We start from the raw sequence: 144179 nt of genomic DNA on the forward strand, positions 1-144179 counted from the left end.
ATCAGTATATGTACAGACATAGCAGTGAATTTCTATTTTGCACAACTGAAGTTACAGGACATAAAGAAGTTTCTGGGGTGACTCTTGGAGTTTTCCTTTCTAACACTTTGATACCATTTCTTAACCAAAGAGGCCAAGACAAGATTCTAATACATTTCTCAATTCTTTTTAAGTGGCTTTTCTACAAAGTAGGCTGGGATGATTTCACCCTGATTAAGGCTTTTATTACTAAATGACTCAATTCTTGTTTGTTTTCAGTTTACTACATGAGACTAGGGATGTATCTCAGTGGTGGAATACTGGCTGAGTATGTAGACGCCCAAGCTTGATGTCTAGTAACACACACACACACACACACGTCCAATTTACTACTTAAAGTTTTCTTTTTTTAAATATGGAGTCTTTAGTTTTGTTTATTTCTTTTCTCTCCTATTTTTTCCCTTTATCTTATTCTGCTTCTTCTATTGCCATTTGGAAATAAGTTATATAAGGGTGAAAGAGAGTCAGTAATTTGCTCAAGGTCACATAGCTACTTATCCAGTTGAGCCCTAGACCTGGATCAACATTCTTCATCCTGTCCACGGTGATGTGTTGTCAGTCCTCCTCTAGGAACCAGGGTTTTGTTGTCATCTACTTGTTCTTAGAATGTAATAATTCTTCTATATAACTCCTTAGGGAATTTCACTGAATTTTGAATAAGTCCAGATTCCTTGTCTTGCCTTCGAGGATCTGTATGATTGGGCTTTCATGCTTTTGCTAGTCCTATCTTCCTGATGATCCCACTGGCTTCCTCTCTGTTGTGCAGATTCTAAGTTCTATCTAGCCCGAGCGCCTGTTTAAGGGTAAAGGTGTTGTGCACACAATCTACAGCAGGCTCCTGTCCTTCAGTGTTATACTTGATGCTTACACTTACTATGTTTGTATTTTTGCAGCCCCCATTGGATCTGTTAGTGCCAAAGCATATTTATCTTGTTCACTGTTGTAGAACAGAGTCTGGCACATAGTAGGGCTTCAGTAAATAGTTAATGAATGATGTCTGTGGTCATCTGTCACAGACTTACCTTAAGGCTGTCACACCACTCTCAAGCCACAGAACGGTTAGTCCATCTTGTAAACCAGCTAGCTATACATGCTGCCAGTCAAATGCTGCAACTGGATAAAAGAAAGAAAGATATTTGGTCAGTTATACAAAATATCACAGCCAGCACTTACAGGATGTGGACCAGATTTCTGACCTCTCCTGTAATCAGCTTACACAGTGAAGCAGGAGATTTGAATCTCCTTATCTACTCTTAGATGAGAGTATTATATTTCATTTACTGTTACAGCCTTCTAGACTGAAATACCATATTTTATGAATAATAGCATCTGTAAGTAAGATAAAAGACATCACAAAAGAAAATGAAAGCATTTAAAATACAACAATTACTGAAATAAAAATCATCTTAAGGACTTTTTCTGACAAGTTCTCCTAGGTTTTATTAATTTGTTCTAAGAAAATCACCATGAATCTTTTTTATGAATGTTTGGATCTTGCATGCATGGTTCTTGCATTTATTAACTGAAAGCTAAGGCAAGAAAGCCTGTGGAATCTCAGTCATTTTTTGGTTATCTCTAGGTTAACACCTTGCAAAAGAAGATGGTGTCAGATAATTATCAAACAATTTAGGAGACCTGTGCATGTACACATCGTATAAGTAGAATGATGAGATACAATAAGCACAAAACTATAAGGATGTCAAATCGTGACATTTATACAACTTCCTCAGCATTTCAAACATTTTCAATATTTCATAATGTTTCCAGGTATATTTAAATTCCTTTCACTCTTTTATTCCATTCAATTCTGTTTCAGAACTACTTACTATCACCTAGGCAATAATCAGAATATTCTCTGTTTTAAAATGTTTCTTAGCAAGCTCTGTTATTTAAATACTAACTAATTATTTCCTTTTACCATATTTCAGGGCTTTCTATACTCTATTATCAACACACCTGCAATGTCAAATAAAAGATAAGGTTTATGAGCCATGTAAACTACAATAAAACATTTCAAGCTGTCTATGGCATCATGGAGGGAAAATAATGGCAGTGTCTGGATTTTATATGTAATAGTATTGCACTAAGGCGACTAAAGTCATTTTAAACATCGAAAGCCTAAAGTAATTTTATCCTTATAAATGAACAATTTAGTGAAGTGTTTTAAGAAAATAGGATTTATAGTTCTCTCTATCCTGCACACATATATGTAAACGTGTACGTTAACTTTTCAAGCTCTCAAGACACTGAATAATTCATAGAAAGTCATAAAAATATTAAAATTTATTTCAAATTTTCAAGTAGTGACTAATTCATTGAAATTAATAGAGATCTTTATACACATAAATTCCAATAAAAATCTGGATAAAGTATATAAATTTTTTGTTTAAATTTAGATCTACTAAATAACTATAAGTAGATCCTAAATAACTAAGAGTAGATAATTCTGTACTTACAAGGTAAGCAAAAAGTTATTATAACAAATAACCAGTAAGAAAAAAGACTTAAATTTCTCTTCTAATTATTTCTATGTAATAAGAAACCACTTAAATTTATCATCATGGAAACTACAACTTTGCAACAAGATTGTAAACCACCTGTCTTATTTATGTTTATAATGCCAAATTTTCTCTTGCCTAAGATACAGTATACTGTATATGCAATAAACACTTATTTAGTAAACAAGTGAAATATACATGGTGAAGAAGAGTGGCTTCCAAGTGTTATTTTGTTTCCTGGATCTGACAGGCTGCTTTTCTGGATATATCACCTAATACAGTCTTCTTGGTCCCTGTGTTGGGCTGAGACTTCTGAGTTTTTAAAAATTCAAGTTAACCAGTTACCTAATAGATTTTTGTTCCAGAAATTTTGGTATTTAATAACTCTGAAGTATTAACAGAATTTTTTAAAGCAATGATAAAAAATTGACAGTTAATCCTCATTTTTATTGAAGAAATATAAGACTAAAAATGAAATTTATACTTTTAAATATTTTATACATACACATATGATTTTAGAGAGTGTGTATCAGTATTTGTATCTATAAATATATATACAGCTTTATTTTCTCGACCTGTAATTACTATATTAGATATTGCTCTAAACCAATCACAACCTGACTGTTATATCTTTTGTTTACATGTTCACAAAGTTCCAAATAGAAAACAGAAGCTATTTAATTGAACTGGATAAAAGCTGCTGGTGAACAAAAAAGATCTTTCATTGGAACAGAAAAAGTCAGAATTCTAGGCTTAGCTTTCTTTGATATTAACTGTACACATATCATCATGGAAACTCTTACCTCCCTGTCTTCAGTGTTAACCCTTGTAAAAGGATTATGCAAAATGTTTTCTAAAGTCCCTTAAGCCACTAAAAATTCTTTGACTATAATATAAATAAACCAGTCTTACTTAAAAATTGAAAAAAGTACTATTTCACTTAACTTTTAAGATCTGTTACGGGTTGAATTATGTCCCCCCAAAAGATATGTTGAAATCTTAACCCCAAGTACTTCAGAATGTGACCATATTTGGAAATGGGGTCATTTTCAGATGTAACTAGTTGAGATGAGGTCAGATTGGAGTACGGTAGACCCTTTGTCCAATATATTTGGTGTCCTTATAAGGAGAACAGAAAAGAGAAAGACACTAGAGTGAACTCCAAGTGATGAATGAGACAGAGCTTGGAGCGTTGTATCTACAAACAAGGAATGCCAAGCACGACCAGTAAGGACCAGAAGCTGGGAAGAGGCTAAGAACAAATTTGTTTAAGAGCACTCAGAAGGACCAACTGTTCAGACCCCTTCATTAGAATTTCTGGCTTTTAGACTGTGACATTTCTGTTGTTCTAAAACACTCAGATGTAACATATCATTGTAACAGTCCTAGGAAACAATTATGAATACCAGGAAATCAATGTAGTACTTTGCATGTGAATTTCATCTTTAGATTAACATATTGGATCCATGATGTTTAAATAAGTTTTAAATAAGTGTTTACTACAAAGTATGACATATTCTCAATTTTTTTCTTTAGATCACATTTTACTTAATTCATTACAGATACATTGCATGACTAATTCACATTCTAGAAGTCTAAATATATCTTCAAAAAATACTAACTGGTAGTAAATATTTCTGGAAAATACTTTGAAATGCCTTGAAATGAAACATCACTTAAATATTTATATTTCTCCCAGTCTCTGGATTTAGAAGCAGTAGGAAGTGGTTAAGGAACTACTGGAATTCAAATCCCTAGTCTGCTTTTTCCTTTCTACTGTATATCCTATGGACAAGTAATTTAGCTATTGCTGCTTCAGTCACCCAAGTAAATAATTTATCTGATAAGGTTATTAGGTTGATTAAAAGAGTCCATTCGTGTTGAGGTTTCACATGATAATTGGTACATAGTGAGTGCTATGGTCTAATTGTTTGGGTCCCTTGGCAATTCATATGTTGAATCCTAATTTAAAAGGTGATGCTATTGCAAATAGGGCTTTTGAAAGATGATTAGGTAATGAAGGCAAGGCCTTCATGATTGGTTATTATCCTTATAAAACTGACTGCATATTAATATGGTTCTTCTAAAAGAGACTGCAAAGGCTGAATAGTCTTTTCTACCTTGTGATGATGAAGTGACAATATACCTTTTATGAACCAGGAATCAGAGCTTTACCAGACCAGAATCAAATTAATCAGACCAGCAAATTAATCCTGAACTTCCTACTCTACAAAACTGTGAGTTATGATTTCCAGTATTTTAAAAACTATGGTTTATGATATTTTGTTATAGCAGCCTGAATAGGCACAACAGACAGCAACCTATTCAACATGCTAAATGTTAGTTTCTTCCCTTTTAGTGTTTCTAACCCACTGCCATGAGTTTACTGCATACAGCAACTGTGACATGCTGCTCACTTGCTCAATAATGGTACTTCATCTTTTATGACATACATGAAAATGTTAAGCACTGTCCAGATATTTGCCTTATGTAACTTTCTGCTCTTTTCAACCTTTTATCTGTTGCGATTCCCACCTCCTCTAAAACCCAGCTCAGATATTTTCCTGTATAGATGTATTAGACTTAATCATGCTTCCTCTACCATACCCTCATAGCACAAGGCTAAATGTGTTATATAGCATCTTCCCATGGGTTATTTGTCCCATTTGATAGATTATAATCTCCAGGAAAGCAAGGTCTGTATCTTTCTAACTTTGTATCCTCCCTAGCACTCAGGAGAGATTTTTGCATTTAGTAGATACTCAATAAATGTCTGTTAAACTTGGTTGAACTCACATTTTTTCCCCTTTATGGTACCCCCCCCCAAAAAAAACCCATAAAATAAATGAATTACTTTTCTTCTTTCCATTGAGATGTAGAGGCCCTGGGCTAGTGAGTATTTGCAAGCCCAGTTTAGAATTTAGGAAAGTCATCAATCTAAGAAAGGAGAGGAAATGAATTTTAAATCACAAAGCAAGGAAGCCTTATGTAAGGCCTTCTAGCAAAGCAATTATTGATGGCTCTATAACCCAGGTGCTAGGGTTATTACAAACAAAAGTCTGAGGTTGACAGACAAGGAATGATCTTAACTTTTATATTCCATAGGTATGCAATTAAATGAAACATGTACAGATGGAAAAGTTTAGATTTGAGAATCATGTGTGCTATCATAATGCAAATAATTGGCTTTCTTTCTGAAGAACATCTGCTGAAACATCTGAAAGCAGTTGCTTATACTGCTGCCAAAATGCTGAAAAATATAATAATTCTCCAATGAGGTTAGCAATATCCAGGGGAAGAAAAATGTTTTTTATGTAGCTCTCCTTTTATTAAATTTTGTTTCTCTAATATGACACATAGGAGATGTTCAACAATATTAGTTGAATGAATGTTGAGTAAAAAGCAGAAACTCATTAAACAGTTGTTGAATGAATCACTTCTTTTTTGTTAGATTTATAAATACATTTTCAGAAAATAGTAGGCTTACAAAATTTTATCATGTCATATACCATTTTTATTTGACATAAATTTAAATAATGCTACTCTTGCTCTTTATATTGTAGAATATAATCAGCATATATATCTAAAGGAGGAAAAAAATTTACCACTATACAAAATCTATACATAAACCTATAAATATCTTTATATGGCACTTTTATTCATTATAATGAAACTTGTAAATTTTGAATTGTAAGCTAACATAATTGTTTGCTTCAATAAGAAAAATTAAAATTTAAACCCCTCCTAATATCTATAGTTGTAGTATCTCTAAAAAGAGTCTAACGAGATAAAAGCACCAGAATATTCTGGGATTTGAAGAAAATGTCTGAAGATGAAGGTATCATTTCTCCCTATTCTCCCCCTCTTGAATTCCTAGCAACTCCCTCTTTCATAATCCCATATGAACTGGGTGACTGAGCTCCCAAAAGTCTGCCCAAATTTCACTCTGCCAAATTTCAGTACTGAAAGAGCATGTTAAATAATAAATGGAGTTGGAGTGTAACTAATAAAATTGGAACGTTAAATGGCTTCATGCTTTTGAAAACAAACCTCTTTGTGAGGATAGTCGCTGTGCAAGTCCATAAAAAATAATTTTGAAGGGAGTGGTAGTAATTAGTAATATAATTTGTCTTTTTGGAAGCCCTTTCTTTTGATAGCAGCCATGTTATAGTTCAAAAGCCTCTACATGAGAGCTCAAAGAAAATTATTCAAAACACAACTCAGATTTTTTTTTCTTCCTTGAAAACAAATTTATTTCTGTAAATCTAAATTATATACATCCACCTATGTAATGAGTTATGATTTATAAAGATATATTTATGTAAAATTTTGAATGAAATGGTAAAATGCTTGTAACTGAATTAAAGGAAAAAGAGCAGAGTCAAATGTGTGGCTTTGATCCCAGATTTTTTGGTTTCCATTCTTTGCACTGCATTAGGAATGTAACTTGACAAGGTCCAGGGTTTGCATCCTGATTGTGGTATTTCCTAGTTGTATCATTCAGTGCTTATTTGATAAATAAGATATACAAATCCTTAAGACTTTGTAAGATTGGCTTACAGTGGTTTCTCTGGAGAGTCAGGTGTAGAAAAGTGCAACAGGGGCCTCTGTGTGCTGGAGATAGAGTCCAATTGAAGCACTAGAGCTCAAGGTGGTGTCTCATGTAAATCCACCTCAGAAGACTGAAGGGTTGAGATGGAAGGCTAAGGGGTCTGTGCTGGAAGTCCAGAGAAAACATCCAAACTGAAGGTGAAGACTGGAGCTTCTCTGAAGAAACAGAAGGCAGCCTTCTTCTTCGTTCCCCTTTTATTCTACTCAGACAGGAAGCCTATCGGTTGCTGTCACTCACACCTACAGTGTGTTTTCTGTTTTCCATAAATCCCTTCAGCCACACCCACAATCAGATAACTACCACTCTAGTTACTGAACACCCCTGACAAGTTCCTTCGCGCTCTCTACATCAGTTCTGCAGTTAATAAAAGTACTAATCTCATAGCATGGTTGATTCAAAGATATGTCGTCTCAGATGATTAGATGAATTTTTCACTGAATTCAATTTGTAGATTGATTTGTTCTGTGTCTCAGTTTTCTCAACTGTACTGTAAAAGTAAGTAACAAAGTTCATCTAAAAAGCACATATACTGCTCGTAATAGTACTTGGTAAATACAAATTCCACTATGTTATATAATAATAACCACTAACATTGTTTTAAAACATATTATAATAATATTGTTATTTTTTATTCCCTATAATTTTAAGATTTATAAATAAACAATGTTGAATAAGTAGGGTTATCTGGAAGGCAATAGTCAAAATTTCTGGAGATTCATATGGGCATTTATTTTCTTCTTCATTACATTTTTCAGTATATATTCTTTTATAATAGAGTTAAAAATTAAATTTTATTCTGAAATGACTTGAACATTAATGTAGACATCTAGATTAGTTTAAAATTTATAACCAATTATTCTATAGCATTAATGAAATATTAATTAAGCCAATTAGTACGTGACAAAAATTTTACATTTCTGTACCTCATTTTACTTAATTTTAAACACTTTTGAACTAAAAACTACCTTTTAAAGCTTAATCCATGTGAATTTTTACAGAATAAAAGTCAGATGTTTATCACAATGTCAATATTTTGACTAAAAGTATTTTATTTTTTATTTTAAAAAGTCCTATGCAACCACTGGGATCAAGTCTTATTAAACGTTTTTGCATCTCAAAAGAAATCTCCAGCAGAGTGAAAAGAAAACTCATGAATTGGAAAAATATCTTAGCCAATCATCCCTCAGATAAAGGACTTCTATCTAGAACATAGAAAGAATTAAAAAAAATCAGGTTCCCAAAATTCAAAGACCAATCCAAACATGGGCATCTGAGATGAATATACACTCCTCAAATGAAGAAATACAAATGGCAAATAAATGTAAAAATGTTCAGCATCATTGATCATTAGAGAAAAGCAAATTAAAACAACATCGAGATTCCATCTCACTCTGGAAAGAATGGCCAACATCAAGACATCAACCAATAACAAATGCTGAAGGAGCTGTGGGAAAAAGGAACTCTTATCCACTGTTGGTGGGACTGGTGCAAGAACTGTGGAAATTAGTGTGGAGTTTCCTCAAAAAGCTAGGATTTGACCCCGCTATCCTGCTTCTGGGCATTTTCCCAGAAGAACTGAAACCATCATATCCCAGTGACATATGTGCACCTATGTTTATAGCAGCACAATTTGTAATAGTCAAATCTTGGAAACAACCCAAATGCTCATCAACTGAAGAATGGATAAAAAAGATGTAGTATTTTTATACAATGGAGGACCATTCAGTTACAAAGAAGAATCACATCCAGGCTTTTAGAAGTAAATGGATGCAACTTGAGAGCATACTCATAAGTGAAATAAGTCAAACTCACATGTGTAAATGTTGTATTGCCTCCCTACTGTAAGAAACTGAAAAAGCTAATACGATCCAAAATCTAAAATAAATATTGTGTAAAGGTAAGAAACTACTCAAAGGGAAAAGTAACTGGGATACGGGAAAGAAGGAAGGAAAAAGGAAAAAGGTGTGTGTGTGTGTGTGTGTGTGTATATATATATATATATATATATATATAAAATAACTAAGAAGACCATACTCCTCCTAATTCAATTAGTCACTGGAAAAGAGTAGTTAATACTCATATGAGTAAATCAATTTTGCATGCCCTTATCTGGTAATCTAAACATCTCTTTTGAAGATAGCAAATACCATTGTTAAATTCCTATCATCTTGCTTTGAAAGCCTATATTCTTATTGTTTTGGGTTTGTTTGTCTTTTTTGCTTTTTTTTTTCTCTTTTAAATAAAAAAAAAAGTCCCATGTAAAAGTCCCAAAGGTGCCTTTCACATTTAATCTTTAATTAGAAACTACTTTGGTTTCTGACACATATTGCACAGATATTGAAGTGTTAATATTACTGCAGCTTGATTACAAAAGGCAATGATTAATTTTAAAGCAGACAAAAAAGATAGGCTTTGATTACAAAGGAATGATTAAGGCGAATGTCATACATTGCACATTTATAGCAGTCTTTTGCCATTGCGGAAGGATAAGACTTTGGAAAAGTTTATATTTAGAATGCAGGATACTTTGTACTTTATAATACTTGAAGACTGATCACCCTAACTCAAGTAAATATTAAAGACTTCTGAGAGTTTGCCCCTAGCAAACCACTCTAACCCCAAACTGGGCCCAAGGAGCCACCGTAGTTTAAAGTCTGGCAGTGCAAGGCCGACTCTGAGGCCCGGCAGGAGCCTGAAGGAAAGTCTGTGGCCTGAGGTAGTACTTGTAGGTACCAGGTGCTGAGAGACACGGTACTTTGAGAATCTTACCCGCCAGAAGGAAGGGAGTGGGAGGAAAAGGCCGAGGACTACAAGTTCTGCTGCTCTCCAGAGTCTCAGGGCCCAGCTCCGCTGTCAGTGTCCCGCGGTCAGCGAGGGCCTGGACGAGGTGAGGAGCAGCGAGCTCTGAACGTCCTCGCAGAATCCGTCTTTGTTGTGCGTTACAGGATCCTCAGATTTGGTTATAAAATATTTAACAGAGGAAGAAAGGATCTGCGGGAGCTCAGGGCCGAGATGAGTTTAGAGTCCTTGTTTCAGCACATCATCTTCGCGGAGCACCAGGCTGAGCAGAGCCGGAGGGTGTTGCGGAAAGGTCTGGAGTTTCCGGTCCTTCGCGTGGGGTTTTAGTCTTCTCTCCCTGGGTGCTTGGAGCAGGAGGGGAAAAAAGCCTGAAGGTAGTGATCAGAGCGATAAGGGGAGTTTGCTTTTCATATCGAGGGAACCACACCTAAAAAGTGTCAGACCAGATTCTACCAAAATGGAGACTGTACAAAGATTGATGTGTTTAAAGATTTAATTTGTATTACAGTAAGGTCCGAAATAACCAGATGCCGTGAAAAAATTAAGAAAGCAGCAGAAGAGCTGAACGAAGAGAAAATCAAATTGGAATCTAAGGTATTGAAGCATGGAGCATGCTAAATATCACTTAGAAAAAGTCTTTCTGTATTTGGCTTTTTTGGGATATTTTACTATTTAACCACTTGTCCTTCAGCTATGAAGCACAAGACTTGTATGCTGGTTATTGTAGTTTTGTGTTATCTGATAATAGAGTTCAAAATCTGGTAATAGCTTATGTTCTATTGTGAATTTTCCTTAAAGAAACCAAATTAAGTAATGGAGAACTCGTTGTCTATTTTGTGGAATGATTAAGTTTTTAAAAGAGCACAATGTCATTGGAAGAGTAATTGTTTAATAAGTAGTTGGCGCAGTATATACATTTTGTATAATAAATAATTTAAATGTGCTATATGTATGTAATGGATTGACTATAACTTTCAAATGAGTCTGTCTTTTGGTTTTCAATTTCTACCAAATTTTGGACAGGACTTTCATCCAAAAGAATACCACTAGCACTTCTCTCTTCTGTGACATTTATAGAGTTCGGTTATTTTAAAAATAGAAACAAGAGAGTGTGATGGCTTCTTGAAGAAGAATTTTGAAGGGTGGGTAAAATTTCGGGGAACAAAGAGAAATATAGGAACAAAGAGAAATATACAGCGTGGCAGAGGGAGGAGGCAAATTTGTCCCATGCATATTGCAGGAAGAATCTAGTCAAAAGCAAAGAATCTAGTCAAAAGCAAAATTAGAGGAAACTTTTGGCAGTTTTTGACCAGGTTGTGACATGATAAAAGTAGTTTCAGGATGATCTTTCTGAGTTCTGACTGAGAAAATGGGGATACATAGGAAACTAAAAGCGTTTAAGTATGTCCCAGTGAGGACTTCTCCAGGGGTGTGAACAGACAGTTACACAAAAATATTTATTCAACATTCAAGTGTGAACTACACAAGCAGCATGCAATGGGAACTGTGAACAAGACTGTTTACTTTAGATATGTTTGTTATAGTTTATTACATTATGAAGAATTTTCAGTTTTGTGAATAAAATAATCCTAGGATCTCTTCACCTTTTGAGCTTTACCTCTTTGTTTCATTTCTTGTTCAAACATCACCCATAAAGCTCTCCCTGAGCACCTTGATAAAATTATTTTATTAAACAGACAGCAGTACTTATGTTTGCATACCCGTTATTTTGTGAGCAATATATTTAGAAAAATGTTTCACTCATTTTTTTATTCTCATTGTGTACATTCCCTTGTGTATGTATACAGTAGTATATCAGTGAATTACTGATTACTAATAGTGTGAAGATAATGGGAAAGTACAGTCTTTTTAGTTTAGTTGACACAAAACTCTAAATATGAATCTCATATTTCTATATACTTTGTAATGCTCCATTCAAGGTAAGCCTATCTGGTTAATATTTATCATTCTTTGTGGTAAAAATGTTCAAAATCTTGTAGTTAATATACAATAAATTGTTGTAATCTATAGAACCCTGCTTTGCAGTAGAACACCAAAATTTAATTCTCTTACCTAACTATCACTGAGTAACTGCTGACCAATCTTTCATCATTTCTCCTGACCCACTAGGAGGGTATATTTAAAATAGAATTTGACACTATTATTTAGTAGAGATCTACCTCGTGTTTTGTTTATGAATAGCAGATAAACTAGCTGCTACCAACAGTGCCAAAAGCTGGTGGAATGGACAAAACATAAAGAATGTCGTGACATAGCTTTCTTTTCCTTGAAAAACATTACAAGACTTTCAGGCCTGCTAATTAGAAGCTAATGGCATAGGCAAAATGTATATAACTAGGACATGCATAGTTAACAGATATATTGGTATTTAGATGATGGGCATCATTCTAAATACTTCACTTGGTGTTAACTCCTTTAATCCTGACAGGAAATCTGTGATGAGGCTCTTACACTCTCTTTGTAGGTGAGGAAACTAAGAGGTAAAATGGCTTGTTCTTCATATATAATTTTTAAAATGTTAAACTACCATAATGAAAATAATAATTAAGTGATGACAGCAAATTTTATTTAAACATTTCTTGAGCTTATTTTGAACTTTTTTCTCATGACATATAATGATATGTCTGAAGCTCTGCATCCAGGGCAGTAATTTTAAAAGGTCATGTATGTAATGTTTCTGGGTAAAATGCATTTTTTCTGGATTGGTGAAGATAGCATCCTGAAAGATAACAATATTTTTTAATATGAAGCTTGCTCTTTGTAATATTCTCTTTGTAAAATAGTGTTTTATCTTTGTAATACTTTCTCTGTTATGAGGCTATTTTTGCCGGAAATGGAAATATAATTTGTTGATATATACACATACATAAAAAATGATTCAATGGTTTGTATTAGAGAGTAGACAGAGCAAATCTCTAGCATTATTTAGAAACATTTGCTGAAATTACTAATTGACACAGCCTCATAAACGTGTATTGCTTTTTAATCAACTCATATACATGGGTTATAATACAATTGTATGTTACTAATAAAATTAACATATGAGGATCACAGTTCATGCAATGCTGATTTGTAATTGAAATAATTTGATTTATAATTATAGTCAAGGTGATATGTGTGTGTTTATAAAGATTTTAAAAGTGAAACTATAATTATAATGTAAATCACTAATGGGAAAAACTAAAGGAGTAATTATAAATTGTTTTCTGGTTTCTTTTATTCTCCGAGTTAATTATATGTCTATCTATAACAATGAAAATATATTTACTTGAATATCTGGCTTGGCATTTATTGACCCATTTATCAAGTGGGAGCAATATAAGGAGAAACTAGAACATACTTTGTATAGAAGAGTGCTTGAGCTATTATACAGTTGTATATTTGGAACATATTTGGAGCATTTATTTTGGAGGCTGCTTGTGGTCAGATTATATTTGGGAAGTACAGTACTCATTTTTTTTTTTTTTTTGGTTCTGTAAAACTCAGGTAGCATGTAATTAGAACTTGAATGATAGCACTTGCCTTTCAGGGCTCAATGGGTCTTTTAAAATATATGGTCGCAAAAGTCTCAGATTATATAGTTTGAGTACATTGTGAATTGGACAGCCACAGTATGCCTGGTTAGGTTTAGTAATATGAAAAACAGAAAGATGAGAACATGCCCTGATTTTGTGTTAATACTTACCAGTGTACCTAAAGATTCTGCTCGTCAAGGAAAGGCTTTATAATTTTGATAAGATAGCAAGCCAAAATTCAGGACTCACAGAACAATTATATTTTCTTTTAAGCACCTAAAGGTTTCTTCTATTTAAAAATGGTATATAATTATGATCTGAACATTTAATATTTATACATCTGATATAAATCCCAGTATAATACTATACTCCTTTAAGAGGGAGTAATAGAAGAAAATCTGAGGTTGTTTTGTGATATTTTGTTCATTTTACTTCCAGTTTAATTTACTGCATAAATATCATAACAATAATAATACTTTGTAAATTTTAAAAGAAAACAATATTGACATGAGGAAGTAATTTAAGATGGCTCCATTTACTTCTTCAAAATGTCCAGTTTTTAAAAATTTGATAAAATTTAGGAACCCTCCCATAAAATGAGTAAAGTCATATTCTTTAGTACGATATTACCTAATTAGAGAAAGAATAAAACTGCAAGGTATTATCCTTGATAATATGGAAATGAAGCCTTGAAATTGAGGGTTTTTTTTTTTTTACATTTTATCAAAGAATTTACATCTGCCTAATAATTTCACTTTATTGTTTGTTAAAAGTTGCTTAAAATATGGATGCATTATTTTCTCTGCTTAACATTTATTTAAGTAGCATGTGAGTTAATTAATCTTCATTTTAGGAAATCTTCATTTTAGAAAATAAAATGAAAATTCTATTTTTCACTGTATTTCACTGTATTTTCATCAGTTGTGACCAAGAATGTTGTAAGAACGTTTACAATTTGTTGCTTACAAACTCTCTATGACTTCTTCAAGAAAGTTGCTTTAAATCAATTGGCTTAAAATGTTGAAACTCCTCAAGGAAACAAAAGGAAGATGGAATCTGGAACATAATCAAATTAGATTACATAAGAGGACAGCCATCTCTTGTATTATAAAAAACTTAAAAAAAAACAGCTAACATTTAGTAAGTCCTTATATAAGTCCTTTTTATAAATATTATCTCAGTTCTCACAAAGAATCCTGTGAGGTATTGTTTCCCACTTACATTTAATAAAATTGTCTCAGCAGAATTAAGTAACTAGCATGGGCTCATGTTAAGTGTTAAGTAGCGAATCTAAGATTTGAAACTATGTTGTTTGACTGGAGAGCTCTCGGCATTAACCACTATACTATAGTATAGTATAAAAAAAGAAGGAAAGGTTAAAGAGGAGATGCAAAGAAGTTTAAAGAACTCGTGATACAAAATTAAAGACATGACTCACTAAGAGTTGTCTCTGAGCTTTATTATGTCAAAACATTATTTAATTACTGTATGTGTCAGTTATTTTTAAAGAATATTAAAAATGTGCCATTTATTCCTCTGCTTTATCAGTTGGGTAGCCTTATATAACCAAGCAGTGCCATTCTTTTGGAAAGATTTCCTGTAATCTTCTGGCTATTCATTAGTAAACATCCCTATCTGCCAAGAAGCTTTAGTCCCCCCCCCCCAAGGGACTTGAAGTCAGAGGAAATTACCCATTCTTTAGAAAGTGGTCACTATCAGCTTAGGGTTTTTCTCATTGTTAGTAATGAAAATTGAGTTCAAAACAGCTTGAACTGCCAGGGATACAGCTCTGTGCCATAAGCGCCTGTTTGGCAAGTGCAAGGTCCTGAATTTGATTTCTGGTACTACCAAAGAAAAAAAAGAAAGAAAAATGACCAAAAAAAAAAAAATTGGCCTAAACAACAATGGGAAATTACTGACTTGAAAAAAATGGCCTAAACAAAAATGGGAAATTACTGACTTGAAAAAATGGCCTAAACAACAATGGGAAATTACTGACTTGAAAACACACAGTTGATTTGATATTTTAATGAATCATAATTGTATCAGGTTGCTTATAATAAAAATCTGGCCATGGTTGCTTTACCAAATAAGGATTAATTTTTTTCATGTCTAGTCTACAGGTGGGCCATCCAGGGCTATTTTTTATAGTTACTCCATGAAATTCTAGAAGACTCTAGAAATTCTCATTCTTTTTTAGATCTTACTTAAGCTTTATTGTACAAGGCAACCTGTATATCAGTTTTCATGTTTGTTTTGACTGCCTCAATTCTTGTAGCTAAATTGAACTGTTAGTTATCTAACTCTTCTCCATAACACTTATCTCATGAGGCCAACTTCTTTCTTTGTAATCTTCTACTCAGGTGATAACTGCTTAGTATACCAATGTTTCGTGTCATCCAGCAGATAATAAATGTTTGGTGAATTACTACTGGTTTACACTGTCTTGTATGTTTTAATAAACATTCCATTTTGAAAACAGTGAAATTTTAAAACGTCAGGAATGACCAACAAGACAGAGAATAATAAATACATAAAACAGTAACAATTATTAGAAACATTTGATACAGTTTTTCTCAGAAGTTGGTAATAACCATTCATCTCCCTTGATTTAAAAAAAATTATAGCATGTTAGCAATATGTAATGGTGAATATCATTTTGGGAAATTGGTATATTTTATGGGCTTAACATATTCTAGTGATTTTCAGTCCCTTTGAACTCCTTTTTGTCCCTCTTTTCCTAGCTCCCTTTCCATTCTCTAACAGTCTACCTTTTAGTTTCTTGTCATTTCTCCTTTGTTTAATTAATTTATTGATTTTGTTTCTCATATAAAAGAAGCCATGCAATATTTAATTTCATGAGTCTGGCTTATTCTCCTTAACATGATCAACTCTAGTTATATACATTTTCCTGAAAATAACATGATTTCATTTTTTTTTGATGGTTGGAGAATATCACATTTTCTTTATCCATTCACCTATGGAGAGGAATCTCAGCTGTTTTTACAATTTAGTCAGTATATATTGCTGTAGTGTGCTGTCTTTCTTTTGAGAATACATCCAGAAGAGGTACAGCTGGATCAAATGACCTTTTTTTTAAGTTTTTTCAGGAATTTCCATAGTGCTTATACAAGCTTAAATTTTCACTAATGTAGGAGAGTTCTTTTTACTTCTATCCATGCCAGCGTTCATTATATTTGTGTATTCTTCATTACAGCTGTTGTGACAGGGATGAGATGGAATTTCAAGGTTTTGATTTGAATTTTCTTTTTTTGTCTTTTTCCTTTTTATCAGTACCGGGGATCGAACTCACGACTGCCTGCTTGCAAGGCAGGTGTTTATGCCGCTGAGCTAAATACCCAGCCCCGATTTGAATCTTCTTAATGGCTAAAAATGTTGACCTTTTTTCATGTACTTATTGACGATTTGTATTTCTTTTAAGAGGCCTCTGTTTAATTCACTTGCTCATTTTTTATTGTTTTTTTGGGGGGAGAGCTTAAGTGTTTTTAGTTCTTTATATTTTCTAGAGATTAATCCTCTATCAGAAGAGTAACTAGCAGAAATTTCTCTCCCATTCTGTAGGTTGTCTTTTTACTCTTGTTTTCTTTGATGTGTAGAAGCTTTTAAATTTGATGTAGTCCTATTGTTGATTCTTGATATTACTCTCTGTGCTACTAGTGTCCTAACCAGGAAGTCTTTCCTGTGTAGTGGGTTCAGGTGTTTCTCCTACATTATTTTCCAACAATTTCAAAGTTTCTAATTTTGTATCTAGGTCTTTAATCCATTTAAATTTGATATTAACAGGCTGAGAGATAGGAATTTAGTATCAATCTTTTGCATGTGGGTATCCAGTTTGCTCAGCATCATCTGTTAAAAAGGCTGTCTTTTCTCCAACATATGTGTGTATGTAAGGTTTTTTATTATGAAAGGACATTGGATTTTGTTGAACATTTTTTCTGCCTCTGTTGAGATGATCATATGATTTTTTAATCCTTGATTCTATTTATATACTGTGTTAAATTTGTTAATTTGCATTGTTGGACAAGGTTTGCATCTTTGTTGAGGATTTTGTATTTGTTGATCAGTGTGATTTACTTCTTTCTGTTAAGTGTTTCTGATTTTATTTTGAGGTTCATAGATTTGATTTGGAGTTATTCCTTCTTTTTTAAATTTTATTTAAGGAGAAAAAAACAGAAAAAAGGTACAAATTATACAGAATTTCAGAAAAAATAAATAGTAGGAAATCACTAGTTAATAGATTGCATATTGTCATCTTAGAAATAGTTGTTCAAGTTACAAAATTAAAGCATATAGAGTGCACATTCAAACAGTGAGACTGCAAACAGTTCTGTTCAATGATCCAACAAAAATTGGTAATATGGTTACCTATCTTATACACTAAAATATACATGTAGTTATATCCTTTAGAGAACTTTGTTTTCCTCTCTTTTGTACTATGACAATTACACATTTTGGGTTTTATTACTCCCACTGTTCTTATTACTTTTTTTTGAAGAAAGTAAAACCAAGTGTGACATACTAGGACAGAGTCAGTCAAATCAAAAGGTTGGACATAATACATAATGTAAAAACAAAATACAAGGTGATCAACAATGGTTACCATAATGCCTCTTGCTATCTTAAAAAGAATTGCCTATATCATCAGTTATAATAAAATTGAACAAAACAGTAAAGAACAAGACCAATAAAACCAAAACATTGGAGATATTAGAGGACTTCAAAAGAAGATAATAGTCAACCAGAATGGGAATCATAATGAATCTTGTTCTCTTCATAGTTGTTGCCTATACTTTCAAACTTGGTACTATCAAGCATAACAGAATAGAGGAAAATCAGTCCAAACAAGATATTGAGAGCAATACAGGGCTTCAAATCAAGTTAATAGGAAATCAATGTGGGGTACTATAATATATTCTGCTATTTTTTTATTTATTTTTCCCTTAATTAAAAGGATAAAAATGAAAAAGTAGATAATAAAAAGAAGATTGAGATAAAAGAGGGCATAACAACAAAACAGCACAGGTCAAAACATAGCCATTTAAGCAAAGTAGTGTTTCACCACAAGATAATCCCGACATAAAAGTAGTTACCATAGTGTCTCTTTCCTTGAAATCTTTGAGTATAACTTTGTATACTGTACCATCGAGCATATCAAGACAATGTAAAACCATTCAAGAGAATGACAGTATTACAGGGAATTTAGAATCAACTAAAAAAATGAACAATGGTTTCTGTATAATCTCCTTGTCTGTAAAAGTTTTTGCTTATATTATCACATATAATAAAATCCAATAAGATACAACATGTTAAAACCGATGGAGACAGAAGAACAAAAGCTTGATGGGACTTCAAAACAAGATGATATTCAATCAGCACTACCTATTACGATGTCTTGTTTTCTCCAAAATGGCTGTTCCTACCATCCAACCTTCTCTGCCTCATTTCTATTGAGCTCTTTTTCTGTCATTAGTTGTCAGTTTGTATTCGTCATTTCGCTTTCTGCTCCATTCATTGTGGCCGCTCTGCCACTGTTTCTGGAATCTTGGTATTTTTCATTTTTAGAATATCCTGCAGTATTCTCTGTAGAGTTGAATTGTTGGTTGCAAATTCCCCTAGTTCCTCTTTATCTTGGAAGCACCTTGTTTTTCCATCAATTTCTAGGGACAGTTGTGCAGGATATATCAATCTTGGCTAGAGGTTATTATCTTTCAAAGCTTGAATTATTTCCCCCCATGTTCTTCATGATTTGATGGTTGGTGCCGAGAAGTCTGCTGTAATTCTGATGGGTGTTCCCTTGTAAGTGATCTGTTTCTTGTCTCTGAAGGCTTTTAATATTCTGTTCTTATATTGGATTTCTGGAATTTTGATTATTATATGCCTGGGTATAGCTCTGTTTGGGTTGTAGGTGGCTGGGGTCCTGTATGCCTCATACATCTGAGTATCTTTACCATTTGCTAAATTAGGAAAATTCTCTTGGATTATTTCTGTGAATAGCTTTTGTAGTTCATTTGTTTGTGTCCCTACTTCTTCTTTCATGTTCTTAATTCTTAAGTTATAAATCCTCTTATCATCTTCTAGCCTTTGTATTATTGCTGTTTGTTTTCTTGTTATTTTTAAGAAGTTTTTCATTTCATGCTCCAATATTATAAATCTTCCCTCCAGATAATCTATCCTTAGTTTCTTTCAAGCTGTTATGCCAACTTTCAATAGAGTTTTTAGTTTCCTGGTAATCTCTTTGAACCTGCTTCACGTATTCTATGTTTTCTATTTTCTCCATCAAACAGTTCTCCCCTTTTTTTCTGTTCTTCCATTCCACCATCTGTTTTTTCTTGGGTGGTGCTTAGCATTTCTCTAACTATTCTACTTATTTCTTGCTTTATTTCATTAAATACTTCATTTTTGAACTCGTCTATGAGGCTCCAGAGATACTGCTTTATGTCTATTGGTGCTGTTTCTGATACTGCATGTTTTCTGTCTTCATTCTCTTTTGCATTTACCTTTCCTGGATCAGTGTTCTCAGGATTGGGGACTGAGGACCCTTTCTTGTTGCTCCCTCTTTCTATACTTTTTGTTCCTTCCATACCAGCGTATGTAGGAGGCCCAGTTTTTTTTTCTCTTTGTCTGTTACAGTTTGTTTGAATCCGCCGGCTAGGTGTTCCCGCCCACTGCAGTGTACTAGGGAGACACAGACCTGGGCAGCTTCTGCTGGGCCTGTCCCTCCAGATCAACCTAGTAAAGGCTTCAGTGCTAGGGTGCACCGCTAGGTGCAGGGACCTGGTTTGGGGTAGCCTACTGGATCTTAGTCTGTGGCGTCACTAGGCCAAGTGCTCCCCACCAATCCCACTTGAGAGGGGAATATGTGACTAAAGTCACTGCAGCACCCTGTTGCCCTGTTCCGGCTAGTCTGCCTGGTCCCAGAATATCCTCTGTTGAAGCCTCCTAGTCTATGAAAGGGTCCCCGTTTCTCTCACTCACCGCAGAGTCAATGCAGGGCTCCCTCCAGTCCCGCTCTCCACTCCCTTTGGTTCGCCAATTCCCACTCTCAGAGCTTTCACGCGTCTCTCTCCCTGCTGTGCCTATTGGAATGCAGCAGTGGCAGCAGGAAATTCCAATCACGGCTTCCAAAGGCCTGGGTCCAGCTTCTGCACTGAGATTTTATCTCTTCCTGTTATAGCATCAGGATTGCATTTCCAGTTGGTTTCTCTCAGCTTAGTTCGTTCCTGGGTCGGCAGAGTACATCTCCCCTCGCTTAGGACTCCTCACACCGCACCACTCCTGGATTCTAAGCTGGTAATCTCAGAGAGCCTCTGTGGCCGCTGTTATTTGTCCGCCATGTTCTCCCGGAAGTCTATTCCTTCGTTTTTTATTACATGGAGAATTTGGAGGAACATTTACTGTTAGTTCTCTAGAGATCTGAAAAAATTCATCAGTAAATAGTTTATGTCCTTTTTGTAGTTTTGTAGTTGCAGATTTTTGTTTTTCTACATCAATCTTGTTTGTTTGTTATTGATCTGTTTAGTGTTTTATATTTTCTTGGTTTAATTTTGGTAGGTCATGTGTCTGAGAATTTATACATTTTTTTCTCGATTCTCTGATTTGTTAGAATGTTTTCAAAATAATTTCTAATAATCCTCTGGATTTCAGTGTTGTCTGTTTAATTTCACCCTTTTCATCTCTAATTTTATTAATTTGAGCCTTCTCTGTTTTTCACTAAGCTAGATTAAGGGTTATTAATCTTGTTTATCCTCTCTAAGAACTAACTCTTGGATTCAGTGGTATTTTGCATTGATTTTTTAGTCTCAAGTTCATGAATTTTTACTCTGATCTTATTACTGTGATTTCTTTGTTTCTGTTGGCTGTGAGTTTTTTGTTTTGCATTTCTATGACTGAGTTGTGTAATAGGGTTATTTGGGATGACTGCTGTTTTTCTAATGTATATCTCAAGCTATAAACTTTTCTCTTATAATTACTTTCATGTGTCTGACAAATTTTGCCATGTTGCATTTCCATTATCACTTGATTGTAGGAGTTTTAAAATATCTCCCATTTTACTTAATGACCTGTTGACTGCTGTAGAGTGAATTATTCAGTCTCCATATGTTTATATAGTCTCTGTGGCTTCTTTTGCTCTTTTTTTTTTTGAAGGAGAAGATAATTTATTCATAATTTATATTTTGGAAGGAGAAGATAATTTATTTATTTAGTTTGATACTTGATCATGATTCTGTCGTTTTTTTCCACGTTGGGGTCATTAGAAGCTCTTCAATTCTACTATACACACATCCTTTTTGGCCCCCATCCCCTGCAATTAGGGCACTTCAAAGATAGCTTTCTTGGCTGAGGGATGGGTTGGCTTTTCCTATGCTCTTGCTTTCTCCTCAGTCATTTTCAGGGTGGGAGATCCCTTGGCCAGTATCATTTTGAGAAAGTCAGGGCAGCTGAGCCACCAGATGCCTCTCCAGTTAATTTCTTTAGCTTGAGTGGGTCTTGAGGGCCCTAAGTTTCAGTAGCATTCTCTTCAAGAACATGACATCATTGTCTCCATTTCCATTCAGGTCAAATCCATGTATTTCTTCTTGAAGGCTTCCAGTTTGGAGGGCAGGTCCTCATCACGGTTGTATTTGGGATCATCCAGGAATTGCTTGTTGATCTCCTCCAATCTCCCTTCTTGCTGTGCCTTCAGCAGTCCGAAAGCTTTTCCTCTCTGTGAATCCTTGTTTGGGCTCATAGCTCAGGAGACACTGGTGGCAGTAGGGAGATGACTTAAGTCTCAGGTCTTGCAACTCTCCAGCTTTCCTCCTGCTGGCCTGTCTCCTTGGAAACCTCCCTCCAAACTTCTCCTTCCCTGCATTCCAGCCCTCTCACTTCTTTTGCTTTTGATTTCCAGTTTCATTCCATTCTGATCTGAGAGGATATGTGAGATTATCTCAGTATTTTTGTAATTTTTGAGACAATAGCCTGAAATGTGCTCAATTTTGTAGAAAATTCCATTGGTTGTTAAAAACAATGTGTATTTTGCTGTTGTTGGATATAACACTATGTAAATGTGTATGAAATCTATTTGTTCTACATTATTTAATTTTGATGCTTCTGTGTTGATATTTTAGTGAAAGTGAAGTATTCAAATTATCCACTGTAATTGTATTGAGATCTGTCTAACCTTTATATCAAGTAGTGTTTTATGAAGTTGCATGTGGTAATGTTCAGTGCAAATATAATTATTATCCCTTCTTTTTAAATGGTACACTTTACCAATATGTAGTAGCCTTCTTTATCTCTTTTGACCAATTTTAGTCTACTAGTTCAGAAATATATAGTTGTTCCTGCTTGCTTTCACTTTTTATCTGTTGGTATCACTTTCTATTTTTTTTTCACTTTGAGTCTGTACACTCAAATGTCTTTGCTGATAAGGTGTGTTTCTTATATCCAGTCTGCTAGTGTGTGCCTTTTAATTAGAAAGAACATTTACATTGAATTTTATTATTGAAAGATATGTACTGGTTTGCATCATTTTTTAATTTTTCAAGTATTTTATTTATTTTTCTCATTTATCTACTCTCACAATGAGTTTTATTCTTTCCCTTGGTCACATAGTGATTGTTACCTTCTAGGTCTGTATTTAGCATTCCCTTAAATATTTTCTGCAATACTGTCCTCAATAGCCAAGCATTTCTTTATATTTACCTTGGAAGGACTTAATTTCTGCTTCAGTTTTGAAGAATAACCTTGCAGAATATAGTATTCTGGATTGGCAATTTTTTTTCAAAGCTTAAATACATCCTTTCAAGACTTCCTGATCTTTAAGGTTTCTGTTGAGAAATTTGATATTCTGATGGGCTTGTTCTTACAAGTGACTTGCCACTTCTAACAGCCTTCAATATTCTTCTGAATTTCTGTCATTTTGAATGATGATGTGTCATGAAGATATTCTTTTCTAGTTGTATCTATCTGACAGCCTCTTTTACCTAAGTATCCACCTCGTTCCTTAAGTTTGGAAAATTTTCTTCAATAATTGTAGTGAATAGAAATTTTTATGCCATTAGTATGTACTTCTACACCATGATATAGGTGGATTATTCTTAAATTTGTTCTTTTTGGAGTTATCTAAGAGCTCTTGGATAATCTTTACATTGTTTCTTCCTTTTTTTCCTTCATTTTATTGACTGAAGGTTTTAGGATGTGTTCTCCAGTTTTAAGTCTATATCCCCTTGTCTGATTCATCTAGCCAATTGCTGAGAGTTCAGTGAAGGCTTTGTTTTCTCTGCGAAGTGTGTGTGTGTGTGTGTGTGTGTGTGTGTATGTGTGTGTTTTGTTCTCGTTACTGAAGTGATCTTTTTTATCCTGCATTGTTTTCCATAATTCATTCAGCTATTTATTTTTCTCTTCTTTGATCTCACTGATCAAGTTAATTATCAGCTATTTATATTCTTTGTCTGGAATTTCATCTACTTCAGTGTGTGTGGGATGAGTTTTTATGAAGTCATGAATTTTTGGAGAGATCTTATTGCCTTGATTTCTTATGATTTTTGTGGTTTTGTGTTGAAGTTTGCAGATAAGAATGGAATACTATTGTGTGGAGATTTCTTTTAATATCTTTTTTCCTGTGTTGTGCACTTGGCTTGGGTGTAACTCAATGTACTGACTCAACCTGTTAAGTTTACTAGGTTGAAACCCTAATACTGCCTTGTCAGGAAGAATAACTATCAACATATAATTTAAAATTTGTTTAAAAAGTTCTCTATTTTACTAACTTAGGAAGGTAATAGTCATAGTGTACAAAAGACTGAAAAAATAAAAAAGGAAAAGTAAAGATAAAAGTTTTACATACAACAAAAAAAGGGAAAAAGGAAATGTTTAAGAGATTATTTGATTGAAGGAAAGAGTAGAGATCTTTCCTTTAGTCCCACCATATCACAGTCACCTTTTTTGTGGCCCCAGGTTACTAGCGAATGTCCACTTTATCCCTGAATCATGGTGGCAGTTACATCTTGGAGTTATAGAAAATGTGAGAGTATTTCTGAGCTGGGCAAGAGTTATTTAAGATGTCTTCCCACCTCAATTCTGCCTAAGTCCATCTCTTGTTTGTTCTACTAAAGCAAGCAGGTTCGAGGTGCTTCTATTATAGTTTCCTAATCTAACCCCCTCTAAATCCGGAGAGAAAAGGTGAGAATTCTCACTCTCATCACTGTTCATTTTGCCATATTCATGTCTCCTATCTGCTCAGTCTGTGTCTCTGTTCAGAAGCAGAGTGTGGTCACTCAAAAGAATATGCTGTTTTTCCTCTCACTGATGAATGGGAGCAAAAGTTTCCTCTTCATTGATAAGCTTCAGTTTTTTCAGGATCAGAGTTCATTGCTTCAGCTAATTATCTTTCTGAATACCAATATTTCAGGTTTCTGCCTGGTTCCTAGTTTTCTCATGTTGCGGACCTATAATTTCCTCTGGTAACCTGTCTGCTCTCAGAGCTGTGTAGATATCATTTTAGATAAATATTCTAGGGCAAGTTGTGAGTTCAGGCTGTCTCTGGCACTCCCATTTTCTGACCCCCATACACATATTCTTTTATTCCATCATCTTTAACCTGTAACTTTTCATCATTATAAAAGTACTGTCACTGGCTAGTATGGGTTACTTTAGTGATAATGGAAAATAAAACTAAAGCAACAGTGTGAATTTTCAGGCAAAGTTTTACATGAAAAGTAAGAGAAAATGGTAAGGGATTTTAGCTTAAAGAGTTGACAAAGATCAAACTGACCATTAACAAAGGAAACTAAGAGAAAATAAGAACAAGACTCCTGTATTAATACCTCAAGGGGACACATTGACGAAGAAGGTCAGACTGGCATGCCAAAAGAAGAACGGGCACTAATTTTATGGAGTTCTGTGGTGGGCTAGGGTCTGGTTGATCTTTTTTTCTGTCCTGGTTTCATAGTTCTGGATGAATACTAATAACTTGAGATAACATGGTTCCCATACGATGTTTGTCTCTGCATGGGGCAGTTTAACTTTCCTAGAGTTTACGATAACCCTTGGTTTAAGTCAGTGGAGACTTCTGCTCATTGCCGAATGTCCCTGTAAATCTTAAAAGTCATATTCATTATTTTACCATGGTGTCTTCAGTCTTAAAGAAGGAAATAGGTTAGGTAAGTTTAGGGCTAATAAGTCTCATTTTATGAACTTTTTCCAAATGATTAACATATCTAAAACCAAAATTTTAAGGTGATGCGTACAAAATGAAGATCAAGCTTCATTTTGCTTTGGCTACCTATTTGGCATCTGTCGGCTCAAGTAAGAGTCATGAGTTTTATTGAAGTCTGCTTAGAAATCACTGATTGCATCAGACAGAATAAAACATAAATCATGTTTTTATCAGTTACAGGTTAAGAGCCCAGGAATTTATTTGTCCTCTGTCCCTCTAGTTTTCTCTGACATTGTTAATACCGTTCCATTCCTTGGGCATCATGTTTGAATTCTAGTTGGAAAAAGAGGAAAAAATTGAAAGGTCACATACAGATTTATATTATTTTATGGGAAGAGAAGGCTACTCCAAGAATGTAGGCCTGCATCTTGTTTTTACCACATGATCAAACATGGCAAAGGAGTACAGTAATGTATTTTTAACTGAGCACATTAGTGCACTGAATTGGAGTTATATTACTATAGTAGAAAAATACAGTGACTGGCTGCTCTTGTGTATCCCAAATAATTGCTAACAACTTCTAAGGATCACATCCATTTTTTGTACAAATCAGAGGACAGAAAAACTTTCCCTGAAAAGAAAGGAAATTTCTTCTCTAACACTCATCTGATAACTTTTTTTTTCTATCTGATTTTCACAGATTGTGACTTGAAACAGCCCTTATATCTGTGGTCCTCTGAGTTCATTTGGCTGTCTGGGCATGATGCAGGTTTCCAAAATATATTCACTAGTTACAAAAGAAAGAAAGGTATACATGTAAGACAGACTAGCACGGTATCTACAAAGTTTTGGTGATGAAAATCAGAATAGTGATGTAGAGAGTCACTGCAGTTGGTTGAAATATTTTATGTTGATTCTTAATAATATTTTATCATTAATATGATTTTACATAACAAAATTTAATGCAAGATTTCCCTCCCTAAAGTTACCCCTCAATAAAGGAGTTATTTTATGTTTGAGTAGTTTGAAAGATTTTTATATTATGAAATACACTTTAAATTCTTTTTTTTTGAACAAGAAATCAGTGGTAGTTTGTAATGATTGGATAAATTGTCTGATTGACTTGATAAAATGGGAAATAAAGACTGTTAGTTGCTATTTGGTAATTTGAACTTAGAATTCCAAATGCTATATAATTGTAAAAAAAGTCATTTGATGATTTAAAAATAATTAATAAATTTCAAAAATATAATGTGATTAAAACAGCTTATAGAAATTTTTAATGTGATACCACATTTAAAAATATGCAAAATGAAATTGTATCTTGTGAGAGATACATAAATATCTTAAAAATATAATGACATGCAGAAAGATGATAAGTAGCACATCAAGATAGTGATTATCGCTGTTGGAATGGACAATAACTGTAATCAGGGAAGGTTATATAGGGCATTTAAATTGCTTATAATACTGTATTAAGCTGAGGGTAAGGACACAGCTGCTAGATCGCTTTACAACATAAAAATGCATTTTAAAAGTTACAAAAAGGGCTGGGGATTTAGCTCAGCAACATAAGCGCCTGCCTTACAAGCGCATGGTTGTGAGTTTAATCCCCAGTACCAGAAAAAAAAAGAAAGAAAAGAAAGAAAGAAAGAAAGAAAGAAAGAAAGAAAGCAAGCAAGCAAGCAAGCAAGCATACTTAAAAGTTACAAAAGCAGTGATTATTGGTCTTTTCGCAAGGTTGTGTACCATCACTGTCTTAACTCCAGAATATTTTCATCACTCAAAAAGAATCCCTATTAGTAGTTACCTTTCTATCCTGCATAAACTATCAGGTTTGGGTCACAGTTAATCCAGTTTTGTCGGTGGACCTCTCATGTAACTAGAATTACATAGTTTGTGGCCTTTTGTAACTGGTGTCTTTTAGTTACTTAGTATTTTTTCAAAATAAATGCATGTTATCAGCACTTTATTTCTTTTATTGATAAATTATATATATAAATATTTTGTATATCTGTTAATCAGTTAAGGACTTAAATTATTTCTACTTTTTACCTATTCTGAATAATGTTGCTGAAAACATTTTGGTATGAATCTTTCTCTGAACTGACATTTTTAAATCTCTTCAGTCTTATCTAGGAATTGATTCTAGATTAGGTGGTAACTCCAAATGTTTGTTGTTGAAATGATTTTAAAATTTCCCAGAGTTAATATAGTTTCATATAGATAGTATTAATAGATACAACTTACAAAAGCAATCAGACAAAAATTCTGCATAGCTGAGCATGCTGTCACACTCCTGTAATTTCAGCTACTTGTGAGGCTGAGACAGAAGGATTGCAAGTTTGAGGCCAGGCTGAGCAATTTAGCAAGATGCTGCCCCAATGTAAAATAATAACACAAAAAAGACTGGAGATATAGCTCAGTGGTAGAGCTTTTGCCTACATATAGGCCATGGGTTCAATCCCCAGTACTGAAGAAATAATGTATTAGTATACGCTTTCAATACGTAATAATTATTTCCGTTGTGCAGAGTTGGTACATATCTTCATTATTTTGCTTCCCCGTCCCCTTCTTGACTTCCTGTCTCCCCCAACCCCCATCTACTTCCTATCTCCACAGTCTCCTTATTTCCTGTGTTTTTCATTTTTCTCATCAAATTATTTTTACTTTGTGTTTCTCTTGTAAAAGAAACCACAAAATACTTAACCTTCTGTCTGATTTATTTCATTTTAGCATTATGATCTCAAAGTGTATCCATGTTCCTACAAATGACTCAAATTAATCCTCCTTTACACTTTCTTCATATATCTATCTCTTAATGAACATATAGGCTGCTTCCAAAATTTAGCTATTATGAGTTAGGCTACTATAATATACATATACATGTGTCACAGTAACATGATATCTGTAGCTCTTTAGGGAGGAGATATAGCTGAGTTAAATTAAATATGTATTTTCAGATTTTGAGGGATCTCTACTGATTCTAATAGTGATTATATTCTCACCAACAATGTAGAAATGTTATTTTTCCTCCCACAATCTTGCCAGCATTTTTTTTTTATCTTTTGAGCTTTTGATGATAGCCATTCTTTCTAGAAGAAGATGGAATCTTAATATTGTTTTGCTTTGCAAATCTCTAATGGCCAAAGGTGCTGAGCATTTTTTTTTTCTGTACTTAATGGCCATCATTTGTTTTTCATCTTTTGAGTAATGTCTGTTCATTTCAATTGCCTATTTGGGGGGGGAGGGTTAATGTATTTTTTTAGTTCTTTCTGTCTTCTAGATACTAGTCTCTTATTAAAGAACTAGATGTAGTTTTTTCCCCCCATTCTGTAGATTGTCTATTCACTCTGCTGGTTATTTCTTTTGCTATGTGGAAGCTTTTTAATTTGATATTATTTCATTTGTTGATTCTTGGTATTATTTCTAATGTATTGGGGTTCTGTTCATAAAGCCCTGTCTATATCTTCAAGATTTTCACCTGTTTTCCAGCAGATTATGTGTTTCTATTTTAAAAGCTAGGTCTTTAATCCATTTTGATTTGATTTGATTACAGGATGAGAGAAATGAGTCTAGATTTATTTTCCTGCATGTGAATAACCAGCTTTCCCAGCACCATTTGTTAAAGAAGTTGTGTTTTCTGAAGCATATGTTGTAGGCCACCTTGTCAAAAATCAAAGGCTGATATGCCTTGTTTTGTGTCATCAGTTCTCTTACATTGATCCACGTCTCTTCTGTGTCACTACCGTACTGTTCACTATTATTATTACTGTTACTGTAGCTTTATAATATAACTTGGGATCCAGGATTCCAATACTCTCTGCTTTATGCTTGTTGCTCAAGATTGCTTTGAGTATTCTGGATCTCTTTTATTTCCATATAAGTTTTAGAGTTTTTTTTCCTAGTACTGTGAAGAATGTTGTTGGTATTGTGATTAAGATTGCAGTAGATATATAATATTATTTTTGATAATATTATTTTGACTATTTATTCTGCCTATTTGGAAACAGAACATCTTTCCATTTTCTAATGTCTTCTTCAGCCTTATTTTGCAGAGTTCTATATTTTTCATTATAGAGTTTTTTTTTTTACCTCGTTGGTAAGGTTGATTCCTAGCTATTTAGTTCTAGCTTGGGCTTCAACTTTATGGATATGACTTCTCTTCCATTTTGACTAAATGGAGGGCACTGAGTTATATGCTAAATCTCTAGGCCAAAGAGGGAAGTTTTGTTACTTTTCTTCCAAAGCTGCCATAAGACCGTTTCATCCATACTAGTAGATGATTACTGACTGTGCAGTGATCCCTACTCTAGATCTCTTTGGCCCTGACTCTTGGTTTTATCTGAGCATTTAAGCCCTATGCATGTACAATAATACATCAGTTCATGAATGTATCTTTGTGAAGAGTTTGGTTCATGAACAGAAGTGTTTAGCAAAATTTTCTTTCCATTCATGGATGCTGAGTTAGGTGACAAACTCCACCATGGCCATTTTCCCTGCATGAACACTAATGCAAGTATCTTCCCTGCCTAAACATATGGTTGTGGTTTGCTCTAGTTGACACTGCAGTGGCAGACAGACTCGTTTCCCTTGCTGTGAAACTTTTTTTGTGTGCTTTTTAGCACATACAGTACTGTACAGCAAGCAAAGCAAGCATGGTGGCACAAAGAAAGTACACAGCAGTAATAAAAGATGAAAAGAACATGCAGAGGGGTAATGGAGATAACCAGAATATGGAGAGTGTGATAATCAAGATGACAAAGGCATGAAGATAATAATAAAGTGCAGCGCAAGAATGGTAAGAAGAAGGTTTTGAAGAAAATGACCATTGAATTGAAGAAGGAAACTGTAGAAAAGCATGAAAATGGTATTCGTGTAACTGATCTGGCTTCAGAGTACAAGATGGCAAAGTTGACAATCTCAACTATTTTGAATAATAAAGATGCCATCAAAGGAGCTGAAATGACAAAAGGAGTAACAGTGTTAACCAAGCAGAGGATACAAGTACTGGAAGAGGTAGAAAACCTTTTGTTAGGTAGAGTGAGAAACAGCTGGCAAGTGATAGTGAACCTATGATCTGTGAAAAAGCCAGAAAATTGCACAGTGTTTTACTGCAAGAAAACCCATCCACAGGAACAAGTATGAATTTAAAGCAAGGAGAGTTTGGTTTGTTAAATTCCTCAAGAGAAGTGGCATCCCCAGTGTGATAAGACATGGTGAAGCTTTCAGTTATGACAAGAACACTGCAAAAGCTTACATGAATTATAAAGCTTATATGAATTTTGTGAATTGGCAGAATTCAGGAAGGTATAATATAACACTCCAGTGATGTAATAGGACACTTCTGGAAGAAGATGCCAAACAGAAACTATATCACATAGTAGGAAAAGGCACTGCTTGGACACAACCTCATGAAGGATACTAACCCTTTTGCTGTGTGTGCATACCAGCACCAATCTGAAGATTGAGCCACTACTCGTGTACCATTTCCAGATCCCTCCTGCCCTGAAGGAACAGAATGTGAACAAGGCTTGGTTGCTTGTCCTTTGGAGGGGCAGTGTGAAAGCTTGGGTCAAAGGCAGATAATTGCTCATGGAATGACTTCATGAGGTGTTCAAACCTACCATTAAGAAATATCTTTCTGGGGGCCAAGGATTTAGCTCAGTGGCACAAGTGCCTGCTTGGCAAGCATGAGATCATGAATTCAGTCCCTGTTGCCAAACAACAATAACAACAACAAAAATAACAACAAAGAGAAATATCTTTCTGACAACCTAAAAGGTGTCTTTTTCTGATAGTGCCCCAGCACACCCTCCAGCTTTGATGGATAATATGGATGCTAAGTATGACTTCATTAAAGTTAATTTCTTCCCCCATAACACAACACCTCTTCTGCAACCCATGGACCAGAAAGTGATCTGCAACTTCAAGAAACTACACAAAGGTGCTCTTAACCAGGTACTTGAATGTCATTAAGAGATTTCCTTGACCCTAAAGAATTTCTGGAAAAAGCATTTTAATTTCCTCCACTGCATCAACCTCATTGATAAGGTCTGGGTAGATGTCATGCACCAGACTTTAAACTCAGCCTGGAGAGAGCTGTGACCAGAATGTGTCACTGAACCTGACTTTGAAGTATGTGATGCATAGATAATGGAGGAAATTGTGTCATGGGCAAGAGTATGAGTCTGGATACAGATGGCACAAACATAGAGAAGCTTATCGAGGACCATACAAAGGAGCTGACAATGGAAGAACTTCCTGAACTTCAGAGTGAGCAGCAGGAGGTGCTTGTTGAGGAGCATCCACTGAGGAAGAGGAAGACAGGGAGATTAGCAGCAATGTGATAAAATACATTATGGAAAAATGGAATGAGTAGCAAGATTTCTTTGAGAAGCACCACCTTACCATTACTGTAATGAACAGAGGGTTGAATGTGATGAATGATAATGATCTCTTTATTTCCAAAGGTTATGCCACACAAGAAAAAAAACAAGTGAAATAAGGCATTTTTTTAATCAAAATTGACCCTACAGCCCAGAGACAAAGAAGAAAGAAAATCATGAAGCAGATCTTCCTGCTGTCATAGGAGAGAGACTCTTCCTCTAAATAAAAACTTCCTCTCCACTCACCTTTCTCTCCTCCACACTGGAAGTCACCTCAAGTAAGGTTAGTGTTCCCTCTGTTCTTGTTGTACTGTACTGTATTTTGTTTCATATTTTTGTGATAAAAATATGTATAGTTCAGAATAGATTAACCTTATTTACATTGAACCTTATGGGAAAATTTGATGTGACTCACAACCAATTCACTTGTGAGCAGAATCATGGAACAAATTCATTTTGTGAACTAAGGTACCACTGTATCTTCTCAAAGATATCCCTATGGGGTTGAATTTTAAGAGCTACTCATTGTTAACCCTTTGTTTCTGGCATGAAGATTTTACTTTATCCTTTTGCCTTAATTATGTAAAATATCAAGAATTTCTTTACAGTTGGAGAAGAGTGGTTTTTTTCTCACATTTGCTTATGCTGTCATACTAGACTTTTTCATCAGAAAATTTTAATACTGCAATTCCTTATTATTGTGTTCTAATTTTTGCTTTATTTTTTAGATGAATCTATATAATTGTTCAAGTAATTTCACAGAGGAATATGTGAGTTTTATATACCATTAATACCTGAAATTATTTTCTATTGCCTTCATATTTGTATGACAACTTGTCTGTATACAGAATTCTTTTTTTTTAATTTTAAAGAGAGTAAAACTAAACATAACAAAACAGAACAAAACAGATCAAAAGAAAACAATGTGAGTAACACAGATTTCAATACAAGACAACAGGAGATCATCACTGGCTATCATATTGTCTCTTGTTTTCTTCTAAATAGTTGTCCATATCTTCACACACAATGAATTCGTACAGAACAAAATGGGATTAAACTAATGCATACAGAATGATGAAGGCATTATAGGCCTTCAAAATACCTTCATGTGCGTTGAAATTAAACAATATAAAACAGACTAAAATCACTCTGAATAAAGAATAATAGTATTGCTGGATTTCACAGCATGATGGTACAGAATCAGCACTGGATACCATAGTGTCTCTCTTTCTACAAAGTAGCTGTTCATTTCATCATGTATTATATAATCAGTTCTCATAAGCTATTTAGGAGAAGTTCTATGCGTGTATAAGTCTCTACATGTTGTATACAGAATTCTTGAGTCAAGCTTTTAGAATTTTTTTTAGATCTAGTACTATTCTGAAAATTATTAATTCAAAAGAGAAATATTGAAGTCATCTGGCTTTTAAAATCCTTTTTTAGGTAATCTGTTTTGTTCATTTTTCTTCCCTGATTGCTTTAATTTTTTATCTATAATTTCAAATCTGTGAACATATGTATCTATTCATTTTGTCTGGAACAAGGGTGAGCTTCCCACTTTATTTAATTGCAACTATCCTACTACATTTCCTTTTCAAGTACTTCCATTTTTGTAGGTTAGGTTATAGTTACATGTTCTCTGAATGTATTGTTTCCTCCTATTTAACTACTAGTCCTTAACAACCTGGGGGAACTTCTTATACTTTATATTACTGATTCCATCTTCTACATTATTAATCTTGTACTTTGATGCTCTGAAAATTTAAATTGTTTTGCATTCTTAATTTCTATAGTTCTTTAATTTCCTGTCTACCTTTTTATCTCAGCTGTTGTATTTTCGTCTTACTTTCTGACATCTGTACTTCATTTTAAGTGGACATACTTTTGTTTACATCCTCTTGAGACATCAATCAATTCATTAACGAGTTTCTTTTAATCCATTAGTAAACTATTACATAGATATACTGTCCCCTTTCTCTATAGTCTATTAGATTATCCTCTTTTCATCTGCTAACCCTGTTTTTCATAGTGTTCATTCTAAGATATTTTCAGTTGGTCAGTTTACCAACAAATACAGTATATATAAATTATTCTTTGTTCTGTTCCTTTTTTCTTTAATTTTTGAACAATGAATTGTCTTTTTAGAGTTGATATAATTATCTCAATCAATTTCTGGTATTTTTGTAATGTGATTTTTTTCTTGCTCACTTGCCAACTTTTCTTCTAATGAGGAGAAAAATGTATTCTTTAAAGAGTCTGAATATTTTATAGTTCTCCATCCCCTATATGAAGAATTTCTGCATCAGTATTTCATTGTTTCATATCCTGACAAAATAAATAGGTAAACATGCTGATAGGTAAGGTGCTGCCACCTAAATTGTCAAATAACAAAGAAGTTACCATATTGCAGTTACCTTATTGCCTCAGTGTCTTTTCAGATTAAGAAGAATTATTGTAAAATTTTCTTCACTTATCAGTATTTGTTCTACTGTTCTTTCCCTACTCACATTAGATAAGATCAGAAGATCTTGAAAAGAAAGTTTTACTTGGAAAAAAAAGAGGCAAAGTAATTTTTAGAGTATGGGGTTATTTTGAAAGGATAAATGGAGGTTTGTAAAACCTTTGGAATACCAGATGACTTTAGAAAAGGTGAATGAGACTACTCTGTGCCTATGTGTAATTCCAAAGCTGCTGAAGAGAATTTTTCATATAGGGCCTATGGTCTTATGAATTATTATTGCATGGATTAATATTTCAAGGTGAATCGAAAGCTACATACCTAAGCTTCTTTTGATTCTGATTAGTTCTAAGGCTCCAAATATAGTCTAGTCCTGGTTAAAATTCTAATTAATTCCTTCCATGAGAAGAGAAAAGGAAAAAGAAATAGGAGATTTTTGTGATCAACACATTGGGAAAATAAATCAGATTGTTACTCCAAAGTGTTATTTTCATTATGAACTCCTTTACTTCTCCATCTTTATTAGAAGTGTTTATTTCTGTCTTCTTTTTTATCTCAGCTGTTGTATTATTTATCTATTAGAAGAGAAGCTATATCCTAGAAAATTGTGTGGGATGTCTACCATTATGTTTGGTGAACATGTAGGTTCTCTAAATAGCTCAATTGTTATAACTTATGAAATGTAATGCATGTTTATTGAAAGCTATTTTAAAAATAGACATAGGTAAAGTGCAGAATAAAAATTATCTGTAATTCTACCATGCAATTAGTATTTCCATTGATTTTTCTTTCAAGATTAAATGCATGTATATTTTTTCTAAACAATTTACTTTTTAAACTTTATTATACATACCCTGCTCTCTGTCTCTCTACATTTGTGTATACAATTTTCAAGGTTTTTAAAATAATTTCTAAATTTTTTAGAGAAAATTTTACTATTTATACCATAGAAATTAGTAAATTTAATAAATTAGTAAATGTGCATTAGTGCATTAGTAAATTTAATAATTTTTGCAAATATAAATAAATGGCATCGCTTACATAGTTTAAATATTTGGTTAACTAAGTATTTTTTAATTATCTGCATGTTGTTTATACAATATAAAATGACAAATATAAAGACATATTTTATACTTATAAAGTTTTGTTAACATAATATTTTTCATATAGTTATATATTTTTACCTAGTCATGTATTTTATTCTTTCTTTATTGACTTCTAGCTTTTTACATGTTATAGATAATGCGTTTTTTGGTCATTTATTACAAATCTTTTATTTCAGTTTTTATGATGTTTTATTAGTCAAAGTTATAATTTTGTATCTTTAGAATTTTTAACCCTTTTTTTTCTGAATTCATTCCAAGCTTTGGAAAGCCTGTAGTACTACAAGATTTTAAATAAGCTGTTCTACTATCATGAAGAATGTAGCGAAAGACATTTCCAGAGAATACCCTGTGCAAAGGCTTAAGGAGATAGTTTGTGTCAAGTGTGTTTAAGGGATAGAAGGGTTATATATGGAAGAGATGGGTAGTAGACAAGGTGAAAGAAGCATAAAGGATACAGATCGTGTGAAGCCTTCTAAGCCATTCTGAAGACAAATCTTCTAATATTGAGACTTCCTTACTATAGTAGTGTTATTATATCATAGTTACTCTTTAAATATTGCATCTTTTGTTGATAAATATACTTAGGAACATTTATTTTTAGAGAAAAACCTTTATATCTGCTATTGATATAATATCCATTGATGTGCTTAATATTCAAAATGTCTATCAGAGTTGTAACAACCACAATTTTCCCTTGTTTGTTGCAATTTTAAGCATATGAAATCTACATAACTGTGGAGTTTTTTATATGAAGTTTCCTGTTATGCTATTGAGCAGAACATTTAATTAGCAAAATTATTTTTTAGAGAGGAAAAAAACAGAAAAATCAAGAAGCAAACAAACAAAAAACAACAAAAGTAAAACGCCAACAACAAATAAAATGGTAGTGATATAGGATATCAAAACAAGATGATAGGAATTTAACAATGGTTGTTATATTTCATATTGTTATCTTCAAAATAGTTGCTTATGTTACCAGATACAGGCATGCAAGATTGATCAAACGATATAATTTCCCTTTGAGTAGTTTCTTTCCCTTTTATTCTATCTACTATAACTTTTGGGTCTTACTTTCTCTTTTTAGTTTTTTACACTAGTGAGGCAATACAGGCTTTATATTTATGAGTCTGATTTATTTCATTTATGAGTATGGTTTCTAGTTGCATCCATTTACCTAGAAAAACCTTAAGCTTATCATTCTTTATGGCTAAGTAGTATTCCATTGTATAAAAATAACACATCATTTTTTATCTGTTCCTCAGTTGATGGGCATTTGGGTTGTTTCCAAGATCTGACTATTACAAATTGTGCAGCTATAAATGTGGGTGCACACACACACACACACACATATATATATATCTGTCGTACATATTTATAATTCTTCTGGGAAAATACTGAGAAGGATAAGAGCTGGGTCAAATGAAACCTTAATCCTAGTTTTCTGAAGAATCTCTACACTGATTTCCACAATGGTTGTACCAGTCCACACTTCCACCAATGGTGGGTAAGGGTTCCTTTCTCCCCACAGCCCCACCAACTTTTGTTATTGGTTAATTTCTTGATGTTAGCCATTCTTTCTAGGGTGAGGTAGTATCTCAGTGTTGTTTTAATTTGCATTTCTCAAATGCTCCAATGATGCTGAACATTTAAAAAATATTTATTTGCCATTTTTCTTCATCTGAGAAGTGTGTATTCATCTATGATGATCATTTTTGGATTGGGTCTTTGAATTTTGGTGGCCTGATATTTTTAAATTCTTTATATGTTCTAGATAGAAATTCTTTGTCTGAGGGAAAGTTTGAAAAAATAATTTTCCAATCTGTGGGTTTTATTTTCACTTTGTTACTGATTTCTTTTGATGTGCAAAATCTTTTTAATAAGGTGAGATCCCAGTTGTGGATTCTGTGAAGTACTTCCCGTGCAGTTTGGTTTTTGTTCATGAACTCTTTGCCTACCTCTGTGTCTTCAAGATTTCTATCTACTTTGTCTTCCAGCAGACTTAGTGTTTGTCTTAATAGATCTTTGATCCATTTACACTTTAATGCATAGTGATAGGCAAGGGATTAGTTTGAGCTTAAGCATGTAGAAAGCCAGTTTTTCCAGCACCACTTTTAAAGAGGCTGCCTTTCTTCCAGTGAACATGTTTGACACCTTTGTCAACAATAAGATGGCTGAGTGTGTTTGTAGTTGTTTTTGTATCTTCTGTTTTGTTGCATTGATCCTCATGTCTGTTTTTTTTTTTTTTTTTTTTTTTGCCAGTAATGTTCTGATTTTGTCATGGCAGCTTTGCAGTATAATTTCAAGGTTGGGATTGTGATCTTTTCTGCCTTGGCTTCATTGCCCAAGAGTGCCTTTGCTATACTAGGTCTCTTACGGTTCCATATGAATTTTATACAATTGGAATACTTTCTCTAGATCCATGAGGTATGCTAATGATGTTTGGATCAGGATTGCATTAAATCTGGATAACAGCTTTGGGAGTATGACCATTTTCACTATATTGGTTCTTCCCATCCATGAGCAAAGAATATCTTTCCATTTTCTGAATTATTCTTCAATTTCATTTTTCAGAGTACTGTAATTATCAATGTATAAATCTTTTATTTCCTTTGTTAGATTGATTCCTAAGTATTTTAATTTTTTGGATGTTGTTGTGAAGGGTCTCAGTGAGTTTGTTGTTTGTGTACCCAAATGATACTGACTTTTGAGTACTGACTTGGTACCCAGCTATAGTGCTGAATTTGCTTATTAAACCTAGAAATCTCTTGGTGGAGTCTTTGGCATCTTCTATGTAGAGTATCATATCATTTGTGAATAGTGATAATTTAATGTCTTTCTTTCCTATATTTATTTACTTTATTTTTCTCTGTTGTCTAATTGCTGTGGCTAACGTTTCCAGAACTGTATTGAATAGGGGTGGTGATAGTAGACAACTTTGTCTTGTCCTTGATTTTAAAGTAAAAATTTTCTTTTTTGACCATTTAGTTTGATGTTGGCTGTTGGTATGTTATAGGTGGCTTTTGTCAGATTGAGGTAAAGACCATCTATTCTGATTTTCTCTAGGATTTTACCATGAATGGATGTTGGGCTTTATCTGCATTTATTGAGATAATCATGTGATTTGTATATTTTGCTCTGTTGATATGGTGCATTACATTTATTGATTTGCATATGTTGAACCATCCCTGTCTTGATCCAACTGTGATAATTCATATGTTTCTAGGAATCTGTTTATTTCTTCTGTTTTCAATCCTATGAGAATAAATGTTTTCAAAGAAGGTATTTATGATCTTCTGTATTTCCACAGGATCTATAGTAATTTCACCCTTTTCATTCTTATTGCATGAATTTGATGGCTTTTTAATAAGGTTGGCTAAGGGTTTATCAATTTTATTTTTTCAAGGAACCAACTTTTTGATTCATTCTTTGTATTGATTTCTTAGTCTCAATTGAGCTAATTTCTGTTCTGATCTTTATAATTTCCTCCCTTTGGGCTTTGGGCTTGACTTGTTCTTTTTGTACATGTTTGAGATACAGCATTGGATTATTTGTGTTTGTTCTGTTTTCCTGATGTGAGAATTCATCACTATAAATTTCTCTCTGAGGACGGCTTTCATTTTGTCCCATAGTTTCTCGTGATTTGTATTTGCATTTTTATTCAGTTGTATATATTGTTTAAGTTCTTTTTTTTCTTTGTGGCCCATTGGTTGTTCAGTGTGGTGCTATTTATTTTCTGTATGTTAATGGAGCTTTTGTGGCTTATTTTGATACTAATTTCCAATTTCATTGTACTATGGTCAGATAATACATATGGGATAATTTCAATTCATTTGAATTTACTTAAGCACGTTCTGTGGGATAGTATATGGTCTGTTTTAGAGAACATCCCATGTGCAACTGCGAAGAATATGTATTATGATGTCGTTGGGTGGAACACACAGAACATGTCTCCTAATTCCATTTGTTCACAAGTTTGATTCAGTTGTGTTTTTTTTTTTTTTTTGTCTAGTTGATTGGCCTGTGGCAATGGGGTGTTAACGTCTCCTGTTATAATTGTATTATTGCTTATTTGATTTTTATATCTATTAATATTTATCTTATACAGTTTGGTGCTCCCATATTTGGTGCATAAATATTTGTGATTGTTATCTCCTGCTCTTAAAGTTTTCCCCTAACAATTATGTAGTGATGAGCTTTATCACTTTGGTCATTTTTGGTTTGAAGTTCACATTGTCTGCAAACAGAATAGCTACCCCTGCTTTTTTCTGGGTTCCTGTTGCATGGCGTATTGTTTTCCAGCCTTTGAGTTTCAGTCTCTGAATTTCCTTTTGAGTTAAATGTGTTTCTTGTATATAGCATATTGTTGTTTTTGTTTCTTGATCCACTTCTTCAGTCTGTTTCTTTTGGTGAATTGAAGCCATTTATGATAATGATTATAACTGATATGTATTGTCATCTTTGTCATGTTATCTTTCTGCTGTTGGTTTCCCTACTTTTCCCCTCTGTTTAATTGCTTGTCTTGCTTGTTGGTTTCTTTCTGTTGTTGTTCTTGGAATTGTAGTTATTTTTAATATGCCTTTCTATGATGTCTTTCAGTACTCTTTGTTAGGGTTGGGTGGTCATGAAATTCTTCAGTTGTTCTTTTTCATGGAAGTATCTTATTTCTCCATTTTTGAAAGATAATTTTGCAGAGTACATCAGTCTGTGTTGGAGGGTATTTTCTTTCAGGACTTGAAATACTTCACTCCATGTTCTTTTTGACTTGATAATTCGTGTGGGAAGTTTGCTGTGATTCTGATAGGCTTGCATTTATAGATGATCTGTTTTCTTTTTTTCTAGTGGCTTTTAATGTTGTGTTCTTACGCTGAATTTCTTGGATCTTTATTATAGGTCAAGGTATAGATTTATTCTGGTTATGACTCATTTAGTTTTGTATGCCTTGCTTGTCTTTATGTCAGATTCTTTTCCCAACTTTGGGAAATTTTCTACTATTGCTTCTGCATGCAGTCTTTTTATGTCATATGTGTTGTCTCCTTGTTGACACCTGTCAAGCTTATATTGTTTCTCTTTACATCATCTTGCAACTGTTAAGTTGTTATTTCCTGGTTCCTTGTTATTTATAAGAGATCTTTCCTTTCATGATTATTTTTTTAGCAATAGAAAATAAAATAAAGACTAGCTCTGTGTTTTGCTTACTTGGATCCAAACATTAATTTAAAATCCTTAGTCATTTTCAATTTTCAAGTTTTTCTTGTAAAAAATTACTAAAGTCATACAGGCATTAAATATAGTGAAGAGTTACAAATCATGGATGTGTTGAAAACTGACCTAGTTGACCAGATAAGTCAGCTCACTGGGAAAACTGTAAGTTGTTTAAAACTCCAATATCCTAAGAGGAATAAGCAGAGAAAAGAAAAAAATATTTATTGATAGCTGAGAGAAGCAGAATTAATGACGGAGTTGACCCTGTTATAAATGAAACTTTTCAAAACAATGTTTTGTGACAAAGCTTGGGCTTTTGATTTTAGAATGCAACTTTAAGGCTGCACACAAATATTTTCACTTCTAGTCAGAAGACAAAGAGAGATGTAAGAAATATGTGTTCCTGCCATTAGGAATGCTCTCTCCTTTTCTTTGCATTGTTTGTATACTCTTAGAACAGAGTCAGTGGTTTCTGCTTATCATAAAATAAATGGTCCGAGCTGCCGTGGATATGATAGTGCCTCAATTCAAATCTGACTCAGGGAAATTTATTTGGAAGTAGTTTTTATGGTAAAATTTTTAAATCTCTTACAATATCTTCATTCTAATCCTTTTGTAACAAGAGAGTTAAAAGATTTCTGGTGATTATTTTTTCTGTGAAATAATGCCATTTTTTGTCCCAATCAGTATATTGAGGCTTGTATTTTGAACATTTACTTAAATTTCACCCAACAGTAACTCTGTTTTTCAAACACATAAACATAGAAAAGCAACTTAAATTACTTGATATAATCAGAAGAACAAAAGGAATAACTATTATATTCTATAAATCGGTAGTATGAAAAGTTATTTTATTCCTGAAGAGTTAGTAACTTATACTTGATAGAGTGGAAGTGGGCAGATCCAAATGTTTTTATTTCTTAGTTCCATTCAAATGTGAAGATTCTAGCTTTAGCTTGTTGATGTCTTCATATTGGAGGTGTTGGTGCTTGCTTCTCCTTCCTGATTTTACTTTCCCTAAATTCCTGACACTACCCCTAAAATACTATTTCCCCTAGTTTCCAAGACTTTTTTGTATTGTTTTCATTATGGATTTTAAGTAAATTTAAAAATTAATGTCATTATAATCTTTCTATATTTACTGGCTGTCTGGGACTTTTTGGGTTTTGATAAGAGGAAAATGTGAAAATAAAAGCAGAATAAGACAAAGTGAGAATGAAGAGACTAATAATAAAAACCAGAGAAGCAGAGAAAAACTTCAAAATGGATAGCTAATAATTTTACAGAAGAAAATTATATATTTTAATATGTGAAATAGAAAATTATAGCTGTCTATTTTTCAAGTTTGGATGTATGGGCTTCATTTTTCAAGTTATGATAAATATTGCAATTAAGTGCCAATGTATCTGTTGTATAGTTCTGTTTAATATTTGTTAGTTGCCCTTCTAAGAAAGAGGACATAGTGTAGTGGATATCTTTAGCTCTTAGTTGTTGATACCTGAAATAAAGCTGCTGAATTTCTGAGTCCTTAACAAAAAACTTTTTCAAATTTGAATAATAAATTTTCTCAGGTCATATTTAAGAATTTATTCATTCAGTGAGTGCTATTTCTCCATTTTGGGGCTTGTCACAGGTCTTTTTGTAAAAGACCAGCGGCAGAAAAAGTCTTAAAATTCAGGAATTTGGATTTTGAAAACATCATATTTGAAATACCTTGATAGATTGAACCAAAGTTTATCTAACCCAATAGTTGGTCACTGAAGCAGTTTTCAACATAGTTGCTGTTCACAGTAGCAATTCTAAGAAGTGTATCCTACATATAGCCTTTTCATCAACTCTGATGGACCTAATATTTGATAATTCTAAAAAATATCTCATAAACTCGTATACTTTCAACTTACCTTTCTCTGTTAATGTCTCTATTAAAGTAGGGTTGGTAAGAGTAGCACCAGCTACTATATAGCTTTGTGCAAATGCACTGTGATCAGACAAGATCAGGTTCTTTCAAGGTTGTGTGGACATGGGCAATACTATAATTTTATACAAATACAAGATCATATTTTCTATTTTATTTCAGCTAATTTTTTAAAGTGCCAATATTTCTAGGACTTTTTATATTGCAAAATTCATTTTAAGCCAATCTCTGCCTCTGGACCAGACTATTCCTAATCTCTTTACTGTTCAATATCTTCTGGGACAGAAATTTTGCAACCTGCCTCTCACTTTGAGAAAGTTATTATAAGAACCTAAATCTTGGTTTCTGCAATTTAAGTTAATTTATATGCTTTGTTTTTCTGTAAAGATGAAAATAGCTCCAAAATGGAAGTGATGCTTCATAATGAGGGCTAGTACTAACAACTGTAGAAAAATTATCTTCGGTTTAGCATTATTTTTGGCTTATATTCCAAAGCTTCCTGACTTTTATTTCAATATTCATGTCTCAGGAGGTGCCATGTTTTAAAGCCCAAGTAAAATAGTGTACTTACATATCTAAGATTATCTTTGTTTTATCGGTTACTGTCTAGAAGTTCTAAATGAAATATTAAAATAAAAAATTTGTTCTTAAGGGGAATGAGCAAATAGGAGGTCATATTCCCCACACCCCCACATTGAGACATACCCTGCTTGGCCTCTGATCTTGCTTGTAAGGAATTTGTTGGGTTAATGTCTAGAAGAGATTCGATGGTCTTCAGATTGTACCATCCAGCTAGCATATTAACCGACTTTTACAAATTATGAAGTAAAAATGATCTTGAACCACCCTCTAAAATTGAAAAAAACCAAAAATACAAATAATGAAAAATGAATGTTTAAAACCTATTTGAAAAATTTAAAAGATTTATTTTTTATATGATATATTTATGGGACTAAGTTTTTGCCTATAATTTTTATATTTTATTGCATTATATCATTTGTTTTGTGTTGTGTTGCTGGAAATCAAACTCAGAGCCTTGAGTATGCAAGCATTCTACCACTTAACTATAAATTTGTCCCATTCCACTATTTTGTATAACTAATTATCTATTACAAGTTGTGAGGATAGAAAACTCTTCTTTTAAGCAAACTTTTAACAGATTTCAGTGTATATATTCAAAAAGTTTTGGACCATAAGCCAAGAACTATGCAAGGCATGAGGAGGAAAAGCAAAGCATATTTCTTTACCTCAAGAAGCTGACAATCTAATTACAGTGAGGTCTTAAAATTGTAATTATGTAGATAGTACATACATACTAGGTTATTTAATGGGAGCTTTATTTTATATTTTAAAGATTAATGCAGAAATGCCTTATTTTATGCAAATCTGTTCACTGAGATACTCTAAAGTGTCTAATTGTTTTTGATTTTTGTATTTTTTTATTTTGAAGGTTCAACAATATTCTGAAAAATCTTTCCTGTTACAACTTTTGAAAATTCATAAAAATGCCTTAGAAAGACAATGCAGTGAAGCTACACACCAAAGGAATATGTTGCTCCAAAACTTTGTAAGTCTAGCCATTTAGAAAAAAATCCATTTTAATAAAAATATCAAAAAATATTTACATATACTTAATGTACATTTAGAAAATTATCCACATGCATATTGACAGATAGTACTATACAGATAAGTAAAAGTATTAAGTGCTATTTAAAACTAATTGGTAGAGAAATATAGTTTGAAAGAATACTATTGACAGAGTTGTAATATAGAAATTATTTGCAATTAATAAGCCTACAATAAAGGATACAACATTTTAAAACTTTGGGCTTTAATTCTTTAGTTTTAATGCTTTAATAGGTTCATACTTTAGGCATATTTATTAGTTTGGGTAAAAATGTAGATATTGTTTTATCCTTTTATCTTAAGTCAAGATCAAACTGAATGATAGTACCAGTTTAGAAATGAGACTTGTGATTTTGTTACATTTTAAAGAAAACACATTTAAAGATATCACAAATATAGTTCAGAAGCCAGGCCAAAAGATGTGGTGTTTTTGAATGATATGGAAAGGTTCTGCATGTCACTCATAGTTGACATCCTATGGAAACATAGACTTTTTAAGTTATAGTATTGTCAAAAGTTTAGGTTTTTGTGTTGTCCAAGGTTTTTAAAATTGTTATTTCTCACACCATTTTAATATTTCATAACATTTGCTTAGAACTGAATTTTTAAGTGAATATATAATGGCACCTTCATCAGCCTATATTTTAAAATATTTCTCTGGATATCCTTCTTTGTTAATTTTTCTATTTTTCCTTGCCTAACTGTATTCTTTTGAATATAGTTTTTAATTTTCAAGACTGGTAGAATTTCCATCATAATTATTCCAAAACTTTAATAATATGTATTTCATCTGAAGATAGTTTATTGTCATTTTAGCTTCAGTTTTTTTAAATAGTATTGCTGAAAAGGGAACCATTTTTGTAATATCAGGAAGTATAATTTTATACTTTTGTTATTAATAATTCCAGATGGTTGTATTTTAAATCATTAAAGCTACAAATAACACCTATATTTGATCTATGATTTTTTAAGGAGAGTACAAAGAAAAAAATGATAGAAGAGGAAGAAAACTTTATTAAGGAAATTGCATACTTTAATAATGAGTTTGAAATAACAAAGAAAAGAGAGATTTTGATGAAAGAAAATGTCAAGATTGAAATATTTGACTTAGAAAACCAGGCAAAAATTTTGAAAAAAGGTATGACTACATAGTATATTACCTTATTTAAATGGAATTAAAAACAATTTATTTTGAATGAATGAATTTTCCATAATTTTAACTTTTTTAACAGATTGGGTTATTACATGATTAAATGTCTCTCTCACTTTAAATTGTCCTAATGGATTAGTGAATGTATATTTTTTTACTGTGAACAATCACAAATTCCTTGTAGTACATGTAAGAAGCATTTGGTCATTCATTCAGTATAAATTTTACTAATAGGGACTGTTCTAGGTCATGGGAATATGAAACTAAAAAATGGCAGAAACAAACACATAGCAGGTATTTACAGTGCAGTGTGTTGAAAGCTTATTATTAGTTAGAAATGGTGTTATGAATGCTATTTAATACCATTTAATCATTTAATCTCATCAATCATTATGAACTGGGAAGTATAGTTACACAATGAGGTAAATTTCATTTCAGGAACACTAGTTTGCAGGGTATTGCATGCAGTCTGTGATAAAATGCTGAATTAAAGCAAATGCCAAAGAAAGAAGGGAGTGAATTAAAATGTTAAAGAACCAATAGGACTTCATTATTGATTAATGTAGACAAACAGAGAAAGTCAAAAATAAATCATAGTTTTCAAACTTCAGAGATTCTATTATAGCATTATCTTAAGCTTAGAAGGTCAGTATCTCTTTATCTAAATCAGGTCTAGAGGAAGCTCTTTGATTGTCATTTCTTGTGCAATTCCTTGAGTGTATTTCCTATTGATCTGAAGATTTCAAAGACCGTAGTTTTCCCCTCACATGTCCAATATACTATCGTAAGATAGGGATAAGCTAATCATTAGAGACATCTGTTCAAAAAGCTGGAATACACTAGTATTATTACTTCATAGCAATTCTGAAATCCAGATACAGAAATACTGGAATCACTTGAGTACAGTGAAGTTTTGGTCTTGCTTGGTAGTGATTCTTCATGACTCTTAGCTCCATCTTCTATACTCTCAGTTTCTTTTCTCTTGAATCTTTTTTTGTAATACAAGATAGCTCTTGTTTGCAGCTACTACTTTTCTCAGCCAGATTTTGTATTGTAGAACTTTGGATACCTGAGCATTCCTTTTTAATTTTTACTGCCTATCCATTTCAATTCAAACTCACTATGTTTAGGGAACTAGTTTTCAAAAAAATTTGTGAGCCTCATAGGATTCTTACTGAGGTTTATTCTATTAGGAAAAGAAATCCTTTGCTTTCTTCTTTGGGTTTCTCCTGAATTACTGAAAAACAATATCCTTATATATCTTAAATGGTCTTGTAGTTTTATTTAATAGTTTCTGAAACATCACTTTGGATTTTTATCCAGTCAAAGGAAAAGGTTTCAAATTTACATCACAAGTTTTGTCTTTAAAGCCTGGGCGCCCAAGAATGCTATGGGTTTTATCTTTACCCTCTGTCATTTCTTGCTGGTGAGAATCCTACAGAGAGGGATTCTCTCTAGGTAGAATAGGTACCAAGTTTGTTTATTTTTTAATTCCTAGGACAATTAATACATATATATATATATATATATATATATATATATGGCTAAAAGGACAATATATAAATTTAAGGGAATCTCACAAATATTTGTGTTCTCTGACCCAAAAGAGGAAAAGCAGAATATTTGAAAAAAATCACAGAGAATATATAAACAAAAATAAAATAGTATCCCTAACAGTGTCAGTAATCTTAGTAAATATTACTGGACTAATTATCATTAAAAGACATAGAAGAGTGATGCAAAAACTCAGTTATATACTGTCTTGAAAAGATTCTAAAGAAAATTTGAAGATACAATGAGGTTGAAACTAAATAGATTAAAAAGTATATTTCATGTAGGTAGTAACTATGAAAAGAATAAAGGGTCTATTTACTGTCAAATATAATTGAATTTAACATAGAATATCACCAAAGATAAAGAGAATTTTATAATGAAGAAAAAGTCAATTTTAAAATAAGATAAGACAATGGAAATCATATATAGTGTACTTTCTAACCATTAAGAAAACAAGAAAAGAAACTTTTTGGTGAGGAAAAATATTTCTTTTTTTCATTTTTCTTTTTGTTTCATTTTTTGAGATGGGAGATATTTGAATGTGATGTCTGCAGTCAGTGGAGAGAGAAAGTTGAAGATTGAGAAAAGCAAAATTTTTTGACTAGATAGTAAATGATGTGCAGATGGTAGGATTAATGGTGGTGTTTTGAGAAGAAAACAAAATAAAATATCAGAAAACAATTTACGTGACTAGATTCCATCTTAGTTGTCATTTCCTTATATATTTATGAATATATTTATATGAGAATATTTAAAGAACTGCAATAGCAAAGAAAATTACTGAGCCTTACTGATAGATTAAGCTTCAAATTATTTTTCCTACCAAAAATAGAGCACCTATTTCCCTATGGTACTATTCCAAACTATTATCGATTTGAGTATTATCAGTAATTTCAGCCTTTGACAATCTGACAAACATTGTTGATTTAGTTGGCATTTCTGTAATTATACATGAAGTTAAATTTACTTCACTGAGTTTGTTGACCATTTCTGTTTCTTTGTGGACAGAATTTGTTCATATTTTTTGTTTTTTTGTTACTGCTGGCTTACTTGAGTTTTTTGTAATTTAAGGAAGTTAGCCCTGTGTCATGTGTGTTATAAGTATTGCTTCCTAGTTAATTATTTACCCTTTGACTTTACTTAGAGCATGTGTGTACTTAAAGGTCACATATAAATATAAAAGTTGTATTCTTAAGACTTTAGCTCGTGGTAGAGTGCTTGTCTAGCTAACTAGCACAAGACCCTATGTTTAGTCTTTAGCATCAAAAAGTAAAAAAAAAGATCTGTTGTCACTCTAATCAGTATTTTCCTTACAGTTTCAAATTTTATTTTCAGCTTACAAAGGCTTTCTCTGTGTAAAATTAGTTAAGAAAAAGATTACCTATTTTTACTTCTGGCAATTTTCTATTTTATTTTTCCCTATAACTAGGTGTAAGCTGTTAGGAATCCATTTTTTTCCCCAAGTGATTGGTCAGTCATCTAACACTGTTATATAATTCATCTCTTTTCTAAGCAATTTGAAATTGTACCTCTATCATTTGTTAAATTTATATATTGGCAAGTGTGTATGTCTTTCTGTGCTCTCTTCTATTTTGTTGTTAAATTATCTTAGTTTCATAGTATAATTTGTTTCAAGTGAGACAGACCTTTCTTCTTGCTTTTCTGTATTGATTCTTTGATATTTCCATAAATAAAAGTTAAACTGTTGTCAAGTTCCAAAAGAACATACATATTAATTAGTTGTATTAAATTTATTAATGAATTTCAGAAGATGGATACCTTCTCAATCTTGATTCTTCCTATGCTAAAGCAAGATATGTTTCAATTGTCTTTGTCATTTTATTGTTATTAGTTCTCCCAATATTATTATTATAAATGAAGTATTTCCTTTTATTATGTTTTATATTTAATTAGTACAATTTGCAGTACATAATATTTACATTCATTTTAGGTAGTAAGTATATTTACTTAGCATATTTTAATTCTTTTTATTTTACTTTTCCTTCCATTTTCCTCCCTCTCTCCATCTCTAGATTTCCTCCCCCATTTACATTGTGATACATAATGATTACATTCATTGTGGGTAATTAGTACAAGTATGTGACACATTTTAAATCCTTTTATGCCCACCCCAACTTTTGGTCCTCTTCCATTTGAAAAGTTCTATCTCCCCATTTCCTTTACTCAATCTGTTTTTTTTTTTTTTTCTCTTTTCTATATTTGTACTTTGGCTTTTTTCATATGAGAGAAACGATATGGTATTCAAATTTGTGTGTCTGATTTATTTCGCTTAATTATGTTTTCAAGGTGACTCCATTTTCCTACAGGTGTTTCAAATTTATCATTCTGTATAAGCAAGTACTATTCCGCTTTGTTTAGATGCTACATTCATTCATCTGTTGATGGACATATAGGCTGCTTCCAAGATTTATCTGTTATGAATTGTGCTGCTATAGATGTTGGTATGTATGTGTTGCTGTAATATGATGTCTTTAAATCTTTTGAGAAGATCGCTAGGAGGAGACTGGGTCAAATGGAATTTCTATTTTTAGTTTGTTTAGAAATTTCCATACTGGTTTCCACAGTGGTTGAACTAGTTTACATTGTCTTTCGTACCACAGCCTCACAAGTATTTATTATTATTTTATTTGTTAATGACTACTATTCTTTCTGAAATAAAAAGTGTTTAAATGGCATTTCTCCAATAGCCATGAACAATTTTTCATGCATTTATTGACTACCTGTATTTTTTCTAAAATGTGTTTGTTGGTTTTAGTTGCCCTGTAATTAATTTGTTTGTTTTTTGCGGGGAGAGAAGTCTACATTTTTTAGTTATGTATATATTCTAGATACTAGTTCTCTGTCGAAGGTATAGCTGGCAGTATTTTTTCTTATTCTGTAAGATGTCTCTTTGCTCTGTTGGTTATTTCTTATGCTTTGCAGAGACCTTTTAATTTGTTGTAATCTCATTTGTTTACTTTTGCTGTTATTACTTTGCAATTAGAGATCTGTTTATAAAGTCCTTTCCTATACCTGTAATTTCAAGAATTTTACCTGTTTTATTTTCCAGTAGGTTGTGTTTTAACGTTTAGGTCTTGTGTCTATTTTGATTTTAATTTTGTTTTTTTACACTTTTTTTTCTTTTTTCTTTTCATCGGTACTGGGGATCGAATTTAGGACCACCTGCTTGCAAGGCAGGTGCTTATGCCGTTGAGCTAAATCCCCAGCCCCTGTTGATTTTAGTTTTGTAAAGGTGTGAGATATGTGTCTGTCTTTAATCTTATGCATGGGGATATCCAGTTTTCCAAAAACCATTTTTTAAAAAGCCCATCTTTCCTCTTACATATGTTTTGGCCTCTTTGATAATAGATCAGGTAGCTGAATATGCCTGCGGTTATTTCTGCATCTAATTCTGTTTGGTTGATACACCACATCTCTTTTATGCTAATATCATGCTGTTTTTATCAGTGTAGCCTTGCAGTATAACTTGAAATCAGGCACTGGGATTGCCCCTGCTTTGCTTTTGTTGCTTTTGCTATTCCAAGTCTCTTCTGGTTCTGTATGAATTTAAAGATTGCTTTCTTTAGTTTTGTGAGGAATGTTGTGGGTATTTTAATTGAGATTGCATTAAATCTGTATATCACTTTTGGTAGTATAGTCATTTTGACAATTTTGGTTCTGCCAATACAGGAACAGAGGATAGCTTTCCATTTTATAATATCTTCAGTTACATTTTTCAGAATACTACATTTTTTGTTTTACAGGTCTTTAATTTCCTTGGTTAGATTAATTTCTAAAGATTTAAATTTTCATGATGCTGTTGTAAATGGTATTGTTTTTAAAATTTCTTTGTGAATGAATTCATTATTGAAGTATAAGAATGCAATTGATTTTTGTGTCTTTGTATCCTGCTATATTACTTAATTCTAGGAATCTTTTAGTGCCTATTGTGGATCATCTATATAGAAGATCAGTCACTTACAAACAATGTTAACTTCTTTCCAAACTCTGTCACTTTTTTCTTTTTCTTTCCTGATTTCTTTGGCTAACATTTTGGGTACTATGTTGAACAAGAGTAGTGTAACCTTGTCTTGTTCCTAATTTGTGGAAATGCGTTCCGTTTTTGTCCCCATTTAATATAATGTTGGTCATTGGCTTCTCATAAATGGCTTTTATCAGATTAAGGTCTGTTTATATCTATTGTTGTAGTCAGGGGTTGTGCAGAGAATAATTAGAAACAGGAGATGGAGTTTATCAATTTTTTTTGTCTTTTTCGTTTTTATCGGTACCAGGGATCAAACTCACAACTGCTTGCTTGCAAGGTAGGCGCTTATGCCGCTGAGCTAAATCCCCAGCCCCCTCATTTTTTTATATAATGATCATCCAGAGTTAACACAAGAAAATGCAGAAAATCTACCCACCACACCAAAGACATAGAATATTTAATCAAGGGCCTAAATCCCACAGCAGTGTCTCACATGAGACCAGATGAAAACCCAGAGCTCATGACAATGCCTCCCATGAGTCTTAACTGGAGGTCCAGAGCCCATAAGAAGGGCCCACCCCAGTCTTTTACGGATCCGTGTTGGGAAGGCCCAAAGTTCAGTGATGCAAGCCAGAAAGTCCATGCCAGCGGGCTGAAGGAGCTGTACTGGTAGAATGAGGGTTTTACGCTAGAGCCAAGAAGCCACACTCACAACAAATACTAGGGTTGTCCTGAAAAGCACCACAGCTGTCCTCAGCAACATGGAGACCCCAAGCTCTTCCGATGCTAAGTACAGTCAAGTACATGCCAGGAAGCCAGCATGACGAGTTTATCCTTGAGACCAAGCAGCACGCGTCTCCCCTCCAGAGCCAGGAAGCAATGCTCAATGTGAGGACCAGAGCTTCTCTAGAAGAACCTAACGGATCAAACTGCAACACGTTGGAGAACTCACAATGCCTCCACGCCTCAATACCATAGCTTTTCCTTCTCCATGTCTCTATTTATGCTGGTAACTTTCCTCAGGTGAAACATCTACACTCAGCACTACACAGATGTAATCCAGCTGGTGTTAAGTTGACCACCAGTTTTTAAGCCATAACACCTGTTTTCTTCAGAGTTTTTATCCTGCATATCTGTTGCAGAATAGAAAGGTTTTCTTCTGCATCTATTGATTTGGACAAAGGGTCTTTGTCCTTTTTTCTATTTATGTGGGGTGTTACATTTATTGACTTGTGTTTGTTAGACCATCCTCATATCCCTAGAATGAAACATACTTTTATCTTTTTGATGATCTTTCCATTCTATTTGTCTTATATTTTCTTGTTCCTTATTATTTATTTATAAACTATTTTTTCACTGTTGTTATTAATGATAGTAGTGCCGTAGACAGAAGTGACATATTTTAAACAGCTGTACTCTTTTACTTTCATCAAGCTATCTTACTATATTCTTTTTTGTTTGGACTTAATTTTGTTGAGTTTTCTATATACTTTATGTCACTTTCAGCTAGTTACAACTTTGTTTTCATGTATTTGTTAAATTTTAAAATCTACTTGTGCTGGCATAGAATGCTTTTAAATAGTAGTGCTTTTAAGTAGTAGTGCTTTTAAATAGTAGTGCTTTTAAGTAGTGCCTATTGTGGATCATCTATATAGAAGATCAGTCACTTATAAACAATGTTAACTTCTTTCCAAACTCTGTCACTTTTTTCTTTTTCTTTGGCTAGCATTTTGGGTACTATGGTGAACAAGAGTAGTGTAACCTTGTCTTGTTCCTGATTTGTGGAAATGTGTTCTGTTTTTGTCTGAAGCTACTAGTTGAGGAAAAGAAGAGTAACTTAAGACTGACTTAACTTATTAAGTCAGGGGTCAGTGAAAAAGCAGGAGATAGCACAAAATAGTATACAGTGAGGCCAATCATAATCAAGATTCCAGAAATTCAGCACAAGAATATATTCTTAAAAGCTGTTAGGTAAATAAACAAATTACCTATAAAGGAAAACCCACCAGAATCATAACTGACTTCTCAGTACAAATCCTCAAGTCAAGGAGAGCTCGGAGTGAAGTATTTCAAGTTCTAATGGAGAATAACTTTCAACACAGATTGATGTACCCCACAAAACTTTCTTTCAAAACTGACATAGAAATAAGATACTTCCATTACAAAGAACGTATGATGAATTTTTGACCACCAAACTAGCATCCAAAATGTTTTAAAGGAAATTCTAGAAAGAGATAGCTAGGACTACAATTTCATGAAATCCAACAGAAGGAATTTACCAGGTGAGGCAAACAGTTAAACAGAGAGAGGGGAAAAAAGAAAGGGAGACAACAACAGGCAAATAACATGACAAGGATAAGTCAGTACATATCAGTTATTACCATCAATATTAATGGTCTCAGTTCACCTGTAAAAAGACATGGATTTGCACAATGGATGAAGCAGCATGATCCAACAGTATGCTGCATACAAGAAATACATTTACTTCAAAAAGAAATCATAGACTGAAAGTCAAAGAGTGGAAAACAATACTCCATGTGACAGGAACCCCCAAAAAGCAGTGATAACTATTCTATTTGCAGATAAATTTCAAGGCAAGACTGATTAAGAGACAAAGAAAGTCACTATATCCTTGTAAATGGAATAGTCCAAGAAGAGATAACCAGCACGCCAAACTATATAAAAGAAATATTAGTATGCATGAAAAATCAAATAAGCACTAATACAGTTGTATTGGGAGATCTTAGTGCTCCACAGTCACAAAAAGATAGACTAACCAGACAAAAAAGTCAATGAAATATTAGAACCAAACCAAACTGAACAAATGGACATAGTAGATGTCTACAGTGTTCCACCCCACAGCAACACAATACATTATCTTTCTCAGCTTCGCATGGGACATTCTCCAAAAGAGACTACATAGTAGCTCATAGAACGTGCTTAAGTAAATGCAAAGGAATTGAAATTATCCCATGCATATTATCAGACCATACTGCAATAAAATTGAAAATCCGTGGCAAAAGAAACCACAAGAACTTCATAAGATCATGGAAATTAAATAGCACCTTCCTGAACAACCAGTGGGCCACAGATCAACTTAAAGAAGAAATTAGACAGTTTCTACAATTAAATGGTAATGACAGTACAACAACCCATAACTATTGGAACACAATGAAAGCAGTCCTAACAGAGAAATTTAAAATAGGGAATAGCCATATCAGGAAAACAGAGCAAGCACAAATAAACAACTTAATGATGAACCTCAGATTTCTAGAGAAAGAAGGGCAGGCTAAGCCAAAATCTCATAAAAGAGAGGAAATTATAAAGATCAGAGTAGAAATTAATGCATTGAGACTAAAATATCAATACAAAGGATCAATGAATTGAAAGATTGTTTCTTTGAAAGATGAAATTAGGTTGACAAAACCTTATCCTAACTTATTTTAAAAAAGGAAACAAAAAACATTTAGAAATTAGAAATAAAAAGGGTAAAATCACAGTAGGCTCTACAGAAATTCAGAAGATAATAACTACTTTGAAAACTTATAATTTTGTAAGATGGAAAATGTAGAAGAAATGAACAGATTCCTATGTACATATGAATTAGCAAAGCTGAATCAAGAAGTTATAAAAGTTCTAAATAAACCAGTATCAATCAGTGAAATCAAAGAAAACGAAGAAAGTAAAGAAAATTTCAAGCCCTGATGGATTTACTACTAATTCTATAAGAAACGTAGAGAAAACCTAATCTCAAACTCTTTAATGAAATTGAACGAGAAGCAGTACTCCCAAATTCTTTCCTGAAAGCAAGCATTACCCTGATACTGAAATCAGAGAAAGACCCAACCAAGAAAGAGAATTAGTGGTAAATCTTGATGAAGGGGCTGGGGATTTAGCTCAGCGGCATAAGCATCTGCCTTGCAAGCAGGCAGTCGTGAGTTCGATCCCCGGTACTGATAAAAAGGAAAAAGACCAAAAAAAAAAAAAATCTTAATGCACATATGTGCAGAAATCTTTGGTAAGATACAGGCAAACAGAATGCAGCAAATCACTAAGAAAATTATATGCCATGATAAAGTGGGATTCATCTCTAGGTTGCAAGGATGGTTTATCACATGTAAAGCAATAAATGTAATATACTATATTAGCAGAACTAAGGGTTAAAATCATATGATAAACTCACTAGATGAAGAAAAAGCTTTTGACAAAGTATAGCACCCATTCATAATTAAAATACTACAGAAAATTGGAATATATGGTCTTTATCTCAATCTGATACAAGCCACCTATGACAAACCAATATCCCACATCATACTAAACAGACAAAAACTGAAAACTTTTTCTCTAAAATCAGAAACAGGACAAGGAAGTCCACTGTCCCCATTTTTAGTCAACATATACTTGGAAACTTTGGCCAAAGCAATTAGATAAGAGAAATAAATGAATAAATATAGGAAAGGAAAAAGTTAAATTCTCATTTTTTACATATCATGTGGTACTCTACACAAAAGACCCCAAAACTATCCCCAAAAAACTGCTAGGTTTAATAGGCAAATTCAGTAGCCTAGCTGGATTAAAAGCATTCAAAAACTAATAACTTTCCTGTACACAAATAATGAGCTCAATAAGAGAGGAATTAGAGAAACAATATCTGTCACAATAGCATATAAAAAATGAAATACCGAGAAATAAATCTAATGAAGGTTGTAAAAGACCTGTACTTTGAAAACTACAGTATTCTGAAAAAGGAGATATAAGAGGGTATCAGAAAATGGAAAGATATCCCTTAATCTTGGGTAGAAAGAACCAATATGGTGAAAATGACCATACTTCTAAAACCATTATGCAGATTTAATGAAATTCCGGTAACATATCTCACAGAATTGGAGAAAACAATCCTAAAATTCATTTGGAAGCAGAAGAAACAGAATAGCAAGGGCAATTATTGGCAACAAAGGCAAGCCAGAGGGCATTACCATCACTGACTTCAAATTATATTATAAAGATACTGTGGAACAAAACAGTGTGGTACTGGGAAAAGAAAAAAACCAGACCTAAAGAACAGTGGAACGGATTATAAGATGCAGAAAAAACTCCAACCATTGTCAGTTACCTTATCTTTGACAAAGGCTCTAAATACGCTCACTAGAAGAAAGACAAATTTTTTAATGAATGGTGCTAGAAAAGTTGGCTCTGCACATCAAAAGATTAAAATTGGACCCTTATTTCCACCATGCACTAAATAAATTCAAAATGGATCAAAGATATAAACATTAAAAGAGAAGATTAAATATGCTGGTCGTTAGAATAGGTAAACCATTTGAAAACAACAGTGTAGGCAAAGATTTTATGAATTAAACCTCAATCATACAGGAACTATCACAACAAATCCACAACTGGCATCATACTAGCTTTTGCACAGCAAGGGAAATCACCAACAGAGTCAAGAGACAACCAAAAATGTGGGAAAAATATTTGCCAGCTGTTTTTCAGACAAAGGATTACTATTGAGAATGTATAAAGAACACACACACACACACATGATCTCCAAAATGTAAAGACCCAGTCCAAAAATGGACATCTCAGCACACTTTCAGAAGAAGAAATACAAACAGCAAATAAATATTTGTAAAAATGTTCAGCAACGCTGTTCTTTCAAGAGATGCAAATTAAAACAACACAGAGATTCAAATCTCATCCCAGAAAGAATGGCTATTATGAAGAAATCAACAAATAACAAATCCTGGCAGGGCTATAGGGGTACTTCTCTGCTGTTGGTAGGCATGTAGACTTGTACAGCCACTGTAAAAATCAATGTGGAGAGTCCTCAAAAAACTAGGATTGGAAGGTGCCATACTCCAGATTTGCATCCAGGCTAGCCACACAGTCCAGAGGCTCTGAACTCCTCCTAACTAGCCAAAAGGTCCCAGCAGTACCACAATCTGAGGTTGTGTCCCTGCTAGCTGCCTGGGTCCTGAAGGTTCTGAACTCCACTTGACCAGGCACAAGGTCTTGGCAGCACCCCATGAGGAAACATCTCTGCTAGTTGCACAGAGGATCCAAGCTCTGCCCAGCTCAGTGTCCTAGTAGAATCCATTAGGGAAACGCCCAGCCAGCCTCACAGGTCACAGAGCACAAAGCTCCAATGCCATACTTCAGGGATGTGCCCCAGTTAGCCATTAGGATACCAAAGTATCAAAGCTCTGCTCAGTGCAGCATTCCAGTGCACTCCAATGGAAGGGTGCCTGGCCAGCTAGACAGGTGCCAGAGGAAAAAAGAGCAGGATGGAGTCTCAGTCCTCCAGCCTATTGAGAACAAAACAAGAGAAAGTGAAATGGAAGACACTGGAAATTGCACAATTGAACTTTCTGGAATGATAGCAACTGAAGTAAAGAAACAACTCTGTGAACCTATAAAAGAAATCGCATCAGGCATAATCTCACAGGTAAAAAAAGAAATGACAAACATTATGAAAGAAATGTTGAGTGTATCTAAAGATTTATATTAAAAAATAGAACATGAGAAAATGATGCAAACCTTGAATGAACAATATAACACAGAATGCATGAAACATATCAAAGAGATATTCAGGAAATAGAAAATTCCATTGAAAGATGGCAAAACTACTTCAGTGAAGCTCAAACCTTGAAGTCAGGATTCAAGCTTATGTTCATGAAAGAAAAGATCTCTTAAAAATATCAAAGTACCAGAAAACAACAACTCAACAGCTGGAAGATGATGTGAAGAGAAACAATATAAGATTGATAGGTGTCAGTGAGAGCAGGGGTCAAAACAAATGACATGCAAAGACTATTTGCAGAAAGAATAGCAGAAAATATTCCAAACATGGGAAAAGAATCTGATATACAAATAACTGAGGTATATAGAATCCCAATTAAGCATGCCAAAATAAATCTTCATTCAGACATATAAAAATTAGGGTATCAGAAATTCAGTACAAGAACAGAATACTATTGATCCGCAGGTCTCTTTCTTTTCTGGTACCATGCTGATTTTATCACTGTAGCTTTATAGTATAATTTAAAGTCAGAAATTGATATGCCTCTTTCCTTGCTTTTGTTACCCAGAATTTTCTTTGCTATTTTAAGTTTCTTCTGTTTCCAAATGAGTTTTTAGGAATGTCTTCTCTAGATCTGTAAGGTATGTTAGTGGTATTTTGATTGAGATTGCATTAAATCTGTATAACAGTTTTGGGAGTGTGGCCATCTTCACAATGTTGGTTCTTCCTAACCAAGAGCAAGGGATATCTTTCCATTTTCTAATAGCCTCTTTAATCTCCTTTTTTAAAGAGTAGTATAATTTTCAGCATATAAGTCTTTTACATACTTGATTAGGTTGATTCCTAGGTATTTCATTTTTTTGGATGCTATTATGGAAGGCATTATTTCCATAATTTCTTTCTCAGTAAGTTTGTTGTTTGTGTATAGGAATGCTACTGATTTTTGTGCCCATCAACTGCAGAATGGATGAAAAAGATGTATTTTTATACAACTGAATATTACTCCACCATTAAAAAGGAAAATCTTGAGGCTTTTATAAATAAATGGAGGCAACTGGAAACTATCTTCATATGTCAAATAAATCAGACTTACATTTTTAAATATCATATTGTCTCTCTAGTGTAAAAAAATTAATAATAAAAAATTGAAAGAGTAATAAGATCAAAAATGTATAATAGATATTGTTATAGTGAAAGGGGAAAATGCTCAAAAGGAAATGACAACTTGCAGGTATACATATATAGCTGTATGTATGTTTAAGTATGCAAGATAGATAACCATATTACTAAGTTTTTGATAGCTCATCAAACAATAATTTGTGCTGTCATTGTTTGTTCATTTTTTATGCTTTGATTTTGTAACTTGAACAGCCACTTCTAGACTAACAATATGTAATGTATCAACTAGAGATAATTTCTTTCTTTCTTTTTTTTTTTTATTGGTACCAGGAATTGAACTCATGATCATGCGCTTGCAAAGCAGGCGCTTATGCCGCTGAGCCCCTAGAGATAATTTCTTAATGCTATTTTTTAAATTTTGTATCCTTTCTGTCCTTTTTTTTCTGTTTTGCTTTTTTTAATAAAAAAGATTTTTAAAAAAGAACAGAATACTAAAAGCTGTCAGAAAAAAGAAACAGACCACCTACAAAAGAGAGCCTATCAGAATTGCAGGAGACTTCTCAACACACAAGCCTTCAAGTCAAGAAGAGCTTGAAGTGAAACACTTAAAATCCTGAAAGAAAACAATTTTTAACCCAGATTGATGCACCCTACAAAACTACTTTGAAAATTGATGGAGAAATAAGATAGTTCCACAACAAAGAACAACTGAATAAATTCATGACCACTAAACCAACACTGCAAAGAGTACTAAAACATACTCTAGAAAAAGATAAAGATAGTACAATTCCAAGAACAACAGCAGACAGAGACTATTAAGCAGGACAAACAATGAAACAGGAAAAAGTAGAAAACCAACAACAGAACGATAACATCACAGGGATGTCAGTACATATCAGTTATATCCATCAGTGAGAATGGCCTCAACTCACCATTAAAAAGAAACAGACTGGCAGAGTGGATTAAGAAACAAAATCCAACGATATGCTATGTGCAAGCACATTTAGCTCAAAAGGGAATTCATAGACTAAAAGTCAAAGAATAGAAAACAATACTCCATGCAATAGGAACCCAGAAAAAGGCAAGGATAAATATTCTTTTTGCATACACTGTGAACTTCAAACCAAGGATGATCAAAAGAGATAAAGAAGGTCCCTACATACTTGTTAGGGAAAAACTTGAAGAGGACAAGATTGCAATCATAAATAGATGTGTACCAAATATGCAAGCACCCTATTATGTAAGACAAATCTTAATACACATGAAAAATCAAATAAGCAATAATAAAGCTTTAATGGGAACTTTAGCACCCCATTGTGACAAACAGACCAGATCAACCAAAGACCAGCAAAGAAATGACAGAACTGAATCAAACTTGTGAACAAATGGACCTAATAGAATTGTACCAATTGTTCCACCCAACAACATCTGAATATACATTCTCAGCTACACAAGGGTCATTCTCTATAATAGATCATATACTACTTCACAGAACATGCTTAAGTAAATGTAAAGAAATTGAAACAATCCCATGCATATTATCTGACTATAGCAAAATAAAATTGGAAATCAAAAAATCATACAAGAACACCATAAACACATGGATTTTAAGTAACACTCTCCTAAACAACCAGTGGGTCACAGAAGAAATTAAACAATATCTAAATCAAGTGAAAATGCAAAAACAACTTACCAGAACCTGTGGGACACAATGAGAGCATTCCTCAGAGGAAAATTTATAGCAGTAAACTCCCATATCAGGAAAATGGAACAAACATAACTTAATGCATTTTAAACTTCTAGAAAAAAGAAGAGCAAGTCAAGCCCAAAGCCCAAAACGAGAAAATTATAAGGACCAGAGCAGAAATTAATGCAATTGAAACTAAAGAAAACAGTACAAAGAATTAACTGAAGAGTTGGTTTTTTTAAAGAATAAATCACTGAATACATCATAGGCAACATTATGAAAAAGAGGAAATAAAACCTCAAATCCATGCAATAAGAAATGAAAAGAGTGAAATTATTGCAGATACTGTGGAAATACAGAATCAATACCTACTTTGAAAACCTTTGCTCTCATAAGTTCACTAACACAGAAGAAATGGGCAGATTCCTTGAAACATATGAATTAACAGAGCTTGATCAAGATGTAAAACTGCTGAATAACACAATTACAGTTAATGAAATTGAAAATATAATTAGAAACTTACCAACAAAGAAAAGCCCAGGTCCTGATGGATTCACTGCTGAATTCTACAATGAATTGAAAGGGAAGCAAGTCTCTCTCACTCATTCCTGGAAGCAAGCATTGCCCTAATACCAAAACTAGAGAAAAACCCAATCCAAAAGGAGAATTGTAGACAAGTATCACTAATGAACATTGATGCAAAGATTCTCAGTAAAATACTGGCAGATAGAATGCAGCAAATCATCAAGATTAAACATCATGACCAAGTAGGATTTATTCCAGGAATGTAGGGATGGTTTAACATATGCAAATAAATAAATGTAATGCACCACATCAACAGAGCCAAAGACAAAAACCACATGATCATCTCAATAGATATAGGAAAGCTTACGACAAAAATCCAACACTCATTCATGAGAAAAAAACACTACAGAAAATCTTTATATATGGTCTTTCCCTCAATCTGATAAAAGCCATATAAGATAAACCAACAGCCAACATCTTACTAAAATGAACATAAACTAAAAACTTTCAAAATTAGGAACAAAACAAGGATGTCCATTATCACTACTCCTATTCAATATAGTTCTGGAAATAGCCAGAGCAATTAGACAAGAGAGAGAACTAAAAGGAATAAGAATAGGAAAGAGAAAAGTTAAAATGATCATTATTAGCAGATGATATTGTACTCTACAGAGAACACCCCCAAAACTTCATTGAAAGACTTTTAGATGTAATAACCACATCCAATAATGTAGCTGGATATAAAATCAACACTCAAAAATTGAAAATTATTCCTGTTCACAAACAGCAAATTCACTGATAGAGAAATAAGAGAAACGACCCTCTTCACTATAGCATCCAAAAAAATTGAAATACTTAGGAATCAATCTGACAAAGGAAGTAAAAGATCTGTACATTGAAAATTATATTACTCTGAAAAAAGAAGCCAATGAGGATTTCAGAAAATGGTAAGACATTCCCTATTCATGGATAGGAAGAACAAACATTGTGAAAATGACCATTCTCCCAAAATTGTTATGCTGATTTAATGCAATTCAAATCAAAATACCATTTTCATACCTCACAGATGTAGAGATATCATTCATAAAATTCATCTGGAACCAGAAGAGACTTAGAATAGCAAAGCAAGTTCTGGGGAACAGAGGCAACACAACCCCAACTAGAAATTATACTACAAAGCTAAGGTAATAAAATCAGCATGGTCCTGGAATAAAAACAGATCTGAAGATCAATGGAATAGATTGTAAGATACAACTACAAACACATCAGCCACCTCATCTTTCATCTTAAACATGTCCACTGGAAAAATAGAGCCTCTTTAGTAAGTGGTACTGGAAAAACTGGCTTTCCATATGCCAAAAACTAAAGCTAAAATGGATCAAAGTTCTAAATATTAAAACAGAAATGCTAAATCTTCTGGAAGACAAAGTAGATAGAAATCTTGATGACAAAGGGGTAGGCAGAGAGTTCATGAACAAAAATCAAACTGCATGGGAAATACTTCACAGAATCATCAACTGGGATCTTGTCTTATTACAAAAGGTTTTTGCATGTCAAAAGAAATCTCTAACAGAAGGAATAGAAAATCCACAAATTAGGAAAATAGCCAATTGTCCCTCAGACAGAGGAATTCTAACTAGAACATACAAAGAATTTTAAAAATTCGGGCTTCCAAAATTTAAAGGCCCAATCCAAAAATGAGCATCTGAGATGAATACACCCTTCTCAAATGAAGAAATACAAATGGAAAATAAATATATGAAAAAAGTGTTCAGCATCATTGGCCATTCAAATAACTCAAATTAAAACAACATTGAGATTCCATCTAACTCCAAAAGAATTGCCAAGATCAAGAAATCAACTAATAACAAATTCTGGAGGGGCTGTGCAGAAAAAGGAACTCTTCTCCTTTGTTGGTGGAAGTGTAGGCTGGTACAACCAATGTGGAGGTCAGTCTGGAGACTCCTTAAAAAGCTAGGATTAGAGTTTCCATTTGACCCAGCTATCCCACTTCTGGACATTTTCCCAGAAGAATTAAAAACATCATACCACAGTGATATATATGCACTTAGTTTATAGCAGCATAATTTTTAACAGCCAAATCTTGGAAACAACCTAATTGCCCATCAGTTGAGGATAAAAAAGGTGTGATACTTTTTAAAGACTCTTATAAGTAAATGAATGCAACTTGAGACCATTCTCATAAGTGAAATAAATCAAACTCACATGTGTAAATACTGTATTGTTTCCTTAGTGTAAAAAACTGAAAGAGCAAATATGGTTCAAAGTCTAAAATAAATATTATGTAAAAGTAAGAAACTACTCAAAGAGAAAAGTAACTGGGATGAGGGAAAGGAGAAAAGGAAGGGAAAAGGAAAATATATATATGTATACACTACTAATTGTATTAGTTCCTGGAAAAGAACAGTTAATACTCATATGATGACATTAATTTTACATGTCAATATGTGGTAATCTAATCAGCCCATTTAAAGGTAACTATGCAATACTGCAAGCATTGTTAAACTCTTAACATCTTATTTTGAAAACATATACCATTATTATTTGGGGTTTGTTGTTGTTTGTATCTCTTACTTTTTGTTTTTCTTTTCCATGAGTTTTTCCTCTTAAATGAAAAAATTCTATTTAAAAAAAAACCCTAATATTGGTGATCCTATTTGACCCAGCTATTCCTCTTCTGAGTATCTTCCCAGAAGAGTTAAAAACAGTGATATATGTGCACTCATGTTTATAGCTGCACAATTTTTAAAAGCTAGATCTTGGAATCAACCCAAATGCCCATCAACTAATGAATGGATAAAAAAGATGTGGCCTTTTTATACAAATGAGTACTACTTAGCCATAAAGAAGCACAAAATGGAGATTTATAGGTAAATGGATGTACCTCAAGACCATACTCATAAGTAAAATAAACCAGACACACATGCATAAATATATTGTCTCCATAGTGTGAGAAACTAAAAGAGTAAATAGGACCCAAAATGTATAATAGATATTGTAAAATAGGAAGAAACTTCAAAAGAAAAGAGAAACTTGGCTGGGAGAATGGAGAAACAAAGGAAGGGAGGAAAAGAAAAAGAAATATTGCTAATATAGTACAGTTAGCTATAGTAATAGGCTTAATATAAATTTGCATGTCCATGTGTGTGTGATAGTTAAAATGGCTATACTACTATTTCTTAGTTCATTGGAAAGAAAGTTTTGACAAAGATTTGTTTTAGTATTGTTTGAACAATTAAATGCCAATATGTTGTACTCTGAGTAATTAATTTAAAGATAACACAATGTATTAACCATTGTTACCCTCCTGTTATCTTGTTTTGAAATTTTATTTTTTGTCTTTAAAATAAAAATAGAATACAATAAACCTAGAGTTATTATATGACTTAGCAATTTCATTCCCAGGAATTTAAGAGAATTGAAAACAAAGATCCACATAAGAATTGGTACATGAATCTTCATGGTAGCATTATTCATAGTGGACAAAATATAAATAGCCCAAAATATCATTTGATGAATGCAAGTACAAAATGTGGTATAAATATAAAAAGAATTTAACTGAGGCATAAAAAGAAATAATACACTGATACGTGCTGCAACATTGATGGTGCATGAAATCATAGTACGTAAAAGAGACCAGAAATGAAAAGCTACCTAATTTATGATTCTGTTTTTGCAGAATATCCAGAATCAGCAAATCCATAAAGAAATAAAGTAGACTAGTAGTTGCCTAGGGCTGGCTGACCTGGAGAAAACTAGCTCTGACTGCTAACAGGAATGGAGTGTCTTTTTGGATTGATGAATGTCACAAAATAAAGCTATTAGATGCAGAAATTTGTGTTATACTGAAGCTTCCTCAATTGTGTGCACTACTAATGAACAAATGGATAGTTGATATTCATTTTCTGTTTCTATGAAGAGTGCCATTTAAATTTTGATGGTGATTGCATTAAATCTCATATATTAATTTGGGTAGTGTAGTCCTTTTACTAATACCAATACTTCTGATTCGTAAACAGAGGATTATCTTTGTTTAGTTGTATCTTTTTCAATTTCATTATCAATGTTTTATACTATCATAATAGAGATATTTCACCTGTTTAAATTATTCCTATGTAATTTTTCATATTATTGTAATTGTTTGTAGAAATAGAGTCAATGGAACATGACAGTGGCCAATTAAATGATCTTCAAAAACAAAAGAATGAATTGATAGAAAAATTACTTACTCTCCAAAGAGAACTCAAAGGTATATTTTCATGACTAAGCTTATTTTGCTAACAAATAGATACATTTGCTAACAAATGATAGGGTTAAATAATCTTTAATATGTATTTACTTATTGATAGATTGTGCCATTATTGATATAAAAATAGTTTTAAAGGTGGCGTTCCTGTTGTCACAAATTTTGTGAAGATCTTTTATCATTCTTATAATTGTGATATTAAAGTAGATTACAACAGGTATAATATCCTTGCTAATGTAGTACAGTTAGCTATAGTAATAGGCTTAAGCACAGCCTAGCCACTGACAAACAGTGGTAGTGGTAAGTATTAACTTGATACCTTTTACCATAGGAGCAGTTGCTACAGTTACACAACAAAATCCAACATCCGCCAGAAACTTGTATGCAATGAGTTGCCCCTCAGTGGAGTGATTTTACCCTGTGGGGGATACTGTAAAGTACTAGGTGAAAAGATGGAGAGATGAGTGAGGACAGAGACGGTAGGAGCAAGGTGGAGGGCAGAGGATAATCACTCAACTTTTGAGAAACTAGAGAAAAACACAAGAGAAAAAGAATGAAAGGAAGCTGAAAAATATTGAAGTGAGCCAGAAAGAGAAGAAACAATGTTTACTCATGTGAAAATATCATAAATTCAAGAGAGATAGTTGAGTAAGAGAAAAAGGAGATGAAGAGAAGTGAACAAAAAGGTGAGAAACCTGAATATTGAATAAAGAAAACAAAACAAAAATCCTATCAGACAGAAAAGGGAAAACCAATGAAAGAAAGAAAAAGAAAAATATGAACATTCCTCTGGTGTCCACAGTTCTGTGGCAGTGTTCAGTTCTCACCCCATAAGTGTTTTGTGTAATCCTGCCAAGTTTGAACTAGGATTTGTGTTGAGTATGGGACAGATCTTGACCTCTGGATACAGGAGTAGGGACTGACTTTAAGCTGACGATTTTCTGGATGTCCACTTCTTAGCGTGATTGTCTCTGTGGCACTCCCAGTTGCTGTCACACACTTGTATAGGGAAAGCCTGGGGTTGCTCCCAGACCTGTGTATAGTGGCTCCTTCTGGATCTTGTACAACTCCCTCTTCCTTTTACTGACTCCTCTTACACACTGGTCACTGTGTGGGAGGAGTGCCTTTTTCTTGCTGCAGGCCAAGGCTGCTTGCCTGCTTGTGCTGCTGGGTCAAGACTTCTCTACTGACCGCAGACCGGGGTCATCTCCAGTCCTTTGTATTTAGAGCTAAAACTGGCTTTTGGTGGCCACCAGAGCAGAGTCTAGGTTGTTCCATTGACCCAGCTATTTCCCTGCAGGGCAAACGAGGAAGAGTTTAAAACATCAAACTATAGCAGTGTATGTGCATGCATGTTTATAGCAGCACAGTTTGTAGTAGCTGTAGGAAACAACCCAAATGTCCATCAGTTGAAGTGTGGATTAAAAAAAGATGTGTGACATTTTTTAATACATAGTGGAGTGCTACTCAGCTATAAAAAAGGACAAACTGGAGCCTTTTCTAGGCAAATGAATTGCACTCTGAGACCATACTCTTAAATGAAATAAATGGGACACATATGTATATATATTGCATTGTTTCCCTTGCATGAGAAACCAAAAAAGTAAATAAGGACCAAAATATACAATAGATATTGTGAAATAGAAAGAAATTGTTCAAAAGGAAAGAGAAACCAGGGAAGGAGAAGATAAAAAGGAAAACAAAAGGGAAAAATGATAAACCTTTATAAATAAGGAGGGGATGAGGCATTGAAGGAAGGGGCAAGGGTTGGTGAAAAAAGAGGAGACAAGATACATCATACATAGGTATAAATTCTCTATGTTGAATATGACCACTGTGTATATCTACAGTATACCAATAAACTTAATTTTAAAAATTAGAAAATAATTATCACTATATATATTTGATATACAGCACCAACAAAATATGTGTTTCAGGTTAGTGAATAAAGATAACCTTTTAAAAATATGAAATTTTCTTGTTTAGCTCTTAAGGATGAAGAAAAAGAAGCAATTGTTACAACCAAATATTTAGAGGCAGAAAGAATAAAAATCATTGAAAAACCTCAAAATGATGCTGAATGCTTAAGGTAAGAATTATCTATTTTAATTTCCTATTAATGGTGATAAGTTTTAAAGTTAGATTTCAACATAAAGATAAGTGTATATGTTTTTTAAAAGTTCCACATAATGGCATTATTTTCTCTGCATATATTCTAAAATTTGTAGCTAAGCAAAAACTTTACTAGCTAGCAAGTGCTACATGTAAGTTCATGATGCATTAGATTGATGATGATGAAATCAGTTTTATCTTTTGTTATACCTTATAGATTTTTACTTGTATTCTAATCACTAAACCAACTCTATTCCTAACTTTTGAGGGAAAATAGTTGAAATTAAATTTACTCTTTCTAGATTCTAAGGAGAAAATCACATTCTGTTTTACTTGAAATTGTTACCTAAGGAATGGAAATGCGTTTTCTGTGTGGGATATTTAGATACTTTTTATAAATCTGGGTAATAGAATGATGGCAGATGTTTGAAATTACATTCATAAACACAAAGAGAAAATACCTCAAGTTTTCAAATTTGGCTATTACTTATTGAGGATTCAGGATTGTAATTTTTGGATTCTAAGTTTTAAAGAAATTCCTACACTTTCCAGGTGTAACATAAGAGAAGAATCTCATTATTGAATCCGTGATGAAGTAAATGAAGTCTTTCACATAAATCATATAGGAAAACATCCACTAGACCTGAACAAATGCTTCATATTAGCAGTGTATTGCCTTAGGCTGTAATTTTAGTAGATAGTGAGGAAATATTTGCAATTTAATTTTATGTCAAGTTTTATAAGCATAAAATATCAATCTCTTGAGTGATGTGTATAGTGAAGAATGCATTTCTGTAATGGCTAACTGCTCATTGATTTCTTTACAATTTGAAAAATGGTAATGCACACTGGTATCATTACACTTAGTAGTGTGAGGGCTTCCAATATGAACTCATTTTGTGGGTTTATCACTTAGTTATAAAAGTTTTCCCTGAGTTAAAATTAAATACACAAAGTCTGCTAAACAGTGCTTTTTACTTCACAAATGATGACAGAAGAAATTATATAGAAACATCAATCCATTTATCTAATCCATTCATTGCTTTTTAGCAGTTATGAATGAGATACAGGTTTATCAGTTCTTTACATCCTTTAATATGTGTAGTTTCCTGATTAATATGTTTCATAAACATAGAAAATAAAGGTTTAGTAGCTCTCTTGTGAGGAAACAATGCTCCTCCTTGGATGTCGTAAAGCACAGATAGTACTGAAGTTTGTGTATACTATATTTTCCCTAAACATTCATTCATGTGATGAAGATTAATTTATATTAGCTACAATAAGAGATTAGCAATAATAATAAAAAATAAAACAAGTAAATAATATACTGTAATAAAAGTTATTTAAACTTAGAAATCATTTATTTCTGGAATTTTCCTTTAAATATTTTCAGACTGTGGTTGACCTTGAGTAACTGAGATTATAGGTAAATGAAGCTTCAGAAGTGAAACTGTGAAGCTATTTACAAGGAAAGATAGACAGACATAGATAGATAGTTGTAAATGCTTTTAAAATTATTATAGTCAATATTTTAAAAATTAACCTGTTATGTTCTGGTTATTTGTTGGCCTCTTACTTATACGTCATCCTTTAGTGTAGAGAACCAGTCTTGGTATTTTATATTTACAGTTTTTTAGTGGTCCCTTCTTTGGTTAATATTGACTTATTTGTAAATGTCAAAATGTAGATTTATTTAAAAGATTCTATTGTGAAAAAGGTAGATCACATTAAAGCCACTAATATAGAGAATATTTCTATGATTAACACTTAACCACATTAGTTCTTCTGAAGCTCTAGAAGGGCTGTGTACCTATGACTGAGCTAGATTTTTAGAAAAAACAAATTTAGGGAGGAAAGAAGTGATAAATATCTGAGTCTTTACAGGCAGTAAAGTCTAGTGATTAAAATATAAATTCTTTTGAATCTTACACTATTACTTAGTAGTAGGTCAGTGACCATTGATAAGCAGTTTAACTTCTCTGTACCTCAGTTTCCACATCCATACAATGAGAGTAATTATAGTACATATCTTACATGATTATAGCATAAGATAATTTATTCATTGTATAAAACTTATTAGAGCAGTATTTGGTACACAGCAAATACTATAAAATTATTAGATATAACTACTTACAATTTTATTTTTATTTCATATGTCTAGGAGGATTTCCTATCTTTTGAGCTTGTCATTTGTCCTTCTTCCCCTCCTTCCAATGTTGAGGCTTCGCAAATATTTATTATTGGTACTATTTTCACTTTATGCTTTCCAAGAAGTATCTTACTTGGTTCTGTAATTTATAGTCATCCATATATGATTTATAAATCATCATTCTAAGTCTCCTTTTATTTTTTAAAAATAATTTCTCTTTTTGTTTTCTTTTTTCTCTTTGTTTGTGTATTTGTTTGCACATTGTTTTACTTGACACAGGTCTCCTAACTTTCCCCAGACTGGTTTTGAACTCCTGAGTAAGTGATCCTCTTTACTAAACTACTGAGTAGCTAGGATTGCAATCTTCTGCTGCACCCAGCTTGGAACCCTTTCTTAAGCTCCCTTCCTGAATTCCCAGAAGTCTAATGTATAAATAGAAATGAATATGTAGTGATGCTGCCCCGATTAGACAAACAGATGAATAAGAACAAACTTTTATTGATAGGTCAGGGGCCTTCATCGTCTATGCCTAGCCACTGTCTTCCTGCTGCATACACTATTATACCTCTGTATCAGAGAGTGTCCTTCACTCTTTCTTTCCCATTAGATAAAATTCAATTCAGTCTTCAAGATCCAGCCTATGTGCTATTTTTTCTAGGTATTTAAGTACAAAATGCAAACATTTTTTACATATTCACAAATCTCACCATTTTCCCCCTACTCTAATCTATCGCTACATTTTGTTACTCTTACCTAAAAAAAATTCTTGACTCACACTTCTCTTTGTCCATTAGTTCTATCCAGGTTGTAGCCACCATTTTCGCTCACTTAGATCTTAGTATCAGTTTGTTTTCTACTCTCCTTTCATGCATTCTTTTAACCTACAATCCATAATAAATTGTGCCATGCTATTCCTGTTACTAAAGTCATTTAATGATTTTGAATAAAAATAATAAAACCTAATTCCTTAACATGACCTCCAGGACTCTTCAAATATGGATGTAACTACTGTCCCCACTAACTTCAACCATGAATTAGTTCCTTCTCACTCTGCTTCTTCAAGGCCCCCTTCCATTTTGTTTTACAACTAAAGATATTTGTATTTGCTCTTCCTTCTACTGAAATTCTTCTCTGCATTCTTCCTGTCTGTCTACCATTTGGTAGTTCATACCTCATCCTAACCTCTGAGTTGAAATATTTTCTCAGAGAAGCCCCCTTATCCTATAATCTAAGTCGTGCAACCTTTGCTACTTTCCCTAATAGTGTTCCGTACTTTTTCCCTTTATAGCACGTCCCATTTTACTATTATATATTTATGAACTTACTACTGTTTAAGTAATGTCTAATTGTTTGGTAGAGATGGGCATACAAGAGGTGAGGAATAAATAGGAATAAATGAAGGGAATTATGAAAGCTTTCTTCTATTTTGTTTTCTGTATTCACAGAAATCTTGTTTATAATTCTGTTATATTACTAGCCATAGTCGATGATATTTGTCTGTATCAGTCTATCTCCCAGAATGGGAACTCAATCTACATTTTGTTTATCTTTCAGCATCATCTACATGTAGCACAGTCAGAAGAACATGGTGTTCATTAAATACCAATTCCACTGATTTAGTTGGCATATAATTGAATTTTTACTACAAATAAGATAAATTTCTCATTTGGTGGTTTCATAATGACTTGAAAAAAAACTATGGTATAGCATCACTTTAGCATGGAATTCTTTTCACTCTTGATTTTTTCTTCTTTGTGGAAAAAGGCTTATTTTTGTAACTTTCCTGGTTTTTTCCCTAGCTCCCCCTAATAATTTAGGGGGGATAAACTTGGTAGTATGGAGCCCATACTACCTATCATTTTTGGAGCTGGGCCTGCCTCAGAAAGATGTGTTTTGCTCAGTTCCTGTACCCACTAGGTTTTATAATTTATAGTCATCCATATATGATAGGTAGTAGGACTCTGTGAGAGAAGGTTTATGGGGCCCAGAACTGCCTTTAATAGTACTAAATTACTCTAATTCTGGGGTTCAGTGTTGGAAAACCTTTGCCTGCAGTATAACACTTATTCTCTAGAATATGCTGTATCCAAATTACCTGAGATATTTTGCTTCATTTCATAAACTTTTATATTTTGCTTTATTTTGTAAACTTGAGGCAAGAAAGAATTATATCTTGGGGTCTTTCAACTCCCAGAATCTATTTTTTTTGTTTTACTTAATACCAGGGTTACCAAAATATAATCGATAGTGATTTTTAAAAATTTATTCAAAATAGTAACATTACAGACAACTTTAAATGTTTTAGGTTATTTTCTTTACGTACAAAACTCCTTTCTTGAGTTTTTTAACATGTTGTATAACCAGCATTTGTGCTTTTTAATACAACAAGAAGCATGTTTCAGAAATAAATCTGCAAAGTCAGTGGCATAAGATTTTCATTCTGAGCACTTAAAAGATAGTGTAGTTTCTGTGAAGAGCATATTTGCAATAGAAACTGCACAAAATTAGTCTGCATCTGTCACTGAGAGACTAAATTCATTTATAGTGGTAGTAAAGCAGTGCTGTTGCCTCTTCAGCGAAAAAGTCATCCCATTAAGTTGGTCATTGAAGTCCTATTGATGATACTTAGGTTAACAAGAAGGCATAAATACATGATATTAAGATACTCTCAACCTCTTGAAGAGGTAACTAATATATATATATATATATATATATATATATTCCTTTTAATATCTATATATATACACACACTTATTTTTAAATTGTGAGGACAGGCTATATTGTGTAAAAAATTCAAACTATCAAAATGTAAAATATCTATCTTCTCATCACCTTATTCTGATGCATCAGGTATGACCATTGTTTAAAGTTTGGTACATACTTGCCAGAGTTCATCTTTCTGTGTATATATGTGGACATAATATGCAAATGTCTTCTCAGGTGTTTAGCAAAAAATGAGATCGTGAATTCACACTTACTATTGTGTAGTATGCTTTATTCCTTAGCAAAATACAGACATTTTCTAAAATAGTTTTTACTGGTGGATTTTATTCCTTTTAATTTCATTGAATGGAAATATCATATTTATCTACTTTATTCTCCCATGAATTGTTGCAGATGAAATATTTATACTTACATATTTCTGTAAGTATATTCTTAACTACTTGCACTAGTGTTTCTGTAACATTATTTAGATTAAGCATCATTTAATACAGTAATGGGAATTGTTATCCAGACTACACTTAGATAAGTCTGTATTATCTCTTTGCTCTTTGCTCTGCTCTTCATGTTCAACAAGACTAACTCAAAGTACAGAAATAGAATAACATCTCAGTTCCAAGGGTCCTGCAAAATTGTTGTCAAGTAATTATATATTTACCCAAGACATGTTATATGTTTTTAAAATTTTTTTTATTTTAAAGAGATTAAGACAAAACAGGACATAACAAAGCAGATCAAAACAGAACAATGTAAGCAACACAGTAATTCACCAGAAGACAACTTGTAATTAACAGTGACTACCATAATGTCTCTTTCTTTGAAATAATTGAGCATAACTTCATATATAATAGTATCAAATATAAAAAATAGTATAAAACCATTAAAGAGAATGAATGTATTAGAGGGCATTCAGAAACAACAGAAAATGAACAATGGCTACTATATTATATCATTTTCCATAGAAAATTTGTTTATACTATCACATATAATACAATCGAATAAGATATAACATGATAAAACCAAAGGAAACAGAAGAGCAAAAGCATGGTAGGACTTCAGAGTAACATGATATTAAATCATCACTGGCTATTATAATGACTTGTTTTCTTCAAAATAGCTGTTCATACCATCACAGATAATAAAATCAAATAAACCAGGATAAACTCATTCCAACTAATGAATGCAAGCATTATAAGGCTTCAAAGCAATGTAATGGGGAATCATGATTACCAGAAAATCTTTACTCTTACCATTTCTTACACTAGGGAGACTATATGGTATTTATACATGTGAGTTTGATTTGTTTGGCTTATGAATATGGTCTCAAGTTGTGTCCACTCATTTATAATTATCTCAATGTGATCATTCTTTATAGTTGAGTAGTACTCCACTGTATAAAATACAACTTTTTAATCCATTCCTCAGTTGATGGACACTTAGGTTGTTTCCAAGATCTGGCTATTACAAATTGTGCTGCTGTAAACATGGATGCACATATATCACTGTGGTGTGATGTTCTCAGTTCTTCTAGGAATATGCCTAGAAATGGAATAGCTGGGTTGAATGAGGCTTCCAGTCCCAGCCTTTTAAGGAATCTCCAGACTGATCTCCATAGTGGTTGCACTAGTCTACACTCCCACCAACAGTGCAGGAGAGTTCCTTTTTTCCCACAGCCTCTCCAGCATTTGTTGTTGGTAGTTTTCTTTATCCTGGCCATTCTTTCTGGAGTGAGATGGAATCTCAGTGTTGTTTTAATTTGCATTTCTCTAATGACTAATGATGAGGAACATTTTTTCATATATCTATTTGCCATTTGTATTTCTTCATCTGAGAACTGTGTATTCATCTCAGATGCCCATTTTTGGATTGGGTCCTTGAATTTCGGGGATGTGATTTTTTTTAAATTCTTTATATGTTTTAGACATAAGTCATTTGTCTGAGGGACAGTTCACTAAGTTTTTTCCCAGTTTGTGGGTTTTCTTTTCACTATGCTGGAGATTTCTTTTGGCATGTAGAAACTTTTTAATAAGATTTGATCCCAGCTATTGATTCTGGGAAGTAGTTCCTGTGTGATTTCATTCCTGTTCATGAATTCTCTACCTACCCATATGTCTTCAAGATTTTTACCTACTTTGTCTTCCAACAGATTTAGTGTTTCTATTTTAATATTCAGATCTCTGATCCATTTAGATTTTAGTTTAGTAGATGGTTATAGGCATGATTATAGTTTTAGTTTTCGGCATATGGAGAGCCAGTTTTTCCAACACCGTTTATTAAAGAGACTGTTGTTCTTCCAGTGAACATGTTTGGCCCCTTCATCAAAGATAAGGTGGTTTGAGTGTGTTTGTAGTTGTGGTTGTATCTTCTAATCTATTCCACTGATCTTCAGATCTGTTTTTATTCCAGTACCATGTTGATTTTCCTACAGTTGCTTTGTAGTATAACTTCAAGTCAGGGATTGTGATGCCTCCTGCCTTGCCTTTGCTGCTTAGAATTGCCTTTGCTATTCTAGGTCTCTTTTGGTTCCAGATGAATTTCAGGAGTGATTTCTCTAGATCTATGAAGTATGTTGATGGTATTTTCATTGAGATTGCATTGAATCTGTAAAACAGTTTTGGGAGAATGGCCATTTTCACAATATTTATTCTTCCTATCCATCAGCAAGGGATGTCTATCCATTTTCTGAGATTGTCTTCAGTTTCTTTTTCAGGGTATTATAATTTTCCTTGCATAGATCTTTTTACTTCTTTCGTGAGATTAATTCCTAAGTATTTCTTTTTTTTTGGATGCTAGTATGAAGGGTGTGGTTTCTCTTATTTCTCTCTCCATGATTTTGTTGTTAGTGTATAGAAATGCTATTGATTTTTGAGCATTGATTTTGTATCCAGCTACATTGCTGAATTTATTTATTATATCTAGGAGTCATTCAATGGAGTTTGAGGGGTCTTCTAAGTAGAGTATCGCATCATCTGCAAATAATGATAATTTAACTTCCTCTTTTCCTGTATTTACCTCTTTTATTTATCTCTCTTGTCTAATTGCTCTGGCTAGTATTTCCAGTACTATATTAAATAGGAATGGTGATAAAGGACATCCTTGTCTTGTGCCTGATTTTAAAGTAAAGGCCTTCAGTTTTTGGCCATTTAATATGATGCTGGCTGTTGGTTTGTCATAGATGGCCTTTATCATATTGAGGTAAAGACCATCTATTCCAATTTTCTGTAACATTCTTATCAAAAGCTTTTCTGCATCTGTAGAAATGAGTGTTGGACCTTATCAAAAGCTTTTTCTGCATCTATAGAAATGATCACGTGATTCTTACTTTTGGCTTTATTGATATGGTGGATTACATTTATTGATTTATGTATGGTTGAACCATCCTTGCATGCCTGGGATAAATCCCACTTGGTCATGTTATATGTTTTTGAACATTTATGAAATATAGCTATGTATTTTGTTGAATATTTTTGACTCTGCATCATTTCCTGTTGAATATCATTCACTAACAGAAGTGTCTCTAAGCATTGATTATGTATCCTTCAAACTAATAAATTCCCTATTTCATGAATTCTTGGCACACATTATAGTTATTAGAGCTTGGGGAAATATTTGATAGTAGATTTAATAGATTATTTTAAAAGCCATATTTTGATACAGATGCTCTCATCTATCTCCTCACTTTTGAAGCCACTTTGAATATTATGAAAGCAATACACAATATTATAATGATAACTTTCTTAATTCATTAATCTCTGATAATGTTACATATGTTTGGTTTTTTCATCTTTGTATGTTTGTCTTTTTAAACAAATCCTTTTTTGGTGTGGGATTGGGGAAGATGACAAAATATATGGAGCAAAAAAGAGATTCCTAATCTAACCAACCCAATATTTGGAGTAAAGAATAACTGGTAAAATTTCTTCCTTTTCCATCTGCTTCTCAGCAAGGATCTGGGTCAAACCTACACCTGTGAATGTTCTTATATATCTGGCCTAAGGGAAAACATAAATGAAAAAATTGATAATTCTGCTTTTACATATTTGACTTTCACAGCCAGTTTAATAAATAAGTTATATATCAAGAGAGACCACTTAATCACTTTAGGAAAGTAGTCTTTTATTTAAATAGTATATTAAATAATATTCACATGAATTGATTTGGAGGAATAGTATTAAGAAAGCCAAGCCATGAAAAACTACTGGAAAGTAGAAGGACTATTTATGAAATCTCAAGTGTAATTAAGGAAACCAACACAGACATGAATAATACTTAAGGATTAACATACAAAATTTAAAATTCATTGCATCAGAAATGTCAACAGGCTGTGGTAAATTGGGCAAAATTATAGTATTATTAGTACTACAACAAACAAGAGATAACATTTTATTATTGCATTCATGCATTTATCCAGCAAGTATGTTAAATCCTTTTTTCTATACACTGTACTGTTATTAAGAATATTCAGATAAATAATACAAGTTTGTTCAGGTGTACTGCTTATCAATAGGCAAACCGCTGAATAGTATGTCTATCAAATTTTCAAGTGCATTATTAAATGAACATTCTTAAAATTGGCAAATTGTATAGAGATGACTCATGTGTCACTATCACCATAAATTGTAAATTTAATATTTGAAATTAATCATATATATGCATATATAAATACATATATGCCATTTGACTCAGTAATTCCACTTAATAAACTCTATCCTAAGGAGAACCATTCTAAGTGCAGAAACTTTATGCACAGAGAATGTTAATAATAATGTTATTATAAAAAAAGAACAATTAAAATGCTCTACCATAAATGAGTAAGTTAACTACATTGTATCCACTTGGACTACTATGTGTTTATCTTAAATGGTATAAATTAGTAAACATCATTTACTGGAAGAAATGTATGGGTTAAACAAACAATAAGGGATAAAATTGTATGATTGCTATTATATGGAAACGGAAGACTGCAATTAAATATACCTAAATTTTAACAGTGTTTAGGCTTAGATGCTAGAACACTGGCTGAAATTTTTCTTTATTTATACTTAAATTGTAATTGTGTATGGTCTGATAACAAAAAGTGTGTATTGGTAAGGGTTTTCTGTGTCATTGAGAGGTAATTGAAAGCAGTTTTGGAATGATATGATAACTCATCTCAGTTATTACTTAATAATTCAAAATAAGGTAACAATAATCAGTGCAAACTACCTTAGATATTGTGTATTGAAAAAGAGAACTTTTGTCCTGTAGCCAGTCAGCCTATGCAGTGAAGCATAATTTCAGCTTATCATTATATTGCTAGCTGCCCATGTATTAATATTCATACAATTTTCACCCAGCTTCTTTTAAAGCTAGCAACAGAAATGTTTTCTTTAAATGCAGACCTAAATTCTACAGTTTGATTATGTGCTGAACAGAGAAATACTTTTTATTATTTGCTTGGAATGTCCTTCTTAATTTCAAGTCTTTCATTCTTATTATTAGGTAACTGAAAGCAAGAATGGTCACCACTTAATTCTTATGGACACAAAAAAGTCTTACAGAATATGTAGTTAATTTGAACTATAATAAAACAAGTAATGATGATAATGGAAAGAAACATCTCTACCGGTTTATTTGAAAAGTAAATATATTAAAATGAGGCCTTATGTATATTATAATAGCATAACCTAGATAACAGTATATTAACCACAGAATATTGCAGCTTAGCACTCAGCCTTCCATATATTTTTAGAAGTATTTAATACAAATGTTGTTATACTTTTGCAAATGTTCAAAATTAAGTTATTCTCCTTGTTACTGAAGTCATCCTTTAGGATTACCACTAAATTCTTAATAGCTCAGAACAAAATGCACTTCACATATATAGGATATTCTTTCCTTGCCCATTCTTGTTTTAAATATTATGTTTTCTTTCCTAAGTGTGTCTTGAAACAATACATGTAAGCTATATGTAATTTAGAAATATAAAAATTATTGAAGAATGGATTAATTAAAATTTTACTAAAAACTTAAACCAGGTATGGTTCCTTCTTTATCCCATGCTCTCTTTCCTACCCTAGATGTAATTAATCTTCATTATTGTGTTTTATCTTGCACAAGTATGTTATTGATGATTCACTTTCTTGCTTTATGGTATTATATAATTTATTTAAATTCATGTCATATATTGGTGTATAACTCCATCTCTATATATATGCAAGCCCAAATAGTCATTTCACTGTATTTATTTATTTGTTTTAAATCGAGTAAATTTAGTATTATACTATCTTGGACCTACTCTATATTAAACATTGTTCATAAATTCTAAAATTTACCCATGTTTGTGAAAGTAAAAAAATGACTATATTGCAATTTTTTTCTCTTCTCAATTTGGCAATTTTTTTCTCTTTTCAATGCTATTTTCAGTGCTATTTAGAATGCTTCCATGTTCTTATCACAGAAGTTGATATGTCTACACTGGTGTGCATATGCTGGAATTTCATTGTGTCTTTTGGATTGGGAGAGTGTTAGGGATCTGAATGTTGAACTTCTAGATAATAGCAAACTGTTTTCCAAGTGATTAAACCAACTGTATTGTCATTAACACATAAAATTTCCGGTTGATCTCCATCCTCAATATTTTATTTTCAGAATTTTTTTTTCTAATCTAGATACATTGTGGGGGATTTTTTGCCTTAATGTTATCTTTGTAAAAACATTTGGGCCAGTTACTTGATTTTCCTTAAGTTATAGTAGTCTATTACTATAAATTAGAATAAAGCTGGAGGCCACTTTGCACCCGCACTCCCAGCCTTCGGATCCTTGACCTCCACTTCAGTGGGCAGGCCACTTCCGCACTTGTCTTCCCACCCTTCAGGGACTCCTCCCCACCGCTCTGGTCCTAGTATAGCTATTGATCTTCAGCTGCGCTTCCTCCTCCCAGAACATTGCACTGCAGTGGATTAACCTTGCTGTGTTGATGGGAGACTCAGTAACCTCTCATCCAAACAGAGGACCTCAGAAGGCTTTTGTCAGTGTGATGAGTTTGCCCCTAAAATAGAGGACTTTAGTGGGTAAACAGGAGCTGTAGGGAAGTCCTTTCCAGCTATAGGATTTGGCAAGCCTGGCAAGAGTGTGGATGAGTCTTTCTACCATATAGAGAACATCAGATGGGTTGATGAGTGTGCTAATTCAGCCTCCCCCAACGTGGAGAAAATTAAAAGGGCTTATGAGATACCCAGTGACACATTACGGTCCCAGCCGAGAGAAACACTATAGACAGGTAGGTCTGATGGCCTGGAACAACCTGAAGACATAGTAACAGCAGATACTAAGAGTTGATTTACATCAGTACTCCTAGCCTAGTCAGCGTAGGAAGCATATAAGACTCACCCAACAGGCCCTGAAGGACGAATTCAGGTGACTGGCCCTCTCTTATTGTGATATCCAGCAATGGGACAAACATCAACCACATAATAGATCCCTAAGATAAACACTGTTGACGATTGAGACTATTGGAATTGAAAGACCAAATTTAGCCCAAAAGGTGAAAATGACAAAACAAGAAAAATGCAATCTCAAGCATCTAGTCCATCAGGAGCAAGTACAGGAGACATTAAAATAGAGGATTTTAAAAGTCATACACCTGAAATCTCTGAAAAGATATTAGGTGAGATAAAAAACATCCATGAGGCTATAAAGGAAATAAAATTAGAAATATTTTCTTGCATAAGGACAGAAATGACAACCTTAGTAAAGCAGTTAGTTGCTCAGCATAGCTAAAGAAGAAATACATAAAAGCAGGAGCATGGGAAACTGTTTGAAACCTCAAATGAACAATATAGAAAACAAGCGGAATGCATGAAACAAATTGAAAGAGATATCCAAGAAATAAATTCTGTTGAAACCTGGAAAAACCTAAATGAAGTTGAGGATAGAATTTCAGACCTTGAGGACGAGATCACAGCTAGTGATCTTGAAAGGATAGAACTTTTAAAAATAACAAAGCAGTATGAAATGACAATCCAGTGGCTTCAAAATGATGCCAAGAGAAACAATATAAGACTAATAGGAATCAGTGAAGATGTAGGAGTCAACGCAAATGACATAAGTAAACTATTCACAGAAGTAATAGCAGAAAATTTCCCAAACATGTGGAAGGAATCTGATATACAGATCAGTGAGGCATATAGAATGCAGAAGTCACAACCAACATAAACCTACACCCAGACATATGATAATTAAGATCGCAGACATAAAGCATAAAAACAGAATACTAAAAGCTGTTAGAGAAAAGACAACTTACCTATCAAGGAAAGCCCATTAGAATCATGGCAGACTTTTCAGCACAAACCTTCAAGTTAAGATGAACTGGGAGTGGGGTGTCTCAAGCCCTGAAGGAAAACAACTTTCAATCGAGATTGATGTAACCTACAAAATTTTCTTTGAAATTTAATGGAGAAATAAAATACTTCCATGACAAGGAACAACTGAGGAAATTCATGTCTACCAAACCGACCTTAGAAAGAGTACTGAAAAACATACTAGATAGAGATAAAAATGACTATAATTTCCAGAACAACAACAGTAAGAAAACACCAATCAGGGCAGGCAATTAAATAAGGGGGGAAAGCAGAAAACCAACAGTAGGAAAATAACATGGCAAAGATGAGCCAGTACATACAGTTATAGCCATTAATATAAATAACCTTAATTTACTTATTAAAAGAAATAGAATGGATCAAGAAACAGCATCCCTCAATATGCCGTGTGCAAGAGATACATCTGATTCAAAAGGAAACTCATAGACTGAAAGGCAAAGGATGGAAAACAATATTCCCTGTGACAGGAACCCAGAAAAAATCAGGAATAGCCAGCTGATTTTTCAGACAATATGAACTCCAAACCAAAAATGATCAGAAGAGATAAAGAAGGTCATCATATACTTGTCAAAGGAATAATTCAAGAAGAGCTAACAATCATAAACATATATGCACCAAATACAAAAGCACCCAATTACATAAGACAAAATACTAATAAATATATGAAGAACCAAATAAGCAACAAAACATAGGGGACCTTACCCCATTATCATAAAGAGATAAATTAACTAGACAGAAAGCAAAGAAATAACAACTGAATCAAACCTGTGAGCAAATGGACTTAATAGATGTTTACAGAGTGTTCCAGCCAACCACATCAAAATATACAGTCTTCTCATCTGTGGATGGGACATTCTCCATATATTAGCCTATAAAACATTTCTAAGTAAATGTAAAGGGGTTGAAATTGTCCTGTGCATGTTATCAGACCATAGTGCACTTAAATTGGAAATTAATGGTGAAAGAAATTTCAAAACTTGCATAAATACATAGAAATTAAATAACCTGAACAACCAGTGGGTTACAGATGAAATTAATAAAGAAATGAAGCACCATTGTTGATAACCTTGTACTCTGTTTTTACATCATGTACTATGTCTATCCTGGGTTTTGACTGACAGCTTTGTTTTGCCATATTTGAATTTATTCTCTTCCAAAGGAGAAAGTAGTAAGAACGAAGGAGTAATGAAACCCAAAATGTTTGAATTTTGTTGTAGAAAAGAGAGGGGAAAAAAGTGCTCTAAAGGATACAACTGCAAGTGTGTTTAGGGGTGTTAAATAGCTGACCATATTAATGTTTTTGGTTGGATCATTGAACACAACTGTTTGCAGTCTCTCTTTTTGAATGTCCACTTTGTATGCTTTGATACTGTGACTTGAGCAACTATCTCTAGGATGATAATGTGCAATCTATTGACTGGTGATTTCTTACTGTTTTTTTTTTTTTTTTGTAGTTCTGTATTACTTGTACCCTTTCACCACTTTGTTTTGCTTTGTTTTTTCTCTTTATCCTTTTAAATAAAATTTTAAAAAAAGAAATGAAGCAATACCTACAATTCAGTGAAAATGCAGATACAACTTATTGAATCCTGTGGAATACAATGAAAGCTGTCCTAAGAGGGAAATATATAGCAATAAATTGTCATATCAAGAAAACAGTATGAGCACAAATAAATAACCTAATACTACATATCAAACTTTCAAAAAAATAACAGCAAGTAAAACCCAAAGCTCATAAAAGAGAGGAAATTATAAAGATCAGAGCAGAAATTAATGCATTTGAGGCAAAAAATACAAAGAATTAATGAATCAAAGAGCTGTTTTTTTGAGAGAGTAAACAAAATTGATAAACCTCTAGCCAACCTTATCAAGAAAAAATTCAAATTCATGCAATAAGGACTGAAAAGAGAGAGATTACTCCAGATCCCATGGAAATTCAAAATATCACGAATGCCTACTTTGAAAATCTTTACTCAAATAGGATGGAAAATAGAGGAAGTAGAAGGATTTCTAGAAACATTTGACCTACCAAAGCTCAATCAAGAAGATATAACAATTTTGAGTAACTCAGAGTCAGCTATTGAAATTGAAAACATGATTAAAAACGTAGCAACAGGCTGGGGATTTAGCTCAGCGGCATAAGCGCCTGCCTTGTAAGCAGGCAGTCATGAGTTTGATCCCTGGTACCGATAAAAAGGAAAAAAACAAAAAATGTAGCAACAAAGAAAAGCCTAGGTCCTGATAGATTCATGGCTGAATTCTACAAGAGAAGATTTGACACCAATACTCCTCAAATTCTTCAATAAAATTGAAAGGGAAGCAGCCCTCCCTAACTCATTCCTGGAGGCAAGCATTCCTATGATACAAACCAGAGAGAGACCCAACCCAAAAAGAGAACTATAGGCCAGTCTCACTAGTGGACATTGATGCAAAGATTCTCAGTAAAATACTGACAAAATAGAATGCAACAAATCATCAAGAAAATTATACATCATGATCAAGTAGGATTTATTCCTGTAATGTAGGGATGGCTTAACATGCAAATCAATAAATGTAATACACCACATCAACAGAGCCAAAGACAAAAATCACATGATCATCTCAATAGATGCAGAAAACTTTGATAAAGTCCCACACTAGTTCATGATAAAAAAAAAACCTACAGAAACTCAGAATAGATGGTATCTACCTCCATCTGACAAAAGCCATCTATCACAAACCAATAGCCAACATTTTACAAAATGGACAAAAACTGAAAACTTTTATTCTAAAATCAAGAACAAGACAAGGATGTCCACTATCACCATTCTTATTCAATATAATCCTGTAAACATTAGCCAGAACAATCAGATAAGAGATAAATAAAAGGAATAGACATAGGAAAGTAAGAAGTTAAATTATAACTATCTGCAGGTGACATGATACTCTACACAGAAGACCCCAAAAACTTCATCAAAAGACTACTAGAGGTAATAAACAAATTCAGAAGTGTACTTGGATACAAAGTCAACACTCAGAATTCAATAGCAGTCCTATACACAGACAGCAAACTCACTAAGAGAGAAATTATGGAAATAATGCCTTTCATAATAGCATCTAAAAAATGAAATACTTAGGAATCAGCCTAACCAAGAATGTAAAATATCTATATACTGAAAATTATACTACTATTAAAGAAGAGATTGAAGAGGCTATTAGAAAATGGAAAGATATCCCTTGCTCTTGCTTAGGAAGAACCTACATTTTGAAAATGGCCATACTCCCAAAAGTGTTACGTAGATTTGATGCAATCTCAATCAAAATACCACTAACATACCATACAGATCCAGAGAAGACATTCCTAAAATTTATTTGGAAACAGAAGAAACCAAAATAGCAAAGGCAATTCTGGGCAACAAAAGCAAAGCAGGAGGCATCTCAATTCCTGACTTGAAGTTATACTATAAAGCTACAGTGATAAAATCATCATAGTACTGGGAAAGAAATAGAGCTAGGGGTCAATGGAACAGATTACAAAATGCAGACACAACTAAAAAGACACTCAGTCACCTTTATATTTGACAAAGTGCTAAACATGTTCAGTGGAAGATGAATAGCCTCTTATATAAATGGTGTTGGAAAAATTGGCTCTCCATATACTGAAGACTGAAACTAGATCCATGTCAATCACCATGCACTAAGCTAAAGTCAAAATGGGTCAAAGATACAAATATTAAAACAGACACACTAAATCTACTGGAAGACAATGTAGGTAAAAATCTTGGAGACATAGGGGTAGGCAAAGAGTTCATGAAGAAAACTGCATGGGAAGTACTTCAAAAAATCAACAACTAGGATCTCATCTTATTAAAAAGTTTTTGCACTTCAAAAGAAATCACCAACAAAGTGAAATGAAAAACCACAGAATGGGAAAGAATTTTAGCCAGTAGTCCCTCAGACAAAGGACTTATATCCAGAACATACAAAGAATTAAATATCAAGCCACTCAAATTCAAAGACCCACTCCAAAAATGGGCATCTGAGGTAAACCAATATTTCTCAGATGAAGAGATGCAAGTGGATGAAGAAATGTCCATTATCACTGATTATTTGAGAAATGAAAATTAAAACAGCATTGAGATTTCATCTCACTCCCGGAACAACTGCCATCAAGAAATCAACTGATAACAAATGATGAAGCTGTGGGGAAAAAGGAACACTTCTCCACTGTTGGTGAGAGTGCAGACTGGTGCAGCCACTGTAAAAATGAGTATGAAGATGATGAGATCCTGGAGGTGAGTGCACCTCTAGATTCTGTGACTTCTTACTGAGGGCTACAAAGGATCCTTGGAAATCCTCAAGCATCACAATGATAATGGTTTATGTAACATGGGGAATAACTCACTTAGTATGTGCTTGACAAAAACCAATATGTTGGCTTCTGGGAGAACATGGCGGATAGATAACACCAGCTTCAGAGGCTCTCTGAGAAACCGCACTTAAAATCCAGGAATGGTGCCGGACAAGAAATCCTAAGCAAGGGGAGATATACTTTGCGAACCCAGGAACGAACTAAATAAGAGAAACCAACTGGAAACGCAATCCCGGTGACATAACAGGAACAGATAAGGTCTCAGCATGGAAGCTGGACCCTGCACCACTGGAAGCTGCGATTTGAATTTCCTGCAGCCGCTGCTGCGTCCCAATTGGTGCGGCAAGGAGAGAGGTGCGAAAGCTCTGAGAATGGGAAGCAGTGAATGGAGTTGAGAGGGGGACTGGCCAGGAGCCCTGCATTGACCTGTGGTGAGTGAGCGGATCGGGGACCCTTCCATAGGAGGCCTTAGCAAAGGACATACTGGGACCAGGCAGACTAGCTGGAACAGGTTGTTGCAGTGACTTCAGTCACATATTCCCCTCTCAAGCAGGATTGGTGGGGAGTGCCTGGTCTGCGTGATGCCACTGACTAAGACCCAGTAGGCTAGCTCAAACCAGGTCCCAGTGCCTGGAGGTGCACCCTAGCAGTGAAGCCTTCAGTAGGTTGACCTGGAGGGGTGGGCCCAGCATAGGCTGCCCAGATCTCTGTTTCCCTAGTACACTGCAGTGGGCGGGAACACCTAGCTGGTGCAATTCAAACAAACTGTAACTGACAAAGAAAGAAACTAGGCCTCCTATATTCGCTTGTATAAAAGGAACAAAAAGTATGGGAAGAGGGAGCAACAAGAAAGTGTCCTCGGCCCCCAATCCTGAGAAACATGCAGTATCAGACATGGCACCAATAGACATAAAGCGCTATCTCCAGAGCCTCATAGACAAGTTCAGGAATGAAGTTATTAATGACCTGAAGCAAGATATAAGTAGAATAGTTAGATAAATGCTAAACACCGCCCAAGAAAAAACAGATGGTAGAATGGAAGAACAGAAAAAAAGGGGAGAATTGTTTGATGGAGAAAATAGAGAAAACATAGAATACGTGAAGCAGGTTCAAAGAGATTACCAGGAAACTGAAAACTGTCGAAAACTGGCATAACAGCTTGAAAGAAACTAAGGATAGATTATCTGGAGGGAAGATTTGTAATATTAGAGTATGAAATGAAAAACTTCTTAAAAATAACAAAAAAACAAACAGCAACAATACAAAAGCTAGAAGATGATAAGAGGATTTATAACTTAAGAATTAAGAACATGAAAGAAGAAGTAGGGACACAAACAAATGAACTACAAAAGCTATTCACAGAAATAATCCAAGAGAATTTCCCTAATTTAGCAAATGGTAAAGATACTTGGTTATATGAGGCATACAGGACCCCAGCCACCTACAACCCAAACAGAGCTATACCCAGGCATATAATAATCAAAATTCCAGAAATCCAATATAAGAACAGAATATTAAAAGCCTTCAGAGACAAGAAACAGATCACTTACAAGGGAACACCCATCAGAATTACAGCAGACTTCTCGGCACAAACCATCAAATCATGAAGAACATGGGGGGAAATAATTCAAGCTTTGAAAGATAATAACCTCTAGCCAAGATTGATATATCCTGCACAACTGTCCCTAGAAATTGATGGAAAAACAAGGTGATTCCAGGATAAAGAGGAACTAGGGGAATTTGCAACCACCAATTCAGCTTTACAGAGAATACTGAAGGATATTCTAAAAAAGGAAAATACCAAGATTCCAGAAACAGTGGCAGGGAGGCCACAATGAATGGAGCAGAAAGTGAAATGAAGAAGACAAACTGACAACAAACGAAAGAAAAAGAGCTCAACAGAAATGAGGCAGAGAAGATCGCATGGTAGGAACAGCTATTTTGGAGAAAACAAGACATCATAATAGCTAGTGCTGATTTAGTATCATCTTGTTTTGAAGTCCCATCAAACTTGTATTCTTCTGTCTCTATCAGTCTTAAAAAGTTGTATCTTATTGAATTTTATTATATATGATAATATAAGTAAAAACTTTTATAGACAAGGAAATTATACAGAAACTATTGTTCATTTTCTGTTAATTGGTTCTAAATACCCTGTAATACTGTCATTCTCTTGAATGGTTTTATAGTGTCTTGATATGTTTGGTGCTACAGTATATGAAGTTATACTCAAAGATTTCAAGGATAGAGACACTATGGTAACTATTTTTATGTCAGTTTATCTTGTGGTGCAACACTATTTTGCTTAAATGGTTATGCTTTGACCTGTGCTGTTTTGTTGTTATGCCCTCTTTTATCTCACTCCCCTTTTTTTAAAATTATTTACTTTTTTCTTTTTATTCTTTTAATTAAGGGAAAAATAAATAAAAAATAGCAGAATACATTATAGTAACCTACTTTGATTTCCTATTAACTTGATTTGAAATCCTGTATTGCCCTCACCATCTTGTTTTGACTGATTTTCCCCTATTCTGCTTTGCTTGATAGTACCAAGTTCGAAAGTATAGGCAAAACTGTGAAGACAATAAGATTCATTATGACACCCATTCTGGTTGACTATTATCTTCTTTTAAAGTCCTGTAATGTCTGCAATGCTTTGGTTTCATTCTTTACTGCTTTGTTCAATTTTATTGCAACTGGAAATTCTTAAAATAGCAAGAGGCAGTATGGTAACCATTGTTGATCACCTTGTATTTTGTTTTTACATTATCTATTATGTCCATGCTTTTGATTTGACTGACTCTGTTCTGATATGTCGTATTTGGTTTTACTCTCTTCCAAAAAAGTAATAAGAACTGTGGGAGTAATAAAACCCCAAATGTGTAATTTTCATTGTACAAAAGAAAAGAAAAGAAAGTGCTCTAAAGGTTATAACTGCATATATGTTTAAGTGTATAAGATAGATAACCATATTACTGAGTTTTTTTGATCATTGAACAAAACTGCACTGTCACTGTTTGAAAGTCCACTTTATATGCTTCAATTTTGTAACTTAAACAACTATTTCTAAGATGAGAACATGTAATCTATTAACTAGTGATTTCTTACTGTTTATTTTTTAAAATTTGTATTACTTGTACCCTTTTTCTGTTTTTTAAATTTTCTCCTTAAATAAAAAAAATGAGTATGAAGATTCCTCAAAAAAAAATAGGATTGGAAGTTCCATTCAATCTAGCTATTCACCTCCTGAGTATTTTCCCAGAAAAGCCGAAAAGATCATGTCACAGTGATATATGTACACCCATGTTTATAGCAGCACAAATTGTAATAGCTAAATTTACAAACAACCAAAATGCGCATCAACTACAGAGTGGATGAAAATGACATTGTATTTTTATACAGTGGAATATTACTCAGCTATGAAAAGGATAAACTTGTGGCTTTTATAGGTAAATGGAGGCAATTTGAGATTATCCTTGTAAGTTAAATGAATCAGATATTTGTAAATATCGTATTTTCTCTGTAGTGTAAGAAATAAATAATCATAAAAAACTAAAAGAGTAGTGAGATTCAAAATGCATAGTATTGTAGTAATGAAAGGGAAAGAAAGTGCTTGAAAGGTAAGAACAACATGCAGATATGCACACATAACTGTATGTGTGCAAGATAGAAAACCATCTACTAACTTGTTGTTAGTTCATCAAACAGAATAGTTTGTACTGCCATTATTTGATTGTTCATTTTTTTATGCTTTGATTTTGTAAATTCTATTTCTAACAACTACTTCTAAGATAATAATATGTTACTTATCAATGAGTGATTTCTTACTGTTACTTTTTGTAATTCTGTGTTCTTTCCTTTTTCCTGTTTTGCTTTTTTCTCTAAATATATTTGTGTATATATATAAAAGAATGTGAATAAATATATATATATATATATATATATATATATATATATAAAAGAATGTGATTCTGGAAATTCTCATTTTGTTAAATCTTTGTCACACCTGGTATTGACTTTAAGTTTAGACATTCTGGTGCCTGCTGAATGGAATTTCATTATGTTTTCCTTATATTTTGTCAGTTGCTAATAATCATCTTTTCATGTTGTTATTAGCTATTGGATATCTTATGAAAAGTTATTAAAATTCTGGGGCTTTTGTTTCCTTTGTGTCCATTTTCCATTGTGTTGTATAATGTGTTATTTCTTGTCTCTGGTGACTTGTACCTTATTTCCTAGTTGGATGCTTGGTGATACTTGGTATAATGTCATTCTTCTCTATAGAAGCCTTTTGTGTAAACATGTTAACATTTCCTTTGGAGAGAATTTTTTTTTGCTATTCCTGATATCCAGGGAATATTGCTGTTCTAAAATTCCTTCCCTTTGATGATCATGGCTCAGCAAAGGTCCAATTTGATCCATACTTTTTACCTTATTGCTAGGCCAAGAGTTGTTCAGGTTTGTGAGAGCAATGTTGCTCATGGTATCTGCCTTGAGGGTTGCTTCACACTCCTACCTACCCACATAGTTTCAGATACTAGCTGTCTACCTTCCCAGTCATAGCTCATGGCTTTTAATTATGTTTTCCTTTTTGGAAGAAATGTTAGTCATAATGCTAGAAAAGGAGAATTGTTTCTTCACTATTATCCACATTAAATACAAGCATAAAAGAATTTTTAAAAATTCAAATTATAGAAAAGATTATTTAATAGAGAAAAAGAAAGATTAGTATTAAATTCTACCACTAAAATTTATGAATATAATTTAATTATGCATATAAATTATGAAGTTATCTTTTAACCTTAGAGCAAGAAGGAACATCAGAGATTCTGTTTTTTTACTTAAAAAATATCCAAGTGACATTATGAGATGCTAAATGATTTAATCAAGCTTAGTTAGATTGTTAGTGGCCAAGACTAAATCAGAAGTCTTTAGATAAAGAACTTTTTTTTCATAAACTGGACTTACCAAAAAATTAATAAATATGTTATTTATTGTCTATTTTCTTTATAGGATTTTTCCTCTCAAATTTTCATATAATCCTTATAGAATAATAGAGAATTGAAATTCTAATATTTTTAACTTGAACTTGAAATTCTGATTTTTGAAGCTACAAGCTTGCATCTCTCTGTGTAATAAAAACTATTGTAAAACTTAATTGTTCAACTAACAGTATGAAATTATCTTTTACAACAGACTTAAGAAAGAATTAGAGCTTTATAAAGAAGATGATATGGAAAGTGTTTATGAAACTCTCCAAACAGAAATACAATATTTGGAGATGGTAAGCCGTCATTGATTGTTTAACTTCTTTTTAGAATTACATTATGTTCTGGTAAGCTTAGATTTACTAAATTATATCCTTGAATCAGTGTTTTGCTCCTCTGAAAAAACCAAAAAGCAACAATGAATAAAACTAAAGTCAGGATAAAAGCTCATGAACTATTTTGAGTTACAGTCAAAAGCAATATTTACAATTTCAAACTAAATTTTAAAAAATTCAACCTGACCTTACAACATTTTCTTAACTGAAACTGTTCTATTATTAGGAGAATTAAGTCATTGAGTGAGTTTCACTATCATAATGCTTAAAAGCTTTTCTGTTTTTGAGAGTGATAAATTATACTTTTATTATATTTGTACTGAAACTTTCTTATTACAGACTTTTATGATCTCAGAAACTTTCGTTCCAAACATACTTCACAATGTGTGGGAGCACTTTAAATTACTTTCTGCTTACATTGGTTGTTCATCAAATTAATAAAATATGTCCCATACTCTATTCTAATATGAGACATTCATAGACTTAAAATATGTTAAAATACAGTTTTAATTGAATGTATTACATTTTATTTTATGTATATTTTCTGGAAACATTTTCTTATTCAAAAAAAGTTCCAATTAAGTTATTTTTAGAATTGTATTTTGTGTAAAAACCTTAAAAAACATAATTCAGAATGTCTAAATTGCTATGCTAAATGTAAATTTTTAAAAAATATTTTTCTTGTACCAGGAATTGAACCCAGGTTCTTGTGCTTGCCAGGCAAGTGCTGTGCCACTGAGCTACATCCCCAGCCCCAATTTAGATGAATTTTATGCTACTCCTTTATTAACAATTCAGTTTAGACTAGAGATATAGTTCAATGGTAGTATATAGAATGTTTGCCTAGAATATGCAAGGCTCTTGTTTTTATTGTTAGTACCACAAAACAAAATTTTATTTTCCTTATGAATATTTATTATGTGTTTATTTTTCAGATATTGGCACAGAAAGATCTTCAGAAAAATAGCTTTTCAAAAATTAACGATCCCTCTGAGACTTGATCAAAGCATCTTAGAGTGAAAGTGTGATGGATATATGAATGATACCCATTACAACAGATTCTGGTGGAAAACTAAGGTTCAGAACAGTCAGAGTTTTTGAAATCTACAAATAGTTTACTGGCATATAATAATAATAATTTTTTGTTTTGATGCTCAATATAACTCTAAAAGTTTTGTGTGGTATGATTTTGTTTCTAAATGGAGAGAAAGAAGAATGAGATATTGTTTTCCCAGACTTATATTCCCCTGACTCTTAAGCTGTTCTATTCTTTCTTATCTATATTTTTCATTCTTTATTGTAGCTTACCTCAAGCTTAGACAAACACACCTACAAATAAGTGCTCAGATTATTGACTCATTTATTTGTTGCCATTTTCACCTTCAAAGGTACTTACTTCATTTTAATCCTTCTCCAGTCATAAGATATTTGTTGACAGAGGTCCTCTGAGGCCTTTCATCTGTAAAAGCCAATTTTCTCCATTTTCTCTGTGTGTCTTTGGAGTTTAAGTCTAGGGCATCTGCAGCTGTTTTCTAGCAATTTGTGCCTGACAGTTTTCTTCCTAATACTAGTACTGGTTAGAGTGAAAATAAGTTATCTACCAGGAGAGGAACATAATCTTCTTATGGGCATCAAGATTCATTTTTGCATGTGGCGTGAAAAACTGCACTTGAAAACTATACTTATGGTTAGTTCAAACTTAGCATTGCCACTAAATTTTAACCATCACTTCTTTTTCCCTGTTAGTACTCCTTACTAGTTAGATAGGAAGGTATATTTTATCTAACACCTAATTGTACTGAAACTGTTTAACAAGACTCTGTTAAGCAGAACAACATTTATGTATTTTAAAATACCAAATGTTGATGTAAGAATCCTGATTTTGTAACTGGGATTTCAGTAGTTAAATGTCAAATATGAAATGTTCGCAGCTAACTTAGATTCACTAATGTTAAGATAGAACTTTTAGTTCTAGTTTTAGAGAAGTCTTACTTCGCCACAGCTTTTTATAAACATGCTGTTTTACATCCTTAGTTTTGAAAAATTAAGCAAACTTAAAACTCTCTTTTTGGATGTGTAGCTATTGCCATCTGTTTAGGAAATTTGTGTTTTCAGACGTGACTATTTTTATTTTTAAATATTTAAATTAATAAATTGATTTTGCTTCAGAAGAAAAAAAGTCTTGCAATGAATTGCAGTGTATTTTTTTTACACAAAAATGGAGTGGAAAGTGGTTGTTGAAATTAGTTCTGACTTTAATTCTCTGTTATTTGAGTCTATTTGTCTACCTACATTCTATGTCTTGTGAATATTTATTATTATATATATCTCATTATTAACATGCAGAAAGGCCTTTTTCACTTGCCAATGATTTTTTTCATTAGTGGTAGCTAAAATATTAATGTGAACTGAAGACTGCCACCTATTGTACTACTCATAAACAATGGCATATATGTACAGAATAAACTATTACTGATGCTACTGTTTTTTCACATAGGTACCATATAGAATATGTAGATGGAATATTCAGTTATATGGTCAGGATTCATATGGATTTAATTTGAGAAGAAAACCATAGGGTTCAGTGTTTTCATTATTTCAAAATTCTATAAGTGCATATTTTAAGATTTAAATTAATTTTCATCTAATTAAATGAATGATTACTTTGGCACTTCATAGTAGAGTAATACAAAATACAACCTAATAATACCAATCAAAATAACCAGGAATTATTTGAATCAGTCTCATCAAAGGAGCAATTTGTATGAAGCAAAAGAAATACAACAATCAATAAAAATCAGAATGTACAAAGCTCAACTAGTTTATCAATGTAGAACACCAGCAGTATATAAGGTCTGTTTTGGAGCTTTTTTTTTTTTTTTTTCAAGAATCTAAGTCATAAATTCTGAGGAAAATTAACTGCAATTTTCTGAATAAAAATATGTTTCAGGCTAAGTTTAATGACTCCAGAAGTAAGGCAATTTTTAAATGAATGCACATTCTTTAAGTAAATTCTTGGAATTTATCACATATTTAGTTATAACCAAAGTGAAATCTAGCCCAAAGTAATACTAATACTGCTCCCGGATTCCTGGCGTGCCACCATAGTTCTTTAATGAAACTAAAGTTCTTTCAGAAGCAACTTTCTAATTTTCAGCTCTCCACTGAGGATAATATTGGATTATATAGATAGTTTGCTGCCTGATTTTTTTTAACCCGCTGATTAATGGAGCTATTTGGTTAGGAGAAAAACAGCAAGAAAATTGTAGGATATACAACATGACCACTGGACTAAAAATTTCTTTCTTCCTGAAATGGGAGAATAAAATAAGGAAAAGGGAAAACTTTAAGGTATGTATGATGGGAGGATTTCTATACTACCTGTATTTGTCAGTAGTACTATTTTCTTCCAAAGAAAAACCATACTCTGCCTTGCTGCCTATTTTTTTCTTAGAGCTTGAATAACCATGGTGAGATTCAGAAAGTCTAACATTAATTTGAAGTCATTGTATTATAATAAATTTAAATCTAGAAAACACAGTCAGTTGGCACTGATAATATATTATAGAGAGATAATTATGCTGTGAATTATATTGTCTAAAATCTATTGAATTTTACCAGATGAGTAAGCAGTAATTCAGCTGCTAGGACAGACAACGTACACTAGTCAGGCCCTGTTCTAAGTTTTGCTGAGGACAAAGTCTCTTTCTATTTTGTACCAATCCATCATACATAACTGTGACACTATGATGAATAAATCATTTCTTTGCAGTCCAGAAAATAGTAGCAGTTCAGTGACATGATTAGAGACTATTTAAATTCTGGGTATACTAGGTTAAGGTGTTCTGGATTTCAAATATATATAGTTTGAAACTTGAAGTTGTTCAATGTATTAAAAAGTATTTTAACATTTGAAGCTGATCTATTTTAGCGGAACTTTTTTGACCCAAGTGTACATTTTGACCAGTGTACGTTTTTGACCCAACTTCTCTCCTTTGTCATCCTGAAAAGTGTAAATGAACCAAATACGCTTGCCTGTCAGAGTCTAGTTCAGAACATTTTCTGTCAAGGGAATTTCTTTCAGGATGTGAACTAAAAATGAAAAATATTCTTTGTCATTAGCCTGAAGCAGAGATAAAATCTTGAATTTTGTGCCCCTTTTATCTTAAAATAATATTGGTGGGGGTTGGGATGGAAAGGATGAAACTGTCTTTGAAATTTTTGAGATAGGAATGTATAGTTAGTTGCATTTAAGCTTTTTAAACATTGTATTTTTAAGGCAACAAAATATTTTTATCTAATGGTCAATACGTTGCACTGGGAATAAGCTTTATTTTCTTATTTCATTTACTGTCATGACAAAATATAGCATTGAGACAGTATTAACTAATAATATATGAAAGAAATGATATAAGAACTTTCTTCTGCTCTGTAAGGTAAAATGTTGTTCATTTATAGAGGGTCACATTTATTTATTAAATATGATGAAAGTGCAGAGAATTATGTGTTGAAGAACATACTTAACTTTTATTAGAGGAAGAAATGTAATAGTCATGATTGATGGTAAAATTCTGTCTCAGCTATTGCTAAGGAAAGTATCAAGACTAAAACTGGTAGAATTGAATGCTTACTTAAACAACTATCCTCAGCATATAGCAAATTCATCTTTAAAACATCTTTATAAAATCAACAGCACCAGAATTCATTGTCTAGGAAAATAAAGAGTAAAACGGGAAATTAATAACAATGACTGACACAAGTGGCTATTCCGAACCAGGCCCACTAAGTCAGAGAAAATTATTTTTTCTTATGGTCAGAAGAACAATATTACTGAAATGATTCTAAGTTAAATTATTTTCAGACTTGTAATATATTGCAGTTCTTGTTTCTTGTTAAATAAAATTTTGTTAAAATAACACTCTTATTATACGTTTAATAGATGTAAATGCAGTTATTAATGAATATTTCTGGATATGGCTTTGTCACTATTGAAAGTATGCATAGTACTATTAAAAAACTGGTTGCTGTAATAGTTTTTGTGAATGCTCGAAACAGTCCTGAGTAGGTATGGATGACATGGGGGTAATCATAAGACCAGAGTAATGTCAGCTCTAAAATCTAGTGCCAATCAAAATTTGTAAAATACTGAGGTTTTATTTTTCTAAATGTTTTTATCTGATAAAATCAAAACTTCGTATTGAAATTCCAGCAGGAGATCAAACATATATCTTACCTTTTGTAGAAAAACTAAAATGTTGATGGATTATTTGGTTTGTATCAAGTCACAGAGCAGTGAGCCTCTTTACAGTTTAATTGCTTGTACTTTAGTTCTCACATACCTTAAAAATATTTTGATTTGAACATTTACTTGTTATAAAATTTATACAAGTCAATATTAGAAGATAAGAGAAATTCGAGAATTATTGAAATTATTAAATCATATCCCTGGTACCAGAAAACATTGATTAATCAGAATCAGCAAATATGAACCATTAATTAAATAAGAATACCTTTCTGCCTTCCTGGAAGGGTAAGTCAGTGCAAAACAGATTCAAATCAAGTGTTATTGATTGTTACATTCTAGGTATCTCTTAAAAGTACTGCCTGTTCATCTCTGTTTATTGAATACAAGTGTGTTCTTTTCTAGGAATCCTCTGGTCACTGATAAAATTTAAGATTACAGTGTAGTGGTGTGTCCCTGTAATTCCAGTGAAGGAAGCTGAGGCAAGAAGGTTGCCAAGTTTGAATCCCCCCTGGACAATTTAGTCAGACCCTATCTCAGTGTAAAAAGGCAGAAATTTAGCCTAGTGATAGAGCACCATGGGTTCAATCCCTAGTACCTAAAACAAACAAACAGGAAATATATTCGATGTTTGGCAATTTCTGAAAATATCAAATAATAGTTATATTTGTTCTTTAGCATCTGCTAAAGCAGCAATATGGGTTAATAGAAAACTTCCAAAAGTATCAACCTGTAAAAGGAATCTTTAAGTTGAATTTAACGTGCTTGCCCATTTCTTTTTACTTCCCTTTTGTTCTTCCTCTCTCATTCATTTTTCCATCCATCTGGCTTCTGTGCACTTCTCAGAACTCATGTTATATTACTCTCTGTCTTGCACATTCCACTCCAGCCACATAGGTCTTCTTTTTGCTCCCTGAATTCACCTAATTTATTGTACCCTTTGCAGTGCTTCACAAACTGTGCTCCTTCTACGTGGAGTGGTCCTTCTGGTCTGTGCATAGTTACCTGCTTCTGTCAGTCAAGAGTCAGCTCCAAGAATTCTTCCTTTAAACAGCCAATTTAACACAGTCACTCAGTTATACCATCATACACCCTAGTTTCTCTTCATGCTTTCTATAATTTGTGATGTCTTTCTTTTTTTCTTTTAACTATGATTAAACATAATTCCATGAGATTGGGGATATTGTCTTCCATGCTGTTTTCTCTTAGCACTGGAATAGTATATGCCCAGCATATAAATGTGTGTTAAAATATGGTTTGAATTGTTCTTTAGCTCATATATATTAATCAAGGAGTTAAGTATGAATTATCAGTTCTCTAAAGAAACCAGATTATTTTGTACTTGCTTATCTTTCTTGGTTGAATTACTTTTCCCCTCATTTCTTACTCTTTCTGAATCTCTGTTTATCTAGGTAAAAAAAAAAAATGCTAGTGATATCTTTGCAAAGCCAATAAAAGCATTGGATATAAACTAGTAGAAAATAGTGATAACACAGTCCATCATGGAAAGTTTGTTGGTCTCTCAACAGTCACTTGTAGCTCTCTATTGTCAAGCAGTTGATTGTCAGATAATGATTATAAATGCTTACTTTCTACCAACCACTAGAATAGAAAGTGAAAATTGTAAGGTATGCATGTGCATTAGAGTACCTTAAAAGCATTAGTTCTTCATGACAATAGAAAGTTTTTAAATGTTTGCTTCTATAATTTTATTTAGTCATTCTAATCTGAAATAGTACGAAGTTTGAGCATTGCTGATTTTGTTCAATACCATATTTTCAAAAATATGAGTGCCATCTACTGGATTTTTCTGGTATCACACTAAATAGGATGAGGCCACAAAAATGGAATTTTTTAAATTTTCATATATGAATATGACATATCATTATAGAAGAGTGATCTTTCCTTCTTTTCTTTCCTCCTTTCCTACCCTTCCTTCCTTCCTTTCTTTTGTCTTTATGTAAATGTAAATCTTAATCTCTATGTAATTTTCAGTTTTCAAATGAACATATAATTTTAATATATGCATCGGATACTAATTTCAAATTATATCCCATGTATCCTAGGGAAAATATAGTCTGAGATCTCGAAGTGAATTTTAGGTAATATTAGAGCAGTTTCTATTCTTGCTAACCTTAAAAGAGTCTAATTAGTTTACTTATTACATTTTGTTTATTTTTGAACAACAAAAAAAGTTAATAGACATTCTGCCCGTAATGCTGATCTTTATTTTTCAAAGATTCATTCTTGAATATTGACCCATCAAATAAAGGGAAGTCATTCTATTTAAGGTCTTTGATAATGGTCTGCCAATCAGCTTTACCGTCAGATATTTGCTTCCTTTAAAATTTTATTTTAAAAAGTGTTCAAAGCAACCCCTTCCACACCCCTGTGAATGGCTGGGGAGCCACTGGCATTTACTGGGACCTGCGTCATGCTGGGACCTGGAGCACCTGGAAAGCAAGCAACCCCTCCTCCCCTGGTGAGCTGCTGTGAGCTTGCCAGTGCAGACTGAGAATCAAACATCACATCTTCTCCCTCCCCCGCAGCAAGTGGGGGCCAGTGATCTGGACATCCCTTGAGAAGTTGACCATAGGCAAAGTAGCAAATACTTCTACCATCTCTTTGAAGGCAAATACTTTTATTCCTATTTTTCTTTGTTCTAATTAATGGTGTTATTTTAGCCTGTTTTGTGTTGTTGGACTTCAATATACATGAAAGTATGGACAGCTATTTTGAAGAGAACGAGAGACTCTATGACAGCCATTAGTGACTTACCTATTGTCTGGTTTTGAAGACCTGAAACACCTTCCTCATTCTGTTCGGATCAGTTTTATACCATGTTGTTTTGTATGAATTCTGTGTATGCAAAGACATGGACAACTATTTGGAAGCAATCAAGAGACAATATGATAGATAGTGAAGATCTTAGGTCATCTAGCTTTGAAATTTATTTCTCTTACATTGCTTTCTTATTCCTATTTTATTGTGTTTAATTTTACCCCCTTTAAGATAAAAAAAATGAAAGGCTTTTGAAAATTTGACTCTGTGTCCTCATACACCTCAGGCACCAGCTCTAGCACTGTGGGGCTTCTGGCTCTTCCCTAGTCAAAATGACTATGAAAGGTGAACATTTTGAATCAGTTCAGGATATCAGGGCATCCAAGACAAGGGATTTCCAGAACTGCTTCAGAAAGTGGCGAGAACAATGGGATAAGTGTGATCAGTGTGAGGGAGGGAGGAGGCTTCATGACCATGTGTCTTTTACTACAATAAATTGTTTGTATTATCCAGCAGTGGTATAACTATTAGCCCCCTTTGGATTGCAAACTCTATGAAGACAAGAAGAAAATATTTCCAGGCAGTTCTCCTTTATTTGCCAAGGGGAATCCTGTCTAGCAGTCTCCTTAAGCCTAAGGAGTCCACAGGTATCTAGGGTCTGATCACTCTCCAACCCTCTTTTCCCACTTTGGTGGGTCTTCTGTAAGACTCATGTCCCATGTTCAGGCACCATTGTAATTGTTTCTGGTCAGAAGACAGTATGGAATATGTAGAATGAACTTACTGGCTCAACTTACATATTTATTTATTTATTTACTTATCTATTTTGGAGGCAGTTTCACTGTGTAGTTCAGGTTGGTCTTGAACTCACTACCCAGGCTGGCTTTGACTTCATAGAAGTACTCCTGTCTCAGTTTCTTGAGTGCTGGGAATGCAGGTACATGTCACCATGTCTGGCAGGTTCATACACATTTGTCTCTTGCTTTGATTCAATAAAATTTCCTACAGGTGGCTTTTATTCCCAAATCGTGACCCACTTGGTTATGGATAAAGTAGAGGCCGAAGCTGTGAAATACATTCCCTGCGAAAACAAAATTGACATCTTTTACAGAGCCTGAAGCAACTGACCTTACTAGCCTAGAGACACTTTGGGGGATAGGTCAGTGTGCTTTCAGGAAAATCCTATTTGTGTTATAGTCTTCAGATACAACACAAGTCTAAGAATATGATTTTTTGGACACTAAAGACTTCTAAATTTCTATTGAAGGTAGCATATTGAACAAAAATTTTCCATTCCTTCTCCCAATGTCTACTAATATGATATAAAACTTTTTTTAAATATCTAAAAGACAAAAAGAAGATGATGTTGAGTTGGTAGCAATATGACCTTGATAGCTAGGGAATGGAGGGACAAATGGTGAATAAATAACTTAGGAAATTTGAGAAAGTAGAAGAAAACTGTAAAATCATTTTAATTTGCCCTTACAAAATCCTCAAAACACTTAGGAAGTGATAACACTAGGTACTTTTTGAAGTGGGCATAAAGGCGATGGAACTGAAAACAAAGGGGTTGGCCAAAATACATGTTTAAGTAATACTGGAGTCCTTAGATCTATTTCTTTCTTTAGCTGGGGAACAGTCTTTTGCTACCTTAGGGGACAATTTTAGATTTCTTTTCTGGAGAAGATTAAAAAAAAGAGGGTCTTTAAGTTAGAGGTCACTAAGTACTGTTGAGGTTAGAATACTGTATCATTACTGAAAACAGAAGGATCAAGCTTTACATTCTGAATGTCCTGATCCCCAACCTTTTTCTTAAAGTGTAGTCCCAGCACTGGTAACATCAATGTCATGTAGAAATTTGTTAGAGATACACATTTTACTGTCTTTCTGCAAGCCTCCTGAATCCAAAACTCTGTACATGGATCCAAGCAATGCTGTAATGGATTTTCCAGGTGATTCTGAAGCTCACTTAAGCTTGAAAACCACTACTTTAAGCAAAAGATTAAAATACAGTTTCCAATAAATCTCAGAAAAGAGTTGTTGGGGGGTGTTCAATAAAACAAGTGACCCTAAAATGATACCCAGAGTTGACAATCTTCCCATGTACCCAAAATTTTCATTTGTAATTCCACAGTTTCTCTGAAGCACTCGATATTCACAAGATATGTGTTAATCCTCTCCAACATGACGAGATTTCCAAAAAATACAAATAAATGAAATTTGGAAAAAAGACAAAGTGATTGAAATTTTTAAAAAATCACTGATGTCTTCAGAGAAATGAGACAAGATACTCATGATTTTAGAATGCTTTGAATAAGTAAAATTTAAGCAGTTTTTAAAAAAGAAAAATTAAAATAGAAAGCTAAGGACAAATCTTAGAATGTAGATTTAAAAGAAAAAGGGGTAAGAGAATCTGCTAATTTTGTTCAATATCTGAATAATAGGAGTTGAGGAGAAAAGAGAACAGGAAATTTTTAAAAATTGAAGTACATAAAGTTTTAGACTCAGAGAGTCCATTAAAGACCCAGTGGAGAAAGCATTAGGCTCACTGTCCATGTGTCATCATCACAAAATTTCAGAATACTCAAAGATAAGGACCTATAAACTTCTAAAGTGAAAAGCATGTCTCCTGTGTTAGTTACTTTTGTCATAACTGAGACACAATATTTGACACCCCAAGTTAAAGGAGGAAAGGTTACTTTCAGCTCACAGTGTGTTGCAGTTTTAGACCACAGTCACCTGGCTTCAAGGCAGTGCATCAGAGAAGTATCACAGAGGACAAATATAAGAAATGGCAGGCAGAGGGCAGATAGACAGCAAAGGAGCAACAGCAAGTCTCCTTTTCTCTTTTACCCCATCCAGACTACAAAGCCTTTTGGGTGGTGCCACCCACACCCAGGGTAGGCCTTGCCATTATCCACACCCAGAACTGCTAAACCAATCAGTGGACTAATTTAGTGACCCTTAATCTACATTTATACAGCCTAGGTCCAACCATCTCTAAAAAGCCCTCACACGAGGCTTTGGCAGAATATCTAGACATATTCTATAACAACTCCTAAAGCATCACAAATCAGAATAACTTCATACTTCTGAAAAACCATACTTTGATGACCTGTCCAACAATTGGCTTGTAAATTCACGAGAGATGATGAAAATCTCAATATGGGGAAGATAAATCCCAGGATCATTGCTGTTGGGCAGAAGACTTACCAATAAATCCTGTTATACTAGCAGCAAGAGAAGATATTTCTAAGAGCAGTGAATGAATGAATAAATATTAATGATGGTAAAAACTTAGAAAAATATTAAAAGCATGATATATTCTTTATCTGCATTCCCTTCACCTTGCACCATACTATAAATGAAGAGAAAGCCTAGCTGGGTTAACTAGAAGGGTTTTTGGATGTTGCTCTCCTCTCAAGGATTTATGTGATAGTAGCTTCATTACCAGTATGATGAATGAAAGAGGTAGTGGAATCTTTTAACAGATGGGCCTAAAGACAGTTCCTTCAGTTCTTGAGCATGTGTCCTCAGGAGGAAATAATGTTCTTGTGGCTTCCTGTCTGGCAGTGTTATCTGTCCCTTTTGTTCATGCTGCTGATATTGTGGTGTCATCTACCATTAAGTGGTGTACCCAACAGGGCTCTAGCTAGAGACATACTGTTTTATTTGGACTTCCAAATAATAGTGTAAGATAAAACTATAAGCTGTAACATGCTATAAGCTAAAACTGTAGGTACTCACCTTCAGATATTTCATTATAGTAATTTTGAAAATGCACTTATTACTAATAAATTCCTTAATTTGCTAAATAATAAAATTACTAATAGTAATTTTTAAATGGGCTAATATAGTCTAAAAATCATTTACCTGTTAGAACAAGGAATGAAGGCATTTTTGTTTTTCCTAGTAGGAAAAGATAAGTGAAAATAAAATCTTTGGTTATACTACCATAGTTGTGGCAATAGCCAAATTTTTGGTCCTGGAGTTTGGCTTACATTTGGGCTCTGTAGCAATACTCTCAACTTGCATTTTTTCTCATTAAAGAAAGATGTAAATAAGACTATCTGGAACAGAACCACATTACATTACATTAAAAAGCACAAATGCCAGTCCTAATAGTAGACACTTGTAATTAGCCACTTTTAGGAGACCAAGGTTGGGGGGGTTGTGAGTTCGAGGCCAACCTAGGTAATACAGCAAGAAACAAAACTCAGAAAACAGCAACCAAACAACAAAGAAGTACAAGTAAGGTTTTGTGTCTGAGAATATTAGCAAGATCAAAATTATATGAGACCAATTGAGATGTCAGTAATGTGTAATTTGATAAGCAGTGAGATCATGTCACCTTGAGTTGGCAGTGCTTTAATCCTAATGCATGCTATTTGAATATAGCACAGTGTATGCAGATCTTTGGCATTAATAAAGAATAGGAATTGTTTCCTGCGGCTGGTCAAGAAGAATGACACCAAAAATTATAGGTTTAAGAATTGATTTCAATAGCTTAATATAGATGTAATTGAGTTCTGCATTGTTGCCTTGAGATGTTTTGTTTAGTGCACAAACAAAATGCATAGTCTTCCTTGAACAAAACTGATCAAACCATTCCTTTACAAGGTACCATAATCCTTATGTGTGACAGCTTTCTGTTAGTATAACAAACACTTGGGATAAATCCGTTTACACAGTACTTTTGGCTCTTGGTTTTGGAGGGTTCAACCCATGTTTGGGCTCAAATGTTACCTTAAGACCTCTGTATGTGAGGGGACACATTGTGCCAGCAGGTTAGGCACAGCAAAGCCTTTAATGTAATCCCCAGGATGTAAAGAAAGAGGATAAAAGCGTGGCTGAGGATCCACTATCACAAGACTTTGCTTAAAAGCATATGTGGTTATACTGCTTTCTAATAGTGCTACTGTAGAGAAATAAGCCTTAAACGCATGGGCTTTTAGGCAAATAAATATATTCATTTTCAAGAAAGATTCAGTTGAACCATATTAAAACTAAGTTTCCTGTTTTGCTTATACTGTTAATTCCTTTGACCTGGAATCCCATCTCTTGTTTTCTGCTTGTTAACCTTTTATCCATTTTAATAAATATACACTGAACACTGAATAAGTTAGGATGCTTCTATTTGGAGCCTGACCTGATACCCAACTCAAACTAGTTACAAAAATCAAAATGGTATTGTACTACCTCATTTAACTAGGAAGTCCTAGAATACATCTTGACTATAGGTATAGCTGGATACAAGTGCTGAAAGCCATTAGATCAGTCTCTCCTAATCCTAGATTCGTCCTCCATCTTCATATCTAGGCACACTCTATCCATGACAAATAGTTCCTGGCAGCTCCAACCTATTTTCCTGAGTTTAAAGATCCCCAAGGGCATTGCCAATAGTTCTAGAAAATACCCAACTAGTTGTCATCAGCCTGCTGTGGACTTGCAGGGCACACTACAGGGTGCTCCAGGGCTTCGACTAGATCCTTTGGCTCTCCAGAGAACAGATGACTCTTTCACACTCTCTCATACCTGATGCTTCAGGCAGCCATTGTAAGCCAATTTTGTAAGTTCTTATGTATTTGTGTATCTTGCATTAAATCTGTTTCGCTAGTAAGCATTGACTCATATAAAGTGGTTAATAGTTTTTGTAGAATAAACTATTTTTATTAAAACTTTAACCAAGAATACTTGAAAATAAGACATCTAAAGATACACATAATTAGAATGTTAATATTCAGCTCTGCTTTTCCCAGTGGCTGAACATTCTTAATGAAAGACAATTGATTTGCACTTAATTAATTCAAGCCAAAGGAAGATGTCATTGTTAGGTAAAAAGTTTATTACTTATTACTAAGTAATTGAGATTTGTTGCTGAAAAGATCTGATTTGCAAGTGTAGTTGGCTCTCAGATTTCACACTCTTGTCCCCTCAGTGAAGCTGTTTTTCAATAGATTCACATGAAGTGCATAAAACTTCTTAAAATATTCCCATCTTATTAACTAGCATTTGCAGAAATTGTTTATATTTTTTAATTAAACCTGTGGATCAAGCCAAACAAGATAAGTCCATCAAAATCTTTCCCTTTTTGGTAGAAGGCATATGTGGGGAATATAATATAAAACATCAGCATTCTTCATTTCTTGTTAATTGTCCATTGTTTTTCTTTTTTTTTTTATTATTTTAAAGAGAATAAAACAAAACAGAACATAGCAGACCAGAATAAAAACAATGCAAGCAACACAGGATTTCAAAGCAAGACAACAGGAAATCAACAGTGGCTACCATAATGTCTCTTTGTTTTCCTCGAAATAGTTGACCTTATCTTCACACATAATGAATTCAAATAAAATAAAATAATATAAAACTGATCAAAACAGAATGAAAGCATTGCAGAACTTCAAAACCAGACAGTAGGAAAGTCAACAGCGGTTACCATAATGTCTCTTGGTTCTTTTCAAAACAGCTGTCCATACCTTCACACATATTGAAATCAAATGTCTATTGTTTTTCATTAAGGAACATGAGACCACAGCTGCAAGGCTGACCGATGCCTGTTACACTTTTGCTCCTTGGAGAATATTTTACTCTCAAGGGTGAGTAAATTATTTTCTGCAGTTTATCATAACAATAGTATATTTTATGATAAGTATGAATTAGGTTAATTAAAACAGTTTCATTAAAAGATTTAAATTTCACTGTTTTATTAATAGAATATGAAAACTAGAAAGAAATAGCTCTCCAGGACACAGGACTGGGATAGGGAAGGAGTTTCAAATAAGTCAAAAGTATACGGAAACTGAAGCGCTTAGCTTCCCAAGTGACTTCAAGGGTTGAGGCAGATGAGTGTGCTGATATCAGCCACCTCCTCCACTCACAGATAGGATTAGGAGAAATCAAACTGGTTGTGGCGGCACACATCTAAAATCCCAGCTACTCGGGAGGAAGAGATAACAAAACAGTTAAGGTGACTCTGACACAAACATTGTGAGATCATGGGTGACCTCATCATATGAGATGTAGCAAGACTGCAACTTAAAAAAGAGAAAGGATTCATAGCAAGAGAGCCACACTTTGAATGAATGGCTGTGTTAATTATTACTTTATACTGTGTCACTTTATAACTATTCATTTGATTCTAATACTTACAATGAAAGATTATTACTTTATACTGTGTCACTTTATAAATATTCATCTGATTCTAATACTTCCAGTGAAAGAGATCCAACACCAAACAAACACACAAATGTAAAAAATAGGGAAAATATATTTGCAATAAGTGATAGGGGTAAAAAAGGGTTAATAGTAATAACGAGAACTTTAAAAATTAATAAAAAGAAACATAGAAAAATGGTCAAGAGATATTAATAATTAACAGAAAAAGATACAAAACCTAATATTCATATGAAAAGATGCTCAGATTCATTTATAATTTAAAAATGCAAATAAAATCAAGATGCAGTTTATTCAACAATGTGGCAAAAATTAAACAGGTTTATGCCAGAGTTCTTGAAGTCAGAAAATGAAGGCATGCTCTTCTGGTATAGTATTTTTAGAAAATCTACCAGCATTTTACATTCATAATTTATAACCCAGCAGGTATTATTTGGTAACTAGAATGGATGATGTGAATGTTTGTGAACAAGAATGTAACATTATTTTTGTTATTTAAAAATTTGAAAATGGCCTAAATATGAATATTCGTGTAAGTTAAAAATTGAAGGATATTACATATTTGTGAAAGTTTGTTTTTAAATCTGCAATTGTATCTTGCACATACATATGTATAGATGTTATATATGGCTTCATAGACAGTTTCCTCTTGCTGTTATGAGAAATTATCATAAATTTAATGGCCTAAGCCTATATAGGTGTATTACAATTCCACAGATCAGAAGTAAGAAATGCATCTCATTTGATTAAAATCAAAATGTCAGCAGGGCTGTGTTCCTTTCGGAGACTTTAGGGGAAAACCTTTTTATTGTCTTTTCCAGCTTCTGGAGGATGGTTGCCTTTCTAAGCTTTTGGCCCCCTTTCTTCATTTCCAAAACCAGCAGTATCAAGCTGTCTCTGCCTATTCCTACATTGCACTCAATTTAACAAGATAATCTTTATAAAGAACTCTTTTCTTCCACATATATTTCAAAGGAACCCCACTTTAAAATACATAGTACATTATGGGTATGATAAGAGCTCCAGACAAAATGTTTTCTATAAGGAGCTCAGTGATAACCAGAATCACTAAGAATACCACTCAAGAACACTGGCTATCTATAAACAGTGCAATGAAACTGCGCTTCATCTTTTATTATATATTTAAAAAACTCAAAATGGTTCAAGACATAATTGTAAGACCGGAGGCTATAAAATTGCTAGAGTAAAACATAGGGAAAATGATTTAAGGTATCAATAAAGACATTATGGGGATTTTTTAAAAGAAGACTTCAAAATCACAGACAAGAAAAGCATAGATAAATGGGATTATGTCAAATTTAAGAGGTGAAGAGACAACCAGCAGAACAGGAGGAAATATTGATAAATTATTTATCTAAGCAAGGATTTTTTTAGTTCCAGCATATATAAGGAACTAAAAAAAGCAATCCCCAATAATCCAGGTTTAAATTAGGTTTATGGTATGAATAGACATTTCTGTAAAGAAGATATAGAAATGGCCAAGCATCTGAAAAGATGCTGAATATCATTAATCATTAAAGAAATGGAGATAACATCTTACCCAAGTAGAATGAGTATAAATAGACAAAGTGACAAGTGTGAGTGAGGATGCAGGACACTCATAACGTTTGATGGGAATTAAATAGTATAGCCATGGCAGTTCCTCAAAAAGAGAAAAAAAACAATGCTAGCATATGATCTAGAAATTCCATTTCTTTCTGTGCAAAGGAAATGAAATCATTATATCAAAGAGATACACTCCCATGTTATTGCAGCACTATTCACAACATGTGAGATATGGAATCAACCAGTGTTTCCAGTTACTGATGAATGGACAAAGGAAATTTTATATATATGTGTGTGTGTGTGTGTGTGTGTGTGTGTGTGTGTGTGTATGATAAAATATTCAGCTATAAAAGTAAAACAAGTTATTTATGGCAACATGGATGGAACTGGAGGACCTTAAGTTAAATAAGACAGGCACAGAAAGACCTTTATATGTTCTCTCTTATGTATGGAAGCTTTAAAAGTTGATTTCATGGAAGTGGAGAATATAACAGTGATTTCTAGAGGTTAGAAAGGATAGGGTAGAGAAGGATAAAGAAAAGTTGGATAACAAATATCAAAACACAGTTATATAGAAGAGAAAGTTTTAATATTCTGCAGTACACTAGGGCAACTGTAGCTCACATCTTTATGTTTTGTGAAGAAAGTTTGAAGATTCCCAACACAAACAGATCATAAATGTTTTGAGAGAGATGTCTCAGTTACACTGATTTGTTCATTGTATGTACTATTCATATATTGACTTATTACTTTATTATGCATCAACAATAATGATCTTTTTAAAAAGTACTTTTTAGCTTCTGCTGAATATTGAAATTATTCAGAGAGCTTTAAAGTTTTGTCATATGTCTGTTTTGTCTGCTTTTTTTTTCTTTTGCTTTGTTTGGTTTTCTCTAGTGTTTCTCTTTTTAAAATATTTTAAGTATGAATAATTTTAATATCCAATAAAATGTACAAGTTTTAGGTGTTTATGTCAGTAATTTATAGTGATAAAGATAGCATAAAATTTAGCATCTTAATCTATTTTTAAGTGCAATGTGTAACTCAATACCATTAAATTCATTTAGATTGAAGTGCAAGCCACACTATCCATCTCCAGAAAATCATCTTCTTCGATGATTTTCTATACCTATTAAATAATAATTCCCCATGTCCTCTGTGTTGCTCCTGGCAGCTACTTTCTATCCATGAATTTGACTGTTCCAGGTTTCTCCCATAAGTGGAATCTTCCAGCACTTTGGAGACTGAGAATTGCTGCAAATTCGAGGCCAGCCTGAGCTACATAGTGAGTTCAAGAATGGCCTGAACTACAAAACTTGACCCTGTCTCAAAAGAAATTCATAGAAAATATTTAGCCTTTTGTGTCTGGATAATTTAGCAAAAGGTTTCAAGTTTCATACATGTTATAGGATGCATCTAGTTTTCTTTTTCTTTCTTTTTTTTTGCGGGGAGGGCTTTGAGACAGAATCTCAATATGTAGATCAGGCTAGTATGGAGCTTGCCATGATCCTTTTATCTCAGCCTCCTAAGTGCTGGAATTACAACTGTAAGCTACCAAGTCAAGCCAAATTTCCTTTTGTAGGGCTAACTAATATTCATATTATGTATATTCCTTATATTGTTTCTCCATTTGCCTCCAATGGACACCTGAGTTGGTTTCACCTTTTGGCCACTGCTAGGATCATAGGTATATAATATTTGTATATTGTGAATCTTTCTAATTCTTTTGGATGTATGTGCAAGAGTGAATTACTGAGTTGTTTGGTACATCTATGTGTAGTATTTTTTAGAAGCACTCATACTGTTATTTTTCATTCTTACCAGCAATAGGAATGTAAAATTTCAATTTTTCACATACTAACATCTGCTATCCTATTTTTAATAGGTAACCCAATAAATGTGATAGATAAGTTTTGACAAACATAAACATTTGTGCAGTATCATCCCTAAAAACAAGATGGAGTATCCCACCACTATAAGAAAGTTTCCTCATGCCCTTTCCCAGGTAAATTATTGACTCTCCTTTCTCTGTGAAGCAGTCACTTTTTGACTTCCAGCACCACAGATTAAGTATATTTCTGGTCTCTCCAATATTCTATATGTATGTCATATCAGTAGCATAGTGTTTTGATTACAGCAAACTTAAGCAATAATCAAGCAGTGCAATGCTTCCAACTCTACCTGTATTCCAAAAGTATTTTAGCTATTCTGGATCCTTGGCCTTTTTATATAAATTTCAAAATTCAATGAATATTTCCTCAGAAAAACCCACTAGTATTTTACATGGATTTTACTAAATATATATACTAAGTTTCAAGGACTTAAAATTTAAGCAATACTGTCTCTTCCAATTCATGAACATAGCTCTATTCATTTAGGTGTTCCAACATATCTGAGTAACACTTCAGACTTTTAAATAAGAAATCTTGTACATCATTTATGAGGTATTTTTGAAGATATGTGATTTTTTGATGCCTTTGTACTTTTAATTTTTTGATAATTATTCATTACTAGTATACAGAAATATTAATTTTAGTATTATATGTATATTTTGTAATCTCTGTAAATGTACTTGTTAGTTATATCTATGAATGTGCCATAGGATTTTTATATTCTTACTGACATCATCTGTAAATAATGACAGCTTAACAACTTCTTTTCCAATTTAAAGGCCTTATGTTTCTTCTTCAGCTTTAAAGCACCACAAGAACTAGTGAATTTTCAGTACAAACGGTGATAGAAAATACGTTGCTCTGTTTCCAAGCAATTGCTCGGCAAACAGAGCAATTATTCTGTTTCCAAGCAAATGAAAAAAATGTTTCAGTTGGCCAGTCCAGTTGCCTCATTTCATTTGTGTTGTGTGTTTTAAAGTTCGATTTCCTAATATTGCAACAGAAACAATGCTGGCCAAACTCCAGGGGTCTTCACAAAAGTCAAGTCACTAAAGATGGATAGTGTAAACAGAATTGTATTGTGAATTCTCTAAATTTCTTTTCAAAAGCTGAAGTAAGAATGAGCACCATTCCATAGTCTTCAGTGGTCAAACTCTGACTAAAATAGGACACATGCGCTTACAGAGTCAGGAGAAACCTGGCGAGTCTTGATAGCATTCTTCAATTCTGTTATCTGCATCCTTTTTCAGTTGACTATTGGCTATAATCCATTGTGAGGGTGGTTCAAATAATCTCTTATTTTTCAGCCTGCCTAATAACAACTGAGACAAACCATTTGTTCACTCAGACTCAACCTTAGAAACTGTTTTATCTAGTGATCTGTCAATTAATTGTAAGTAACTGCAATACAACTATGATTACCAATAGAAATCTGTTTTGTTGCTTGGCTCAGAGGCAAAACTGACTTTTATTTTCTACACCTTTGGTATGTACACTGTAGGCTACTATAGAAACTGGGAGGTATGGACTTTACTGATGTATTTGTGATTTCTATTAGCTGGGCTTGTTTTTGTTTTCCTATACATCTCTAGTTCTGTGCCTCTTCCTTGTCCCCTTTCTATTTGAGAGGAAGAGTAAATCACTGGATTTTTTCTTGGCATCCTGATCACTACCCAGATGTTTCTCTGGACCCTTCCTCTCCACTAAGGCATGGATATCTGACTCCACCCGAGTAAGGCCAATTTTCTCTTTTACCATTCCTATCAGAAAGTTCAAATCCTATTTACCTATTCACTGTTTTTCTACTCCAGGGTTAGCAATTTACACTAAATCTGTCACTATAGTTTTTCTCTAGGCACAAGACCAAAACACATATATTTCCTTTTAGTGGAAAATGTAGCTTGTAAACACTGTAAGTTATAGAGATATAACTGCAGACATAATTCTAGCACTTCTTGACTCGGAGATAGAATCAAAGGCTTCCTTTTATTTTTTTTCCATTTTTTAGATAATATGGCTTTAAAGAATGAATATTTACTTTTTTAAATACTGTCAGATTTCTAAATATGAAGCAGGATAAATTATGATTTGTGTTTATATTGTTCTGGCACAAATTCAAGACTCACTACCTGTTTGATATTCCAGAAAGCATCACTTGTGTTTGTGAATTTAATATCATACAACATTTTTAGTAGGTCCTAAAATAGTTCAGCAATACTTTACATTCATTGGGGAAAAATACGGTAAAAATTGAGCAGATTGTATGCACTAAATATGAGTGCTTAAGTTATTATTTGATGGGCCTTTAGTGGCCTCTGAAAATGTCGCTGTGGTTTTAGATTTGGGATCTTTTTGAAAGGACTAAGACTCTTTTTTTCATTAACTTAATTGCTACTCAGTATTTTATTCCATAGCAAGAAATATGCATTTTACCTTTCAAATAAATTGGTAAAATGTCCGACTCTAGATGGAATTAGATAGACTTTTATGTATAAATGTCTCAGTTCATATTATATGACTAGTTACTTAGATTATACTTTAGAAAATTTGCCAGCCACTTGCCAAGGTCATGTTACAAATTTATTGAATCTGGTTTCTTAATGGTGTAAATGACTTCTTTTTAAAGATGTTTTTTGCTTTCTTCTTTCCTTCCTTTCTTTCTTTTTTTTTTAAATTAAGACAGTCTTGCTATATAGCCAAGGCTGGTATCCAACACAAGATCTTCCTCCCTCAGTCACCTGAGTGCTGGGAATACAAGTGTTCACCACTATGCCTTGCTTTCCAAAATACTTTTCAAAGACCTCACCCTGTCTAGGTTGCTGTTATTCTTTTCTATACCATTATGAGTTGTCTCAGCTCTGCTGGTGATCAATGTGCCAGACCATGTGAGGGAGAATTCACTTTTAACTGATTGCTAAGATCTGCAATAGACATAGCTCAGCTGTGATCATTTTGAGGGCCACTGCTCATGTTTCTCTGACCTGTAACCTTTTCTAGACTTTCTTAGACACTTTTATTGTCAAGATCCCAAGAATTTTCACACTCAGTCATAAACATCATAATACTACTAAGTCTGTGCCCTAACAGCAAGTTCATCAAAAGTAATATTTCTTGACAAAAATGTTCACAGTGTATACTTGAATTTGTGGATAAAGCTTTAGCTAACAGGTAGCCAGAGGCAAATGCAGTGTGTCACCTTGTGTTCTGATGCATACATTTCCTGTGTTTCTGGTGACTACAGCAACAGCTTTCTGCCAGTGTAAAATGGGCATTAGTATTAGAATGCTTAGCTGTGTGATATCACAGGCAGGTAAATTTATGTGGGTTAGGTTCAGTCAGGAAGATTTTTATCACTGTTATAATTCAGATCCTAAGTGACTTCCAAAAGTCTGTATGATAAAGACCTTCCTAGAAAGTGGAGAAGCTTTACGAGTGGGGCCTACGGGGTGGTTTTTGGACCATTGTGAGCATGCTCTTGAAGAGGATTGTAGATCTTCCCCTATTTCTTTCTCTGTCTTCCTAGCCATGAGGTGAGCAGTTTTTTATCACCATGATGTACCACTACAGGCCCAATGCAATGGGACTGACTGATCATGGATCAAAGCATCTATGTCTGTAAGTGAAAAATAAAACTTTTCTCCGTATACATTTGTTATCTCGGGTATTTATTATAGTACTAGAAAGCTAGCTAACAAGGTGGTGACTTCACATTAGATTTTTGTCTTATGTCAATAAGAAATGTAAAGGAAATTTAAATGTAGAAACATATGCAAGTCTTTGACTTATGTATTCTAGTTCTTTGAGCAATGTCTGATGTTGTAGATCTAATAATCAAGGTGCTACTCTAAGTAGAAAAATAATAGGAGATCTTATTAAAAAATATATAAATTCGTTCTGTAAACTGCTCAAGGACCTCTATCTCATTTTCACAAAGGAAATTCATCAAGGAAATCCTAGGATATGCTCTGGTCAACATCAGTCTCAGTGTGCCCCAAAGCACTCATTTTAAAACAAAGGATTACCTGATACAGTGTTGTGCAGCTATAGTCCCCTGGTCTAAGTATAAATAAATGAATAAATATATATATATATATGTGTGTGTGTGTGTGTGTATCAGGATGAATGTCAGATATATTGACTAGAGTGCTACAGAAATTGTGGCATGCCCTAAGAAAAGTGTGTGTGTGTGTGTGTGTGTGTGTGTGTGTGTGTGACTGTGTGTGGTACTTAAGATTGGACACAGGGCCTTGAATTCCACCCCTTAGGTAGGCAAATGGTCTAACACTTCGATATATCCTCAGCCTTTTAAAAAATTTTGATACAGGATCTTCCTAATTTGCCCAAGTTGACCCAAAACCTGAAATCTTCCTGCTTCAAGCTCTCAAAATGCTGAAATTGCAGGCATTTGCCGTACTGGCATACTGCCATACTGTCTGGCTTGAGAAAAGCATTTGTAAGTATAAATTTTACTATAAATGTTGTTGACCACTACAGTGAAGTTATGTCTGAGCACTTACAGAAATAAATGTTACATGAAAGCAGCTAAATTGGCTGCAGCTTTTTACTACGAATAATGAGAGCACAAATAACACGGTCTAATAAACTATATTTGATTGATCCTATTGACAAGAATTTAAAATGTAATATATCATGAACGTGTATAATTATGTAAGGATGTAATTAGTTATATGTGAACATAAATTTGCCCATATAACCATTAACATAATTAAAAAATAACAAAAGTTAACAGTATAGTACTTTGCACCATACACTATTCATTCAATAAATAATTTATTCTCGCCAGATCAGCCTATCAATTAGGAACCATGATTATTCTTATTTCACAGATGAGGAAAGGCTTTCTAAACTAAGGTCACACTGCTAATATTTTACAGAGCCAGAGAATTCAGACCCACATATTGGACTTAGAGTCAGTGATGATAACCACTATGTTATACTATCACACAGCAAAGAGGAGCAGATTAGATCTGTTTATTTATTGTCTCTGAATATCCTTATCAAAATTTGTACTAAGTGGATGCTTACATTCAGAAATGTGTAGAACACTGGAAATATTCAATTCCAGTTTGGAAAAATACTACCTTCTAATTGTCTATTATCTAACATCTCAAATCCTTAATATAACATTCAAGACTACCTTGATTTGTATTTAACAAAAACATTGCTAATAATGAAATAACAAAACCTTGGAAGTTTTCATTACCAATCATAAGATATATCCACATTTCAATAATGTCATTTACTTTACAGGGCATAAAAATGAAAGGTGGTATAAATTATATGCTTTTCTGGACCCAGTGTTTAAATACTAAATGATGTCATTTTGAATAAAACCACTTAGTATTTTATAATGAGATGACTTTACCAGTAAAGATATTCAAGAAGATTTTTATATGATTTTTAAAATCAACTTAGATGCTTGGAATTTGTATTGCTACACTATTTCTTGGTCCTTGGCAAATTAAGATGTATGACTCATAATTTATGACTCCTTTTAAAATAATGTGTATATTTAAATCCATAATATAATAAATATTACTTTATTAGAAATTATTACTAATTTTATTCTAAAAATATCCTATGTATATAGATATATTCAAAATATGGGCTACATTTCTCCTAATTTTTCATAAGGTTATCTAGCAAAAATTTATCATTTTATTAATTCTGAATGAATCTAATGAGCATATGAGAAGCATCTCAATTTCTGAAAAGTCGTTTATTGGACTCCTAGCTATGCCACTTTGTAGTCTAGCATCCTTGGGCATAATGTATCTATTAAGTATCAATATCTTCTCTTTTAAGATGAATATGTAGCAATGAATGAGAAAATATAAAAATTTTCCATCTCAGTAGCATCTCATGGTACATACTCAATATTTTAATGAAGGAATAAAAGACTGATTTAATGTAGTTTTGTGAAGATATATTGATCTATGTACATTTGTTACTCATTAGCTCAATTTTCATTGACATGTGCTCTATACACCATGGGCTCCTCATATATTACTAACTTTAAGGTAATTATTAATTTTGTCTACTCTTACCATTTTGCTTTAATAATGTACTAGAATCCCTAAAGTTACCAAGATAAAATTGAAGAATGATACTATTTAAAGAAGTCAAGTAAGTATACCAACCTCCATGCCTCTCTCTCTCTCTCTCTCTCTCTCTCTCTCTCTCTCTCTCTCTCTCTCTCTCTCAGCACCGAACCTTCAACAGCACCTTTGGCATTTTTGCTTTCCTTTCTGTTTTGATACAAGGTCTCTCCAAGTCCTTAGGTTGCCCAGTCTGGGCTTAAACTTATTACATGCCGCCTTCAGCCTCCCAAATCCATGTAACTGGTTGAGAAAGTGTGGTAGTAAGAATACAGTCATGAAGTTTTAGCTCAAAAAGAGCTAATTACCAACTTTTCTTAGATTTGAATTCTGTCCCTGCTAATTAGTAGTTGCTCAATTTTAAAGTATTTCATCTTTCTAAGCCTCAACATCTTTCTCTGTGAAACCAATACTAAAAATAGCTTCTAGTGTTGAACAAATTAAATAAGATAACTCATATTTCAGAAGGCAGAGTAGGTGGGCAAGTCTATGTAGACAGCTGGATGGATGTGATGCTGGGAGCTTGTGAAAGTGCTCTTCTTTTCTTAATGAAACAGGAAACAAAATCAGCCATGAAGGTTGGCCAAGGAAGTATTAGAGGTTTAAGTAGAGAGAGAAAGTTTGAAATAGCCCAGAACTTTGGGAAATAAATGACGTATGAAAAATATGATAGCTGGCATTTTTAGGGTCTACTTTAGTTTAATAACTAAAATTTAATAACCACGCATTCAAAGTGAGATTCAGCATGGTATATGATATTTTTCTAGACATGCACAGCTATACAGTTGTAGGCAAAAAGTGATTAAGCCACATAAATCCAGAGCAGCAAAGTTCAAAGAAAGAGTATACAAGGAAGTGATTATAACTGGTCATGGAATTTAAACTATGTGAGGAGGGAACTGAGGAGAAAGATGCCTTCTAAATAAAAAACAAATTATTACTAACATAGACTTATATGGATTTTGATAAAACAGAATACCACATAAACCGTTACATAGTTGCTGCAAAACTGTGTCTATGTCCAGCATCTGACCACTTCTAATCATCTCCACTGCTAGCATTTAAGTCTTAACGCAGCATTGTCTGTCTAGTGTCTTACAGTGGACTCCTAACTGGCCTCTGAGCCTCTGAGCTTTGCCCTGCTTCAATCTATTTTCAATACAGAAACCAACCTAAGTATGTCCATTCACTTCTGTTCAGCGATTTTTCTCTAATGCTTCCCATCTTATTTCAGAGTAAAAGCCAGATGATAGATAAGTGAGTCCTCTGTTGCCCGCCTAGCTGCTTCTCCTGCTACTTGTTCACCACAATACAGTTCAGAATACAGATGGGAGGTTATTTTAGAAAGGTATGGTAATAAATATATTATACAATATATATAGCCCTTAGCAGCATTTGAGCAGCACCCCATAACCAATCGCATGAATATTTCTGTAGTATAAGGCATGCCAGTTCAAGTGAGATGAAGACTCTCAATAGCTCTAGGCCAGGTTTTGCTGCCAAGTAAATTACAAAAAATTGTTTTTAAATGAATGAAGAAACTAAAAGCCATTATTTTTCTCCAGAAATTAAAAAAAGAGTTTTTGTACTAGGACTCAAACCCAGTGTTTTGCACTACACAGGCAGGCACTGTGTCACTGAGGTACATCCCTGACCCTCTCCGAGAAATTTTTAGATTATACTTTTTCTTCCCTCTGCCTAGAATCAGGTCTATCCTCTACCCCTGTGTCCACAAGCTTTGCTCGTCATGCGTTCAGGTTCTAATTCAAATGCTACCTTTTCAGTGAGGTTTTCCCTGGTTACATGTTTGAATGGCAAACACCTCCTCAGCTACACAGACACCTTCATCTCTTCCATGCTTTATGTTTTTCCCATGTTTCATGTTTATTTATTCTTACTGCTGTATGTCTCTATATTCCCTACTAAATTAAACTGTGAGTGTTATGGGTATTTTTTCTTTTCTTTTTTTTGTTAATTTAAAAAATTAAAATAAAAGAGGACATAACAAAACAGGTCAGAACAGAACAATTTAAGCAACACAGTGTTTCACCACAAGACAACCTGACATAATAGTAGCTACCATAGTGTGTCTTTCCTTGAAATATTTGAGTATACCTTCATACACTATAGTGATATAACATGACAGTGTAAAACCATTCAAGAGAATGAAAGTATCATAGGGTATTCAGAACTTTTCCATTATTGAACTCCATTACTAACAGTATCCAACAAACACTGGATACTCCAATAAATATTTATTGAGTAAATTATCAGATCATTTCTTGAGTTTTCTTTTTTTTTATTTAGAAAAAAAAAAGCAAAACAGAAAAAGGGTAGAAATAATGCAGAATTCAAAAAAATAACAGTAAGAAATCACTTGTTGATAAATTACATATTGTTATCTTAGGATAGTTGTTCAAGTTACAAAATCAAAGCATAAAAAATGAACAGACAATCAAACAATGACAGCAAAAACTATTCTGTTTGATGAGCTAACAAAAACTTAATAGTATGGCCAGTTAGGCTAACAAAGAGACAATGACTCATTTAGAAAGTGGAAAATAAATGTCAGTTTACATGATTTCTTAACCACTTAAAATACCTTCATGCAATGTACTTTATTTCAATTTTTGACAATTGTATCAAGGAGAAAATAAAATATTTCAGTTGAAGAATATATTAATATAATGACTCAAGGAAAAATCTAGGAAAAGAATAAGTAAAGTTGAAACAATTTAATAAAAATAAATGTTAACACTATAAAAATAGAGTTGGTAAATTTATGCAGTAGTTGCTTAATAAAGCTAATAAAATAAACCATGTTACTAAATTTTTAAACGAGAGGAAATAACCTCAAAGGTGGAGAAAGTTTGAATTACTATAGTTTGCATGAATTCATGCTAAAAGCATTCAAATTCTAGATAAAAATCCTACCCTTTATATCAAAATAAATCCCAGATGGTTGAAAATTTAGATATCATAAAATGAACAACAGAAATATGAAAATAAAATAGTAAAATTATTAATTTTGATATGACATTTTTAAAAGATAATGAAAAAGGTGAGCAATTTTGATTATATAAAATGTAAAACTCCTATGTGACAAAGTGAAATAAATGAAAATATAAACAGACTACAATGTATGTGACAGATATGTGACAAAAAGGGAGAAAATTGGTATTCAAAGAATTTTCACAAAGGAATGAGACAAGCTTTTAAAAATATTCATAGGACTCAAAAATCTCACCGACAGAAAAATGTACAATGACCAGCGTTTCACAAAGAGTATTCAAACTTTCTGGTAATTAAAAAGTGCAAATTAAAAGTATCAAAAGATTTTTAATCTATAGATATCCATACAGATCTTCAAACCTTTCTGCAGTAGACTGTTGTTCCCATTATTTAATCTCTGTCTATGTAAGACCATTTTATCTACTCACTTTTGACCCCATGGTATGGAAAAGAGCACACAAGTGCAAATAGCTTGAAGAGCCAATGAATGGTTCAACTTTTGTACCTCTTTTCTGTGCCTTGTTGAGCACCATGTTGGGAAGAGGGCAGGATCCTGCAAAGAAAAAGGTAGATCAACTGTCACAAAACCATTGTAGCCAAAATATAATGGGAGCACAAAATGAGCCTTAATTTTTGAAATTTCAGGACTATTTCCTACCACAGAATACCCTAACGAAAACTAATTAATGTACCTCCTAATTTTGCTTAGTGATGGAGTTATATGCATAATGGTTCATTTTTTCCTGCCATGTAGTAGAACATTATTATGTTAACATTATTACTTTTTATAAGTAGAGTCTATTTTTGTTAATTGTAAGAAGACAAATTACATTGAGCATCATTTGGTAAGTAAATACTCTCTCTACCTTTTGTAACATTATTATTATAAAGATAATTTGTATTCATTTTTGAAAATTTAACATCATAGGGAAATATCAAGAAGGAAATGAAAACCACTTGCAGTCGCACCATTGTTAATATTTTAGTACACTTCCTTTGAATTTTATTTTTCTCAATTACAAATTCTCTTTAGACTTTCAATGACTTCACATTATTACACAATGCCAAGATTTTCAGATCATGTCCTATATTAATAACTACTTAAGTTAGTGATCCAATTTCAGTTTATTAATTTTATAGCAAGAATAAAGAACTATTAATTTTGCCATTTTCTCAAAATGGCTTTACCTTATGATATTGCACAATTCATCTTATCACATGTACTTTCCTCTAACTTTACATTCTTTTCATGAGTATTTCCTTATGGAAAACCACAAAGTGAGAAATAATTCTGGTAACTTATAAGTATAGAAAATGAACAATAGTTATAAAATCTTCATTTCAGAATTTGAACACTTTTGCCATAAATTGAGTGATATTATTGAGAAGTTGGAGGAAAACACCATAGAAATAAAAAACTAGAGGGACCTGTACTTTCTAGGAAAAACAGAAGGCTGTGTTTAAAACATATGAATTTGAAATCAGTGGCCCAAATTAGAACTAGATATTTGTGTTCTCCAGGAGAAAGAATAATGGAGTCCAGGTAGGAGGAACATTGTGAAGCCACAATATGTGAGGGTACCTTGAAGAAGGCACATGTTTACACTTTCAACAGGAAAAAAAAGACAATTAGAGAATCCAGGAAAACAAAACAGCCAAGAAAAGCATGACCCAATTACAGAGCAAACTAGAAAGACACTGATGTTGAGTAATTCACATATTAAAAAGATAATTCACTTGAATATTCTCTTCTTTATTAATTTTATTGATATTTTAGATATGCATAATGATCACATTCATCAGAGAGAATTTGTGCCTGTGTATGAAATAGCTTGATTCTTCTTTTTTCCATTACTCTCCCCTTCCTTTAACCCCTCTTCATTTCCTTATTTACAAAAGCTTTATTTTCATTATTTCCTTCTATTCTCTTTTTTTTTCACCCTTCCTTCTTTTCCCTCTACCCCATCCTAGTTCGCCTTACCATTTGAACATTTTCTTCATATACTACAATATCTTTTATACATTTGGGTCCTTATTTCACACATCAGAGAAATGATGTATTGTTTGGACGTCTGTGTCTGATTTCTTTCACTTAACAATAAGGTTTCAAGGTGCAACTATTTAACTAGAACCTTTTAATCCTGAGCTTGATCTTGAGCTGTACTCCTTTACTTACTAAAGCCACGAAGTTTTCCTTCCTTCCAGCTGTGTAGTTCTACACTGCACATAAGTGTCATAACTTTCCAACTTATCTGCGGCTGCTGGACGAGTTGTCCCTGTTTTTCTCTGGTTTCCTGTCACATATAGCATTGTTTTCTCATCTTTGACTTTCAGTTTATTAACCCTCTTTCCTTATGAACAGTTTTATTCTGTTTTGTTATGTTTAATCTTACCCTCTTTAAGATAAGAAACAAGTGTGTAGGACTGATAACCGTATTACTAAGTTTTTGTTGGATCATTGAGCAGAACTGCTTACAGTGTCATTATTTGAATGTCACTTTGTATGCTTTAATTTTGTAACTTGAACAACTATTTCTAAGATGACAATATGTACTTTATCAACTAGTGATTTCTTACTGTTTGTTTTTCTGAAATTCTGTATTATTTCTACCCTTTTTCTGTTTTGTTTTGTTTTTTCTCTCTTTAAATAAAAAAAACATTCACCACAAACACCATAATAAATGGGTAAAAGCTGAAATCTTTACCATAAAACCAGGACCAAGAAAAGGAAGTATACCCTTATGCCTATTCAGTATAGTACTCAAAACTTTAGCTAGAGCAATCAGGCAAGAGAAACAAATTAAAGGGATATGTATAGGAAAATAAGTCAAACTATGTTTGCAGATGATATAATACCTTACAAAAAGACCCCCTCAAACACCAAAAATCTTTTAGAACTAATAAATTCAACAAAGTGGCAAGTTACAAAATCAATAAAATTCCTGTACCCCAATATTGAACCCTCTGAGAAGCAGATCAGAAAAACAATCTCATTTACAATAGGTTTTAAAATATTAAATATGTAAGAATTATCCTTACCAAGAAAGTGAAATACCTCTGTAATGAAAAATACAGTACTTTGCAAAAGATATTGAGTAGAACATTAGAAAATGGAAAGATATCATCTATTCTTGGATAGGAAAAATGAATATTGTCAAAACAGCCGTATTACCAAAACTGATGTATTGATTTAATGTACTCCTAAACAAAAAACTAACAGCATTCTTCACAGAACTAGAGAGAAGAATCCTAAAATTTATCTCGAACCAAAGTTCCAGATAAAATTTATTCTGGAACCAGAATACTAAAACAATCCTAAGCAACAAGAACAAAACAGTAGGTATCACAACCTCAGATCTCAAATTATATTAAAAAGTGACACTGGCAAAAATAACATGATACTGGCACAAAAGTGTTAATCAATGGAATATAATTAGAATGTAGAAACAACTCCAGGATCCTATGGCCATTTGATTTTTGACAAAGGGGCCAAAACTACACTGGAGAAAGCATAACCTCTTTAACATATTGTGCTGGTAAAACTGATTATCCAAATACAAAAGAATGAATCTAGACCCCAGTGTCACCCTGTACTAAAATCAAATTAAAATGGATCAAAACTCTACATGTTAGGACAAAAATAATCTTCTGGAAGATAAAACAGGTAAAATCCTTGAACATAGAGATATATGCAAGGATTTTCTGAAGAGATACCCCAATTGTAGAAAAAATACCATGAAGAATCATCAAATGAAATTATAACAAATTAAATTTTCTTCAAGTCAAAGAAAATAGCTAACAGAGCCAACCTAGAGAACAGGTAAAGAAAAATGCTAGCTACTTGTCTTAGTTACTTTCTCTTGTTGATGAGACAAAGTACCTGATAGGAAGGAAAGTTTCATTTTGCTCAGAGTTTGCGGAGGTTTCAGTCCATAATCATTTGACTCCAAGACAGAGTAGAAGATAGCAGAGGGCAACAGTTCATGGCTGGAAAAGACAGTAAAAGCAATGCGCAAAAAGTAGAGAAATGTGAGAGCAAGCCTCTTTCTTTCCATTATAGTGTATTATTCCAGCATTAGACTATGAATCAGTTACAAACTCTACAAGCCCATCTCCATGACTGAGTGAGGCTTTGCATTCTGCCCTTTCCCCTCAACGACTCATGAACATCCTTGTGCAAAAGACATTTATTCCATCTTCAAGAGTTTCCAAAGTCCTAACAATTTCAGCGTTGCTGAAAAGTTCAAGTCCGTCTCCTCTGAGATTTAAGACCATCTCTTAGCTATGAGCCCCTGTACAAATGAAAACAAGGTTAAACATATACAACATAAAATGGCGCAAGATAAACACTTTCATTCCAAAACATTACAAACAGGAGATACAAAAGAATGGAACAAAAAGTGAGTTCAAAATGCAGCAGGGAAAATATTAAGTGCTGTAGCTCCGTGTGGAACATCCAAAGCAATCTGTGGCAAGTTGTGAGCTCTAAAGGGTTTGCATGGCTCTGCCTCTGTGGCCTTTCTATTGAGTATACCTCCCAGAGCTTCTCTCTTAGATTAATTTTGTTCAATCCTCACAGCTTTCCTTAGTTGATCCACTTTCTTGGATTTTCCAAACTTCGGGTTCCTCCACTGCACTTTTGGCTTCACACTTACAGCTTCACACATCGCCTTCTCAGGAACATACTGCCTGTGCTCCCAGGTCTTCTTCTGAAATCTTGGCAGAAGCTTTTTTAACCTCAGAACTCTTTCATTTTGCATGCACCTAAAACCAGTGCCATTGTATGATGTCAAGTTCTGCTGCTAGTTGACACAATAATCAGGCTTTTTTCTCTTTTAGCTGTAGAAGTTGAACACCTGGTCACTAAGCAAGCTAAGTCTGATTCTGAAGAACAAATTCTCTATGCCACTACCATTCTGGAAACTTGTGCAATTGTCACCATTTTGGAACCTGATGCAGCCACTGCTACCATTCTGTAACATAATGGGGCTGCCATCGTTCTGGAACATGCTGCTCTGTGATTTTCTCCTCGAGACAAAGCCTTTTACTTTTGCAGTTTTGAGGCTGCAAAGGTTGCTGCTTCTTGTGATGCCCTCCGAGCATCTTTTCTGTACTCCTCATGTTTCTTCTCAGCAAAATGAGATTTCCTCAGCTCTACTTTTACAGTCCACAGCTTTATTGGAGCTTCCTTTCTGGCCAAAGTCACAATGTTTCAAATCATCCTTTGGGCGCTTCACTCTTGATTTTTGACACAAATCTGGTTAAAACCCCTCAGCAATAACCATGCCACTTCTTCAGCATTCAACTGCCTTGAAATTTCTTCATCCAGATTAATAAATCTGCCTCTCTTAATCTTAGTCTCTCGCAAAGTCTCTGGACACGAGTCAAGTGCAGAAAAACTTTTTCCCTAGCCACAACACATATTGTATGAAGGCCAATACAGTCCTTCTTCTCAGCAGAAACCTCCAAAACTGATCTTTACTGGCAGAATTTCTAACAGCTTGCTGGTCTTCTGAGTTCTGACCAGACTCGCCCATACAGTATAGCCCAAGGCATTCCAGTGCTACTCTTTGTGGCAACATCTCCAAACCTTTCCAAACTCTTCCTGCAAGTCATTCCCAAAGTCTCTTGAACCACAAGGTCAGGCATAGTCACAACAATGATATCACTTCTCTGGTATCAAACTATGTGTTCATTATTTTTCTCTCATTACTGAAACAAAATACCTGACACCCAAAATTAAGGAAATAAAGATTTATCTTGCTCACAGATTTTGGAAGTTTCAGTTCATAGACTCCAAGGCAAGGTGGCACATGGCAGAGGGTAAAAGTTCATGGCTGTGGAAGATAGCAAAAGCATTGAGCATACAAGGGAGAGCAAGCATATTTCCCTCCCTTAGATTGTATGCAAGGTATATGTACCAGGATGGGTGTAGCATTCATAGCTGTAATTCCAACATTGGACCAATGAATCAATCACAAACTCTAGAAATCTGCCTCCATAACTGCATTGGGATTTGAGGGACATCTAGACACAAACTATAACACTACTCCTTGTACAGAAGGCTAATATCTAGAATATATAAAGAACCAAAAAAAGAAGACCCTCCAAAAAAAGTAAAAGATCCAAAAAAAAAAGTAAAAGCAAATGAATAATTAAAGGAATATATCCTTCTCAAAAGTTACACAAGTGCCAATTTAAGTACAGGAAAAAATAGAGGCTGGGGATTTAGCTCAGCGGCATAAGCACCTGCCTTGCAAGCAGGCAGTCGTGAGTTTGATCCCCGGTACCGATAAAAAGGAAAAAGGCAAAAAAAGAAAAAATGGTCATCATTTTTGGCTATTAGAGAAATGCAAACTAAAATAAAGCCAAGATTTTATCTTGTTCCAGAAAGAGTGGTTATCATCAAGAACACACACACACAAACAATACTAGTGAGGTTTTTGAGGGAAATGAACACTTCTATATTATTGCTAGGAATGTAAAGTAGTGAAATCACTATGGAAAACAGTACATAGAGTCTTCAGAAAACTAAATAATAGAAATTCCAGTTGAGCTAATTATATTTCTTTGGAGTATCTTCCCAAATAAAATATCCTATTACAAATATCCTATTATATTGATACATGCATGCCCATAATTACAGCAGTGTGACTCATTAATTTTTAAGTCTTGGAAGCAGCCTATGGGCCCATGAATGAATGAATAAACAAATAAATGAATAAATAAATATACCAAAACATGGTACTTATATGAAATGGAATATTACTCTGTCATAAAAATGAAAAATTTCAGTCATGTAGGAAAATGTATGCACCTCAAGACCATAATGCTAAAATATAAATAATATAAGGAGGAAAATGAAAACTATATAGAAAAAATTGAGAGATAAACTTGTAATGATTGTAAAGATGGAGACTTTGTGCCAACAGAGGATATTGAGATCCCACAATACCTGTCAGATTGCCACTTTGAGGCTATTTCAAAATTGATCTGATTCAAATTATTCTTATGATAAGAAAAGTGTAAACAAAGTATTTCCACTAAATTCTCTCTCTCCAAAATAGGTTTTCTAATAAATAAGCAGAAATATGGTCAGTGTCCAAAGGCCTCCTGTGGCATCTGAATGGGTTGGAGCATCTGTATTTATTTAGATAGACAGATGGTGTCATGCTTTTGCATTTGGATTGCATTATTTACCAGAAAAGAGCTTCCTAGAAGGCCTGAAAATAATTAAGTTTGTTATTTGTCTCAGAAATCCCATGTTTGGTTTTTGTCCTGCCAGTAGAGAATGTTATGCTAAGGATCCAAGTTTGGGGATGAGTGTTTAAGAACCTAGCTTCAAAGGCCATGAGACCCAGGATTATTAGCCTCAGGACCTTTGGCAAGTTTCTTAACCTCTTAGTGTCCCCTTTCTTAGTGTTATAGTTTGTGTTTAAATTTCCCCCCAAATCCTTGTACAATCAGGAGGCAGGACTTTTGGAGGCAACTGAGTCTAGTGTTTAGGATTGGTATTACACCACCCAGCGACAGGTAGCTGGCATACAAAATATGGAAGGGAAAGAGGCATGCTCCCCCTCCCCCATTTTGCCCTTTCACGCTTGTCATTTGTTGCAACCATGAATGGTTGCACTTTAGTCATGCCACCCTGCCTTGGAGCCAGCTGAGTATGGTCTGAAACCTCCAAAAACTGTAAGCTAAATAAACCTTGCCTTCCTTCATTTTGCTCATGAGGTATTTTGTCCTAGCAATGAGAAAACTATCTAAGACACCTAATTTGAAAACTTAGCACCTATCATGTTGTATAATAAGTACTAAGTGAGGTGTTTAACAAAAATCTTAGAATGATACATAATGATTTACAAACATTTGAATTTCAAACTTTCACAGGGGTACTGTGTAAGACTGACTTTGTTGGCTTACCAGTGAATCCAATTTATGAACAATTGTCCTAGGATGGAACTTGTGAGTATGTTGGGGATTTACTGAAGAAGTTTTAGCTACTGTAATGATTGTGTAAGACAATTTATAACTTTCATAATTGTTAACAGTTATGGAAATACTTTAGCTGACATGTAGTTGATTAACATGGGTAGGTAAAATTAGCCTCTTTGTCTTAAATTTTATAACCTAAATATTTCCCAGTTATTGTATTCATCATTGTCCAACCTGCAATTAGCTGATTCTTTTTTCTAATAGAATAGCTTATATTTTTCCCCTTTAAATTTTCCTTTCATCATTAAAGTCTCTTAAAATCATAGTATTCTTAAATCTCTGACTATCCAGTGACACCTGCCAGCTGGGGGGGGGGGCACCAATAAACCATGAGGGGCCCACAAAATGTCCACCCAGAGATCCCACTCAGCAGAAAAAGCCCACTGAGTGACCACTACTTAGTCAGGGAGTGCTGACTAGGAGGAGCAGCCTGGAGGAGCAGCCAATGCCAACAATGGAAGCAACTGAGACTTGGCATCTGCCTCCAGAGGAATACAGGAAAATGACAAAATAAAGGGACAAAATACAATCCCATGCCTCCAGCCTATCCCAAACAAGTCCAAGAGACATAGATATATGAGAAAGTGTAAGTCACACACCTGAAATTTCTGAAATGATAAAAACTGGAGTAAAGCAACAATTCAAGAAATCTGTAAAGGAAATCAGATCAGAAATAATCTTGTAAGATGCTAGTTTTGAAGCTTTTTAAAAGCTTGATTGTATGTAATTTTATAAAGCGTTCTGTTGAATAATCATTGCTTAAAAACAAAAAAAAGAAAGAATTTCCCAGGTAAAACAAGAAATGATAAAAATAATGGAAGAAACGCTGAGAAGTTAAAGAAGACATAGATAAAAATAGAGGACCATTGGGAATGATAAAAACCTTGAATTAACAATATAGGAAAGAATTAGAAAGCATGAAACAGATTCAAAGAGATATTCAGGCAATTAAAAATTCCACCAAAATCTAGCAAAACTGCTTGAACCAACATGAAGACAGACTTTCAGACCTTGAAGACAAGATTGTAGTTAGCAATCAGGAAAGGAAAGATCCCAATCATGGAAAAGGAAACTGACACACAGATAAGTGAGGTATATAAACTACAATTTTCCATAACCAGAATAAATCTACAGAGACATTTAATAATAAAGATCCCAGAAATTTCAGCATAAGAACAAAATATTCAAAGCTGTTGGTGAAAACAAACAGATAACCTATAAAGGAAAACCTATCAGACTCATGGCAGATTTCTTAACACAATCAAGTCAAAAACAGCTAGAGTGAAGTATTAAAAGTCAAAAAAAAATTTTAATATATCTTGATATGTATTTTTAAAAATTGGTGGAAAAATAAGATAATTCTATGACAAAGAACAACTGAAGAACTTCATGACCACCAAACCAACCCTACAAAGAATACTGAAACATATTCTAGATAGAGATAAAAAAAATGACTACACTTTCAAGAACAATAAAAAGAAACCATCAAGTAGGACAAATAATTAAACAGAGAGGAATAGTGAAGAACCAACAGCAGAAAAATAACATGACAAATAAGCCAATAAATACCAGTTATAATCATTAATGAAAATGACATCAGTTCACCAGTCAAAAGAAACAGTCTGGCAGAATGGATCATGAAACAAAATCTAAAATATACTGTGTACAAGAAAGTCATCTAACTTAAAAAGAAATTCCTAGACTGAAAGTCAAAAGATGGAAAACAACACTTCATGCAACAAGACCCCAGAAAAAAGCAGGGGTAGTTATTCTGTTTACAGATAATGTGAACTTCAAACTAAGAATGACCAAAAGAGATAAAGAAGAGCACTGCATACTAGTAGGAGGCACCTTCAAGAAGAAGAGACAACAATCTTAAACATATATGCACCAAATACAGGACCACCCAGCTATATAAACAAATATTAGTAGACATGAAAAGTCAAATAAGCAATAACACAATCATAACAGGAGACCTTAATGCCATATTGCCACAAAGAAATACATCAATTAGACAAAAAAGTCAGCAGAGAAATAATAGAACTAAATCAAACTTGTGAACAAATGGACTTAGTAAATGTGTATTGAGTATTACACCCAGTGACATCAGAATATTTATTCTTTTCAGCTACACACAGGACAGTTTCTAAAGTAGACCATGTGCTAGCCCATAGAACATGCTTAAGTAAATGCAAAAGAAATGAAATTATTCTAATTATCCCCATGCATATTATCTGATTATAGTGCCATGAAATTGGGAATAAATGACAAGAGAAACTGCAAAAACTCCATAAACACATGGAAATTAAATGATACTCTCCTGAATAACCCATGTATCACAGAAGAAATTAAAGAAGTTACATAATATATGCAAGCAAATGAAAATGCAAAGACAATTTATTGGAATCTGTGGGACACAATGAAAGCAAAATCCTCAGATGGAAATTTGTTGCAGTGAATTCTCACATCAATAAAACATAAGAAATACAAATAATCTGATCCTATACCTTGAACTTCTAGAAAAGGAAGATCAAGTCAAGCCCAGAGTCCATAGAAGTGAGAAACTATAAAGAGCAGAAATTAATAAAATTGAGACTAAGAAAACAAAACAAAAAATTAATGAAGAGTTGGTTCTTTGAAAAATAAATAAAAATGATAAACCCCTAGCAAACCTCACCAAAGAAAGGAAAGAAAAACTCAGATTCTTGCAATAAGGAATGGAAGTGATGATCCTGTGGGAATACAGAAGATTATCAAAATCTACTTTGAAAACTTTTACTCTCATAGGGTCAATAACACAGAAAAAAGATCTGTGCCAGTAGGTTGAAGCTTCTGCACTGGAGTCCAGAAGTAACACTCAAAACGAGGACCAGGGCTCCCCTCAAAAGTACCACAGCCTTCCTCTGCATGTCAAGAGAAATCACAAACAGAGTGAAAAGAAAACCCATGAATTGGGAAAAAATTTCCTATCAAGAACATATAAAGAATTTTTAAAAAATCAGGCCCCTAAATTTCCAAGATCCAATCTAAAAGTGGGAATATGAAATGAACACATACCTCTTAAATGAAGAAATATAAATGGCAAATAAATATATGAAAAAATGTTCAACATCATTTGTCATTCAAGAAATTCAAATTAAAACAACACTATGATTCCACCTCACTCCAGAAAGAATGGCTATCATCAAGAAATTAACAAATAACTAATGTTGGTGGGGCTGTGGAGAAAAAGGAACTCTTCTCCACTGTTAGTATGAGTGTAGACTGGTGTAACCACTGTGAAAATCAATGTGGAGATTTCTCAGAAAATTAGAATTAGACATCTCATTCAACCCTGCTGTTTCCCTTCTAAGTATGTTCCCAGAAGAATTAAAAATATATCACAGTGATTTATGTGTGCCTATGGTTATACCAAAACAATTTTTACTAGCTAAATCTTGGAAACAACCCAAGTGCCCATCAACTGAGGAACAGGTAAAAAAAGTTATGGTATTTTTATGCAATGGAGTATTACTCACCTATAAAGGATAAACTCAAGACTTTTACAGGTAAATGGATTTAACTAGAGACTGTACTCATAAATAAAATAAATCAGACTCATATGTGTAAACATCATATTATCTTCCTCATATAAGAAATTGAAAGATTAAAATTGAAGATCAAAAAGGTATAATAAATATTGTGAAAGAGAATGAAACTGCTCAGAAGGAAAAAGAACTGGGATGGAGAAAAGAAAAAAGAAGGAATAGAAAAACATATATATATATATATCTTGTGTGTATACATACATGCACAAGATAGTTAAGATAATTGTGCTATTGATCCTATTAGTTCAGGAAAGTAAATTGTGATTGCATATATTGTTTTATCTGTTTTGCATGCCCACATCTTCTAATCTAAGCAACTATTTTGAAGATAACAATATGGGATATAGTGACTATTGTTAGTTTCCTAACAGCTTATTATGAAATCCTGTATCATTTCTATTTTGGGAGTTTATTTTGTTTTGTTTTAATCTCTTTGAAATAAAAATAAATTACAGAAAATCTTTTAGAGCTTGGTTATTTAAAAATCCAACATAAATATAAGAAATATAAAATAATATTTGACAAAATCTTATATAACTATCTTTAATGCACTGTTAACATTTTATCTGATGAGAATGTACTTCTTTTCCTCACTCATAATGCAAGGAACATGCTCCCTACTCAAAATAATTTTAATGAATTAAATTGGTAACTGAGAAATGGTATACAAAAGTCACATTTACTGAAGTTCTACTTTAAACTGCTCAGTACTGATGTATAAGCATTCCCTTAAAACCAAATGTTTTTATTTTTTATTTTATTAAGTTTGTATCTTGTCTTTTATGATACATTAATAATTTGGTACTTTTATAATATGCTCTATTATTTCTTTAGTAAATATATGTCAAAGATTTGAAGAGTTTTAGAGTAATTTTACCAAGTATTAAATAATTTTCAATTATTATTTTACCTCAGTCTTTTTCTATTTGAAACAGAAGATCAGTGCAGTCAATTGTTTAATTGTCTAATATTTTGAAGCAGGCAAGATCACCCATATCAACATTCCTGGTTGGAAAACACACCAAATGACAAAATTGTGTAGTGTTTGATATGAATAAATTCTACGTTTATGAATGTTTAGTGTTTACTGTGAATGGATTTTGTGAGGTATTAATGCATATTTTTATAAATCCTTCATCTGATTATTTATATTATCCCTCTTATTGGTATGCAAGTGAGTTGCCCACCTACAATTTTGTTTTTATTTATTATTAACTTTGTAGATTATAAAGGGCACTTTTTTATTCATTCTTGGGTAAATTCTCACCTTTGACAAAATATCAAATGGTATGATTAATTTATCTTTTTATCTTATGGAAAAATGTTTCCAACTAACTCTATGAAATTTACTTTTCTCTTATACTCAAGGTTAATAGACAACTAATATCATAGTTCTCTTAGTTACTTTTCTCATTGCTGAAACAAAATATCCGACACATGAAGACAAAAGAGGAAAGGATTTTGGCTCACAGTTTGTACAGGTTTCGGTTCATGGTTGGCTCCAGGTGAAGGTGTCATGGCAGAGGCACATTGTAGAGGAGAAATAGCTCATGGCAGGCAGAAGGCAGCAAGGCACAAAGCATAGAGAGACAAGAAACAACCATCTTTCTGTCCTGTATATCCTATCCAGGCTGCTCACCTATGGTGGCTCTGATACCCTGGTGGGAAATCCTAATCCTACCATCATATCATGAACCAATCCCAGCATCACATCCTTGATTCCACAGTCACCCACCAGATCCAGCCACCTCCAAAAAGCCCCACCTATCACTGCCTGAGGCTTTGAGGAAAGGTATAAGCCATAACATACAAGTCGTAACCATAAGCAATTAATTATCAATAAGGTCACATAGTGAATATAACTTTATTTCCTATAGCATTAAGGATTTAATAAATCAATATATGTAAAAGCATTAGATCCTAACACATAGTAAATTCTTTATTAATACTGAGATTATTTCTTTTTATGCATTACACTGTCAAGACACTGGTTGTCTTTAACACTTATTTAAAAATATTTATAATATATCTTTGTTCTAGGTGTTCCTCAAGTGGAAAATATAAACCGCATGAATTTAGACTTAGCAGTATACTGGAATATACTAGTTAAACTCACTGTTGGTGCTGAGGTGACTTATTTTATTGGTATTTTTGTGGTAAGAGGAGTTGATCCTTTGGGTTATAACACCCAGAATTCGGGACAATTTTATGTCAATATTATTAGCCTAAACAGGTGTGCCCAAACTATAGCCTCCAGGCTGCAAGTGGCCCTGAACAGTTGGTAGTGTGACCTAGCAAGGTCGTAAACTTTGTGAATTTTAGCAAAATTTTTGCGACTCGCTTATGCCTGTTTGAGCATGGACTATGCACACCATACAGCATGCTATGTAAGAACGCAGAGTACAGCAGCAGTGCTCCCTCCTGAGCCTGCCACACACAGTCAGTCACATGGAGACCCGCGTGTATCAGACATGTGCTCTTGCAACTTGAAAGGGATTTGTGTGTGGGCTCCAGAAAAGCAAGTTTCATCTTATTAAGGAGCCTGTGCTTCTGGGAGGCACCACTTGGTGGCAGTGCATCTACGCAGGCTCAGCACCAAAAAGTCCTTGCAAGGTCACTGTGCTGGTGAGAGGTTAGACCATCTAGGTTAGTTTTTATCACACTGTAAATCTGTTCTCAGTGACCATAAACTACTTCATCTTACAAATGCTACTTTTTTTAACATGAAAGGCATTTTTCCACAGAAAGAGAGTTCCATGGTAACAAATTAGTTAGGTGTATAGGGCAGTCTAGACACATTAATTTACACACTTTTCTAAAACAATAAAATAGACAACTATCTATGAGGACTATACCCTAAAATATTTATGAGTATCCAAATGCCCCACCACTAAGAAAATAATTTCCCACCATTAAATGCATGAAGCAGAATTTAAAGATGCATGATATTTAGATTCATAAAGGAAGGCCATCCATATTCATTCAGAAAAATTCTACTTTGTGCTTGCTGTTGGCCAGACATTGTACCAACCATGATGACAGGACTTGTGAGTCAGAATCTGATTCTGAAAAAGTTCACACTCCATTTAGCAACAAAGCAAATGTTAGCCAGGGACTAGTGCTGTGATAAAGATGCCAGAGCACAGCCTGGAGGGTGGCAGCGCGTCTGGGGAGGTGATGTTTGTGTGTTGACTGCAGTGATCAGTCTGAGAAGGAAGCAGTAGCCGGATAATCACCACGCACCCATCTTCTCCCATTTTCTCTTCCAATTCTGACAGAAGAGGCCAGAGTGCAAGGAGGTCCTTACAGTGGGACTCTCTATACAGGGGAACAAATCAGATTCATCTTTTCTACAGAGTAAAACTGCCTTTGGGATTTTGTAAGTTTTTTCTCGGATTCTGGGGCCTGAATAATAGACTTTTCTAAATTTGGTAAATAAGCAGTAACAGCTTACAGGAACCTGATAGATATTGGTGGAACTGCAGGGAAAGATGTTTCTTAAATTAACTGTTCATTAAACTCAACAGGCCCAAGAAGAAGAGGAAAAGAGTGTTTGTAATGAGAGGGAGTGTGGGTCCCCCTGGAAACAATTCAGGGGTGAGAGGAAGGAACAGCTTAGCTTCCTCTAATTTTGTGGTAAGCAGGTGCTTGGGAATGGGTTACTAGATAAACGGAGAAGTTAAAAAAAAAAGTGGGGTAAAGGCAGAGAACTGACCTCAGACACCTGCTTGCCCTGTCCTCCACTAAGCATAGCTGCAGGTGTACCTGTGACTAGACGTTTCTGTCTATGGATCCTGACTTCATTAGAAAGTTGCATGTAAACAATGGTTTCACAATAACAACAATAGCAACATTCTTCCTCAAACTGAAGATTAATTGTGAGATACATCCTTTTTCTTTTTCTTTTATAAACATGGGTGTTTGGATGTGTATTGACTTACTTTCCATCTTCTCTTTGGGGATTCTATCCTTGCCATTTGTTCACTTTTTTCCTCTGATCTCATCAAGCCCTTTTTCACCAGCTCTGCCTGTGAGCACTGGAACATGCCTGTTCCTGGCCTCACATTAGCTGCTACTCATTCCTTCAGATTCAGACCCCTCCACTTGTGGTCCCACATCTTCTTGGCTGTCTTTGTGTATCTGTTTTTTTCTGGGCTTCTTAATGAAGTTGTTTTCCTTTCTATTGTCAATTACAAGTTGATGTTCTTTCAGGTTCACTCTGGTTCCCCTGTATTCTAATATCCTTTTTAGGGATCGTATTAGAGCAATAAAACACGCAAGTCCTATGACAAAATAAATGTGCTGCGTCAATAAGCACCCCACAGCTGTATCATATACATTCATTCCTTGCTCGGGCCACATTTCCAGAATGTCAGCTGCAATGCTGCTCTGGATTCACTCTACTCTGGGACCTAGTCTCCACATCACAAAAGAGATTTTTCTAAAGTATAAATCTGATCATCAGTCTCTCCTTTTTTCAAACTTACAGAGCTTCCCACTAATGACCACATCATGTTCAAATTACTTGATGTGGCACAAATGATGTCTTGACACCTACCATCTTCATCTTTTGCTAAATTCTAGAATTCTATACACCAATCTTAACAAACTAGGTACAGTCAGCCCCCTGCATCCATAGGTTTCACATCCGCAGAGTCAACCAGTAGCAGATTGAAAAAAAATTATAGAAAATTCCAAAGGACAAAATTTGAGTTTGCTATACAATGAGCACTGTGCTGAATCCATGTGAATGGAGTGATACATAGGCAGACCCTGCCGTGGCCTCCTGCTATGTCAGAGATCCTTTTTCTCTCTCCATGCACTGTGTGGTTAGGCCTATGTTTGCATCTGTACTGAACACATGGAGGTCTTTTTTCCCTTGTCATTATTCCTTAAATAATATATATACATCAACTATTTACATAGCACTTGTATTGTAAGTAATATAGAGATGACTTATAGTGTCCTGGAGGGTGTGCTTAAGGTTGTGTGAAAACGTTATATCTTTTACATAAGAATCTTGAGCATCTGCCAATTTTGGTAACTTCAGGCCCCCATGGATATAAATGGTGGCTATATAGTTTCCCAAATGTGCTTAACCTTTTCACCTAGAATCCATATATATTCTCTGTTGTCCTCTATGATGTAGCTACCTCGTATGTCCCCTGGTAGACTCTTCTGGTCCCTCAGATCTCTGCTTATATTTCCCATCTCCAGCTGAAGCATGTCCTGATTCCCCAATACGGGGCTGCATGTTACTTCTCTGTGCTTGCATAACACCTTTGCTCCCCTCTGTCTCTGCATTGAGCACATTAGATTGAGATGCTTCCCCATGAAAGGAATAAGACTAGGTCACATTCCATGTATATTAGTGCTAAGTCTACTTTCTGGCACATATTCCATCCAGTACATATGAGCACAATTTATACAAAAAATGAATGTTTATAAAATTTATTTATTGTATTATTTTCCATGTCATGATTTAAACTTCTATTAGGATTAAACAGAGAACCTAAGAATTCTTTACATAATGATGTTAAGTATATACACAGAGCATATGAAATTCTGTAAAGGATTAATTTAAATAAAGCATACATTTATCCTAAGCTATCATTGTGAGACACTGTAAAATTTTCTACAACTATACTGGATTAAAAACACATTTATCATTCATATTAAGTCCTTCGATGAGTTTTAAGACTTTATGATGTTTTATTTTAACAATATACTTTCTACTAAGAAACTACTTACTTTTAAAATTAATAATTCACTATGTCTTAACAAACCATTTCATCTAAATCATGGTTGTGTGCATATACTTAATATAAGAGAAGTCCTTTTGTTTAAGAAAAAGGACGATGCCAATTATTGATCTCTGCTGAGTAAATTACTGCCTCAGTTGTCCATTCCATAAGGGGCCATAGTGAATTAAAAGAACCCTCATTTTTATGACTGTGGTTCTGAGGTTCAAGATTCAGGTTAAGTTCTGAAGAAAACTGTTTCATGTGGGTTGATCTGGGGTCACTTATGTAATTCAGTCTAGCAATGGGCTGGCTGGGCTAATCTGGATAGGAAGATCCAAAAGGGTCTTCAGTGATCAGAGCATTAGGACTGGTACTCCCACATAAGTGACCTATTATCTTTCCTCACCAGTTAGCCTGGATTTCTTAACATGACAGCTGGTTCTGAAAAAGCAAAAGTGGATTCAGAAAAGGCTTGTAAAATCAAGGCTTTAGAACTTGCACAATATCAGTTCCTCCACATTCTATTTAGTCAAAGCAACTCACAATATTAGACTGTCATCCAGGAGAGATAAGTATGTAGGCTTCATCTTTTTTTTGTCCTGGGGATCAAACTTAGGGCCCCATGCATACTAGGTAAACTCTACTACTAAGCTACATCCATGATTCTCCCTCTTGATAGGAGAAATGACAACATGATATTGAAAAGAAGTAGTCTTGGAGTGATTCATTGGGGTTGATTATTATAGCATTATTACCCACCACATATACAAACTAAAATCTAGCTTCTCCAAGGTCAATTAAACACCTCTCTTCTCAATACTCAAGAGGCTGAGGCAGGACAATCTTGAGTCTGAGACCAACAGGGCCAGTAAAAATGTTGCTGTGTAAGATAAAGTAAGGATACTTACTAGAATACCATCATAACTTTAGAATACACAAATGTCTTCATAGATTTTATTTATCATTGAAAAAATCCTATTGGTGGCAATACTATCATGGTTCAGAATGACAAAAAATAATTTTATTTACCATTCTTTACAATACCCACCTGTCTTCCTGAAATTTAATCCTTCCTGAAGAAACAGAGAAACAGATCATGGTTTAACCTAAGATGGAGATTCTCTGTGTACAGGAATATTTATATCAAAGATCCTAGGAATGGTTAGAAGATACTACTATCAAAGCATAAAATTATCTACATTTGCATGTTTATCTTCCTTGAGTGTAAGATTTTTACAAAGAAAATGATATGTAATGATAGGTTTTTTAGCCACATAACCTGCTGCATCCTCATGGTGGTCTAATCATCATGGCAAAGAAGCCACAAAGAACACCTTATCAGGCTTCTTCCTGATCCAAGCCAGACTCCCTGTCTCTCCTTCCTGTGCAATAAGGATTCCCTGATCCCCAACCTGAGCACACTAACATGTAGCAATAACCCATCACTCTCAACTAACCAGACACCTCCCCCAAAAGATAATCTTTATAAATGACCCCCAATCCTTTGTCCAGAGAGAGAGAGATTATACATTCTCAGTGTGTAAATCTCTCCTATGCCTGCATTAAAGATCTTTCTATTCTTTGGCTTTCTCCTCATTATTTCTGTGTCTTTAGATTGAGTCCCAAAAATACTCAGTCATGTAACATTGATCAGTGATATGCAATATTCAAGCTTAGACACAAAGTTGTCTGAAATGTTGATCTTTTTAAGAAGTGATTTATGCCTGTGGCAGTGAACCTATGGCATAGGTGCCACAGCAGGCTCTAAATGGTTCGCCATCACTGGTTTATGCTATCACTTAACAGTTAATTGCTAATTAATTAATTTGTAGTTATTTCCACAAAATTAGCTTCCTTCTTTGAATGCAACCATGCTTAAAATCATTGTTTTTATGCTAAAATTATTCTTAGTTCTGATACATTTATTGTTTACCATTATAGCTCCTACAAATCTAAAGCAAATGTAAAACATTTTGCAGTTGAATTTAATTAGAACGTAATTTTTTGAAACATGATCAGTCAGCTAAAAATTAGGGCTTTTGAGTAGATGGTCAAAAAAGCTCCCATCCTTTTGGGAAATAATGACTTGTTTTGTGCTGAGCACTGAGGAGTCGCTGAGATTGCTGAAGGGCTGAAGTAACTAAGCCAGATTTTTATATTCTGGTTGTTTCAGCTCTTTTGAAGGTTATATCCAGTTTTGCTTTTTGGTCATTTGTTATGCAGTAATTATGTGCTACTGCGTAGCAGGCATAAGCCCAAGGAAAAATTTTCTCTATTTATATATTTTAAATGTCATATTCACAGATGGCCTGAAAAGGCATGAACCAATCAATAGATATGGTCAAACGTATTACTATTTACTTGGAACATGAACATTACTTTATTAAAATTTAATTATTTATATAGAGCAGAATTAAGCCACAGATAGCTCGGAGGAGTTCCACACAGATCAATACATGACAAAATGCTAAATCTGATTTTGTTTGAGTCATAAAGCATACAGTGCCAGATTGGAGCTAAATGTATTTTTCATTTGGTTATCACTATGAAAAAGAGAAAGAAAATCTATTTTATAGTGAGAAGTGAGAAAGGTTTTCATTCAAGGTGCTTTAGCGACCTAACCCCCTGTTTTTATCAGAGTACCAAATAGGTTTTTCCACTGAGGTTTATTGTAACAGCACTTTATGAGTAAGTGCAGCGGTTGGACAGGAATAAATGTTTCACTCCTGCCACAGGGCATGGCAAGTGGGTGCACTGAGGCTGTCCTGTCAGTTTCTTGAGACAGCTGTCTTTCCTCAAGACATGCCAGGATGAACTACTGATCTCAGGACACTTGACAGCCAAATCCTGGTATTTCCCACACACTCTTCTTTCCCACATCTCTCTTCTGCTTGCAACAGATGCTCTTCTGAGTGACTCAGGGTTTTATGGGTATTTACTGTACTGAAGGCAGGTGGAAACGGGTCCTCAGAGTCACTGTATGTGCCATGATAAGGGAGCTAATCTGCTGGACTGGAGAACCTATAGGAACCAGCTCCTGGGCCATGCAATTTTGGTTACAAACTAGAGAACAAGTCAATTTCCTTAACATGTTTTGCAGCACTTACCCAAATTATCATTAAATTAAATTAGGAGGGGTACGAGTGCCTATTTTATTTGCATTCTTCTTTTATCCATTGCTGAATGAACCATTGTGGTTCCTTCAATTCCTTCATCTGCCAAATAGAGAAAATGAAAGCATAATAATAAGAATTTGTTAGGAAAGTGCTAAGGGCTAGTAAAGTGCTTCGAACAGGGTCTGGCACATGGTAAATAGTCAATAAATATAAGCCATTAAACTTATATCAACTACTTAAGCATTGCTACATAGATTTTTTTTAAATTAAGATGTTGTTGGTTTTACTTTAGATTTCTAAGCATGCATACTTTAAATATTTCAATTCATTTCTTCCTCTAAAATGTTTGGGATGAGTTTGATTTATTTCAAATAAATGATATCACATTATAAGTATCTTTAATTTTTCATTCAGTACTATAAATTTCAGGACTACATTAATGTACACACTATAGCTTTAGTGTATGTGTTTTTTAAGAATCACCATAATTTTATTTTTTCATTTTCCTACTAACGTGAGTTTTGGTTGTTTCCAGGTTTTTGTTATTAGGAGCAATTCTACCATACACACTTTATTTTCTTGATTGCAAACTTTCTTTTTCCTTTGGTAGTGGTGATAAAACCCAGGGGCACTTTTTTATTTTGATATCAGTCTCACTAATTTGTCAAGGTTATCTTTGAGCTTGCAATTCTCCTGCTTCAGTTTCCCACATAACTGGAATTATTGATGTTATGCCATTGTACTTGGTTCTTGAGTGGAAGTCTACAGAATATAGCAAAAGAGATGTTAGCAAAACATGTGTGTATTTCCGCCTTTAATAGACATTACCAAATCACTGTCTACAAATTGTTAACAAGAAATAAAGTGGAATCCACGTTTATATATAATCCAAGGCCAACCATCCATAACGGCGTAGTCAAAACTTTGTCACCTTGAGTTTCTCAATTGCTAACTCTAATCACAAACAAAGCACAAAAGCTGTGCTTTACCATGTTGTTAGCCTAATTCACCAAACTTAAACCAATCACATATAAACCAATCACTATAAACAGTTTAAACAGTTCTTCTTCCCTAAAAAAAAAAAAAAGAATGGTTATGGATAATAGTCAACTACAGGAAAAAATCAAACTATTTCCTCCTTTGTAAGCTGTGCCTTAACTGCTGGAAGGAGGCTTCTTGCTACCTTCAGTAGAAGGTCTCCTCATTTAAGAACTGTTCTTTTATACCCAAAATAAGCTTGTTAAAATTGTAAAAATGTGATCTTATTTTATCTTGACACAATTGACATTCCTATCAGAACTCACTGAGAATTTCTCTCCTTGTTATCTTCAACAGTATTTGGTACTGATGATTGTTTTAAAATTTTCATATCTGCTGAATATGAGTTGCTCCCTGCTTTAATTAGCATATACTTGACAATTGGTAAGTTGAACATCTTTTTTCCCAGTTGTTGACTGAGTTTCTTCTTCTATGGATTGTCTATTCCTCTACTCATTTTTCTAGCAGGAGGTTTTTCTTTTTCCCTCAGTTGCTTTTGTTTTGAAAATGGGTGCAGCAGTGTTGGACAATTTGGTAGTTTTTAAATGTATATCCTTTATCTAAACTGTGAAGACTTATTATTATAATTTAATAATATGTCATAAATTTGTTGAAGGACAATATTTCTAGTTATATAAATGACTACTTGTTATTGTTTTGTCACCAGGGAAATTACTCCTATTGTAATTATTATATTTGTAATCGAAGATGATTTTCCAGCAATAGGTCATTTTTCTGGATTTTACCTTGGAGAATATGAAGATTGATATGACATTATTTTAAACAGATAGTCTCTTTCCTTTCTTGGCTGTAAGTATGTTTTATTATAATGTTTTAGGATATTTACTTTTAAAAATCCAGCAGTTTTTATTGAGTGTCTACCAAATAACTGGTATTGGGCCAAACTGGAGATACAGAGAGGAACAACAGTAATGTCCTTCATTGGATTTGGGCTAGTGGGAAAGACAGCAAATAAAATCCCAGTGTCAAACTGTAGGAATAAACTTTCTGTTAGGAGATGTTCAAAGCACATGCAGAGCATAAAAAAGGAACTTGCACTTCTGGTAGGGGTGTTGGAGACCACTACAAGGTGGCTCTGAGAAAGATTTAAAATTAACTAATTGGTTTTCTATGTTTATCTATGAGTCTTTCCTGAGTCTTGGCCCCTTGCCTGGTGATGGGAGCTGATGCATAGTAAGTGAACCTCTATGAATCACTGGTCCTGGTTGAGGCCTGCAGTGTCCTGTGAGGCCAGAGATACCTCAAAGGGCAAGATAAGGCCACAGCTACAGACACTTGGCTCAAACATCAATTAGGTAGATAGAGATTGCAGCTGCAGAAATTACTCCTACAGTCTCACTCCTACCCTGTCTTCATGATATGACAGTTCTACTGAACTGACATGATTCATTACTTGGAGAGATCCTTGAAGTGACTGCCAAGGTCCTTCTCATTGCCTGCACTTTCCTCAGTTTCCCTACCTTTTGTTGTGGACCTAATAAAAATGGGCAGTCCAGAAAACTGTTTGTCTTAGTCCTCAAAGTCTGCAACTTAGCTAAAGGGTTTTGACCCTCCTGGAGCCCTAAAATCATACCACTTGCCTCATTTTATTTAAGCCTTCACTGTATACTCATTTGGGCGATTGGGGATCTAGGTCAGGACCCGATAAGAGGAGCCTTTGGAGGGAAAGTAAAGGATGGCTCCTAAAGGATGCATAAGGCGAAGGAAGGGGTAGGGGCCAGGGATTTAGCTCAGAGGCATAAGTGCCTGCCTGACAAGCACAAGGTCATGAGTTTGATCCCCAGTACAAAACAAAAAAAAAAAAAAAGAAAGAAAGAAAGAAAAGAAAAGGAAAGGTGTTTCAGGCAGGAGGAACTGAATGTGCAAATGCCTAGAAGCAAAGAGACAAAGATATGAGTGAAATGAGGGAGATATATTGGGGCAGGTAGTGAAAGAAGAGCTGTGGGCCATGTCAGTATTTGGGCTCTATCTTTGGATTACTAGCAGCACATTTTAGGGTTATAAGGATTATCAATTGATTTTTATAGAAAAATCACTGTGCTTGTTACATGGATTATAGGGAGGCAAGAAAGAGGCAGGTACCTGTTAAACAATTATGGTTACAAGCCAGGCAGAAAAGTGGAGAAAAATGAAGAGAATGCACAGACAGTTAGAAGGTAGAAGCAAAAAAGAACTTAATAAACGAATTTGAAAGATGCAGAAAAGCAAGGAGACAAGAATAATTTTTGCTGTCAATGATGTGATCTTTGTTGAGCTTGGTGACTTACATAGTTTGGAGTAATATGTTGTAACTTGGTTGCTAGCATGTTAGGTGAGAGATGCCTTCAGGGCTTGAAAGAGTACATGTCCCATGAAGCAGTTGTATACTGGGGTCTCAGCCTTTGGATGTGGTCTACAGATAGAGTGGGGACACACTTACATTGAAATCAGATCTATGAACATGGGGGAGGGAATTACTCAAAAAAGTGTGTCACAGGAAAAGAGCAGAGAATGAGACTTGTGTGAAGAAGACAGAGGAATTTACAGAGACAAACAAGGAAATTTGTGTGGTTTTGTAATAAAAAACCAAGGGGAAAAGACAGTGAAGGAGAGGTGATGCATTCATTGTACCAAATATGCTAAACAGACAGATGAGACAGGAACACAAACTTACTCATTAGACACAGAAACAGTTCAGCTTGTGAGCTTGGTAAGATGGCTTTGGTGTTCGTATATGTGTATGGTGGGGGGTGTCAGTAGGGAGCTATTTTCTAGTGGAATTGCCTGAAGAAGGAAAGAGAACTGTTTAGCAGTGATTAATCTTTGAATGAAAAAATTTTCTCTGGTAGATTACTTTTTACTTTTCAAATTCATTTCAAATAATTACACAGAGAAAGGCATTTTCCATTTATTATTAAGCATGCAAAAATTTCAGAATTCAAGATGACAGATCTTAGACAGATCTTTAGCTCTAATTTATTTTTAGTTTATACTTAACACTTTGCAAAAGAATTATCCTATTGACATACAATGTATAGACCTGTATCTTAGCGGACTGGGTTTCTTAGTGTATATCCTTGCAGAAGAAGGACAACTCATGTTGCCTCTGTGAAAGTAAACAACTCTGGTTTTTTGTTTTTGGTTTCTTGAGACAGAATCTCCCTATGTAGTTAGGGCTAGGCTTGAGCTCACTATATAACACAAACTGACCTCAAACTCATAGTGATTTCCCTGCCTCAGGCTCCAAGTGCTGGGATTTCAGGCATGCACCATCATGCCTAGGTAAACAAATCATTATCCAGCAAGTTTTCTGCAGTATTTTCTGGATTAGTTGTCAAACCATAGCAAATGAAAACCTGGCTATAAAAAGTATGCGTACAACAGAACACAGAATGCATGAACAAAACAAAACAGAAGAAAACCATACAACTACCATTTGAAAAAGTCATTTTTTTAAAAAAATGGCCTTAAAAAAGAAAATTCTCTGTAAAATATTACTAAACTGTCTCTGAAAAGTTAAAAGGTGATAGTTTGGTAGTTATTTTCTTGTTACTGATACATCATACTCAACAACCACAAGTGCAATGAGAAAAGATTCATTTTGGCTCACAGTTTGTAGAGATGCCAGTAAATAGTCAGCTGGCTCCAAGCAGAGTGGCAGGGCAGGGGTATGACAATGGAGAAACTGCTCAAGACATTGCAGCTCGAAGCAGAGGGAGGAGGGAAAGAGATAAATTCTTCCAGGCCATGCTCCCAGTGATCCATCTCACCCACAAGATTACATTTAGCTATAAACTCATCAGTAGAATATTCCTTTGTCTGTGAATCCGACAGAGCAGAAATAGACTGCCGAATGCGGCAAATGTAGTCATGGTAGCCAGAGCCCCTATTCCTCCCCATTCCTTTATGAAAGCCAATTGGAGAGTTGGCCTGAGCTGGATCACAGGAAACTCGTCTGGGTCCGCCATAACTGGAATCGGTACGAACTGGGGTACCTGCATAACGACAGCTGAAACTGTACTGTTATCCCAACATTGTGACACATAACAGGTTGCGGTGGAGCAATTTAGAAAAATCATATTTGTGGTGGCTTCAAACAACAGAAAAAGGATTCCCTGATAGGGCCCGAGATCTCTAACACTTGCAGGGCATTGACGACAGAATGTGAGTCTGAGAGTAGGTTAAAGGCTTGTGGGTATTGCTTAAAGACCTCTATAATGATCTTCAATTCTGTTAATTGAAGTTGATCAGGTGTAAATAGTTACATTGCGGGAAAGAGGGTCCTGGGTGAGCGTGGTATTAAGGTGGTTGGGGTTTCTTGTCAGGTTCCCATTGTGGGGCCGTAGGCCTTATGCGGGGCAGCCCTGGAATCCCGTACTCGCTTTCATTGACCCATTTACTCTGAGAAATCATGCATTGTAGCTCATTTATGGCCTCAGAGTAGGGCCCTCTCGACTGTGTGTGTGTGACTTCCCTTCTTTCGGTGGTGTCTGCATCCCCCATTTTGTATACTTCTTCTTCCTCCCCCTCATTATCTGACGAGTCCTCTGTTTCTGGGTTGGGTGGGGTCACCTCGCCTGCGGCACTGGACTCACGAGATTGCTCGCGGGAGGATTCTGCCTGATGGTAACCAAGCGCCATGGTGCCAGCCCTTATATGGTCACGACAAGAGGTGTCCACGAGGCAGCCCCTCACTACTGCCCAAAGGGGTCTGACTCCTGGTTCTAAGAGGCCATTTTTTGTTGTAA

General features: G+C 33.8%; 1 protein-coding gene and 1 pseudogene across 1 annotated transcript; one reads left to right on the plus strand and one right to left on the minus strand.

The window, feature by feature from the left end:
* Positions 1 to 10161: 10161 nt before the first annotated feature.
* Positions 10162 to 92440, plus strand: Ccdc172 (coiled-coil domain containing 172). The gene is made up of 8 exons (XM_003479642.3): positions 10162 to 10240; positions 10457 to 10542; positions 44165 to 44281; positions 45313 to 45478; positions 65049 to 65150; positions 67134 to 67236; positions 90037 to 90124; positions 91099 to 92440. The coding sequence occupies exons 1-8, from the start codon at positions 10162 to 10164 to the stop codon at positions 91162 to 91164; spliced, it is 807 nt and encodes a 268-aa protein (XP_003479690.1). The 3' UTR covers positions 91165 to 92440.
* On the minus strand, positions 21814 to 22233 carry LOC100720666 (allograft inflammatory factor 1-like; annotated as a pseudogene).
* Positions 92441 to 144179: the final 51739 nt, after the last annotated feature.

The sequence above is a fragment of the Cavia porcellus genome, unplaced genomic scaffold (assembly GCF_034190915.1).
Source record: "Cavia porcellus strain 051 isolate PalLab524CR breed Dunkin Hartley unplaced genomic scaffold, mCavPor4.1 scaffold_2, whole genome shotgun sequence".
NCBI classification, from domain to species: Eukaryota; Metazoa; Chordata; class Mammalia; order Rodentia; family Caviidae; genus Cavia; species Cavia porcellus.

What these genes read in the sequence shown, in the direction of transcription:
- Ccdc172 (XM_003479642.3), top strand. Translation starts at nt 10,162, where the DNA reads ATGAGTTTAGAGTCCTTGTTTCAGCACATCATCTTCGCGGAGCACCAG. An exon ending in AATGATGCTGAATGCTTAAG is followed by an intron (nt 67,237 to 90,036) that starts GTAAGAATTATC and finishes CTTTTACAACAG; the next exon opens with ACTTAAGAAAGAATTAGAGC. An exon ending in AAATACAATATTTGGAGATG is followed by an intron (nt 90,125 to 91,098) that starts GTAAGCCGTCAT and finishes TTTATTTTTCAG; the next exon opens with ATATTGGCACAGAAAGATCT.